The sequence below is a fragment of the Xiphophorus maculatus genome, chromosome 8, assembly GCF_002775205.1.
Source record: "Xiphophorus maculatus strain JP 163 A chromosome 8, X_maculatus-5.0-male, whole genome shotgun sequence".
NCBI lineage: Eukaryota > Metazoa > Chordata > Actinopteri > Cyprinodontiformes > Poeciliidae > Xiphophorus > Xiphophorus maculatus.
Window position 1 is genome coordinate 3,603,346 of NC_036450.1, and position 144,179 is coordinate 3,747,524.

The window sequence follows — 144,179 nt, forward strand, 5'->3', positions numbered from 1 at the left end:
AGTTTAGCTAAATAATCAAAGTAAATCACTGAGTGTCAAATTAATAGTTTTTAAAGACAAGTTGATAATTACTACGAGTCTAATTAAAAGCTATTCAGCTTAGCAACTAGCCAAGCATATATATGCTCAAGCTAACAGTTAGCTTACAGCTAGTGACAGTTTAGTTTATAGCTACACTCAATTTCAGTAACCAGTTTAGCTAGTTTAGCTAGTAGAGCTAAATGAAAACTAATGAATATATGTATCGGATCACAAATTTAGAGCAATTTGTGTTTCTACTTTTTTAAAAAGAAACATATATAGCAAGATTAAGTGATTATGAAACAGAAAATGAAAACCATTTTGACAAAAGTGAAAAATTAAAGTTTAGACGTTAGCTTGACTCCTCAATGGGAATTTCTCTGATTTTCTAAATAATAGAAAAACTGAACTTTCACAAAGGACATTTCTCAAAACTTTTATAGAAACAATTTTCACTTAAAATTAGGATAAAAAAAAGTTTATTTTGCTATTTTGTAAAAGTTTGTAAGCGTTGAAAAATGTTATAATTCTAACAAGACTTGTAATTATTACATATCTTACACTATATGGTACATAATTACATTCTCGTAAAAATTATTCTGACATCTTAATTATTATTTTTTTAATTAAAGCTTCTCTTTTAATCATTTTAAAACATGATCTTGAAAAGTTACATTGTATTTTTTTAATGCAAAGTTTAAAAAAATTCACACTTAATTGAAAAACAAAATTATCTCCTTAAAATGTGTTAATTAAAACATATGCTAATCTTAATCAAAACTTCCCAGTGACTAATTACATTTTGATTATTTGATTTTCAGTGTAAATCCTGATTATTTTTGTACTTTAAAACTGGAGAAAGCAGTTAACTCGACGCTTGTGCTTCTCCAGCTGACTGGATATGAAGCAGTGAAACCATCTCCACGCGTTTTTCACTCCCTCACTTTCCCTCTCGGGTCGAGGCTCGGATTGCGTCGACCACACTCTGTGTTTTCCTTCTTCTCTGGGGGTCAATTTTTCATTCCAGAAATAACCGCTACGCGGGGGTACATGGTGTATTTTCTGTTCAGACGACATTTTACCCAGGATCAAAGACAGAAACCGAATCGCTCAGCCGGCAACCCGATGCGCAACGCTGCTGCCTGCGCTGTAAATTGTTTTCGCCGTTTCACTGATAAATCTCACCCAGTATGGAGCTCAGGTTGTGCCAGATGTAAAAATAAAACAATATTTTTGTTGGGGGTGCCAATATTTGTGGGAAGTATATTTTGAAGATATTAACATACACTGCAAAAACACAAAATCTTACCAAGTAATTTTGATCCAGTAACATGGAAAATGTGTTGCTATAAGTGAAATTATCTGCCAATAGAACTAGAACTTTTTCATCAATATTAAGGATTTAAGTAATACTTAAGGACTTAAGTAATCTCATATCTCGCTGAAAAGTTTCTTGTTAGTTAGTTTTGTTTTATCTCAAATATGCTATAAACTAGACCAAAATTAAGATGTTATGTTTTTGCAGTGTATGAATAGCTCTCTACACTAAAAATAACAACATAGAAAATCCATCAGTAAAGACATTTATGGTTTTGGAAATCAGGTAACATTTCATTTATTCAATAATTTTAATAATTAAGGGTAATAATAATTATTTGGCTCCAGTTATTTAGATTTACTTATTTATTTTGCAAATAATTTTTAAAAATCCCAACTAAAGATTTTCACTCTATTTTTCTGAAATTTCTATTTAGTATCAGATTATTATGATGCAAAAAATACAATTAATTTATTTTTCATGCATCTTTACCAGAAGAGCCAATTATTTCAGACAGTGTTTGGATTTGTGGTTTATTTAAAATATAGGGCCATTCAAGGCAAAAATCTATGAAACTTTTAAACCTCAGTGAACATATTTTTTTAGATAAAAAAAAAATAAAGTGAAATTAAGTAAATCTGTCCAAACTGCTTACTAAAGCAATCTGAGTTTCCCCACTTTTAAAATCACTTCAACATCTGGCACTAACTGAGTTCCATATTTTTTAACTTGCCTAAGGGAATTTTCCAGAAATTGTTTGTCAGAAAAATGAAGAATGCCAAAACCTGTTCCAGCACTTATTTATATTACAAAAACATTAACATTGATTATTTTCTCCAAGACTCAAAAATGTGCCAAAATGAAAAGCTTGAGGTTTCAGAAATGTTCAAGCTGAAGTTGTGCTAGTGCAAAAATAGGTTAATTTCAAAAACTTTTTTTTTTCAACTCTACTAGTGTTGCTAATAATTGTGGAAAGGAGTGTATATGTGATTTATTTTAAAGATATTAAACTTTTAATTTGTGAAACATCAATATTTTTGTTGGTAGAGGGAAAATAAAAATAGAAAATCCATGAGTGAAAATATTTAAACAGCTTACTGGGATCTTACTATGACTTTAATTTTTACTCTTGGCACTAACTAGGTACCGTAATCCTTTTTCAAAGTGAATTTCTCACATTATTTTTGTTAGAGTTGCACCAACAATTTAGAAAAACATTTATTTCTTAACGTTCATCAGTTTTCTACTGAGATAATTCAACCAAATTATATGTTGGACCATTTTACAGAAATGATTTATTGTTTTATTTATTAGACATTTTTTACTCATTTCGAGAAGGTGGGTGCTTTTGTGGGGACTATTTTAAAAATATTAGATTGTGAAAGCAAAATAAGCAAATTACCAATAGTTTAAACTATTTCCTCACCTCCATCTTTTTTTTTGTTTTTTTTGGCAGTTGGCCCTTGCTGAGTTCCGTACTTCTGTAATAATAAAGGGGAATTTCCCTCCAGATTGGCGTAAAAAGCTTTTCTTTCTATTGATCTCATGTTCGGCACGGAAACATCCCTGAATTTAAAATTTGCCCGTATTTACAATAGCAGTGTAAATAGTGATCCACAAAAACAAGAGTGTAACAGCAAAACTACGATCGTGACATTCGCCAGTGGCAAATTCAAAACACAAATACTCCATTTCTACACCCTGATGCACACCAAACTCCTCTTCTTTTCCTAGACTTTTGTTAAAAACAACTATCTCCATCACATGTGATCGGTCCAAAACAGACAAACTCTTTTCTGTTCCTTTCTTTTTCCTCCAAACCTAAGTGTGATAGAAGCTAACATCCTGTGACGGGTATTTGTTTTTATTGCCGTTCTAACTGTACTTACAGACTAAAGCAGAACAGAAAAAAAGCACAAGGAATTCACAATAAATAGGAAAATAACATTTTGCCTGGAAAAATTCCTTGTTCGCTTCTGCTCTCCGTTCAAATATTTTACTGTACACCCGTGTTGGCTGCTACAATTACATGGTAAATAATAAAAAAAACAAAGAAATGCATTAATTGATCATTAAATTGATTCTGTCCAAACACTAAGAGATGAGTGCTTCCTTAATATTGTTTCTAACGGCTCCACAGTCCGCGTCCTTTCTAACCTGAGAGGAAGGTTAAGTCATCACAGCAGCAGCGTCCTCCATTGTTCCTCCCGCAACGAAGTGACACCAAGTTCCCAAAAAACGAAAAGGAACGGGAGAGAAAAAATGTCTGTAAACGTTTTTTTTTTCCCAGGATCCTGCTGTGCTTCTTTGCTACTCGAGCTAATTAGTGTCGCGTTTGTGTAGACGGTGTCCCGTGTGGGAACGCTTTTCAAAATAACGGTGAAGTATCTGCATACTGTGGATTACAGCGAGGCTCTTCCGCCCCGAAGAGTCACAAAGTCGACAAGAACAAGCAAAGGCTTCACTTGCTGAAGTCTCTTCTCCTCTCAGAAATTAGGATTTTTTAATTTGATCTTTTTTAAAAAGTGCTCCTTAAAGAGGGAGGTGTAGAGCGGCGAGCTGTGGTCCAATCAGGACAGTCCTTTCCCCGGGTGAGGCGACTCGGCCGCTATAAAGACAAAATGGCTGCCAGGAGCATCAGGGCAGAGCTGAGCAGCAGGATGGAAAACTGTCGCCGACCGGCAGCGTTCACGTCTTGTCTGGCTGGTTCCGGCGACTCGTGATTGATTCCATCTGAGGAGAAAAAAAACCATTTTAAATTAAAACCTGGCTTGTTTTTTACTGGTAGTTTGAGTTTTAAATGTTGCATTGAACTAAAACCCAATTATGCAACAAATCTTGACGTTTTGTCTCCCTGATAACAGTTTTACGATACTTGGACATGTACAGAGCCTCGGAAAAATATGTTTTAACACATTTTACTGGGACTTTATGCGACTGGTTTAGAAACACTGTAGATAGAAAAAAAAGGAGCAAATTTCCAAAGTCACAATCATGAGAAGAAAGTCATATAATAAAATCTATTTTAACGAGAGAAAAAAAATGTAATAACATTATTGTTTTATTCTCATAATACTGTGACCTTATTCTCTTTATATTACAACTTTATTCCTATATGTGACAGTTTGTTAGGGCTGTTATAAATAGTTTTTTGGTGGAAATTTACTCATTTTTTTCTAAGAAAGTTCGAGATTAATCACAGAAAATTTCTAAATTTCAGAGTTTTTTTTTTCTTCTAGAAAATATTTGTCTTTGTTTTGTTTTCCAAGAAAATCTCTGGGATTAATCTGAAAATTTCTGAGTTTTTTTGGGACTTTTCAAAAATGTCCTTGTTTTTTTCTAGGAATTTTCTGAGATTATATTCTCAAAATGTTGGGATAGAAAGAATAGGAGGAGTAAATTTCCTCCGAGAAAACCCAGAAATTTTAAGATCACAGAAAAAAGAGAAAAATTCAGTTTTATCTAGAATATTTCTGAGATTAATCTTGAGATATCGGGTTACTTTGTGGTATTTTGGACCAATTTTTCAATATTTGGAGAATAAAGTTGTAATATAATGGCTTTATTGTCATAATATGACTTTATTCTTGTAATTTTATACATATAGTTTTGGCTTTATTGCTCTGTTATATAAATCTGCCAAACTGGTAAAAAAAAACATTTAACCGTCCAAATCTAGTCAGTTTTTTCAGTAAACTCTCACTAACCTCTGGGTTCAAGTGAGTTGTGACTGTTTTCGTCAAATTCGACTCCTTCCTGCGAGCTCCCAGAGTTTTTCACACAATTGTCTTGAGAAAACAAAGAGGAAAGAAAGAGAGATTTGAAGATTAGACACGTCAGTCGTCACAGCAGCCAGATCACGAGCTGAATTAAAGCGAATAAAACTGCAAACAGAATAGAAAATGTGGCGACAGACACAACAAACGTGCTGCTCACTTTGGGGCCTGACGAAGACCTTGAGCCGAAGGCAGTTCTTCCTTCCTCTGTCGTCGGTGATGGAGGCTGCAGAAAACGTGACAGAACGTGACAACGTGTCGGAGCAGAACACTTCAGACACATTACCTCCACTTCCACATGTTAAAATACCCCCTGTGAACTAATCTGCAGCGGTGTGAGGACGGGAAATGTCATTAAAATGTCAGTCTAAATGTCACCGTCATTACTGCACTTGAACCTAATTCGACAAAAGACATAATGAACAATGAGGAATATAATAAAAAGAAGGTTTTTCAGCCTCTCAGGCATCAGCGCTGTAATTTCCAGATGAACCCATTATCCTGATTGTTACGCTTTGACTCCTCGACTCAGTTTATATTTAAAACAGTCATTTTTGAATTAAACGTATATAAAATAAATTCACTTGGGCAGCAGCATTTCTGGGAATGTTTTTCCAGCGTAAATCCCCAACCACCATATGATCAGTGTTTGTTGCCGCTACCTGGGTTTACATGAAACACGGCTTGCAACTTCTTTTAATAGTTTTATCTTCTCTTTTTGTGAATTATGTGTCTGTATTGGGTAGCGGCTGCGAAATTCACAGTGTTCTGCTGCATCAGAACAAGAAATTTAAGTTTTGCTGGGATGTTTAAAGTTATAGCTATAATTAGGAGAATAAAAGTCATAATTACCACAATAAAACTCATAATTTGTAGCATAAATGTCAATTACCAGAATAAGTCATAATTAGTAACCTAAAAGTGATAAATATCAGAATAAATGTCAGAACCTCGTTTGATTTTTCTAAATTATGGAGAAAGATTAAGTTTCTGCAATAACATAGTTATACAGGGAGTCATATTTAAAACATAATGTTTTTTAAAGTTTTCTAAACTACTAGGCTCACATTTTTTTACATTTCCCACTTTTTATGCTACAGAAAGTCATGAAAAAGCACCAGAATACCAAAATACATATGATAGCTTAACAAAGCCCCAGATTTGAAGGGCTTAACGCTGGAAACCCTCTTTCATAAAATCTCTTCACTCACTAAACCTACTTTTAGTCAAAAGCAGAGGAATGGACAATCTGACAAGGTCGATGGTTTCTCCATCAGAGGTATTCCACACTTATCCGTGTTTTTAAAACCCGACTGAAGAGCTTCATTGTGCTGTCGGCGCTCGCCGCTCGCCCTGATGTGAGTGTTTCAGCCTCCATATTTTATGTCAATGTCACCCTCATATTTCCAAGTCTAATTTGGCCAGGGGCAGTCATTCCTGCTGCTGTGTGGCGCGGCGTTACGCTCACCTGCAGAATCTCATTTCCTGTGTTTCCTGATGGCGAAAGGCAGAGATTAAAACCTTTTCTTCTGAATTAATTTTCCAAGTAGCTTGTGCTTTTGTCAACAGTGTTTTTAGCGTGAACTTATGCAGACATGTTACAATAACATGACCTCTTAACATTTTCTGCAAGTCAAGAGCAGAGATGGGTAGAGCAGCCTAAGATTGGACTGAAGTAAAAGTGGCACTACTTAAATTACTCAAGTAAAAGTAAAACGCAGCAGAAGACGGAAAAAGTATTTGGCAAAAAGTCTACTCAAGTACTGATAACGGATGAACTTATCAGTCATTTGATATTTAAAAATTACACAATCAGATGGACTAAAATATAAAGTTGAGTGTAAATTTTGTTATTTTAAAGACCAAAGTGAAAATAATTTGTATAGACCCTTTGCAGAGCGACGTCCTGCTGGAGGGAAAAAGTTGCTACCTGATGATGACTAGCATTGGTTTTAGCTGTTAATATAAAGTGCAAAATCTTAATATATATGCCTGACAGAAAAGAAAAAGTGAAGCAGTGCTTTGCTACTAATTGTCAACACTATCACGACTAAACAAAGTCAAGAAAAAGTCTTAGTTAAGAAAAAAATAGTGAGGCAGAGGGAAGCAGTTCAGTTACGCTAGCTTGACTATGACAACCTGAACATCTAATGTGATGTGGAATTTGTTTGTGTTATGTTCAGTTAAAATATATAAAAAAGTCCATCTAAACACCAACTCTGACAGATCATCAGTAGATTTTTTCCTTTTTTCTGTGGCTCACTGCACTAAATTAACAATACCTTCATCTCCAGGTGTCATTTTAAGAATTGCAATAAAATTACTCAAGTAAAAGTAAAAAGTACAGTGCAGTACTCAAAAAGTATTTTTACCCAAAAAAGTTACTCAAGTAGATATAAGTAGTTACTACCCAGCTCTGGTCAAGAGTCTCAAACTCTTTAACTCTTTTTTAAATTATTTCACTGCCAGACAACCTTTAAGGCGTCTGGGTACTTTAGCGTTTGTACGTGCGTGTATGTCGGTTGTGGCTTCCCACGTATGCGCATCTGTTCGTAAACGTGTCTGCGGTTTGTTTCTCGCCAGCGGTAAATTCCTGAAAGAGGCAAACTGTGTCAGGGTTTCCACCGACTCGGCTCTTATTTCAAAAGACACTTTATTATCAGACGTGGAGTGAGGAGAGACAAAAATCCTCGCTAAACGTCGACACGAGAGGAACATTGGCCGGGACGGAAATGAACGAGAGAAGCGCCGTCAGTCCCAGCAGGGATCGAGTTTCTCCTCTGGATCAAAACCTGACACAGCCGACCTAACTAAACTGTCTCTTTCTTTTAAAGGCGCTCTCTCATCCAGGATCCCCTGGCTGTCTCTTAGGGAATCTCCTGTAAAAACGCACATTACTCCATTTTTGTATGGAAGATCTGAATCAGTCAATTCTTTCTATCTTCTATAAAATACAGGATGAGCTCTGGAGAGGAAATTCTGCTACAAATAAATATGTTTATTTTAACATTTGTTCATTGCATAAATACAAAATCTTAGCAAGTATTTTGGATTTCTAAAGCAAATATCTTTATACACTTGAAATGAGATGAAACAAACTTATAATTAACTTTTCAGCAAGATATGGGAGCTTGTTTTAAGTCAATACTTCTGTAAAATTGATGAAAAAGTATTAGCTTAAATGTCAGATTATTTCACAAATAACAGAAAGAAATGTCTTGTTATAAGTGAAATAATCTGCCAGTGGAACTAGTACTGTTTCATCAATATTAAGTAATTGAAATAAAACAAATTTAAGTTATATGTATACAACTCAATGGGTTTTGTATATATCATATAGCTTGTATGGTTTTTTTAATTAATACTTTTTTATTGAGCCCCAAATATATATATTTATAGCTTTGATAACTTTTTTCTAGATGCTAGCATTAGCAGGTAGAGCAAAGAAAACAAAGGAAAATAGCAGAATATATTAGAAAAGTCAGAAAATAAAATATTAAAAAAGTAGCACAGGAGAGAGAAGTAGCTAGGTTATGCTAGCTTGACTTTGACAACCTTAACATGTATATATGCTGTGGAATTTGGTGTTTCAGTTCAGTAAAGAAAATGGCGACCTACACACTGACTCTAACAGATCGTCAGTAAAGCAGGTATTTACATTAATAATCAATCTCTGCTGTGTTCAGATTTTTACTTATTAATAATCGCAAAATAAACATCAAGCCTGAAAACATAAAACTAACAGACTGAATGTTCTGTTGCTCTTTGCATTTGGGTATTTCTTGGTAATGAATCCTGACACGCTCGGTGGAGCTGTTGTCAGTCAGTTGCTATGGCAACAGGTCAGCGATAAAAGAAGAGTACGAGCGGTAAACTTGTTTTCTGCGTTATTTTTCCCTTCGCTGTGGCGCGGAGCACTAAATGATGGCTACATCTCCAGGTTTCATTTTGTTAACGGAAATGTTCTTCAACAGAAAGTAAAACCATCGTCCTGTTGCCCTGCAGCGTTGAGCACCAGTGCGTGAAATTTCCGGACGTATCAATAAAATGCAACTTGTCTATACAGGTTGCCACGGTAACAGGCTTTATATTATAATGCTAATTAATTCAGTGTTGACACAGTCCAAACGTGGAGCGTCTGTTGAAATTGTAACACACTAAGGTTGTTATTGAGCTTGGAAATAAATGGTTTGCAAAATTATTTGGTGAAACAAAAAAGAAACAAAGGCAGATTTAAATCCTGAGAAGGTTTTTATGTTCACAGTTTTAGCTTCATTAGTGGATCATTTTCTATTTTTCTAATAATTGTTATTCCCGTGTTTCCCACCTCTCTGCTCTCCCCTCCCGGATTCCAACACTCTCACACCGGCATCCAACCGTCTCTATTCCTCTTCCTCTCTCACTTCTGCCACCGAGGTCAGACTCTGGCTCTTCTGTCCTCCAGCGACTCGGCCTGTAACTCCAGCTCTGCCTGCAACTCTACACCGCGCTGCCGGTCGGGTCATTCATGTTGCCGCGCCTCTCCATCACCGCGGCATGAAATTCCTGGTCATGCATTTCTACATGTTCAGTCATGTGCTGTCGCGCCTTATCGCGGATCAGACGACAGGATTTGGCGACTGTGGGGTGAATTAGGACGGATCCTGATATAAGCACCAGGTTTTTCTCCTTGTGATGATCAGGTTATCTCGGAGAACAAAGCCTTTTGTGTGTGTGGGGTTCGTCATTATCGATGTAGATCTGCGCCGACTGTACAGCGCCGGCGTTTGAAGCACAAAGGCTTTGCAGGGAGACAGTCTTCGCTCTCACACAGCGAGAGCCAGACTCTCAACTGTCTCCTCTGAAAATTGGATTTCTATCCCCTGAGATTAGGACGAGGCTTCCCCAGCTACACCGCGGCTCTCTTAGAAAAACACCAGACCACAAGGAGCTCATAGCTCACCGCTCGTTGTCATCCCGCTGACCTTTGACCTGCATGGACGGGCCGTAACGCTGAACCCACACCGGGTCGGCGTTCCCCCAGGTGTCTGTCTGGCAACAGGAAGACCCATCCCCGCCTTCCTGATGAGCAAATGAGCCTCAGCAGAGGACAAAGCGGCGCCTGTCTTCACTGAGACGTTTTGTTTGTGTTTAAACAATGGTCAACATGCAGTTTGACGTTACTGCAGTGCCTCGGAAAAGTAATCTTAACCAGCATTTGTTGTAGGGAAGCTAAATTTCTGTAAACACTTTATTCAGCGTTAAAACTGATACTTAATCACCAATCAGAGCTTCAGGATTATCAGGTGTTTTTCCAATTGATGGTTCAGTATTTTCAGTTCGATTGGGGACCAAAATTGTGATATTAATTATATTTTCAGTTCTCTTTCTCACTGCAGTGAGTCAAACAAAACAAAACCTTTGAAAAACTTGTTCCCCTCCTCACCTGTGGGGGCGCTGCAGAAAGAAACACTGACAAAAACAACATAAAAACATCTGAAGACACTGAGTGCAACTTCCTTTTCCAGAAAATGTAAACACAGATAGAGTGGCGTCAGATTTTAGCGGTTGTAGGATTTATCTTTTGTCTTTATTGTAGCAGAAGTAAGACATGCTGCCACCTGCAGGTGGGAGTCAGCATCACTTAAACCAAATGTTTTTGTTAATTTTTGTCAAACTCGAAAAAATTTGTAGAATTGTTGATTTCTGCAATCATGCAATCACAAAAATCTGTATGACTAAGGGGGCAGATTAAGGGAAGACATGTAAACAAAGTAGTAACACACACAGGCCTGCCAGCGCCTCTGCGTGGCAAAGCATGTTCAGTTCCTCAACAAGGCACCGAAGTTCAAAGGCGCCCAAACCTTTCTGCAGAAACGCGCTATCAGAGGAACTGACTCTCGTCCCAACCTCGTAGCAAACACCTTACAGTGTCATGGCGGACATCTGTTGACTTTAAATGGATTTCTACGATTGTGTAATCACGAAGAAAAGCAAAGCAGTAACAGGCATAGGTCTGCCGGCGCCGCTATCTTGCTACTTCGCCCACAGTTGACGACATATGGTTGGTTTCCCACACTGGGCGTCAGCTCTCGAACCAATGTTGAGTCTTGCTTTAGGGATGCAAGTACCAGGAAAACTTTTAAAACCAACTGGCAGTACCTCAAAAGTCCCTGGAGAGAATCGGTCATAGACTCCGTGACCAAATCCAGAAAACACATGTAGACCGGACAACCAACCCTTTGCAACTCCTTCTCCTGACTGAGCCAGAACCAGGCCAGAGTCCGCACCGCTCCCAATGAATCTGAGGTTTGGCAATCAGATTGAGCCTCCTTTCCAACATCCTACACTTTCCCTTTGGAGATCAGAAGTACACTCTGTGGTTAGTTGGTGGAGACTCTCCAATCAACCCTCCATGCAGCTTAAAACAGGTGTCAATCAGGACAAAGACTCGATAATGTCCATAACTAGGTAATGTAACCCAAGAGGGACGCTGCTTGTGTCGTCACCACTAATGAACAACTGTCGCCAAAGTCTTAAAGAACACAACTATCCAAAGTTTCCTTGTTTCCGTGAAAAGGAACAAAGGGAAACTTGGACGTTACATTAGCTGTCGCCCACGATGGCAGGACTGAATGTTCTGACATTTTCCCAGAGGTATTTTGTCCTGGTTTCTAATCTCTTCCTGCTCTCACAAAAGATAAAACAAAAATCTTACAGATGAGTCACACATCTGAGTCAGCGCAAGTGGCCAAAAAACCGCCCAAAGGCAACCGGACCATCTCTGGGTCTCTCTCTCTCCTTAGGCGATCAATCACCATCAAAGACAAAACGGGCCTCGCCTTCGCAGGACTCAGAGCCAGTTGGACAAATAAAGCTGAATTTAGAAAGCCACGAATTTACTTATGGAGTTCCAAGGAATTACGGCAACATCAACAATTCCCTGGAATGAGTCTAACGAGGCCACAGCCTCTCTAAACAATGCAGCCGTACAAGGCGACTCTTGGGGATGTTTTATCTCCAAACATTGATCAACTGAGCAAAACAATTCATAAAACACCTTCACTGACCTTAAAGTTGGGCTGGCAGAGCGTAAACATAAAATCTACTCATTTTTTATTCCAGATTTAATTTCTAATTCCTTTTGTGAGTTTTATGGCAGACCATTAGGGCCAGACTGCTATATTTTTTGTTTAATTACAAGAATATAATCATATTAGTACAATAAAGATGGTTTTACCAGAAGAACGTCATAAAATTAAGAGAAAATGTTTTCTTCTAGAGTGATCTAATGCCAAACCTCAGCAAAGTATAACTTAACAAGATGCTCAACATTCCTCATTTTATTTTGCTGGGTGATAAATTGTCCCAGCAATTTTGGCAATAAACAATAATATTGTAGTTTTGAGACCATTTTAAAGCAACATAATGGTAACAACTTAATGATGATAACGAAAGAACAGATTCTCCGAGATCAAAACATTTTAAAATGTAAAGAACATTAAACATTGGAACTGGAGGGTTTTTAAATATCCAAAAGAAATAACAGAAACAACAAATAAAGTGAATATTGATGTTTCTGTAAACAAAATTGCCCTTTAAAAAATTGGCTAGTTGACACCAAAGAACCAGACTGAAGATTTTTATCATCCAACGTTTGATAGAACGAGAGATGCACTGCAAAAACACTAAATCTTACCAAGTATTTTTTGTCTAGTTTTTAGTGCAAATATCTTTGTTCACTTGAAATAAAACAAAACTAACTTACAAGTAACCAGATAAAGAAACTTGTTTAAGGCAGTTATTCCTTAATATTGATGAAAATGTGCTGATTAAACTGGCAGAATATTTAACATTTTCCTCATTTTATAAATGAAATAATCTGCAAATAGAACTAGTACTTTTTTGTCAATATTAAGAAATTATTTACTTAAAACAAGCTCTTATATTTTGCTGAAAAGTTACTTGTAAGTTAGTTTTGTCTTATTTTAAATGTCCTAGAAACTAGACTAAAAATACTTGGTAAGAATTCATGTTTTTGCAGTGCACCAGAGAAACAAAACATTATGCGTTTTAATTTATCATGCAATTAATGCGACAGGTTTGCTGTTCTCATAAAGTTACTGCTTCACTTTCCTAATATTAGGATTTTATTTTGGTGATGTCATCGCTTTATTCTCACATTATTTTCTGTAATGTTACGACTTTATATTCATAATAAAACATTTTCCAGACTCGCTCTGGTCCTAGTAGTTTTATAGTTGACCTGAATTAAAAATCCAAACAAAGAGAAGCTGTAAAACAAACAAGATGGCCGCCCTGGTTACACCGACATCCATATTCTACAAAAGTGTAATTTTACTAGTGGATAAAATTGAATTTATTGCCCAACTCTAATTTAAAGAGACGTTTACGAAGCTTCAGCAGGTCAGCAGGGGGTACATGGATATAAAAACAACCTCCTCCTCCTCAAAGTATCTGGTTATCCCTGTTTTCCTCTGCGCTCTGGTGCCAAAACATCGCTGACTCGCTCCACTTTATTACGGGTTCCTGTTAAAACCCTTGAAGTCTCAGGCTGACCTCAGATGTCAGCCAAATATCTCCAAACCCTCCACTGTGTCTTATTTAGTCCAGCGCGTCTCTCCCTGCAGGGTGCTGACTTCACTTATGAAAACACGACTTCCCCGCTGCCTGTTTGGGTGAGTCTTCTCACGAGGGGCAGAAAGCTGAGCTGATTTCAACAATATCAGTCTCCTCATGTATGGAAGGTTAAAAGGGACAAAATTAAACTGATGATTTTGATGAGTGACTTTCACATAAATTTATGATGTTTAATTCATTATTTGTATTGCATGTCATAATTTCCATTTTAATGTTTAGTGACATATTTGAACATTTGATTAAACATTTATTTATTAAATTAATGATTTAAATTTGTCCCTTGTAGCTCTTCATAGTTTTAAGATTCAGTTTTGTTGTGAAATTTCAATATTGCTCCAAACTGCCGCCCAGAATGAAATCTTAGCTCCAGTTTCTAACTTGATTCATTATTTACCAGTTTGTTTTCATTTTGCATTAGCTGCTACTAATGGTGTTAGCTTCTGCTACTAGAGTTAGCTTCTGTGAATTGTGGTAGCTCTAGCAATTTATGTTAGATCTATTGTGTTAGCCCTAGCTAATGGTGCTAGTTCCTGCATATTGCATTAGCTTTGCCATAATTGGACCTGCTGCTACTTCTTTGGTGTGGTTGAGTGCCTTTAGTTAATTTAGTTGTATATATTGTTATTATTATTATTGTGTGTTTGCTTATTTATACTGTATATATTTGACCTTTTGCACGGGAGCTGCAATGGAAATTTCGTTGAATTCTGTTCAATGACAATAAATGCTATCTATCTATCTATCTATCTATCTATCTATCTATCTATCTATCTATCTATCTATCTATCTATCTATCTATCTATCTATCTATCTATCTATCTATCTATCTATCTATCTATCTATCTATCTATCTATCTATCTATCTATCTCTTGCAAATTGTGTTAGCCCCTGCTAATGTTCGTATCTGCTACTAAAGGAGATAGTCTCTGCTAATATAGTAAACACTAGATCACCAATGTTTGTTTCAACACACGCCTCTTGTATAACAACATGAAAACTTTAAGCTAACTGAAGTTGTCAGCTTTGAATTCTTGTGTTTTGTTTATAACATCTAGTTCATTATAACCTGCCAAGTTTTTGACATTTTACGTATCACAAACAACAACTTTCAGGTAATTAGGAAGATCACAGGAACCTTAAGCCAACATTTATACTCACAGATGTAATAATACTCTCTGCCGGGGCGAAACTCGAAGCCTAAGGAGAACGGAGTGAAGAGCTGGAACTTCTCGGAGAACTTGAGCGGCCCGTTGGGCGACAGAGGCCTGTTGCACTCCCAGCGCTTGAAGCCCTTGGCGGTGTGGTCGCAGGAGCTGTAGCCGTCGTAGTTCACCATGTAGAGGACGTAGCGCTCGGCCCGATCGTCCGACACCGGGCTCGCGTAGTGCGGACAGTAGACGTCAAGGTAGTCGTTGATGCAGACGTCGATGTGGTAATCACCCCGGTAAAATCTGGAGGGAAACAAACGACTTTTTTGAGTGTTTGATGTGGAAAATCAGCAGATTTAAAATGGACACCTGTTGGTTTTCAAGAGGTTTCCAAGCTTTTTGTTCCAGGAACAAACTTAACAAAAACCAAGCCAGAAATATTCTACAACACTTTCATTTGAACACTTCAGTCTTTTTGTGCAATATTGGAAATACATTAAAATATGCAAATAAGAAAATAAACATTTCATTGTCTAAAATGCAATAGGAACCATTAGTGAATTTGAACTGGTGTGAAGCTAAATGAGGAGTTTTAGGTGAAACATATTTATAGACAAATGTCTTTTTTATATTAAATACTATATATATATATATATATATATATATATGTTTTGTGCAGTTGTGGCTTAATTGCTGTTCTAAATAAATAATTTTTTTCCCAGCAATTGGTCAGTTTTTTGAGTCAACTGAAAGTCTACAAAACATTCAACAACAATTCAAAATCTAACAATATAGAATTTATCCACAAACATTATTTTTGGAAAAACTAATTGTGCTAAACATTTTCAAAGTTAGCAAACGTGCGAAATGAAAATCTTGCTTAGCTAGCATTGCTAATAGTGCAAACTGCTAACAACAACAACAACAACAGTCTTTCAAAGAAAGCCCAATTTTTAGCCTGATTGGCCCAAACTGCTGACTGACCAGTCAAGAAATGTTTAAGGAATGTTATTATGTAAACGCCTACATTACATCTGTAAATCAGTCTGCTATTTCATCACCGCTAGCTATGCTAACCATACAAATTGCTAACTTAGGCCACTTGAAACAAACCGTTTTACAGCAACTGCATCAAAATAACTGATGGACACTCAGTAAATAAAGGCCAGAGTTCTCTTACATCCTCCTACGTTGCAGTTCTTAAAAACAAAGAACATTTACAAACACTAGAGATCAAGAATCTGAAGGTAAATCCTAATCAGTGCCTCTCCTGTAAACATCTTTCAGGAAATCCTCAAATTTCCTTTGGAGGAATACTTTAATTGTTTGGTTTGGGAGATTTCCTTGCTATTACAGGAGAACTCGAGGACATAAAGACATCAGAATGAAAGATGGGTAAAAACGCAGAACGTCTCGTTTTGTCAGTCTGAACCTGTAGCAATTACCTCCCAGCAGAAACCTTTGATGGTCTTCAGTCATCAGTCTTTAGCCATTTATCAATGCTGGCACTCAGCTGAGATGACTTATGCTGCGGCTGAAATGAAACTCCCCCAGCGTTACAGAGCTAATCCCCTGGTTAGGACGGGCCTTTAGCAGCTTTAGGAGGATCCCGCCGCAGACTGAGATTTTCATTAGCCACAGATGACAGCTCGATGTACGAACCCCAAACCCCCAACCTCTTGTTAAATCTGTGAGAAACATCCCCGTTCCCAAGCCTACAGACAGACTCTCCGCCTGCTGTTTACTGTAAACCGATCGGACAAGAGTCAGGGGGAACGAGTTGCAACCACAGGATATGCCAGGTATTCATTCCTGAGGTGGAGTGATTGGAAACACAGATTCCCACCAGGGCAGGAGAAACTGAGGCCTTTCCAGAGCCTGAACTGTCCGTCGCTGCTAATGACCTGCGAACGTGTAACACCGACATGCTGAGGATGTCTTCAATACTCCATCGACATGTTGGGCAGGAGGGAGTGGTGAGGCTCTTGTAGCTACAAGCTACAAGAATTTCTATTTAGTTACGAGATTATAGTCATATTAGCAGAATAAAGACACAATTTTACCAGATGAACATCTTAGAAGAAGAAGCTTCTAGAGTTATCAGCATCTGATGGTTAAAGCTCAGAGTTTTGGTTGTTTGCTCAATTGTTTCAAAGTCCTAATGCTGATGTGTTAGCTAATCTGTAAAACTGATACCAAAGTACAGAGGTGGATAAAATACCCAAAAATTATAAACAAGTAAGAGTAGCACCGCTTCAATGAAACTGATGAAATTATCAAACATTTAATCTTTAAAAATTACATCATCAGATGACTGGGCTTGGGTTGCTAGGTAACGGACGGAACTCCATTGCGGTTGCTAGGTAACGAACAGATTATTTCACTTGTAACAAAGCATTTTACCCATTTTACAATGGGTAATTATAAAATGGTTATTTCTGTTGAAATAATCTGACAACAGAACCAATACTTTTTCTGTCAATATTAAGAATTTATTTACTCCTATTTCTTGCTGAAAAGTTCCTTGTAGGTTAGTTTTGTCTTTTTTCAAGGGCACTAAAGTGTTTGCACAAGAAACTAGACTAAAAATACTTGGTAGGATTTAGTGCTTTTGCAGTGTGAACAGCTTTAATTGATCTTCCTGCACTGAAAACACAGACAAAATGCTGACCACCCAGGTTTATTTCAGGTTTCAGAGCAGAGTGGAAACCTAATGAGTTGCTGGAGACTTGCTTTGAGACGCTTGTTAACATTTCTTCCACTGCAGACACAATACGGATGAATCCAAACGTCTCCGTCTGAGCCAGGTCACCGTGACTTTCACAAACTATTTCACACCTTTCTCCCACAGAGGGATTAGTCAAACACCTTCCCAATCCCGGCTAAGCTCAGGTGTTACTTCTGCGGCCGGCGTTGATTGGCAGCAGTTGACACAAACAAAGCGGAGGCCGACATCAACGTCTTAGTGCGGATAGCGGACAAAGCGGGATATCCTGATAGACACCGCTTCAAGTCATAATATCAGCAAGCTCTGCTGAAACTGAGGCTGTCCAGAGCCAAAGCAGCCAGTGGGGGCGGAGGGAAAACAAGGGCTTGGGTTTCACATTTTACTGGGCTATAATTAGAGAGGGTTGGACCGGAGAACGGCCGAGGATGCTGAGAAACTTCCACTGGTTGGGTTGGGTGTTCCTCCTGATTACGAGGTTAAATGAGCCACTGAGTCACCAACACAACTTCAGGAAAACATCTGAAATCTAGAGCTTAATCTTGGAAACTTTCTAGAAAGACGTGGAAATTTCACAGTTTGAAAAGTCAAAATGTTCGAATTTTGAAACTGAAATTTTGAAGTGTTTTCTATAAAATGTATTTTTTGTGACTATTCAAACTCAGACATTTCCACATCTTTTTCTAGAAGTTTTGGAGAAGCAAACAAGGACATTTCTGAGTTTGAAATTTGGAAAATTGCTAGAAAAAATGTTGAAAATTTTAGATTAAATTTAGCAGAAAAAACATGGAAATTTTGGAGTTTAAAAATAAAACATTTTTGTATTTTGATACCATAAAATGTTTTTTTTCTAGCAAATTTGAAACATTTCAAACTCAGAAACTTTCAATTTTAGTATTTTTTCAAGCAAATATTCTAGAATAAAACTTGAAAAGTTTAGAGAGTCAAAAGTAGAAAATTTCTGACCTTTGAAACTCAGAAATCTCCAAGTGTTTTCTAGAAATGTTGAGTTTTTCAAACTCAGAAATCTGAATGTTTGTTTTTCTACAAAATGTCTGAGATGAGTTCCAGCACATGAAGTAATCAAATACATCTTCATCAGTATCAGGGAATTATTGACTTAAAACAAGGTAACTTATACCCTGTCATAGGTAACATGAGTTAGTTTTGTCTTATTTCATTTGTACTAGACTAAAATTACACTTGGTAAGATTTTGTGTTTTTGCAGTGCAGGAGAAGCAGATTTAAATAGTAAACTGTGACTGACAATTCTGAAAACAATATTTCTGGAACATATCAATGTAAGAATGTAAAGTAAATACACCCCCAAGCAGGGGGAAGGGACGCGGCCATGTTGCTTTTTCCAGCTGCATTCTAAGTTCAAATCTGATTGGAAAGTCCGTCTGAATCCCATCCACCTCTATAGCCACAACAGATCAATACAAATTACTGTAGGGCGCTGCAGAAATATCACCAGAGATCAGCCGGGGTGTTTATAGCAAACAGACTGAAAGATTTCACCTGGGAGAGACGGGAGAGGACGGCTGCAATGTGGCGAAATAAGGAAAACAAATAAAGGCGTCTTTTCATGGTGGTTTCTGCAGCCTAATGGTGTGAAATCCCCTCTGGATTTCACCAGTCAGTACAGGTCAGCATGAAGGCTCACAATGCAAAGGATGCGCCGCTTCTTAACCAGCCTAACCCTCATATTTCCAGCTGATTCAACCTGGTAGGTGCACAACTTACCTCCCACACAGCACAGGATGCACTGTGTCAACATTTTAATTAAAGGCGCTCACTCTAAAAGTATGCCTCAGGATGATCCCTATCATTTTGTAGAGGCAAAATTAGAAAGCTGCTAACCACCATCTACCCACAACTCGGATTTCTAAAATAATTTAAAAAAAACCTGGTTAGAAATGGTGTCCCTCAGGGCCGAGATGTTGGCCCCATTACTTTTTAATATTTTACCTCTCTTCAAGTTAAAATTGGGCCAAGAAAAAATAATTAAACTTTTTTTAAAATCAAAATCCTGACTTTCGTCTGACACGTAGAAAAAAATGTCTGAATTCTGAATTCAATATGAATAAAGTAAAGATTTTGACAATAAAAGTCAGAATTCAGAGAAAAAGTTAAAATTTTGGGTAAAAAAAGTCAGTATTTTTAGAATAAAGTCAGAATTTAAAAATTTAAGCAAAAATTTAGACAAGGAAACTCAGAATTCTGAGAAAAAGTCAAAATCCAGAGAAAAAGATTTCTAAAATTAAAATTCTGATAAAAAGGTCAGGGTTCTGAAAAATAACTAAAAATTTTGGGGAAAAAAGTTAGAATTCTGAAAATAATAATTCTAAACTTAGAGAAGAATTATGAAATTAAAGTAAAAATTTTGAGGAAAAAGTAAAAAGGTCAAAATCTGGAGAAAAAGATTTTCATAAATCAAAGTCAGAAATCTGTTTTCCCCCAGTGGACATAATCCTCTAATGTAATTCTGACCCTAGTTTGACATCAGATGATTTTATTGATATTCCGCTAATGTTGAAAAAACACAATTTTCCAATTGTGTTATTTCCATGAACTAAGAAACACAAATAAAATCAGACGTGTATCAGTTTGTTCACACCAAAAGCCATTAAAATCGCGCTGTGCCATAATCCTCCTACCACTTCCTGTTGTCTTCTTTGCTGTTTCCTCCAGTAGTAACATCCTGCTGTTGATCGCCTGACTTGTTTGTTTCAATTGCCGTTTTACTAAAAACACAAATTTCAAAACAGACGAAAAGAACCTCGACCAAGCGCAAAAACTTAATGGAAAACGTGTTTTATTTTTAATTAGGTAAACGTATTTCCCTGATTGTGAGGTGAATAGAAACGCAGCTTGTATGCTGAGTGTTTTTCCTCCTCCATCTTGTTTTTGTTTGAGCCGTGGAGCTCAGAGTCGGTTTGTCGGGTCCAGACGGTTCGGACGGCCTCCAGAGATCGAAAAGCACCAGCAGATGAGCAGCTGTTTGCCAGATGGAGATTTTTGAGTGGCACAAGTGAAATATTGAAAAGAACCAGAGCCATAAACATCCAGACCGACTCGAGACGTAAAGCAGCAGAAGACGTTTCTACAGTCCCAGCCTTCTGCTTTCCTCCTTTAATCCCGTTTTCTCTGAAGAATTAATTCATTCTCCTCAGCTTTCTCTGTTTTTATTACAGGACAGATTTATTCCTCTATTTCTCCAAATTGCTTTGTTGTTGTAGGCATTTTATAGAATCATTAAGGCTTATTGAGACAATTTCACCAGTTGAGTTTTTCTCCTGAGCAGCGGGAGGTGAAGAGAATCGAAGCTTTTTATTAACGCAGGCGGGAAGAGTGATGAGCAATAAAAAAGAAGCATGCTCTAGCGGCTGAGAATCGGTGATGGATATGTCATAATGGGCCAAACGAAAGCCTCTAAATCCTGAATGCATTTGTCTTGGTGTTTAATCTTCCCTGATTGGATCAATTAGTCACTTTTGAGGAGCTAATCGATGAATCAGTAACCAGAGCTCTTAACAAAGCACACATCAGGGCTAATCCCTCTTTTCTGTCAGCTGCCCCCCAGACCTGTTTGCTTTCTTTGAGCCCCATCTGTTGTGTTTGTGGCCTGGAGCAGGTAAGGAAACTCAGAGAGGACATATCTTGTGTTTTACTTACTGCATCAGCTGCTCTATTTGATTTTCTGCGTGTTTCTTGTGCAAACCTACAACTCAGCCAGACGTCAAGCCTCTTCCTGGGAGACGTTGATGGAAACTCTTGGACCTGAGAGTAAAAGTGTTTTATTTCCCAACTGGAAATGCATGAAAATATTGTTTCATGTTGTCTGAATGATGCCAGTAGTTACATTCCTGACTGTATTTATGTTTATCTTCATCAGACCAAGATTCAAGATTACAACCAAACCGGTAGAAACATAAAAGAGGCATAAGCTTGTTTCATTTCATCAGTCTGCTCAATATGAATAATCACAGGTTAGAGATAGAGAAAACAATAACATTTCAGAACTCCAGAGTAAAAAAATGATAGAAAAAACAAAAAAAATTTGACTTTTGAAAGTCAGAAAAAAAATAATTTTTTTTTTACCAGTGGTGAGTCCAGCTAACCAAAAACTTATATTCACTAACCGCTAACAGCCAAAACAAGAATCTCATATTAAACAAATTAGCAGAAGCTAATGCAAAATTGCTAAACACATTAAAACAATTAGTAGAAACTAAGGCTAAACCATTAAGTGCATAAAAAATTAGCTGAAGATTACGCTAAACCACTAATGACATAAAATTATCGGCAGAAGCTAATGCTAAGCAACTAACATCTAAAAACTTTGAAGAAGCTAACACTAAACTGCTAAACACATAAAAATTAGCTGGAGAGAACTCTAAACCACTAATCACCTAAAATAATTTGAATAAAATAAAATAATGGTAAACCCCAAAACACTAAATTAAAAAGTGTGCAGAAGCTAATGCTAACCATTAAGTCTCCCAGTCTGTCATTATCTTCATCTCCAACAACAAACAACAAACTCCTCAGTTTCTGATTTTAATACATATTATTACTATAAAGTTTTATAAACAGGATGACTAAAGTCAAAAACATTTGATGTGACATAAACTTCATCCAGGTGATGAAAAAGGTGAAACTTTTAAGGCAATAATTGATTAAAAGGCTAAAAAACGGCGGCCATATTGAAATTCAAGTAGATTCTTTTTATGCTCGTCTCGACTTGAAATATTTTTTACAGCAATTTGCTGCATCAAAACAGGCAAAGAGAAAATAATACAAGACGTAATGGTGGGTGCAATCTGAAAAGACGGATAGAGATGAAAAGAAACGATGACGATGAAAAACGGCGAAGGCCTCATGGGAGGAGAGCAGAAAGACATGAAAAGGAGAGCAAAGATAATTTGTAAGAAGATGAATGTTGACAAAACAAGGGAGCAGAGGAAGGTAAGAGGGAGGCGGAGAGCAGCAGAAAGCCTCCCCGTTGTTTTCCTCCCGGTCTCCTGGGTCAGGACAGGGGCAACGTCTCTGGGTAATTCAACATACAGCGATATCAGAGGAGATTTAACTACGGAGGACCAAAACTGACATAATTTTAAAAAAAGCAGAAATATGTAATTTTTGTTTTTCCTTTTTCTCATACGTGCCTTTTCATCAAAAAATATACATTTTGTTTTTCCTTCTCCAAAAGATATATTTTCTGACAAAAACACATGATCAGCATCACTAAACAGGAAACAAACCAACAAATCCAGAAATACACAAACTATAACTGCACTTCCACATCACTGCCTGTAGGAGGAGCCGTGGAAAACAAGACAGTCTGGTCGTCTCATTGCTCTCCACCTGTCCCATCATTCACAACTCTGCACCAGCGGGAAGTTCAACTCATTACAACTTAACTGGATAATTACACACACACACATACGCACACACACACCTGCGCGCGCACACACACACACACACACTGCGTCAGCCAGAGGGCCCGGTTGGACCGGCTGGGCGCTGACAGCCAACCGGAGCCTGTGAACTGCCGACAGTTGTCTGAGTCTTTGCTGGGAACAAACCCAGAGGAGGTGAATAATTGGGCTCAGATTAAAAACACATTTGGGCTCGTGGGAAGACATCCGAGATGGTTGAAAACACAACAAGAGGCGGGAAAATGGAAGCATCCTGGTGGTCCTGACCGCCTAAAATCACCAACAGCAACTTCAAGAGACCAGAGACACAGATGTTTCAGTGTGCAACTAAAGACAAAAGCCCATAACGTTCAAGTAATCAAATCCAGAACGCTAACGAAGTAAAACCCAATCCCACTGGCCAAAGAGCTGGACATCAAGCTGAAAACAAAACAATATGATTGGACATTAAACTCTGTCAGCAAAAAAAGTCAACTAGGGTTTAGGTAAACTGTAAAAATAAGTCTCCAACAACACAGAGAAAAAAGCTAGATTTGTCACTAATTGAACCCCGTATTAGGCAAAGGATAACTTTAAAAAGAGACGCAATGTTTCCTTAAATCAGTGCTATTATAGAGTGAGAACAGTTTGGGCCTAAGACTAGAGCCTTGAGGTCCAGTAGAAACCTGGAGACACTCCAGAGAAGCGGTGGCATCCTGTCGTCGTCAGGTCTCCATAGCGACCATTTGACGATTTGTGTAACTGTGTTTCCATCAACCTTACAATTGTGCAAATTACGAAAATAAATATGCTTATTGAAAACATGTCAATTTCGAAAAAAAAACTTGCTATAAGTTTTTTGCGTTAGGAGGAGACGGTTTTAAAATGACCTTTTTCAGTCAAAACTGCAATGGAAACAAGTTTTTCGCATTACACGCGTCACATGAGCAACAACAGGAAGTTACTACTGGCAGAAACGATGAAGACAATGTCGGCAACTTTGCACACGCCAATTTAGAAAAAAAAAACACATTATTTTTGCTGAAACGTTTTTCCGCTATATTGAAGTTAGTTTATTTGGTCAAAACTGCAACGGATCATATAAGGCACATGATCAACAACAGGAAGTTACTGCTGGCAGAAATGCCAAAGAAGACAACAACAGGAAGGAGGACAACAGAGCGACATGATTTTTAACATGTGAATAAATTTATTCACATTGCGTTTCTTATATAACCGAAACAATACAACTGAAACTGTGTTTTGACATATAAACAGTTTTTAACAGAAACTCGTGAATTTCCAATTTATGTTTTGTGTTTAATGGAAACGCAGCTTTTAATGTCAGAAAACAATTTTTCTGTAAAGTTTTGTTTTTGCAGTGTAGCTGCTGTTATCATCTGATCTGACCCGTCCAGATGAATATTTCACAAACTGACTGAGACAAGTGGAAGAAAGCAGCAGGTTAATTACTGACAGGGTCGTTCAAGGTCAGAGGTCAGAGGAGTTTAGCGTCAGTCATCTGTTAGGCAAACAGCAGCGCTCCGTCGCTCGGACCCAAAGGGAACCGAACGCGGCTGTTTGGGTTGAGATTACAGCCAAGGAAAGAGAAATGTCTGGATTTATTCATCAAAACTCATCGCCAGAATCAATCGGAGTTAATTTCTCGACAGATTCAGTTTGAAAATGTGACGAAAACAGAAACTGAAGCTGCTGAAAACACAGACAGAGTTAAACTGATGGGAGGATTTAAGGAAAGATTCAACAAGAAATACAAACTATTCCTGATGCGTCACTGATGCAAGAAGAAAAGGAAGAAAGGATTGAAGGAGGGACAACATCCGGACCTTCCTCGTCACTGAGGGCTTGTTCTGGGCGTTTTGCTGCCGAGCCCGTCTCCATGGCAACAGAATCAGTCCTGGACTCCAACCTTGCTGCCTTGCTCAATCAAAACTCACCGCTCAGTTTTATCATTTAAATATTTCCGAGCAAACGTCTCGACCAATCAGAGCGCTCCTCGGTCAGACTCTGAACCCGATCATCATCATCATCATCACTGAGCTGATTATCTTCCTCCGCTTCGTATCGATCCGACACCTTAGACTCTGAGATGAGGTCAGAGGTCACTGACAGCCAATTATTCAGCCTGAGAGCCGGTGTTTGGTCAGAGTCTGAGCCTGGCAGACGGCCTGACCTCGACCTCGATGATGAAGCTGCCTTCATCATCTGGGATCTTATTGACCCACTTTTATTAAAAATTTTATTTTTAATTAAACATTTGGGTTTTTCCACGTTTTGGATCATTAAAAAACCTTCAATAGAAACGATTATTCACGATTAATTGATTATTTAAATAATCACCAACTAATTTAGTAATCAGTTAATTGTTAACTGAAATATCCAGACTGAAAAAAACATATTAAACCAAAACTGTTCAAATTGTTTGCATTTAAAATAAAAACACGTTTGTCTGTAAAGGACAGTTTTAGCTTCGCCTGGTTGAAATTTGCTAAAGGAAAATTATTTTGTTTAATTTGAGGAAGTAAAATGTTTATTTCTTAATTTTAAAAAATAAACTCTGCAGTCCTTTCCAAAATCTAAAGCGCTAATTTATTTGGATGTTTAGTAAACTTTCAGTTTTGGTTAATTTTTTAGCGTGCTAGCACTTTTGCTAATTTTTAAAACATGTAGCGCACTTAGCTTCCCTTAAAATAATTTTTCAGCATCAACTCTAATGCACTAATTTACTTGGTAGTTTTGTAAGTTGTCGGTTAATTAAAGTTGTCGAAATTTTTTTTGTTTAGCACTTTAGTGTCTTTGCTAACTTTTAGCATCTGGCACACTTAGCTTCCCGTAGGCAGTAATTTAAACTTTCGGTTGAATAAATTTCGACATCTGTCTTGAAGTTTTGATTGAAGTTAGCCACTTGGCGCTACAGCATTAGCTTTTAAATAACATGTTGCTGTAGCGCGTTAGCATTAGCGTAATTGATGTTTCTGATGAGCGCTTCAGGGTTAGCACAGCTAACGTTTTAGTTAGCTTCTCCTACCATTGAATAGATGCAGTTTACACAACAGAAACTGTTTTGGGGAAACATATGAAAGTTCAAATTAAAATATGTTCTAGCTAACGTCTGCTAATTTAGTTTAAAGTCTGATTCATTTAAAAAGTAAAGTAAACATCAAGTTCTTTAGTTACATTAATACTATATGACATGTTGTGAATCCAGTGACTCTGTTGGGTTAATGTAGAGTCAGAACCGGCTAATAAACCTTTGGCATCAGTTCTTTCTGCATCGTTTTATCTTCCTTACGTAAGAATGCAGCAGATTTGTTTCCACGCCGCTGAGCCTCATTGTTCCTCCCGTCTGCAGGCGACTGACGGCGAACCAGAGCTCAGGCTTCTGCTCTGCCGCCGAGTCGAACAGCAGAAACTGGACACAGATGCAAACCGTCTGTGCATTCAGGATGAAACCGCAGCAGATTTCACCCAGTGTCTGCTTTTATTAAACTAACTTCCATAAAACCAGTTTTAGCATCAACTGCTCCCAGAGGGATGCAGAGGTCTGTTAATAGCTGGATTATCTTCACTCCCTGTTCCCATGGCTCCAGGATAATAATCTGAGCATCATCTGGTAATCCCAACCATCTTCCAAATGGATTTCACTTAATTCAACACAAACTCAACTGAATTGGCACCAAGTTATGATAATAAAACATTTCTAAAATGTTGCTTCATTGAAGCTGCTCTGACTGTAGTTGTGGAGAATGCTCTTATAGTCACATGTTCTTTGGTCTTTCCCATTTTGAATCGTGTTTTGACAGGAAACAGGAAGTGACGGTTTAAAGAAACATTGGAGATTTAGTTAAAAGTAATCTCTTTATCCCTGCTAAATAAATGTTCTTAAATATACACATTTAAAAATATATACAAGAATAAAGCTGTAATAATATAAGAACAAAGCTGTGATGAGAACAAAGTCATAACATTTTGAGAAAATGGCCGTTTTATCAGAGTAAAGTCATAATATTATGATAATAAAGTAGAATTATTGCAATAATAAAGTCATAATCTGAGGTTAAAATAGCTATAATGTCATTTTATGAGAACAAATTTGTAATAGTGTGTGAAAAAAGTAAATATTATAAGAATAAAGTTTCAATAATACAAGAATAAAGTCAATATTATGAGATCAAAGTCATAATTAGAGAAAAAAAAATCGTAATAATAGGACAGTCAAAATGATGCAAGAATAACAGAACTATTTTATGAAAACTTAAAATATAATTAAAACCTAAAAAATGAGGAAAGTTCAGCATCTTGTGAAGTTATATTTTGGTTTCAGTTTTACAAATACAGGAATACTTTATATTAATTTACTGTAATATTTCTCTTAACACCAGAATTTAATTATTATCAATCGCAGGATTTTGAAACGATTACGGAGAACAAACTTTCTGAGCAGGTCAGTCCAGATCCTGATGACTGAAACAAAGATTTTCTCATTAAAACAACTTTTTTCTTGTAACTTTACGACTTTATTTTGGTCACATTGTGTTTTTATTCTGCTAATTTTATGACTTTATTCTCAAAATGTTCACAGTTTGTGTTTAATGTGTAAAACGTTGCCGTTCGTGTTGGTGGGTAAAAACCTGACTCGTCCATCTCTTGCGTTTAGGAACATTTGTGTCAACATTAAATATTTACCAAAGGAAAAAGTAAAATAAATCTATTAGGAAATCAGTTTTTTTAAAACCAATAATTGGTTTTGACTCTTCGACTTTATTCTAAAAACATAAACTTTGGCTCCTAAGAGGAGCAGGAAGACTCGGAGACCCAGATGTTTCAGCAGCAGGAAGGCCCCACCTGAAGCGTGTTTGGCTAACACGGCCCCGCAGAGCCCAAACTCTGACCTTTGACCTCCATCCCCGGGGGCGAGCCGGCCCCCCCGCGCGGCCCTATCGCTTTACTGGACCCCGGGGAGCCGCAGCCCCGCGCGCCCGGGGCCGCCGCACTCTGAACTCCGAAAAACCGGGGGCACAGAGGAACCCACAACGTCTGGACTCAATCACCGGCTGTGACAAAGCAGAGAGGCTTTCACACACACACACACACACAAAACACACACACACACACACGCCCCTACATGCACACACACACACACACACGTGCACACACACTTATCCACTAGTGAGGTCTCCCACACACCTACAGGCGATCTGAAGTCGGCAAAAACCTGGAAAAACGGTTCAATTCAACCGTAGCGAAGCTCCGCCCACAACACGCTTCACACAGGGAACCAAACATATTCAGGCTTATTTAAATTATTTATATTTATATATTTAACTAGAAAGTCTGAACAGATGTAAGATGTGCAAAAGTAATAAATGTGATACAGAAAAATAAGAATCTTCTTCAGGGGAAACTCCAGGGATTTCTGACATAACAGAGTTTAAAGCTGCAGTAAAAAATCATAAAATTACAACTTTATTCTCTAAATATTATCACTTTATTCTTGTACGAGTTTATTCTTGTAATTAGTAGTAGGAGTAAAAGGTCCATCCAAATAAAAAGAAAAGAAAAATGAAATTAGAAGAATAAAGTCACATTATGACGTTGTAATATTACACGAATAAAGAGAAAAATGTGAGAATAAAGTCATATTTTCAGAATAAAATAATTATTTTGTAAGAAAAAATAATAATATTGAAAGGATAAAGTCGAAATAATGAGAAATAAATCATATACTGAGACTCAATTCATAATATTACAAGAATAAAGTATTATTATAACTTTATTCATAATGTTAAGATATGATTACATTATTATTAATGTTATGATAATACAGTTTATGATGATAAACTTTAATACGATATAATATTTTGATAATCTAGTGTTATATTATTGTCATGTAATAATTAATTTTCTATTATAATAGAGAATCAAGTTGTTATATTACAAGAATAAAATCATAATATTATGACTTTATTCCAGTTATTTTCTCTATATAACTCTAGTTCTCTGTCATAGAAATGAAGAGAAAATAATTAGTGGTCATTTCTGTCTGGGGGCCATAAGGGGCCTTCGGGCCCCCAATCGGCTTTCTACGGCCCTGTTCTGGAACTGAAGCGTGAGAGCGGATCGACTCTGAAAAACCAGACGAGTCGGAGTGAAAAAAGCGGAGGAGGTGAAATGATGTGAGCCGAAACTGAGGGAAGATGTTTGATTTAAAGCTCCCACTGGTCCAGTACGTGAGCTGGGCGGTCTGCGCATGAAACCACTCTGCTCCCAGTTTATTTGTTTGGCCCAGTTTCACACACGATGTCTCAACAGGCCCGGAGCATCTCCAGCTCCCAGGGAGAGAAACACCAGCTCTCCCTGCTGGTTCTCATCTTCTGTTGGATAAAAAAGCCAGAGAAAAGCTTCTGAAAGGCTTTTATTTTGCTAATTCCCTGGAAAACTTTAGTTTTTACAACTCTGCAAATTACAAGGAAACAATAGAAAACGACATTCTGGATTAATGCTAATTAAAACAGCTAATGGAGAAAGAGTTTGTCGCAACATTAGGCCTCCAAATTTGATTAAAGCCACATAATTAAAATTCTTAATTCTTCATTAGATGTACAACACAGATCCGTATTTAACCAAAACTTTTTCCTTCCATTTCGCTTTAAGTTCAATTTAGAGCTTAATGTTAAAGTCAGTCTAAAGTTTAACTTCACAACATTCATCTTTTTAATATTTTATTACTGTTTTAGTTCTTGTGTTATTTCAACTGTTGTATTATTCTGGTAATATGGACTTTATTCTCGTATCTTTACGACTTTTGTCCCGTATTATCGTGACATTATTCGCATTATTACGACAGTGTTAGCTTAGCTAATAGCAGCTAATCTGCCACAACAATCACTTATTAACATCAAGCCTAAAAACATAAAACTGTAACATAAACATAAACATAAAACTGAATGTTCTGTTCTGTGGCTGGATTCTGTTTTGGTGTCAAATCCTGACACACTTGGTGGCGCTGTTATCGGTTTCTATGGCAACGAGCCTGTGTGTAGCGTAACCGACGGAGAGGGAAATGGTTTTGAGTTATTTAACAGTTTTTGTACATTTTTTTTTTTTTTACCTTTGCTGTGAAGTAAATTAATAACATCTCCAGGTTTCAGTTAGTTGACAGTTTTTCAGCGGCAGCAGCGGCTACAATTTTATAAATGAGTTTAATTTATTAAATGTGACGTTTTAAATAATTAAAAGTTAAAAATTGGAAGTATTGACCGATTGAGGAGCTAAATGTGACTCAGACTGGGAGAATCAGACAACTACTTAATTTACTCAGTTACATTTATTTGAGTAACTTTTCTGAAAAATGTTCTTTTAAAAGTATTTTTACTAAGATGTACTTTGAGTAATTTTATTATTAAGTATTTCTGCTCTTACTTGAGTAAAATTTCAGGATTTTCTACCCACTGAATGAAAAACAAAACATTCACCAGACAGACAAGCAGCTTTTGCTTAAGTTTTATAAGTTTTTTATTGAAATTAACATGATTTGGAAAAATTTAATTTTGCGTCATTTTGTTATTATTTTTGTAACTTATATGAATTATTCTCATTTTGGTCCTTAAAATCCAAATATTTCCACTGAACTTTATGTTTTGGTCCATCTGATGATGTCATTTTTAATGCAACATTATTGATAATTTGATCAGTACTTCAGTACTTGAGTAACTTTTTACCAAAAGCTTCTTTGCTCTTACTGGAGGACGGGTTTTGGGTCGTCTGTCCCTTGGACCCAGAAAAAGCCGCAGCATCGTGTAAAGCGGCTAAATTTAGCGGCAGGCGGCGCGTTCCCAGCATGCCAGGCCGCTCCGCGCCACCTGGCCCGCTCAATCCCTCGCCCCGGTTCCCTGTCAGAGTCTCGTCCATCAGCTCCAAACCAGAGCCGCCTTCATCGGGCCGCCGCTCAGATTCACACCTTCAGAAGTCCGGGCCCGGTTTCAAAGGCTGTATATTACGTCCGCACCCGCCGGAGGACTCCGCCGATAACGGCCCGTCGTTTGGAAACTTCAGTGAAAATGAAACGTTTCCCAATAGATAGAAGCTTTGAAGCAGCTGATGATAATTCACACAGAGAGAGAGAGAGATGGAGCTGAAATTATGGCAGGAAATGAGGGACAAACATAAACTTTTACGACTAATTCTTCCCCCGACTGATGTGCTGTAATTTATTATCATTTTTAATGTTCAATGCAATAAATAATTTAGCTTTACAACATTCATCAAGACATTTTCTGCTATTCAGTTCAGCTTTTATTCATATTATTACAACTTTATTCTGGTCATATGATGCTGAGTTGTTTTGCTAGCAGTAGCTAGCACCATTCCTTCTGCTTATGCTAGCGCTGTGTGCTAGTGCTGTGTGCTAGCTGTTAGCTCCTGGAGGTTGCAACCACACTGCTTGTTTTGAATTTTATTATTCCACTGTTTGACTTTGTTTTTGACGTTTGTGTCTTGGGAATCAGATGTTTTTGGTGACGACCTTGGAGCTAGCGTTAGCTTACTCACTAAGAATATCAATCGTTTTTTTTACACAACATTTTCATTCATGTTCTGTTGTTAATACCTTTTAATCAATTTTTGAATAAAAGTTTAAAATTGTATCAAACTACAAAAATGCGGTCATATTTAACCAAATTAACAAAATAAAAGCCTGCGCAAAAACTGTTATGGTTCAGTTTTCAGGTAAATATTTAGTCAAATTCAACAATGAGTCCAACTGTGCTTAAAAAATCTACCTTAAAGGTGTTCAAAGTGTGGGACGGGGGCCATTTGTGGCCCTTGAAATGATTTTGTTTGGCCCCTGTCTACAAGTCAAGAGTAATAATAAATTCATGGCACAAAACAAAGTAAAATCATCTGCAGCAATTCTCATTTTTGCATTTTGAATTTAAATTTGTGGCTTTTACCCTTTGCAGTGAAAATCTCCTGGTATTCTGACCAAAATGGCCGCAGAGGGAAGCAGAAATGTGGCTCTGGATGAAACAAACTGTTTTCCGTTGCTGCTTTCCAACAGCTGATCAGCATTAAAACAAACATTCCTTCCATCCGCATAAAGCTCCCATCCTTCCCACAGAAAACGCCGTACCTGGAGTCGGATCCCCAGTTAGCGCTGCGGGGACGGCTACCTCGGCTGAACCCGGGAAACTCGCTGGATAAGAACCACATGCAGGCGGCTTCGTGTCGGTTTGAAGAAGGATTTACGGCGTGGATGTGATGATGTATAGCGCCGTTGAGGAGGAACAGAGGCGGCGCTGATGGATCGCCTCGCCGCCGGCGGCATCCAGACAGATGTGTGTCTCTTTTCCTGACGACCTCACAGCTGAAAGTTTGGTTTTATTTCTGTTTCCAGGCACATTGCACCTCTGCTGCACCAGCGTCTGGGTTAAATTACAGCTAAATCCTGTCATTATCGCCGTATTTTAGGGTGCAGACCGCAGCGATTAGCCCCGGCCCCTGAACCGCGGACCCCTCATTTAACACAACACTTCATGTAATTGTTATTGGAAGTGCAGATACAAGCCTGCTGTTCAGGCTAACTACTCTTTTTCTTCTCTTTCTTCCTGGTGACGCAATTATCGCCTCGGAAAGTAAGACAGAAAATTTAACAAAACATGGGATTATTCATCCCAGTTCAGCTTTTCCCCAATTAATGTAGCATCAAGCAAACAAATTCAGTTTAAGTCCAGAACAATTCAGTTTAACAGAGAGAGATATAACACTGTATTAGAGCCAATAAAGATAGAAAACTGGTGTAAATTTCTGCTAAAAAATTAAAGAATTTTCAAGAGAAAACAAGGAAATTCTCTGATTTTGATAGGTCATAAATTCGTTTTTTTTATTATTTTTAGAGTTATTTCAGAAATTTTCAAGAAAAAATAAAGAAGTTGTCTAAGCTCAAAAAGTCGTAAATTTCAGACACTTTTAGTTTTATTTCAAAAATTTTCAAGAAGAAAAACAAGGAAATTCTGAGCTGCAGGAATCATAAAATTGTGAGGAAAAAAACTCAGAAATTGGACATAATTTCAGAAGAGAAAAGGGAAATTTTAGCTCAAAAAATTTCCAAAACTCAAAAACTCACAAATTTTCAGAATCCTTGCTTTTTCTAGAAAATTTCTGAAATTCAACTAAAACTTTCAGGTTTTTTTTCTAATTTATGACCTTTCAATCTCAGAGAATTTCCTTGTTTTTTCTGAAAAATGTCTGAAATTCATTTAGAAATTTCTGAGTTTCTTAGACCAAAATAGATAATGAAAGATTTAAAAAAAAAAAAGAGGCTCCTCATCCAACATCAGTGTCTGACCTCAGAAATGCATTCTAAACTAATGTTATAGATGCACCAGAAAACATTAGTTTTAATAGTCCAGTACAGAAATAATCAGATGTTCCTGTGGTGGGACGTAGAAGGTTTTACAGAAAAACATAAAAAAGTGAAAAACCGAATGAAAAAGTGTTAAAATGACAGATTTAAAAGAAAAACGGATCTCAAAAGGGACTAAGCTCACATTAAATGGACTAAGTCCTGGGGTTGTGAGGCTATATAAATACACTCCCCTCCATTGAATGATGATGTTCTCATTTTTCACCCCCTGCGGCCCTCCAGGGAGACGTAGAGCACCGCTAAGCTGGACCTGGACCCTCCTCCGGTCCGGCGCTCTCCCCTCCGCTGGCGCTGTTAGCAGCTCGCTCTCTGACGTCCGACATCCCGTTAGTGGGGAAGGCAAAGAGCACCGCCATCGTTTTCATTTTGGTCCATAACCATTAGCATCGCTGTAAAAAGATACGAGCGTCTTCATGTGATGGGAGCGAAGCCACATAACTGGACCTCTCAGCTGCTCGCCAGAACACGTCGTCATTATTTTTTACGACTTTCTCTTCTTCGGCTCTTAATGTCCCATCCTTCCTGTCCTTTAGTGGCTGAAGCCGGAGGATGAGGGAGATTAGTGGTGGGAGAGACCATCCGGTTAACAAAACAGCCGCAGGTTTGATTTCCTTCACAATTACCAGAGTTCTGAGACGACTTTGAGCCCAATCGATGCCGCCGGGCCAGAACCTCGATAAATCTGAGTCCTTTAATGATGCAGGATTCACTTCCATCCAGACGGAAACATTGGTTTGATCAAGCAGACTGGGATCGTCTGAATTATTTCCTTTTAAAATATAGCTAAATATCCAAACCAGGGATGTTCAAAGTAGGGGCTGTGGGCCATTTGTGGCCCCTTAACTGATCTTTTTGCGGCCCTCTAACAATAATTCAAGAATAAATTAAGACAAAACCACAACTTTTAAATCAAAAGTACTCACAAATATATTACATGCAAGACGACATGTAGGCATTATTCATTGATTATTGAAATAATAGTCAACCAATTTAGAAATTGATTAATTATTAACTGGGGACATTGACTCATAAAAACAGGCCAATTGCTGAAAAAACAACAAATACAGAGTAGAAATTAAGCCAAAAATGTGCAAAAATATAAACATATTGCATTAAAAAAACAAACACCCTTTTTCACATTTAGCTAGCAAGCTAAATTTTTAGCACTAATCTTAATATTTAGTTAGCAAGCAAATATTTAGCATCTAAGTATTTAGTTAGTTAGCTACGTATTTTGTTTTGAAGCTACATATTTAGTTAGCAAGCTAAATTTTTAGATTCTAAACTAAATATTTAACTGCTGATAACCAGAAGTGGACTATCAAAATAAAAGCTGTGTTTTGAGAACCTCTAACTGACTTCCCTTTATTGTTGTTTCCACAGCAATTCAGCTTAAAACATAGTCGTATAGACATTGGTAATGCAAAACCCAGCTTTTATTTTGACAGTCCACTTCCGGTTACCTGAAATTGAATTAGCATATTAGCTAAATAATCAATTCTGAGTGAAATATTTAGCTTGGAAACTATAATTTTGGCAAATATGTTATGAAAACCCCTACAAATCCTCTTTATAAGACTATCATAAAACAACAAAGTGTCTTCAGTCAGAGGCTTCTTCACTTCTGCTGTGATACTGACTGCTGCAGGAGATCCTTTCCATCCACTGCTGTCAGCATTTATAAAAACATTTAACATTTAAATTCTGGGATTAAAATGTTCTTAAATTTCAAATATGTTTTGCAATTCTTATAAATAAAGTTTAGTAAGTATTACTACTGGCAAAAGTTTAAATGTTAAATGGTTTGTGTTTAATGTGAGAATAAGGTTATTTTGGGAGGATTGGTTTTGGTTTTTGGCCCTTGTTGAAAGCACATGGTGCCACCTGTCGGCCCAAGTCAAAGAGTTTTAATAATATTTACACTTTTAAAGAGAAATTTTACAATATTTTACCATATAACACAATAATTATTTGGTGTTTTATGCTAAAATGATCATAATGTGGAGAATGGCTGGATATTTGAGTCCATTTTGGAGTCAGAGTGTTTAAAAATTACCGACATCAATCGACACACACACATATTTTACCCTCACAGAAAGCACTTCACGTGCTCAACGCGCCTCAGATGCTGTTTACGCTCCGAACAACAGCCAATTACCCGCACAGGGCGGCTTTCAGCAGCTAACAACCGCACAGACGCAAACATTTGGACGCACTTCATGTTTTCCACACGACGCTGTTTGGTTTTAATTAAAGCGAATCAAAGCGGCGAACATTCCTGGCTGTAGAAATAAATACACAGTTGAAACCATTTCTCAACAGAGACCTCACTGTTAAACATGCCCAAGTCTTTCAGTGCCATCGTTTCTCAAATGGACTATTTTCTCCTGCTTTCACAGGACTTGTTAAGCACTTTGATGAAAACTGTCATACAAACATAATTGGGAGGGCGGCCATATTAACCCTGTGAGGGGCCCTGGCCAGCTGTGGGCAGTTACTGCCCTCTTTGTTTCCCCGTCGCTGGGAGGAATATTTGCCAAACACCTCAACCATGTGCTGAGTTTTCCCTAAACAAAACCTGAAGCTAAAAGGAGCTTCTTCGCCTTCAAATCATCATTTTACACCAAATTGTTACCATGACAGCAGAATTCCATGTTATATTATATGCAGATGATTAGCTAGTATTTATTATAAAACCCTTTTTTAAATAGGATTCGAACTAAATTATTTTATAAATCGATTATTTTTGATAAAAAATTGCCTGGTTAATTTAATCACTTCAGAAAATAATTCAATTCCTATTTTAAATAAGAAAAAAAACAATAATTTTATTGCACAAACTGTAGTAACAGCATTACTTTACTGAATACTTGAGCATTTGTAGTAAATATGTCACTAAAAAAATCCACTACTAATCCAATGTTTTGAAATATTTATAGATTTTATTTACAGAATTTGAAGCTAAGGCTACTTTAATCGATGAGTCCTGAGTAGAACAGATTGACAAAAAAGAAGGTTGTTTCAATCTAGATTGCAACATTTCTATGTTATTTGTATGAAAAGTGAAGAACAGGATGAAGCCGAACTCTGTGAGCTTCACAGCACTGATTCCAGTATACAAGCTCTATTCAGAATGGTAACACAAACTGTGATGCAACTTCATGTTAAATAAAATCCTCTTTGATACATTGCAGGAAAATCTGAGATTAAACTCCAATCCCTGCTGAAATAATCTGGGTTTTATGAGTCATCAACCATTTTGATGCCCATTAGTGAACTAACTGACCGTGTAACAGCTGTCTTGTACTTTTGTTTCAACAAACTGTTTCATTTTGCCACATCAAGCGTTTCCAACTCAACCCGCAGAAACCCAAATAGGAAGTCATCTCTTATGTTTCACCGGTCCAGTCGTAGAACCGGGTCGTCCCGGTTGAGTACAGGTCTCAGTTTAACACCTGCGGGGCACAAGGTGCGCCTCGCCTCCGTCGCTAGGCGCTAGCTGAGGATGGAAACCTGATCCGCGCCCTGCAGGCGGGTAATCCGCCTTTTTCCTGCCCTGACAGCCCGGCGATCATCACTCAGGTAATACAAATGGCTCTGACCCGACCCGTGTTCACACAGGTGTGTGAGTCTCTGTGGCTTTATGTGTGAAACGTGTCCAGACCCAATGCTATGCTAGCTAGAGGAGCCAGCTGTGATCCCACAGAATGAAAATAAGAACCTTTTTCACCAAAACAGAAGCTTACTGTTAACAGCTGATTGGTGTAAAAGGATAAATTGTTCATGTTTACAAATCAAATAAAGTTATAAAATAAAGTTTGGCAGCTTCTTTAATATCCACAACTTCAAGTTTTTGCTCCATGACTGGAGATTAATGATAAAAATAATCATTCATCCAACTCAGCTTCATTTATAAAGCAACACCAACAGCAAACCAAAGACATTTAGTAAATATCTATGGAGTGAAAAGTCACACATAAGAACAAAAAGTAGGTTAAAACAAATAAATTATGGCCAAATTAGCATAAATCAGATGGGAGCTACGTTTTAAGTTTAGTCACTAAATACAGAGTTTATGAAGCACTTTAGCATTAGCTTCCACTAAATACAATGTTTGTGTGGAACTAATGTTTATGATTACAGTTTAAGGTTATAAAAAACTGACCTTTTTAGCTAGCAGTTGTAGCTAAACATTGATTTATTTTGGTGATATCTGACCAGTTTAAACTTTTCATGCTGTTCCTGCAGTTTGATGGTTTATCTGAGCTCCAAACCAACAATCATGAGAAGAAATGCATTAAATAGTAAATATGTGAGCCTCCATGCTGAGGATTTTCATCAGCAATAAAACAAAAAAAAAAAACGTAAAATATAAAAGATGCAAAAGGAGATCCGGCAGTAGATACAGGCTGAGAAAGCTGCACAAACCTGTCTGCAAACAAGAACTTCCTTTATTAAGCTGGATGAAGCAATTCTTGGCTCATATGTGAGGGAACACACACACACACACACACACACACACACACACACACACACACACACACACACAGCATTCCTGCGTGCCTTCTGGCTCTCGTCCCACCACACTTGTCACCGGACGGCGCAGAGGGCCCTGCAGTGTGTGGTGGTCGGCCTGAAGAGGCTTTCACGGCCCTCTTAGCATGCAGATGGTGTCAGGTGACGAGACCCGGAGCTGCGGGACACAGATGGGTGTGTGTGTGTGTGTGTGTGTGTGGCTGCTGGAGGCCCCCAACTAGAGTGCTTGTTTCCAAAAATGAGACACCAGCCTCGGGGAAAAAACGGCTCCGACCCGCTAAGAGCTGAAGAACATCAGCTGGAACGTCTCTACGAATGAAACTAAACTCACCATTTCTACAACATTCAGGTTTCTTTTTTTAAATTCACTTGGAAATCAGCAGAGTTGGGTAGCAACTAGTTAGATCAACTCCGTTACAGTTACTGTTTTTGAAAACTCTTACTTGAGTAAAATGTTTGGAAATCACACAGATCCACGATTAACCTGGTGTTAAAAACAGGAAGTAAAGACGAGCGTCCTGTGCTCTAATAAAACATCCATCAGTGCAAACAGAAACAGAAACAGACGGACTCGCCGATGTGTTTGTTTGAGGAGACGACGGCTCTTAATTGGGAGGAACAGCATTTGCTCTTTTCAGCGCTGCAGCAGATGTGAAGCAGGTTTCACAGGCGGCACATGAGCAGAATGTAAATGACCTCGTTGACCTTTATCACTTATCAGACATTGGGGATTTTGGCCTCTTCCATTTTTTTTTTACCTCTGAACACAGGAAGACCTTTCAGTTTGCTCACTCATTCACTTCGGTCTGCAAACGGATTTTATTACTCGTATTATTTCAGATTATAGCAAAACTATAATGTACACTGCAAAAACACAAAATCTTACCAAGTATTTTGGTTTTACTAACTTACAAATAACCTTTCAGCAAAATAGGGGAGCTTTTTTAAGTCAATAATTCCTTAACATTGATTTTAAAAATTCTGTTTCCGTTGGCAGATAATTTAATTTATAACAAGATATTTTCCCCACATTCACATTATAATCTGAAACTAAAACTTTTTCATCAATATTAAGAAATTATTTACTAAAACGAACTCCTAAGTGACAGTTTTAACCAAATATTCACCAGAAACAGACAAACCTGCAGTTTCTGTTAAAGTTTCATAAAGTTTTTATTGAAAGAAACCGATTTGGAAATTTTTCTTTTGCTGAACTTTGTTATTTTTTGTTGCTTATATAAATTATTGTCGTTTTGGTTCTTAAAATACCAAAATTTCCACTTAACTTTACATCTTGGTCAAGTTGGGTAGACTTTTTACCAAACACCTTTTACTCTTAGTTTAGTAATTTCTTGGATGGTTGAAGTTGAAGTAGTGCTGCTGCTACTCTAGCATCATTTCTAGGTACGCTGCCCGTCTGATGGTGAGTTAAAGTAACAGGAAGGACCTGAAAAGGCTTAAAAACTCAAACATCCATCTCAGACTCTAAATTGGCAGCGCCAGCGTCGTTTTCCCGCAGTCTGTGGTTTCGGTTTTGATCTCACACGGTTTCCCTCCTGGCAGGACGCAGAACAATCAGACACGGAGGGAACTGAAGGGCTGAAACCAGCTGGACTCATCTGGCTTCAAACCAGGCAGAAAACAAACTTAGCTGTGTTCAAAACTACAAGACGATTTATGGCCCCGATGTAGCTCCATAGAGTCTAGCTTTGGAAATGATTTTGGTCTGTTTGCTTTGAGCTAATTTACAAATCTGATTTTTAATTAAGAACAAAAATGTCACCAGGAGACAAAGATCAGTTTGGTTTTCATAAACTCTGTAAACATTTAACAACATTTATAACCGAGAACATAAACTGAAGAGGATGTTGAATATGTAAATGAAAGCTACAGCGTCCAATCAGGAGCTAATCTTTTTATTTTTTTTCACAGCTCTTTTATTGTGAAAGTCCTTCCTGGGTTTTCTCACCCCAGGTTCGTCTCCATAAGGAGGAATTTCGCTCATTTGGAATAAATATTCACCTTTGTGTTTTCTCTCTTTGACACCGGAGATGAGACTGCTACACACACACACACACACACACACACACCTCGGAGGCAGATCTGCTCCTCATTAACACTCTGCAGAGAAGCTGCAACACCCCCATGCCAAACAATGTGAGCGCATGTTGCAATCTGCCAGCGAGGATCCTTTCAGCAGAATCAGCCCAATTTATTTACAGTTTATTACTTAATACTGTTGTTTTTTTTCACTTCCGACACAAAAATCTGAATCTGAAGTCAATAAGTTACAAACAAACACTTCAAAAACTGCTCCGGTTAGCTAAAACTGACAGTTTCTAAATGTTTTCTAAATGTTTCCCAAGCGTGTTTTTGTGTTTTTATTAGGAAGTCGCTGCAAACTGGTGGTGAAAGATGAAACGAGAATAAAACGACTCCAGGAGAAGCAGATACAATAAAAAACACCAAAACTGAGCCGCCGTCTTTCACAGGGAAACATCAAGATGTGTTTTCTGAGTTTAGAAGTTGAAAACTACGAGGTTTTGTGGAGGTTTAATGTGATAAAAGTGAAACATGGAAAGAGAGAAATCTGCACCGATTGCTTCTTCTGGTGCAGAATTATGTCCATTCAGACGCTTTGAAATCTGTTTTCAGTTTGATTCCACATGTGGAAGAGGCTCAAATCAGATTTTTGAGGTGTGAAAAGATCAGGATTGGGTCGTTCAGACTGCTGGGAAAAAGTGGGATGTGGTTTAGGTTTGGCCGCCTCCCAAATGTGAAGGTATTAAGACGCCTTGTGAAGTTTAGTACAGCAGAAATGAGACGTGGTAATGAATGGAGGTTCAGTCCAACTCAACTTCCTCTCTCTTTAAATTCAAATGATAGCAGGAGTTATAAACTACACGTGTAATGATAGAAAACTAACTTATTAGTAACTTTTCAGTAAGATATAGCAGCTCAAAGGGCAGTATTTTGGAAAATCTACGTATTGTTTTTAATCTTTACATCATGTTATAATGTTTTTCACTCATCAAAAACAAACCGGTAGTGTTTTCTTGATTCTTTCACGGATGTTTTATAAATTATTTAATTTCCATGGCAGTCATTCGGCTGTCCAAAATGCCTGGGTGGACTTAGCCCCGCCTCCGAGGACAAAACTCCTCCCCCACTCAGCTCCTTCAGACTAGCCAGCAGCAATTAGCAAAAATCTGCTTAGCTCATTTTATGAGCTACTTCTCAGTGAAACGCTGGTATAAACATTGTTAAAGGGTTAATAGAGGAGCCATGTTGGGATGACTTCCTGAAGGCGGAGCTTCAAATAGAGCAGGAGCTCCTTAAAGAGACAGAAGCCCAATTTCAAGGCGTTAAATTACAAGGTAAAACTCCTTCTAAGTCATATTTGTCTCAAAGACCAAAAATGCTGTATCTGATATTGAAAATGTATAAATATTTTAATATTTAAGAATGAGAATTTGAGGTTTAAGGGCCATTTATTGTGGGGATAATTTCAGAGTTTATCTGTAGAAACTTTATTGTTTGTAGGTTATTAAAGGGAATGAAAATCAGAACATCTTTTATCTCCCTCCTGCTTCTTTTCTAACAAATAATGTAAAATTGCATGTTGAAGGGAATAATAACTTGTTTTTTTTTTTGTTGTTTTTACTTTGTGTCTGAAATAAATACAACATTTTTATAACAACTGGAGAAAACTAAATAAAATGGCAGTAAGTGCCTAGAAAACACATAATGCTGATTCTTTAAGTAAATATTGGAGTTTCACTAAACTATTTCTCTTATGTGAGAAATGTCTTAGTAATAAAACTGCTAGAACTTTTCCATCAACATTAATGAATTATTTACTTAAAACAAGCTCTTACATCTTGCTGAAATGTTACTAGTTAGTTAGTTTTGTCATAGTTTAGGTGTACTAAGTTATTTGCAGTAGAAACTAGATCAAAACTAGTTGGTAAGATTTTGTGTTTTTGCAGTGAAGCAGGGATTTATAGTTTGTGTTGGTCTGAAACTTGACCTCCGTTGTGAATCTTTCTGCGTCAGAGATGTTAAACCAGCAGCAGGGAAACGATGTGCGGTTGGCGGCGAAGCGCGGCGGCCGAGGCGCTAATCCTCGGCAGAAGGTGTCGCCGTAGAGAGGGAATCTGTCAGCGCCCAGAAACGCCGGCCTTCCCCTCTTTTCGCCCTCATTTCCCGCATTCCTCAGATAAAACCAGCAGCAGGGTTTGGGCGAAGCCGCCGCCGTCGCCGTGACAAGCGTATCTCCTTCCTTCGTGTGAGCCAGACAAAACCCATTTGTTCCTGGTCTGCTGGGCCTGATTCGGGCCTGACAGCTCGAGGTGAGCTGTGGAGGACCATCGACAGGCTGATGGACGACGAGATAAGGAGCATGAAGGAGCGCGGCGGGCCTTTCTTCACCAAACGTCCACACAGGCATGGAGGCCGACACAAAACCCGCTGGAGAAGGAGCCGTCAGCTCATAACAAACACACCGGCTTAGAAAGAAAAGGGTTTTAGTATTTTCTGCCAATTATAGAAAATTTTATTTTATTTCCTGTTGTATCATTTTCTCTACCTGTGATGTTGTTATAAATGTATTATATAGATAAACTCTGAATGTTTTAAACTTTTTATGCTTTCACTCATTTGCGTTTGCTAAAACTACAACCTTTAGTCGACAAAAGGTTGTAGTTTTACAATAAATGCCTTGAATTCCTTACCTCAAAAATGCCTTTAGAGGCTGAAGCTGAATTAAGGTTGTTTTCTTACTAGTAGATTCGGTTCGATGGCGACCAAAGTTGCAACATCTGTTAGATTTCCAGCTTTCACACTGAACTGAGTCAAAAGAACCAAACTCTTTGAAAAGCTGTTCCCCTCCTGGCCTGTGGGGGCGCTGCATGGATAAATAGAGACATGATTGTTCAGACTGCAGACAATTTGAAAACAATCGGACAGTTCCACAAATGGAAGTGGCACAAATTGGATTTTTTGGGGCTGAAAAGGTCAGAATTGGATATGTGGTGCATTTGCCTGCTGTGTGAACAGACTAAACCGCAGGGCATTCTGGGTAAATCCAACTAAAACAAGTGCAGCAGTCCTGATAGCAGGAGAAATGACTAAAGATGAATCCTACCACCACTAAAATCTGACGCTACTCCATTTTTATTTACATTTCATAAAGAAGAAAGTTGCGCTCAGAGGTTTTCATGTAGTTTTCCTCAGTGGTTCTTGGTGCAGCGCCTCCGCAGGCGAGGAGGGGAACAGGTTTTCATTTAGTTTGATTGGTTTAATACAGTTCAAAGTGAAACAGAACCACAGCAGCTGAAAATGTAACAAATGTTGCAACTTTGGTCCCGAACAGAACCGAGTTTACTGGACTATCAGGTTTGAAAACAGCCTTAGAAATGGCTTTGAAAACTATTGGATCAGATCTGACACAAACTAGATTTCCTGGGAGGTAAAAAGATTGTAATTGGTCCGTTCAGACTACCAGAAACAGTCAGATTTGGGTTCTGTTTGGCTGATGTGTGAACGTAGCTAAAGTTTAGAAAAGCACTTCAATAACAAACAATAATGTCTGGCTGACAACAGGAATGACTCCAAACATTTGAACCAGACTTGTATTGTAAATAAAGTAATTTCAGAGTAAAAGAGAAGTTCTGTCAGCAGAATCTTTAGCTGCTCTGCAGACGCGCGGCGCAGCTGCAGGCCGGGGGCAGCTGTCTCTGCCGAAAGCCAGGAGGCATCCAAATAATGCTGCAGAAGCTGCCGCAGAGCAACGCGGCTAACGAGGCGGAAGAGGCGTGTGTGGTCCCATGGAGCGCGGCGGTACCACCGGGTTGGCACCGCCGCGCTCCCCGAGGAGCCGCCGCTGCCTGGCGGCGCCGGGACGGTCGGGCACGCTGGATGAAAGCGCTAAACGAAGGCGCAGAACAAAGAGGAAGAGGAGGAAACCCATCTGCTGTTTGTAAATGGACTCTCTCTCTGACTGAGTGTCGCTCTCTTATCCCTCATAATCCGCTCCACAAACACTGATGAGGAACTCCTGACACACTCCGCTTCCCCCGCCGGGGATTTTCTACCTAAACAAACACTCAGAGCCAAACGCACACAAATAAATAAACTCAAGAGATGCAGCCACTGCCGTCTGATACCAGATCCAGAAAATGATAGTTACTCTGGTTCCTGGGAATCTGCCGCAGGATTACAGACTTTATGGTTTTATAGCCTGGAAGAATGTGAGCTGACAAGATTTACTGAGATTTCTGGGTTTGATCACAAGTTTATGGTAAAAACCTTAACAAAATGACAGTGAAAGAATTGAAAATGATCTTGTTTTCATATGCGCCTGAACAGACGACTGAGTATTAGGACAAAATACAGAAATTACAAGAATGAAATGATAAAATTAGAAGAAGTTGCACAAAAATACAGTCATAATATCGAGAGAACAAAGTCAAAATGTTGAGAAGTTGCATGAAAACAAAGTTGAAATATTCAGAGAATAAAGCCATATTACAAGAAGTCGTACAAAAATAAACAAAGTCGTATTACAATAACTAAGTGGTAATAATATGAGAAAGTTGACAATAAAGTCATAATATTCCAGGAATAAAGTCATAATATGGTAAATCACAGTATTATGAGAATACTGTTGTAATTTTACGGCACTTTTTCCATTTTCATTCCAATTTTCCAACCTGATTCATCTAAATTAACCAAACATTTATCAATATGTAGCCGAGTGTCATGATTTTATTTGGGTTTTCCTCACATATTGTTTGGCTTCTGATTCTTAAATAATTTATCCCAGTAAAGCAGGTAATTCCCAGTATTCCCAGCAGTAGCTCCAAACCTGCAGCTCTCCAAGTGGAGACAAAGCGGCCATAACTCTTGGTCGGTCGTTACGACAGCAGGCCATTAGCTAAATGCAGGACGAGCCCTGAGTTCATGGAGCTCCGGCTAAATAAATCTGAGTCTCACCCTGACCCCTGCCACACATCCCGGGTTGCCAGATTGGGCAGGTTTTCACCCAGTTGGGCTGGAAAAAACAGCTGAGGGCTTATTAATGGTTTTTATAAAGGTTTCAGAGGAAAATAGTTGTTGTGTGGCAGGAAGGCAGAAAATGTTTAATAAAATGTCATTGAGATTGTTAATGATTAGTAAATAGGTAATCAAGTGCAGCTATGTAGTGGGATAGTAAAACAAAAATCCCACATCAACTTTCTGATTTAAAATAACATATTGAGACATATTTATATATATATATATATATAAAGAGAGAGATACTTATTTTCTGCCAAAAAAAACTTTTTCTAGGAAAGATTTCTGAGCTTGAAAAGTCAAAAATTTTGGTGGAAATGAACTCTTCTTTGTGTGTTTGTGTGGCTCTATTAACATGAGTTTTATTGAACTTTAGCAGGTTTTACATTGTGTTTAAATGCTTGGAACTGACTGATCTGGCAACCAGCAGCCATTCCTTCACCAGGGATCTTTTCCCCATGATGGCGGCCATTCGGTCGGGTCGCTGTAAATCTCACCCCATCCCGGACCGAGTGACTCCTGGAGATGCTCCTGCTCTTCCTATCAGCAGATATGAAAATGTCACAGACTCAAACTGCAGGCAGCCAGGAAGCGACCTCCATTTTTACTTTTCGCCTCTCTCCAGGGAGGTAGAGGGAAAAACTAAGCGTAGCTAATAGCCGTGTTAGCTAACGAGTCACATGTGCTGAGGGGTTACTGAATGACTTCCCCAACACACTTTGAAACAGATGACGGCTGTTACCGCATGGCTAAACACAGGGCATGAATTACGGAGGAGTGTTGGGGCGAAAATAACGCATTTCTTCCACCTCTGGTAAACTAAACCTCAAAAATCCCCAAATAATGGCAGCAAGATGAATACCAAAGACATGAGCTGGAAGTAGGCGGACAACACGGCCCACATCAGAGTGATGATGTGATCCAATTCGTCCAGATTTGTTAACGATTCAGGGGGAAAAAAGGCACTTTGGCAGCTTGAGCACTGATGTTTTTAATTTCATTTGGCACACATTGTCTCTGGAAGCCGGTTTGACAGAGCAGATGTTTGTTGTGCACTGAAAATGACCACTTGTGTGCCAAATGAGCATCGACGTAATCATTCACTGGGTCACTTTTATGTTTAGACTTTTCCCACAGGGGCAGAGCCAAGGGGTGAACATGAGGGGGCCAGAGCCCAGGAGTAAATTCATGTATTTTCAACAGGAACCGACTGGAATGAAAAGTACAAATATTTTCACCCAAGATGAGCAAAGTAACTAATGGAAATTTAGATATGCTGATAAAATTATCTTGTTTTTGTTTTTTGTTTTTGTTTAACAGCAGTACAAGAACGTTTAAGTCTTCAATCGAAATCTGAATCGTAATCCAACCGTCTGTTGGTTAAGTGTTAATCATTGATTCTCTGCTGGGTTAATTTATAAATAAAAAATAGACAAAATAAAAATCTATTCTTAGGTCCAAATAAAACAATGTTTAAAATGTTCCTTCATCCAGACAGAGAGCCTGATACAGGTGCAAATTTATCATATCATGTTTATGGTTATAGTAAAAAATTTCTTAGACTTTATTGTAGCGCTAATATTGATATACTAGTCAAAAGGCTAATGCTAGTAAGTAGTCATCTTCTCATTTGGCAGCACCAGTCACTCAGTAATTGATGCTAACCAATCATTGATCAGATCAATAGGTAGCTTATAAATGGATGTAGCAGCCGGCGAAAAGTAGCCACAGAAGGAATGGGATAATGAGAAACTCGTTAAAACAAGAAACTCCTGTAGTAACGAGATGGAAACTCATCACAATAAGAAACTTTCATGTTACAGCAGAATACAAAACTGGTTAAAATACGTTTTTTTTGTTATAATGGGATGCACAATGAGAAAGTTTTACTATTAGAAGACGTTATTTTGCTATAATGACATACAAAACTCGTCAAAATGAGAAACTGTCAGAAACTCATTTTAAGGAGATACAAAACTTGTTCACCTGTTCTGTCTAAAGGTTTCACGTCAGACAGGAAACAGAAAGGAAGTAAGACACCAAGCCACATCGGCGCCTGTAGATCTTCTAGATTGTGTCACTTTCACACATTTTGGCTCCATTAGATGTGAATCCTGATTAGAGAAATCAAAGCGTGCCAACTCTCTGTGTTTTTAACGGGTTTCCATAAATCAAAGAAGAAGACGCCCACAGGTCGATAACGCCTCCGTCCCGCCGCCGCCGTCCACCGTTTCATCGGTTATCGGCTTCCCGCGCGCTGCCGGGTGTCCCGTCGGTTCAAAGCACGGCGCTGAGCGGCGCATCGAGCCGCTGCGGAGGATTTCCTCTGATCCTCTTTGTTTGGGTCGGCCGCTGAGTTTTTATTGACCGTCTGAGGAAGAGGGAGGAAGAGGAGCTGCGATAAGGTCACGACCCCCCACTTGCGTCTCCACTGATAACGTGGGACTCGCTCCGGACTTCAAACACAGATAACTCTCCTCGCTGTTATCTCCGTCTGAAACAGCTTCCTGGAAATCAGGTTTTAATCAACCGAAAGAACCAGGAAACAAAAAAAACAGGAAACAAAAAAACAGGAAACAAAACATAGATGGAAAACAAAGATTTGAGGACAGAGGTCTTACTTACAGTTTCCTTTCAGTTTTACTGTAACAAGATTCACCAAAATTCTTCATCATATGAAATTATAAAATACTAAAATTAACTCTGAATGGAAGGAAGAAGTTTCTACGGCACAGAATTCAGAAAAAAACCTGCAAAAATGAAACTGAAAGGAAAGAAGGACTAAAAGAAAGAAGATAGGATGTAACAAGGTAAAGATAATAGGAAGAAAGAAAAACCCCAAAAAGAAAGAAGGATGGATAAAAGGAAAGAAAAAAGGATGCAACAAAGCAAGGAACTAAGGAATGAAGAGAGCAATGAAGGACAATATGTGGTAAAAAGAAGGAAAGACTAAAGGAAAGGAGGAAGGATGCAACACAGTAAAGTTACAAAAAGGAAAGAATAGACAAAATGAAGGAGGAAAAGACATTCAGGTAGAAAGGAAGCAAAAGAGGAAAGGAAGGAAGGAAGGAAAGGACACACCACTTGAGGAAACTGAACTCCAAACTTTCCCTCACCTCCAGCTAGCTTCATGTAAACGGCTGTTAGCGGAGCCGCCGCCGCCGCCGCCGCCGTAAATCAAGACGCTGAGCTGACATGAAGACGAGACAACAACCAGACAGACAGGAACTCTGATATCACACACACACATACATAAACACACACACACACGCACACACCCACACACACACACACACACGCACATATTCAGCTCACAATGGCGCTCCACACGCCAGACGAACACGGAGAGATCACAGGCCGGCTGACATAGTTGTGTACACGCTAATTATCCACGCTGGCTCGCCCACAGAGGGCTTTTCATGAACAAATCACACACTCTCTCTCTCTGTCTGTCTCTCTCTCTGGTGTCGGGACCGGGACCGCCGCCATATTTGATCCGGCTTTGATCCGGGGTGAGAAGTCCTCCGCCCCCGACGGTAAAAACAAAACGAGTTGTTGTCGGGGCGCTTGACAGCCGAGGATGCTGCGTTTTGTTCCGGCGTTCCGTGAACAGCCGTTTTGTTTGAAGGATGACATCCGGACAATGGCCGCCATCGCACAAAAGCTTTTGAATAACGCCGGGGTCGAGAGGTCAAGACCGGCCGACCCCTCGTGACATGAAGGCGACGGAATAACAGAGAAATATGAGCCAATAAAGCCTCCATGTTGGTTTTTCCACTTAAAAAGCTGTGATCTGACGTTGACGCCAGGTTTCCTGCTGTCGCCATGGCGATTGAAGGGTCCAGTGGAAATCCAACCTCATCCGACCTCTGAGTCGTTTCCGGTGAAACGTCTGATTTATTCTGAAAACTGAAGGAAGGAAAAGTTGAATGGATTTTTTTCAGGCAGATTTTTAGTGAACAGAAAAAAAATTAATCATAAGCTACATTTCTTATGGCTAAGATAAGGCTAAGATTTAAAAAAAAAAGTAAATTACGGAAATATAGTCACTTGTGACTATAGTCATTATTATGAGAAAATAGTCGTATGACTATAATGTCAAAATACTACAAAATAAAGTCGTAATATTACAGCAATGAAGTCGTAATATTGGAGAAAAAAGTAATAACACAAGAATAAAGTCATAATAATACTACCAGAGTAAAGTTGTACGCTAAAAAATCCATAATATTACATTAATATTACATCACAATAAAGTCAAAATATTACAAGAATGTCATAATATTTTGAGAAAAGTGTCGCATGAAATTAGTCAAAATTAGGAGAATAAATTTGTACAAAAATTCAATCAAAACTTTTGCAAAATTTAGCTTGAAAATAAATGGAGTAAGTCAATGCTAATGAGACCCGACATACCACTGGCATATTGCTAACATGTGCCTGAGTATGTTTTAGCTAACCTTGCTAATTTTCAGCATCTCAACCCCTAATTTAGGTCTGACTGACACACACTTTAAAATTTCTTTGGAAATATTTCCCCTTCGGATCAATAAAAAATAGATTTATCAAAAGCCTCACATGCTACCAACAGAACATAAGCTAACCTTAATATTTAATCTAATTTTAGCTTATGTTAGCATAATAATTGAAGTCGCTCTTAGTCACAATGCAAGTGAAGCCCCACAGGCTACTGGTAGCGTCAAAATGCTAGATCCTCTACATGATAGCAATAGCCCTCATGCCAAAGTTAGCTTTACTGCTAAAATAAACATTTTAGTTCATTTCTGATATATTAGCCACACTAGCATACTGAATTTAGTAAGTGGAAGGCTAGTTCAATGCAGTGGTACCCCACACATCACTAGCATATTGATGAAATACTGACCATATTTTAGCGTAGTTAAGCATTGTTTCTAATTTTCAGCATCAGAACTCCTGATTTGGGTCCAATCGACCCAAATCGACAGGCCACTTTTAATGTCTCCTGAAATGTTTTTCTTCCTTTGGGATAAATAAAGTATTTTTGAATTTAAATAATGCATCCTTCATGACATTCAACCAATTAAATTCCTGTTTAATTTCTCTTTCCTTTACCCTGCTGGATAACTCCTCTGTCGCTGACATTCTTCTGTTTTAAGATACCACAGTTAGCATTAGCATATTGTGTAATTCGGTGAAACTAAGATTTTCTCCCATCAAACAGACCCGAGAATAATTTCACATCTGGTTTGCACAGGCGAATGAAGAGAAAAGTGGAATGTGTGCCTGTCTTTACTTATCCACATGTAGCGCTGAGAGCTTGCTGTGAAGAAATTCTTTGGATTTTTTGTTGTTGCTGGAGAGAAGAAGCACTTTTAACCAGCTTGGTTTCAATATGGAGACCCAATAATCCTCCAAACATCAACACAAACATGCGTCAGATCTCCTCCAGGGGATCCATCTCATCTGTTTTCAATCAAACTTGACAAATTTATAGCGATGATGTAGCAAGAGAAGGAAAACTCCTGTAAAAGTAGCAAGAGGGAAAATGCTATCTCAGCAATCAGACGACACTTATGTGGCTAATCTCGCCCTGAGTGGGTGATCAAACAGAAACCAGGCGAACAGAAACGTCAACAGTCCAAAGCATCGTCTGTTCACACCGAGATACCAAACGTCTGTGAGCGTGGGAGTCCGTCTGTGCTTATCTCTGAGGCCGATCGCGGTGATAAATGCCCGGCCGGGGTCGTTACACAGATGTAGGTGAACAGCAGTCGAGTCGGTTTCGCGGTTAATCGCCGCACATGGAGAGTCGGACTGGAGCGGCATCAGCTCAAGCTGCCACAGCGTGACGAGTCGAGTGGCGGCCGGCGTGAGATTGGGTCGTGATTCGGCGCGTGGCGAGACTTTGGGTTGTCTTAAACAAAGTGGAGTTGAAATGAGGATACAAGAGGATCCAATTCAAGAATTCAACTTTCAGCTTCTATGCACCACAAATCTGGAACAACGGAAAACTGAAAAACAGTTCCTTTAAATAAAAACTTAAAACCCAACCTGTTTAGAGCTGCTGTTGAACCATAATAAATGAAACATTGTTCAACAAAGTTGATGTATATTGATGATATTAACAATCACTTGACAAATGCAGCGTCTGCTGCTGGTTTTCACAGTGGTTGATGTTTAGTTTCCATGATGTAAATCAGTTTGAATTGCCTTGTTGCTGAAATATGTTATACAAAAAATGTTGATTGATTAAAGTTGATCTATTATGTTTCTTTTAACAGGTTAGGTTACGTCTACGGCCTACATAAAACACGTTCATTACATTTTTTGTGCAAAAATCATTCTTAGATAATGAGACTTTAGCTGCTTTAGGGCGTCCTGTCACTATAAATCTGAATAATCGCCCCCCCAATTCAACATTTAAACTCACATCTGAAAATGGCTGTAAACTGATGCACAATTATACAACCGCAGTTCTTTGAATAGCATTAGTAGAGCCTCCTGTGCAACTAACATGAATGTAGCAAGTGGTTTCTGGATGCTAAGTCAACAAAAAAAACGCTTGTCTTTTCCTGCAGCCATTGAACAGCGCATACAGAGGTAAATCCAGCTGACCAAAAATGCTGGAGCTCAGCTTGGGTTGCTAGGTAACAAGCGGAATTCCACTGGGGTTGCTAGGTAACGGGCAGTGCCGCTGATTTGTGTCTTTACATTCCAGAAGTTTTTGAAACGGCTTGTTTTCCAGACACCAAAAGCATCAAGTTATTGCCAAAAACTGTCTGAGTGGGTTTTTAAGTGCTTAGACTTTTTCTAGAAGGAGTAGAAATAAAAAAATATGTATTTGTTTTTATTTAAAATGCCCATTAGATTACTAACACCACAAACATTACAAAAAAGCTATAGGTAAACAATTCCTTAATATTTAAAAAGTACTGGTTACATCGGCAGGCAGTTTTACTTTTAACAATATACTGTATGTCCTCATCTTATAAATGAAATAACCTGAACTATTTTCATAAATATTAAGGAATTATTGATTCAAAACCAGCTCCTATATGCTGCTGAAGTTACCTGTAAGTCAGTTTTGTCTGATTTAAGACATTTGCATTAGAAATTAAACCAAAAATAGTTGAGATTTTGTGTTTTTTCAGTGCAGAACCGGATAGAACAGCCCTCTAAATGAGCATCGATGAGCAAAACTCAACTGTTTTCTTCCTTCTAATCCCATTCATTTATTTTTTTAAACATATCTCCCAAATCAAAGCCAGTCCATGTGGATCACAGGCCATCAATTCGCCTCCGATTTATCTCCCCGGTTTAAACAGCTCATCAAGCCGCTTTCCGTAGATAGTAAATAAAATAAACAGTTGTCTGCACTCAGAGTTTTCTGGCTCATCAGCTGTTTGAGCGCTGCGGAAAAACGGACTCACATGTTTGGCTTGACATGAGAAAACTCTGTCAGATGAGAGAAAGACGTGTGAGAGAAGAGGAGAGACTGGTTTTACTGGTGGCCTTCCAGCTCTGACCAGCTTCAGGAGGTAAAGAGAAACACATTTTATGGGAGGTTTTACTGGGTGTAAAATATTGGGTGTTGACAGAACTGGGTAGTAACTACTTACATTTACTGGAGTTACTGGAGTAACCTTTTTGAAAAAAGGTATTTTCACTACGCTGTGCTTTGAGTAATTTTATTATGAAGTATTTTTGCTCTTACTTGAGTAAAAATTCTGGATTTTCTCTCCACTGAATGAAAAACAAACATGTTTTAACCAAAATTCACCAGATACAGAAACACACCTGCAGTTTTTGTTAAAGTTTCTGAAGATTTTTATTGATAGAAACTGATTTTGACAAAAAAAAATTTGTTATTTTTTGTTACTTATATGAATTATTGTCATTTTTGTCCTTAAAATACCAAAATTTCCACTTTACTTTATATTTTGCTTCGTCTGATGATGTAATTTTTAAATATTAAGTGACTGATAATTTGATCAGTTACTCAGTACTTTAGTAACTTTTTACCAAATACTTTTTTACTCTTACTTGAATAATTTTTTGGATGGATACTTTTTACTTTTACTTGAGTAGTTCTTGTGTAACCTGCCCACCTCTGGAAATAACTAGTAACTAGTTACATTCACATGAGTAACTTTTTTTTGGGGAAAATTACTTTTAAAAATAGTTTTACTATCATGTACTACCAAAAACTTATACTCATAATAACAAAAAGACGACTTCAGTAGTTTAAAAAAAAAAGTAAAAAGTATCCACACAAGAAAAAATACTCAAGTAAAAATAAAAAAAGTATTTAGTAAGAAATCTACTTGAGTGCAAAGATCTGATTTAATTATGACATCAGCAGATTTGGGTGGTAACTAGTTACATTTACTCAGTTACATTTACATGAGTAACTTTTATGAAAATGTACTTTTTACTCTTAGAGGGCTACTATTTACTTTTACTTGAGGAAAATCATGTTGAGGTATTACTGCTCTTAGTGTTTTACAGTGTTTGGGTACTTTACCCACCTCTGCACTGCAAAAACACAAAATCTTACAATTGAAATAATAGAAAATGAAGTTATAAGCAACTTTTCAGCAGGAAATATGAGTTTGTTTTAAGTCAATAATTTCTTAATGTTGGTGAAAAATTAATAGTTTTTTTGGCAGATTATTTCACTGGTAACAAGGGAAAATATCTTGATATACGTTAAATAATCTGCCAGTGAACTAGTACTTTTTGATCAATATTAAGGAAGTATTGACTTAAAAAAGCTCCTATTTCTTGCTGAAAAGTTGCTTGTAAGTTTTGTCTTTTTCTAAGATATTTGGAATAGAAATTAGACTAAAATCACTTGGTAAGAGTTTGTGTTTTTGCAGTGTTGGGTTGCAAATTGGAAAGCAGAGCCAGAAGGATCTCTGTGTTTTTGTCTGTTTTATGTTTGGGGTTAGTTTTACCACCAGTTTAACCTCAGAGACTTTTAAAAAGTCCATTAAGGCGAGTCAGGGAGACATCCGTCACCTCCGGTCCCTCCACTGCTCGGCATCGCACACCCAAAAAGAAAGCTTGTAAAAGAAGAAAGAGAGTGAAAGCACCCTCCTTTGTCTCCAATCCTATCAGTGTCACAAAGGTCACGCTCCTTCAAGATAACCCGGGGCGATCGCTGTGAGCGCCGGACCGTTTTCCACCCCGTCTACGCTCCGTTTTCTGATTAGGTGTCAGCAGAATTTCCTTGGTTTGCAGACGACGCCTTTCAAGTGGCGGGTTTCTCATGGGCCTGGCGGCCCGATTCGGACGGCGGGGGGTTTCACAACGTCTGGACGCACAAACGAGGGTCCATATTTATCTTTGCAAATTCAATGCGGCACTTTGCAGGGTTGGCTTGGCAGCGCGAAGCTATTCTCTCTAAACGCCGTTGAGTCTGGAGCCCAACAGGTGGAAAAAGGTCAGGGAACCCGAAGGAGACGCAGAACGTTTCCAACGTTTCTCTCAAAACGTTGGAAACGTTTCGGCCCATTTCTGCAGTGAGGAATGCAGCAGGAAAACTTTGAGTAGGCCCTGCTCCTGCAGCCACTTAGACACAAGGTGGTTTGGTTGGTGTTTTATTTATTTATTATATAAAATATCCAGAAAATCCAGCAAATCCTCCATCTTACTTTCTTCCAAAAACACTAAAGCTTCTGCAACTTCTTCTACCTCTAAAGAAATATCAGTTTTAAAGTTGGTTTTCATTTCATTTCAATTAAATAATTATACAGATATTAGTGCAATTAATTACTTTTTTATTTTTAAAGTTCCCAGCGGAACCTTTGTATTCACATGTTTCTGGTACTCCTTTAAATCTGACGCACAAGCAGCATCTCTAAGCCAACTGGTAAATTTTTGCTGTTTTTTGTCGATAAATTGTTTTCAATAACATGTAATTAATTTATTACAGACATTAAAATAACTCGATTAAAATATTTATTCAGTCCCACCACTTAGTTTAAAGATTTGTAATATTAAAGCAAAGAATAAAAACTAAAGTTTTGACTTTATAGTTCAAACTATTCTAGCAATCAAGTTCAAAGTTGTCAGTTGTGTTTTTACATTTACACTATATTAATAAAAGTGGCGTCTAGTTTTATCAAAACACAAAAACAGCCAGAAATTGAACCTTAAAAAGAAATTTACCAACTTTATTTCACCTAACAGACATTCTTAACTGGATTTTAAAGTTCAATGTTAACGCTTCCTGCTTCCTATAATTAGCTTGTTTAGCTAACTTTACCTAATCTAGTTATTTTAATAAATTCTTAGCTGGAATTTAAAACGTAAAAGTTTTCTCATCGTTGCTTCCTATTGTTAGCTTGTTTGGCTAACTTTACATAATTTATTTAACGTTAATCACTATTAACTGGATTTTAAAGTTAAATCTTACAGTTTTCTAAACATGTAGCTTTATATGTAGCTACTTTAGCAAACTTAACCAACATAAATAATCCTTAACTGGATGTTAAATGAAATATTAAAAGTTTTCTGAGTACTGCTTTCTAAAGTTAGCTAGCTTAGCTATGGTAAATAAGCGTTTGAAACAAATCTCTTGCATTATAAACGTTTAGAAAGCTGTAAATCCTCTGGTACCTACAGCAACATCAGACAAAACCATTATGGTTTTTTAATGGACTTCCATGTTGGGGGGCCAAAACCCCAAACCGTCTCACAATGTTAGGAACCTCCTGGCCAGGCATTGCGTATGTAAATGCGAATGTGATTTACCATGGGAACTTTGCTGCATTCCTCTTGTTTTGTATGGCTGTGAAAAGAGCCGGACCGGAGCCAGCTGAGAGGAACAGAGAGGTCCAACAGCCAACAATCGGCTGCACTCAAGCTAAATTGAGAACAACATATAAATCTCTGGGTTTTTAGAAACACGCAATCGCTCACACATGTGTGAGTGCGCACATGCGCTGCAGGAGTAAGCAGTTTATCCCCGGCCTGCTAAGTAGTAGCGTCTGAAAAGCTGGAGTGCTAATGATGGTTGGTTCTCAAAAAAAAAAAAACAACTTGGCAAACGAGGACAGTGGAGAAACACTAAAAGGTGTCCCGTAGCTACACACCAGCATGCGAGGCAGTCCGTGTGAAAGAGGGAAAAGAGACAGTTGGTGGTAGGAAGCAGGAGAAAATCAAAGAGAGAGAGAGCAGTAAAAAGTGACAAATCCACAGAGCCATGGAGGCGCTAACGCTCACCGCAGGAAGAGATGTCAGGAAAACTGGGAGGAAGGAGTGAGACATGTGGCAGAGTGCTAGCAACAGTGGAAATGGACCCGAGTGAAGCAAACGGACTTCACTGGTAGTGACAGCAGAGAGCAGCTCGGAAAATCCTGATCCAAAGTGACGCATTGACAGAAAATAAGAAAATAGTAGAAAAAACAGGTTTATTCTGCTGATATATAGCAGCTTCTTGTGTAAAATTGGTAGAAAATCTGAATTATTATTATTTTTATTTTAAACAACAAGCCAGCTTTGAAAACTAAATGCTACTAAATAAGAAAAAAACAGTTACCGTACTGTAAAACATTTTTCTCAGCTACGTCTGATTAATCACCTAAACTGAAGTGAAAAAAAATCATAATAAGATTAATTGGAAAATGGATATTAACTTGTAAATTATAATGTCTATGTTCTTGTTTCACTGTTTTTATAAGATGGACTCTTTATTTGAAAAAATCCAACTTCAGGAGACAAAAAGGTTTTTCTGTCACAACATAACTAATGAAACAAATTCCTCCAAGATAACCTTTCACTTTCTCCGATTTGTTTGGGCCGTCATGAAATCATTACGTTTTCCTCTTTCATCACTTCAAACTGTATCCTAACGCAAATATAACATAAAACACATTTTCTATTAAACTATAAAAATATCACTTTACCAGGATGAAAGAAGGGGAAAAACTTTCTCTCTGGTTCACGTCTTCCACAAATACTTCATCTTAAAAAACGACTGGATGCAAAATTCCTGATCAGCAGGTCCATTTATAATACGAAGACGGTCCAATAAGATGTCGTAAAATGATAAACAGAACGCAGAGACTTCTAAAAGAACCGCATTAATTTACTCCAGTTACGTCCCTTTTCTTTTTATTTCCAAGAAAACGAATCAGAAACCACATTTCCACTGACGTTCTGACCAAACACGTCCACAGGGGGAATTTTCCATAAGTGGCCATTTCTACAAATCCTCAAGATGGAGGAGTTCCCAAAGTGCAACACATCAACTCACCAAAACAGAAAACACCAATAAAACAAACATAAATGAAGGAATTGGAAGATGATCTAAACACAACCTTCTTTTGTGCCTGATGACCAATTTACAGATGAAAACAGTTGGAGATTTTAGTTTTGACCAAATATTTCCAGTCTAATTTATAAACAATGTCGGAGAAACAAATCGTATAAACACTGGCAGGATCTATAAACATCACCAGATCTATATACACAACTGGATTTATGAATATAGACTGGATTTATAAACATAACCAGAATTTACAAACACCACCATATTTATAAACAAGTGGGTTTACAAACATCACCGTATTTATATACACAACTAAAGGCTGGATTAATAAACACCAACAAATTTACAAACAACAGATTAATTTATAAATATAAGCAGGATTTATTAGCACAAGCTGGACTTAAACCAGCTTCATAAACATAAACAACGTACAAATAAATCAACAATATTTAATGGATAAGAAAGAAAATCAGATATTATTTTGTCTTTGACCTCCATGAAGGTCAGAATCAGTCAAGGGAAAATTAATAGTTGATATTTATTTATCAAGTCAAGAAGGTCAACATACTTTCATTCAGTCTCAAAGCCAGGGTCCGCCGGTGCTTCGTACTGCGTTTGCCTACCAAGATGGCTGCTACTTCCATTCTAGTCTCCAAGGAACTGTGTATTGATTTATATGTAATCACAATGCAAAACTTTCACCTTTTTCAATTCTGCACCTAAAATTTACCAAAAAAATGAAAAACTGAAACTATTATAACTAATGAAATCTAAACATTTAACTAATAATAACCAGAGTTGGGTTGTAACTAGTTGAATTTACTCAATTACATTTACCTGAGAAACCTTTTTGAGAAAAATTACATTTTACTTTTACTTGAGTGATTTTACCATGAAATAGTTTTACTCTTAAGTAAAATGTCTGGATTTTCTACCTACTGAATGAAGAACAAACATGTTTTGACCAAAACATCACCAGACAGAGAAACACCTGCAGCTTTTTTAGTTTTTTATTGATAGAAATTGATTTGGAATCACTTTAATTTGCCTGATTTTGTTATTTATTGACATTTTGATTCAGAAAATACCAACATTTCCACTTAACTTTCTACTTTGCTCCGTCTGATGAAGCAATTATTAAATATGAAGTGATTAATAATTAGATCAGTTACTTAGTACCTGAGTAACTTTTTACCAAATACTTTTATACTAATAAATATGTATAAGTAGTGCTACTGTTACTCGAGTAAAACTGTTGGTTACTACCACCAAATTCTTCCATGTTATGTTATATGCAGATGATAAACTAATATTTATTATACTCTTACAATTTGTAGGTACTCTTTAAAAGTTATTATAAAAACTAGCAAACACTCTAAAATCTAATTAAAACTAACTGAATTAGACTCAATAAAGCTAAAATCTAAAGTCAAACTCTTATATCCTTGGCTCTCACTTGTTTATTTCCTGTTCTGGGTTTTTCCTTCCTTCTCCATCAGCACATGCAAACTGACGGCCGAGGAAAAACCCGCCACAGGGATTCACCCGCCATCCTACAACACTTCCTCCGACCTCAGGACTCTGACCTCAGGACTCTGACCTCAGGACTCCGCCCTCGGGACTCCGCCCTCGCCGCATGCAGGAATACGCTTCCTGCTCCCCAAATCTACAGAGTACCAGATAAACAGGCAGAACTAAGGAGGAACTGTGGGTAAATCATGAGATGTGGAGTAAAAAATGGACGCTGAGGCCAAGCAGACTGAAGCAATGCTGGCGTAGCACCAACACACACACACACACACACACATATTGTGGGGTATGCAGCGAAGCGAGGTGTCAGAGCCCGTTACAGGCCGTTGGCTGGACGCAGCCCCAGAACAAGCCGGACAAAAGCGCTGCCTGTCTCCCCTCATTAAGTGATTTAAGATCCCATGTTCCCCTGCGTCCTTTCATCGCCGTCCAAAGTGAACACACTTAAAAAGCCCAACAAGAACGCCAGAGCCTGCTGACATGAATGGGGCAAAGAAAGCCAAGTTCACGGCGGAGGACGAGGGTCTAAAGCTGAGCTACGCTAGCCATGCCCATTAGCCGTTCTGCAGATGGAGGCGGGGCGAGGTACGATCCCCGGCTGGGAAACAGCAGACACTTAATCCGTTATCGCTTCTTCCTCCACGGAAGGAGCGACGCTTTTCCCATGAAGTTTCGCAGAAATGGGCCGCTTCCACATTCCTGGCTAACAAGGAGGCGCTAACCGGAGGTTAGCTGGAGGGAAGATCACCGCCGAGTCCGACACCAACCTGATACAAAAACACTAATTATTACCAAATATCTTGGTCTGGTTTCTAGTGCAAATGTATAAGTACACTTAAAAAAGACAAAACTAACTTACAAATAACTTTTCAGCAACAATATTCATCTATATTCCTTGATATAGATGAAAACTTACTAATTTTACCTGCAGATTATTTCACATAACATGGAAAAATGTCCTCTTATAAGTGAAATAATTTAATTTGCCAATGGAATAAATATTTTTCATCAATATAAAGGAAGTATTTACTTAAAACAATCTGTTTTATCTTGTTGAAAAGTTACTTCTAAGTTTGTTTTCTCTGATTTGAAGTGTAACTAGAATATAATAAAATATAATGAGTTCCTGGCCAGCAGAGGTTCCTCACTTCATTAATCTTTAGAGTGTGATTCCTAGTTTTTTAGTTCATTTTAGTTCAAAATTGTTCAGTTTCAGTTTAGTTTTCATTAGATACATTAGTAGTTTCAGTTGTTTCATGCTTATTTTTTAATGTACAGAAATCAAAAAGCTCAAAGTATTGTTATTATGTAAACATCCATACGGTAATAAATACTCAACAGAAAACGTAAGTTTTCAAAAAATGGATTCAGTTTTTGTTGAACAAGCGACTGATTCTGTTTTCTCCCAACGTTTCCTGTCGCCGTTTTGCAGACTAGCGAAGCCGCCAGGAGGATCATAGTGAGACGTAAACAGATGGTGAGGAAACAAGCAGGTCAAAAAGCTGATAAATAGAATCATAAACACAAAAATAAAAGATTTTACGTATATCATTTCAGTATGTTTTAATTTTATAAAAGATAACAGTAATATCACTTAATTCTTATATTATTACGACTGTATTGTGGTACAGTCATAATAATATGCAACTATTGTGGCTTTATTGTGATAATATGACTTTATTCTAGTCATATGATGATTTTATTCTTGTATTATTACAACTTTATTCTGATAATGTCGCTTTATTTTCATATTTTTGTGACTTTACTCTCGTACCATCATGTATTTTTTGTAGTAATGTTTTCTCGTATCTTTTTCACTTTATTCTGCTGATGAAACGTTTTCCCTCTCATCATCCCCGGTGATTTCTTCCTGAAGCGTCAGACCGAACAACCTTTGCCTCTGACATCGCAGATCTTCCCTTCGTGTCTCGTCTGGAGCTCCGTATGTGAATCCTGCGAATGCCAAAACGTGAAAGCCTAATTGGAAAGCAGGAGTTTGGTTCAGAGGGACGGCAAACAGAAAATGCACTTTCTGGATTCGCAGAAACGCCGGTCTGAGGCAGCCAAGGTCCAATTAGTGGTGGTTCGCCATGTGGGATCCAAACATTTGTTTACAAGGAGGCTTTTTTTCCTCCTCCGCAGGAATGAACGGAGAACATGGCGGCGCTTCAACGGAGTGGGTGTGGCCTCGCCGCACAAACCTCTGGGCCTTTTGACATTACGCCGCGCAACCATGAGGTCAGAGGAAGGCTCTTTCTTCCCCGACACAAAGGGCCGATTTTTCACTCGCCCCGTGAGAACACCGGCGAATAATGGCCCCTCGGGCCCCTGGTATCATGTTCGGTTTCACACGCGTCCAGTCCATTCTGGAGCCACAACAAAAGGGGGGCAGTTTGTGGGGAGGGACCGGTGTGTCCAGGACACGCCATGCTGAGTGGCTCTGACGCGTTTCAACGCCAGCTGGACTCACATGATTAGGAGGAGGAATTGTTTCACAGAAAGGAAATGCTTCAGTCAAAACTGAGCGAAACAAGCTGAGCGTTTGAGTCAGAAACAAACAAAATGTTCAACAAAATGGAGAGTGACAGAGTTTCCTGGAACGAGTTACATTTATATGAGTGAAGAAACAAACAAAGAAAATCAGCAACAATCTGGTTACAGGAGTGTAAAAACCTTTAATCACTAGCTAGAAAGTTAGCTGTGCTAACCGTAAAGCGCTAATTACAAACATTATATGTAATACAAACTTTATTTAAAAAGGGACAACTCCAACATAAATGTCACCATTCGAGCAAAAGCTAATTTCATCTGCAGTCCTGCTAACGTTAAAGAGCTACACCAACTTTAACTGTTCCAATATTTTCTAAATTATGGCCTAAATAAAGTTTGCAAGTCGTCATTTGTTGAAAATCAGTGAAAGTTTGTAAATTAAGCCGCAATATAAACAATTAAAACCAACCAAAGTCATCGCTCCAGTTTTAGTGTTTTACTCTTTTTTTGTTTTTGTCACATTAAAACCACAAACTTCAAATTGTTTTATTGTGATTTAATGTAACAGGCCAACACATTTTGTCATTTTCTCACATTTCAGGTCTGGACTTTGACTAGGCCATTCTAATATATGGTTATACTTTAATGTAAACCATTTGACTGCATCTCCAGCTGGATGTTGACGGCCATCCTGGTCTTACAGCCTGTAACTCAGTCAGGGCCTCAATCCCCACAGCATGATGCTGCCAACACCATGTTTTCCTTGCTTAAGCTAAAACATTAAATGTTGGTCTCAACTGACCAGAGCAACTTCTTCCATAGGTTTGATGTTTCCTACGTGACAGGAGACAAACTGAAAACTGTACTTTTGTAAATAATCTGTTTTTTTTGCATCATTTTTTTCTCCTTCTCGACTTTTAGAAGCAGAAAAAGGAGAAAAAGCAGAAAAAGCAGCCAGTCGCTCCGCAGTAACACCTGTGACTCCAGTGAGGCTACAGAACCAGCAGCTCAGTGGCCCCGCTCTGTGTCACGAAGCGCTTGAAGAAAGGCCAGACGGATTAGGCTGCGGCTCCCCTGACATGAAAAGCTGCACTTAATTCAAAAGCTCTCACGGCTGATTAATCACAAATTATGATCAAACAGCTGACTTACAGGATAAACATGCGACAGACACCCTGCTCACGAGTCTGCATGCGTGTGCAGGCATGCGTGGCCCCTCGCTCTGAGCGAGATCGCGCCGTCTCCCCAAAGCCTGCAGACTGGTTTCTACAGGCGGATTAAACACGCCTGCAGAACCGGCAGCAAATGAAAACCTTGGACCGACGCAGCCGAGACGTTAGGCTGCGAGAACGAGATCTGAGGAAAAGTGGGTCAAACTCCGGAGCAGAAGAACCACTGAGACCAACGCTGGGGTGATCTGGATCAGGAGTAACGGGGAATTTCAAAATAAAACAGTAAAAAGTTCATTTGATCATTTCAGAATCTTTAATTATATATTTTAAGATTTTACATTAAACTCCTTCCTTTAGGATAAAATACTTCACTTTTTTCACAAACTTGTATTAGAAAGTTTTAACATTAAGAAAATGTTTGGATGGACAAAAAATATATATTTCAACATTTATTATTTGAACGTTTTATGAAACAAAAGATATATAACTGCAAACTACAAAATAAAAAAATATAAAACTATAAATCATCTTTTGTGCAGCTTCATACTGACACTATTACTTCAGGAGCAAACAAAAAAATAAAAAATATGCTACTTTTGTAATTTTTTAAATAACTTAAAAAATTCAACTGAATTCAAAAATACTTTTTACAAAGTATTTTACATCACAACGATCTTACTCTGAAAAATAAAATCCTAAAAATTCAATCAATTTTCTTCTTGGAGTTGTAGAAATGACTGAAACGCAACAATTTTTGGATTTTGACAAAAGACACTGAAAACGTAGATTGTATATAAAAAAATTCAGCTGAATTTTTGAAGAATTTTCACCAATTTATTTAACTTTCTTGCAACTTTCTTGTTTATTTCTTCTAATTCTTCATACGTGTTCACATAAAGCTGAAATTTTCTCATTTATTTTAGTAAATAATAAAAGTGATATAAAGTTCTTTAACAAAACTAATATTTAAGATTTTACATTTCGCACGGCTTATGAGAACGCCGTGACTTTACAGACAATTTTCACTAATAAAATGAAGTTTAATTGGATTTTTTAAAATTACCAGCAAGACTTCAGTTGAAAAGTTTGAAGAAAGTCCCAGTACTATCCCATAATAATAGACTAACAAAAATTGGAGTAATTCATAAAATTAAAAACTATTTTAATAGTTTTTTATTTGTGATTTTTTTTTAAAAACAGTTGAGTATTTTTAGAATATTAGCTCATCCTAATATTTAATGAATCGTAACATGATCTGAACGTTTTTTCACTTAAAGCAGCAGAATTCATGTTAACATTAAAAATCAGAATAAAATCGTATTTAGTGCAGATGTTTCTTCCCAGGTGTGTTCAGGTGTTCAGGTGTTTAATTTGAGATATTTCATATTCATGGCAGATATCTTGGAGTAAAATGACAGAAAGCTGATTTTCCCGTCCTCGTCGGAGCTCATAGTGACCAAACGTGTCAACACGCTGCTGCCACGGCAACACGCTGCTGCCGCGGCAACAGTTAATCACGTCGCATTAAGCCAGCCTGGCCTCCTCCAGGCAGCAGCCATCATTATCTCCTCGCTGGCGCTTCTGGTGCAGGTTTGGTGATCCGGGTTTCCAGGGGCCAATCAGGGCACAGCTGCTTCACGCCTCATTGGCTGCCAAGCGACTACAAATCGTCCTGATTGGTTGGATCTCAACCTGTTTATTTTTGAAAAACAGTGGATTGAATTAGCGTTTTTCTGGCAGTAAACCAATTTGTGGATGACTTTGTGTTATTTAATCACTCATGATTTCGCATATTTGAACATTTTAAACAAATTTCAGGTGAAAATTGGCGCAGAGTAAAATGTGTGTCAACCACAAACGTGCGGCTCGGTTGCTGGGCAAAGTTTGGAGCGGGCCGGCCTCCGTACGGCGGTGACGTGGCGCCTCCAACCCCCCAGTGTATCGCGTGTCTAAAGCTCGACAGCAGCACTTCTGGAAGGAGACCATGTGACCCGGAGGAGCATCTCCAGCATCTCCAGCCTGATGCGTTTTTACGTTTTCCCTCTTCGATCAGATCTTCAACGGCGTGAAACCGAGGAAAAGTGACAGAAAGAGGCGACATTACAGCAGCAAACTCATATGAAACATTTACTTTGCTGCTCTATGTGGGTCAATAGATCAAGAATTTCATATCTAAGAAAGTTTGAATGAAAAAATAATCACAGAATCTGTGTTTGCACCAATTCTGTTCCATTTATTTTTAATATTTTTTCAATAGACTAAATTCATTTCATTTACTTCAGTTATTTTTCAATGTTACGTTAAATATTAAATATCTGTTTTTAAAAAATCAAAAAACCTAATTATAATCTTTAGCCCCGTGACATGTTGACATATAAAGGGCATTTTAAATAAAATCTACTATTTTTATTATTTATCATAATAATCTTTATTTTTTGTAATTAAAGCAAACAGAAAATGGGATAAAAATAATAATTTTAGTTTATAGCACAAGAAGTTAATCTTCAACGATTTAAAATATGATCAAATATTTACAAATGACGCCAGTAAAAAATGGTTCGTTAGCATTATTTATATTTTTTATTAGTTTGCACTAGTTCCCAAATTACATTTTTACTTATTAACTTAATTTATCATTTAAAGTTTTAGACCAAGATGTTAACATTTCATCATCAGTTAAAGAAAAGTTTTGTAAAATTACGCCATAGTGAAAAATTGTTTTCAAGTATTTTTCTTAGTTTGTTTTATAAACTTTATTACATATTTACTTATTTATTAACTTGATTTATTGTGTAAAGTTAAAGTCAGCATCTCAGCATCCATAAAAAAATATAAAATTAAATATTTACAAATAAAAGATTGTTCACTAGTATTATATTATTTTTCTTATTTTGTCCTATATCCGTAATATTTTTACTTATTTATTAACCTGATTGATCATTTAGTTGTTATAATATTTTACTTTTTTCTTGGCATTACCATATAATAAAGTTTATAATCTGAACGTGTTTAATTATGTATTACATGTAGTTTATTATTTTAAACTGTTTTTTCAAAGTGAAATATAATTTATGTGCAGATATCTTTACTCCACTAGAAATCATTTAAAATATATTTTACAGGTTTTCTGTGCCTTTCGTTGTCGTCTATTGATCTGTCTGGTTTTTTGAAGTCAGACATTTTATACCAAAAACCATTTAAAAAAATCATAATCCTACCAATAATCATTTAACAAGCAGTTATGTGGGTCCATTTAGGAAGAAGAAGTGATTAGTGAACTTTCTGTGACCAGACTTTTGCTACTTACAGAAGTCCACTAAAACTTAATGTTCACCTCCATCCAGAGACAGAAATATGAGCAGCGAGCCATAAAGGTTTCTGATGGAAACCTAAGCAGCCGGCACACTCAGGAAACAAATAAAACATCTTTATGAGCTGGATTTTATGATCTTAATAGGCACACTCCGGGTCCAGCAGCCTCTAAGTGCTCCGCTTGGACAGCGCCGAGCTTTCCAGGCGACTTCAGACTTCAGCTACTGTCTGCCGAGACGAAGCTCTCCGCAACTTACTGTTTTCATTACGGAGAGCCGAGCAGGACTCAAACTTTCTCTGCCTGCAATAAATTCTCATTAGAGACCGAACCGGGCTGCGATATTAAAGAGAGGAAGGAAATTCACTGATGAAAAATACACATTATAGGAGCCGGCAGCGAGTTTCTGACTGATTCTTCTCCACAAACTTTTAGCTAAAAGATGCTTAATAAACAAATCAACTGGCTCCTTATTGTTATTTGTAAAATAATCAACTTTTTTTTAAGCATTTTCTTTTAGAGTTAAGTAACCAGATGAAACAATTTAGCAATAAATACAATAATAAAAAATTGAAAATTATTGTTTTTAAAAGGAGAAAAAATAAATAAAAATATGTGACTGAAGTTGATTTAAAAAATAGTAAAAATATCAAAATAAAAATAATAAAAATATTGAAAAATAATCAAATATGGAAAATTTTATTTTAATTTATTTTTAACATGATAGCATCATGATAGTTTGGTAAAATTATGAGAAACAAAATTATGATAATAAAAGTTGCATCAAAAGTCAAATCATTCAAAAATATGAAATGAAGAAAATAAAAAATATTTCCTATTAAAAATATTATTTTTTAATCTAATACTGTAAAGCTAAACAATTGTGTATTAGTTTATAAAAAATTTTTAAATAAAAATACTTTTGAGCACTAGCCATGTGTCGCCCATTATTCTTTTAAATATATTTAAAAAATCAGTTTTCAGTTAAATGATCCAAATGGTGGAAATTAAAACCTCATGACTGAGTTTATAACTTTTTAAAGCGTAAAAACTTGTTGTTTTTTTAAAGCAGTAAACGTTTCTGTTGTGAAATCTTTCCTCTCATTTGATCTCCTCCCTGCCGAGTCGCTCTGCGTCTCTGAAGCCATGAAGGCAGGTTATCTGACCTGCTCTCTTTTGTTAAGCCAGACAATACCGGCTTGTTGGGCCATTAGCTGCTCTTTGTCGTCGCTCATCTAGGTGTGATATCCACCATGTTGGCTCTGAAAACGCAAAATCGACCTAATGAATGCAAAACAAAGCTTGGTGACACAACCTGAGCTCCTGTGAAACTTAAAACCAGGAAAATAAAGGAGCAGAAGACAGTCATGAGGATGTAGTACTCTGCTCCTGTGGAGACGCCTGATTGGCCGAGGAGAGTGGGGTCGTGATTGGCCAAGATGGCTGACGAGTCGGCGACCTGTTACGCCAGATGCCCTCCTCTCGTCCCCTGCAATGTTTGCAGCCCGCCGCACGCGATCCCCCGCTCCGCCTGGCTGCACCCTCTCATCGCATTACTTCTGCTATTCTAACTCCTCCATCAATTATGCACTAGAATAACTCCGGGCCCTGATGGAGCCAAGACATGAGAGGAAGGAGGGGGGTCGACGGCGCGCGCGCTAGTGCTAATGCTAACACCGGCCGCCAACGTACGGCGGCGGCGGCACCTGCATCACCATCAATGTGTTAGTAGGTCAGGACAGGACTGGGACTGGGAAGACTGGGAATAAAACAAAGCAGAGGAGCTTTCCTGTAGCACAGCGGTGCTCAAAGTGAGGTTCAGGGGCCGAATGTGGCCCTTGGAATGGGTTTGTGTGGCCCCTGAAAATTGGTGCAAATTTGGCCGTTCAGATGAAATGGACACTTTATGTTTTTGTTTTATTGTAGCATTTCCATATCAAGTTTATATCTTAGATGGAAAATGTACAACATTATCATTAGCATCATAGAGCACTAAAAAAACACAAAAACTTACAAAAAATCTTACAAACAAAAAGTATTTTTAGTCCAGTCTTATCACTCTTAAAATTACACAAAAGTAACTTTAAAACAAGATATAGCAGCTTGTTTTAGTTCCTTAATATTGACTTAGAAGGTTTGGTTCCATTTAACAGATTATGTCACTTATAGCAAAACATTTTAAAAAGTTAAATTATCTGCCATTAGAACCACAACTATTTTAATAAATTATTGATTTAAAACAAGCTTTTATAAGTTAATTATAAGTGAAGTTGTCTTATTTGAAGTGTGCAGGGAAACTTGCAGTAGAAACTAAACCAACAATATTTGGTGGGATTTTGTGTTTTTGCAGCATTAAGTCAAACCAGAAACTTTTTACTCATCAACACGTTTTGGGCGAAACTCAACAAAGGTTGTAAAAGAAATGCATCATTTTTATAGCTGGAAATGAACCAAAAACAACCAAGAAACTGGGAAATAATTGGCCCAAAAGGTTAAACAGATGCAAACATTAATGTCATCCTGACTGTGGTTTCGGTAAAAATGCTCATTTTGGTCCCTCAGGATTTTAAAACTGGGGATTTTTGGCCCCTGGTGACAGAAGTTTGTCACCACCAAACTTTTCTAAGGAGCGTAAAGAAAACTGGTGAAACCAACACAAATATGAGCCTCTACATTCAAATTTAGACCAAATTATACTCAATATTTCTTTTTGCTGAGTCGGTGATCCTAACTTATCATTCAAATTTACATGATGCAGAAATTGATCACTTTGCCAATAAATTTATGACGACGGCTGTGAACAAAACGTAACGTTTGTTTCTGGTTGCTCATCGTTACTGTATGATATTTTTATTATGTAAAGAACTTTCAACTGCCTTGTTTCTGAAATGTCCTAAACAAATCAACTGAATTGATTAAGCTGAACTACAGTTGGACCAAAACAATTTGTATAAACGTGTTTATTCATGCAAAGCAAAACTTGCTTCAATTTAACAGTTTAACATAATTTTACATTTGACTTAGTAGCTAAGTGACCTTATAATTTAGTTTTCTGATAATAAACTTTAGACAAATGAAACAGTTTTGAAAGGCAACAAATTTTAATATTTTCCCAAAATTCAACCAGAGATTTTGTAACGAGAAACGTTTCAATATTCAAGACTTCAGTCACTGATTCCTTAAACCGTTTTAGGTTTTCCCAAATTTTGATACTGAAATTGCTTCAAATTTCGACGCAACATAAGAATTGTTTGAATTGTCCAACTTAAGACAAACAAAAGAGACGAAAATAATAAAATCCCAATAAAATTGTAGCAAAATTCAGCCAAAAATGTCCAAAGTATGAAATGAGCAAGAGAGGAAAACGATAAAAACTCTCCAGATCCCAAAACTGAATGTTTTTATTTGTTATTTTGAGATTTAATAACATAATTTCAGTTTGTATAAAAGTTATTGTCTCCACAATCACCAAAATCTAAAATTTGAACATTTGGCGAATATTTATTTACATTTTGGGACAAACTGACTTCTAATTTGCTTTTATTCGTAAACATTGGCTTTAAATGATGCTGATTCATGTCTGCTGTGTGTTGACAAGTAAATAAAGTTATTAATAAAATTCATAACTTTAGTGACTCCAGAGTTTATTCTTTATTCTTTAAACATTTGCATAAAAAGTTTACTAAACCAGAACTTTCTTCTATGCGCCATGAATTTTGTTCACTATTTTCATACACATTTGACATTGAACTGGATCCAACATAAAGTATTTACTTTTTGTAGAAATTATTATCTTCATCTATGCTGTCAAACTGACTTTTCTGAATTTCCAATTAAACGGCAATAAATTCTAGCAAACATTCACTAAAATAATCCATAATAATCTCAGAGATGAGAACAGATAAAACACTCAAAATAAATAAAAATAAAATAAAACTTGTTTTAAATTGACCTTGGTTTGAAAAAGATCAACTTTAACCAGAATTATTAAACTAAATATTGTCACTTGAAGGTTTTATTTTAATAAAATCTAAATTTCTCAACAAATTATTTCACATTTATAAAAACATTAAGGAAAAAATCTCACTACTTTTAAAAGTGGTGAGATTTATATGTTGTATTAAAATGTCTCTAACAGCTTAATAAATAGTTCATACAAAAATGTCAAGTTTACATCTAAATATTTAAATGAATTTTAGAAATGAGAGCTGAAAACGTTGATCAAAAAGTAAAAGTAAATTTAAGGAACGTTAAAGTTTTCTTCGGTGTTTCATCCGTTTTTTTATTACTGTTGCAAAAATATTTCACTTTAAACCAAATTGTCAACAAAAGCAGATAAATCTTTTCTACTAAAAACAAAAATTATTTATACTGAAGCTGAGTTAATGTTTAAGTAACTCAAATGTTTTTAACTTGTAAATACCTAAAATAAAGAACGTTAAAGACGCTGTTGTGACTCAGTTTGACTTTCAGACACTAAAGACTGAACGGACGCTGCAGGTTTTTATCCTTCGTGATTTGGGTTATTTTTCATATCAGGACAGATTAGGAAGCGTTCGTGTGACATCCTGCGAATCTTAACCTACTTTTATTCCCTCTACAAGATGGAGTCCAACCTGGAAAATGGCTGCCTGCGCTCCGCCGCAAGACGACAAAGGAAAAGCGAGAAGACGGAGATTTTCTGAGTCAGGGATTAAAATTAATGACCCGTTAAGTTTAAGCTGTCCAAAATAAATGTTATTAAAGTAATTCAGTCCAGGAGGGAATTTGTTTAAACGAAGGAGCAAATTTAAAAAAAAAAAAAAAAAAAAAAGGAAAGTCGACCCCGGTGTTACAGCCGTGACCTGGATTTCTCCTGGTTGCGTGTGAAGGTTTGTCGAAGCTCCATCGTGAGATCACAAACAGCTTTTTTTAATATTTCATGGGTCCCAGAGCACAAAGTGAGCAGAAACCCAACATGAGGAAACACATTTGGCTGCGGATCCACACGAAGGGCCCGAAGAGCCGCGCCAAGTTCCAGAAACAAACTGCTGATCATTCAGATTTACTTTATCACTCTGAAAACAACAAGAAAAAATCGGTTCGTACCTGAGGAGAAACTCAAGACTGGGAACTAAAAGCTGCTTCCTCTGAGAGGTTCTGGTTTGCTTGGTTCGTCCCAGAGCTTTGTCACCCTGATTCATTAGGAAAGTAATGCACTCCCACATCAGCTTTTCCCGGTTCCCTCCAAGAAACACAAAAAGCTACAAGTCAGCAGCCATTAAACATCAGGAAACATCGTCCCAGCGAGAAGGTCTGCCTGCTTTTAGTTTCAGGCGTCGCTCCAAAGCCGCACTGACAAACACACGACGTCCAGAAAACCTTCACTCACACACTCGGGGCCCAAGCTGTCAAAATGATCAGGATTTTGCTTTCTAATCAAGCGGTAATTGTGAGCGATGTGGCCCCCGGTTTTTCCCCATTACCTCCATTTTACTTGAACCAGATGAGACAGCAAAGATTTTCCCTCTCAGAGTGAAAAAACAGTGACGAATTGGACGCAGAATCGGTTAATTTTGAGGTCCAACATTAGACTCAACGACGCTTGAAAGAAAATATCTGTGTTCTGAATCATTCAGCAGTATTAAAAAACTCCTTGCCAATTTACTGTCTGTATTTACAAGAGTAAGGGAGATAAACTGTGACAAAATCGTAAAAAAAAAGTACAACTCAGCTGCACATCATGTTCTCAAAACTTTGGATTGTGCTGTTGTTATTGATTGTGGATCTGATCCTGATTTAAAAACTGATATATTTTGACCTCTGATCAAATCAACACAATAATAAACTCTGGCTGATGGGATTTATTAGTCGTAAAACTACATTTCCTTAGACCAGACTATAAAAACAAACTTTTTCTAAACATCTGTAAGGTGGGCAGGAATTACCTGATGGTTGGTTCAAAATATTCCTTCACATATTGTTACTTTTTTTACTCCAAATAAATTAAAATTTATATTGGTACTTGCCAAGTCATTCTGCATTTTGAGTAAAACATAAGAAACTATTTTGAACTGTAAAATATCAAAACAGTTATGAAAGAAAACCTGATTGTAATGGATCAAATCTGACATCTGCTCCTTTATGTAGTAAGATATCTAAAGCAGCTGCTTCCAAAGTTACTTGGCTCATTTTCGTTCTCTAACTAGAAGAATATGAAATCTATTTTCATATCTGTGAATTCATAAATCATTTAGAATTAAATGTAAACAAATACGAACACAAACCCAAATAACGGCAGGTGGAAATTAAAGTATTGTCTGTAGTATTGTGTCATAGTGCATTGATCCTTCATACCTAAAGTTGTTGTTTATAAAATTCATATGTAAATAACTTCCAGTTGATGATGGTATGAAAAGTCACCAAGATGGGTAAGAATCAGTAGCTGTTTTTATCCAACTGGTGCAAATTTGGAGCAAATTCTTTTAATTTCACAGAAGATAAAATGTGAATCAGCTGTTTTTCCAGCTGCTGGTGAATCAACCAGGCTGCACACACCGAGTGTTTATGTCAGACGGTGACGCTGCGATAAACAGAAAAATGTTCACTACGTCAGAATTTACTCAGCAAACGTGTTTCCATTTAACCTTCAGCTCATTAACTCGTTTTCAGGAAAGTCAAAACTTTCCACAAACATAAAAACTTTCAGGCGAATTGGAGAATTTCTTTTCCAGTTTTACACGTTTCCATCAACCCTAGCTAACGTTTAATTATACAAAACTTCCTGTGGCGAAAGACGAGCTGCTTTTAGAGAGTCGAACCAAAACTTTAACTGTATGAAATGGCAAAGGGGCAAATGTCAAGATCAGTTACCTATAAAACGTTTTATTGATAGATTGAACGGCTTGTAAGGAGAAAATGACAAAAAGTTTAACTTTCATGGATTATAGAAAGTGCCATTTTGTATCACTTACCAAAAGACACACTTTGTTGATGATGCACATCCTTATAGCCCAGTTGCATAAAAGTGCACCTTTGTCATGGCTCCTAATTATTAAATGACGTAAAATGGAACTTTCTTGACGCATAGAAAGTGTCATTTTGGGTAATATGCCAAAACAAAACTTTTTTCATGCACATCCTTATAGCCCAGTTGCGTAAATGTGCGTCTTTAAGGTGTTGTCATAGAGAAGTGACTGATAAAGACAACTTGATGCATCGAAGGGATTCTTATTGGTAAATGATGTAAAAATTAACTTTTTTAATGTATGGAAGGTGCCATTCTGGGTAATATACCAAAAAAAGACACTTTCTATTTATATATCCTTGTAACCCAGTTGCACCTCTGAAGGTGTCATCGTAGGGTAGTGACTTGATGCAATGAATGGGTTTTTATTGGTTAATGTTTTAAAGGAGAACTTTCTTGATTTCTTGGAAGGTGCCATTTTGGGTAATATACCAAAGAAGACACTTTTTGCATATTCTTACAGCCCAGTTGCATAAAAGTACATCTTGGTGATGCATTTAAGGCGTCATCATAGAATAGTGACCAATAAAAAACAACTTCTTGATGTATTGAAGGGTCTTTGAACCTTATTGACGCATCAGATTGGACCTTATTGGTAAATGAATTGGTAAGGGGGAACTTTCATTATGTACTGAAGGTGTCATTTTGGGTCACTTACCAAAAAACACACTTCTTTATGCATATCTTACAGCTCAGTTTAGTAAAAGTGCAGATTTAAGGCGTCATCACAGGGCAGTGACCTTTACAGAAAACGTCTTGGTGTATTGAAGGTCTCCTTGTAGCTCGGTTACCTGTAAGAAAACCTTCATGCATCAAGAAGACTGAAAGAGTCTCAGCTCAAGTTTTAGATTAGATTTAGTGGGGATTAAAGAGGAACTGTTGGGATGGATGAGCCCCCAGCCGCCTATCTTTGATGCTTAGTAATGCCCTGCAAACAGCATCAGCTGTGGCCAGTCTGTTAGCAGCTTAGTGGCTCTTTAGGACCTTTTTGGAAGCACTTTTCAGAGGCTTTCCTGCAGTCATTAGGAGCTAAGGCTGATTAATGTGAATGGTCAGGCAGGGCTTGGCTTTCTGAGTGAGGAACAGAGAGGGGTGAAGGGTCCCACAGGAAGTGTTTTGTGTCTCCACACAAAGGGAAGACTGACCTCTTAAGCCCCTTAGAGCCTCTTTGCTAATACCCTCACCGGTGCCTACAAAGACACAGGGGATGCCATTTCACCACTCGCATTTAACAGAGTACACACACACACACACACACACACACACACACACAAAGAAGCCCCCACTAAGATTAAAACAGCAGGAAAAAGTGAAGCTCTGTGCAGCGGGGTGAGACCGGCAGAGATTAGACCTGAAGAAGCCAAACTGTTTCACATCTGGACACAACGGATCGGATCGAGGCTTTGTTTTCTCAATTCAGACACTTTCCAGCTCTCTGTGGCAACTTCTTTCAAATTCCAGAAATTGAACTCAAACGTGTCCTTGGAAACTTTGATGAATTTGCTCAACAAACATTTTTGTGTGCAGAGGTTTTAGAAGTTTGAACCAAATTTGGAGGCATTCTCAGATGCTGTATTCAACATCAAAGATTAGAAGTAATTTTATATTTTTTTTTATAGTCTAGTGTAGAAAACATTGATTTATTGCTTTAATAAGTAACATCTACCAGTGGGAGATTCACTTAAGGGCTGGTTTAGTTTGATCAGGCATCATAATGTCTCAGATATTATGAGTCCAAATGGAGATCCAAACCACAACAAATGGAAGCAGGGAAATATAAAGTCTTGAGAGGATAATATCCAGCTAAATGAAATCTGAGATTTAATATTATAATTCATTATTCATTATAAAAACAAATTAAAAATACCAGTGAAGAGACTCAAAGTCTCTGGTAACTTTAAATCCAATAAATTCAGTTATAATCCATAAATAATCTCTTATTACAGAGAATGTGCTTCCTGGATGCTTTTCATATTAAAACTCTCCTCTGCAAATTTGGGAACTGATATTTTCAACTTCTGCTAGTTAGATTGAGAGTTTAGTTTAGGTAGTTAATTGAACTCGTTAGTTTCCTGCAGCAGATTATTAGTATTATATTAGAAACAGTAACAAACATATTGGTGACGGCTGTTGCTAGCTCTGTTGGTTAATGTTAGCTGCCCTTGTAGAAAGCCTGACAGAATGGCTGTTTATTTTAATATTAGCACCGTTAGCATTCATAAGCTAGTAAATGCTGTTCTCAGGTCTAAACGTTAACTGAGCTAACTAATGTTTATTTCACCATTTGCACTAAAATAAATATTATATTAATGTTAACTGTTAGCGTTAGCATTGTTAGCACTCATATGCTAAGAAATGCTGTTCTAAAATCTAAATGTGACTATTTAAATACTACTAATAAACGTTAACTAATCTTTAATTTAACATTAATTATATTATTTACCACTAACATAACAATAAACTAGATATTAAAGTTATTAACGTCGGTATTTGATCATCTTTTTCTTAACGTTAGCGCTCACATGCTAGTATGCTGAGTTTTGATAGTTAATGTTTAGCGCTAACGTTTGGTAGGTAATTACATTTATTTGCTGAAATACTTTGAACTAGAAAATGACAATATTTTTTCATTCAGATTAATTTGTTTACCATTAAATCTGGATTATTCACACTCTTCATGTTGTTTAATTTAAATAAATAAACTCCAAGTCATTTCTTAGACATCTAATTATTTGCAATGTTCTTCTGTGTTTTACGTTTAATTAAAACCCAATTTAAGACCAAATTTAGACCAAAACGTCCCACCTTATAATCATATTAAACCACTTTTAAGAATCTTTATTAGTTTGTTTTGTCTTTTGTCACACAGCCACTGGGAAATAAACTGACTTAATTTGTCATTTCTGTGAGTAATTATTCTTTTTATTTCATTTTTGACAGATACAGCATGTTTTTTAGTGTGAAACCAGTTAAAAACCCAATAAAATTAAACAGTAAGAAATTGTTTTGGTTGTTAACGTGTCCACAGAGCTGCTGCAGCGCCACAAACTGCAGCAATAAAAGCTGCCATTCTTATTAGCAGTCAGTCGTTTCTGTCAATCACTGGCTGGCAGCCTCGGGCCTTTTGCCTTATTAGTCAGAGCATGAAGGGTGTGTGGAGGTCGGGGGGCGGGGAGGTCGCAGGCGGCTAACCTCTGGGGGATGGGGGGTGTTGGGTGTCGCCTCATGACGACCGCCTCCCCTCCGCTGCAGAAAGCCAAGTGTGAAATTCACAGCTTACCTGACCAGAAAGTGGAGTCTCTGAGTGGATTATGTCGGGTAAAACTGATCGGCAACGTGACAACAGGAAGTGTGGCGAAGGAGGCATGATGCTGCGGGCTGCTGTAATGAAACGGGAGATAAGGCGGCGCTCTGCCTCTGTTTATTGGCGGTTTGTGAAACGCTCGGTTGCAGGAAATCACATTCACTCCGCTCCCTTTGATGCCTCTGGAGATTGACGCTTCCTGCGGGTGGAAACACGGATTGTGACCCCACCTCCAGGCTCCTGGGCCCGGACGCCTCGGGTTGCTGCCTCTCCTCACGGAGAAGCTTCCTACGGTTTTCTCATCGCAGCTGCAGCCTTCGTTGTGTTTTCTCTGGGTTTCATGTCAACAAACACAAAGTAGTGAAAAATTCTCCCAAATACAATCCAGAAAAACTGGGTCGTCCATTTGCAGTTACAGTTTAGAACCATAATTTGCTTCAGTTACGAGTCTTGCCGCACGTTCTCAGTCCGGACTTGGACTAGACCACTCATAAACATGAAGATGGATTGATCTGAACCGTTCAGTTCAACTCCTTTTGTGTGTTTAGAAGACAAAACTCCAAATGGGTCTTAACTCTTTTCCATTTTCTGTTTTTCTTCCAGGATTGACCCAGTTTAGCTCCATTCAGCTAATCAATGAGATGATTGGATCAATTTAACCCTGTAGAGGGCGATATACCAAAATGTACCACATGGTGTCGTTGACACATGGTGGGTATAAACATGGTTGAATTTAGCACTATAGCTTCTGCTAAATATCATAGTGGTATGGTACATTAGCTTCTGCTAAATACCATGTTGGTGTAGCTCTTCAGCCTTAGATTTAGCTAAATAACACATTGGTTTAGCATTTCAGTCTCAGGTTCTGCTAAATATCATCTTAGTAAAGCGCGTTAGCATTAGTTTATGCTAAATACCATGTTAATATAGCACATTAGCTTCCAGTAAATACCATGTTAATGTAGCACATTAGCATTAGCTTCCAGTAAATGCCATGTTGGTGTAGCACTTTAACATTAGCTTCAGCTAGTATAGCACATTAGCAATAGCTTCTCCTACATACCATGTTGGTTTAGTGCATTAGTGCTAGCGCAGCTAAAGCTCATGATTAGTGATTTAGGGTTAGCGCTGCTAACCTTTTAGACAGTTGTGTTCATCACTGATATAAATATAAATATGGCACCAAAACTGGTTCCAGTCCTTTTAACTACGGTTCCGGGTTCCAGAGTAAAAGGAGCTACATGCAAATGCCTGCCTCACTTTTCAGATTTTCCTTTTTATTTTTTAAAAAGGAAGCTTTGTGTTTGACTCTGACATGAAATCAGAGTCAAACATTAAAGTTTGCGGTTTTATTGCTAAAATATTAAAGATATTCCTCCTGTGGCAGGAGGAGGCGGCGCCACGGGCCGCTGACTCCACGGCGAACAATGGCGCGCTTTGAGCCGCGTCGGCGTTGGGAGAAACCTCGCGGTCCCGAGTCCCAGTCAATATTTGGACGTGGTCGGCTCTTTTTACTCACTTTTTTGTGTCCGTTTCTTAATCCAAGCGGAACCGAGCGGCGGGGAGCCGGGAAAAAGCTGAGAGGGGAAAGCGAGGGTAAACAGTGGGAACAATGCAAATGGGGCTGCTGACAATGCCGCTGGGAAACTATCACAACCCGGCGCGAAGAAAACACAGCGTCCAGTCTCACAGCGGAGATTAAAAAGAGAGCGGAGGAGCAGAGGTCAATGTGGGAGGAATCTGAATCATCTCAAAGGACTTTTCTGTAAAGATACAAATATTTTAGCGATTCCGATTTTTAGAGTCACGATCCGATTCAGAAACGATTTTTCTGTTCAAACGGAAATTACATCATTTTATCTTTAAACAAAAATAGATTTGTGCATAAAACTAACGTCCGCTGCTATGGCAACAAGCCTGCGCAGAAAAACTGGGAAAACCAGAGATTTTCAGTTCTTCAATGGTTTTTCTGCATTTTCTTTCCACATTAGTTCTGCAGCAGAACGTTATTGTTTACATCTACGATACGCGTTAATTCAGTCTGTATTTACTTAACAGGTTTGTTGCTACTTGTGTGCAGAGTTGGGTAGAAACTAGTTACATTTAGATGAGTAACTTTTTGAAAGGATGTAAGTTCAGGAGTATTTTTACTCCTTAATATGAGTCATTTTATTATAAAGTATTTTTACTCTTACTTGAGTAAAAGTTCTTGGTTTTCTACCCACTGAATGAAAAACAAACATGTTTAAACCAAAGATTCACACAGCTGCAGTTTCTGTTAAAGTTTAGTAAGTTTTTTATTGAAATAAACGGATTTGGAAAAAAAAATTTATCCTGATTTTGTTACTTATATGAATTATTGTCATTTTGGTCCTTAAAATACCAAAATTTCCACTTAAATTTATATTTTGGTCCATCTGATGATGTAATTTTTACATATGAAATGATTGATCATTTGACCAGTTATTCAGTAATTGATACTTTTTACTCTTACCTGAGTATCATTTCTGGATATTCTACTTGTATGAATGTTTATTGGTCGTTCTCCTTTAGATGATGTTGATTTCTGCTGCAACCAAATCAGATCATTTCCATTTTAATTGTTTGGCAGAAAGAACAACTGCAGGTATATTTATATTTCAAGCTAACAAAGTTAGCCGTAGCGATTGATCAGATTGTTTTTTTTTTAAATTGATCGACAAACAGCAACCTGAGGAGATTCCTTAATTGTCTTGAGGAGGAATATGTTGCATCTGCTGCGGGAAGCCCTGGTTGGGAATTATCAGGGATTAAAGGAGACCCCCGGGGTGACGCTGCGCTCTCTCTCCCCCCAGCTGTCCGGGCCGCGGTCCCACCCAGCGAGCCTCTTTCATGACGGAGCCGGTATCAGTTTCCATGGCTGCGGAGACACAAACAGCCAGCGAGATTAGGGAAGGAACTCCGGCCCCGATTCTCCGCTGATCCGCCTATCAGCAACAAATAAACACCTTGGGCAACAGGCAGCGGCTGCGAGCGGACCATATGGACCCGGGTGGGCTCTAATGAAGCAGCTAAAGAGCTGCTGAGCGGGGAATTCACTAATGGCTGCCTGTCAGAGCAGCAGTAAATACCCGACTCTTACACTTTACTCCGCCATTTGGGTTTCCAACGCGGCTGACGGCAAACATATGGGGCTCGTTTCACTTTCCGCCTGGAAAAAGCTGCACTTTGTGTTTTTCCTGGTTGGATTTCTGGGGCTAATTTCCTTCTGGTGCCACTTTCCAGTTGAGCCCATTGAGAGTGGGATTTGTAATTTGTCCCACGACTGTTACTAATAATCTACAGATTAAAGGCAACATGCTTCACGAAGCTCCGTCCAGATCCCGACTTTACTTCAGTCAATATTTATTCTGGTCCATCCAACGGAAACGTCACTAATACTTTATAGAAGCTGAACATCTGCAGGCAAGTTTAACCCAGAGATCAGGAAGGAGTCAGAGTCAGTTCATCAGGTGATGAATGTAGAGAAAACAGGATTCAGTCAAACTTCTGGAACGTCTTCATAAAGATGCAGATGATTTTCCTGCATATTTATTAAACAACAATAAGATCTATAAACACCAACAGGACTTATGGGAACTAGATGGATTTATAGGAACCAACTGGATGAATCAATGCCAGCCTGATTTAAAAACATCAACAGTAACATCAACACTACGGGTGCACCGATTTATCAGCACCGATTTATTGGCACCAATTTATCGGTGCCGATTTCCTTAACTTTGGGAGATCTGTGATCGGGTGATTTTTACATGTGAAGCTGATCTTATCGACCTCTGCAAATGTCTAAAAATCAAAAACTGTGGTTTTCTTTTCTGGTGAGAGAGAAGTTTGACTGATAAACCGGCCGATCAGCTCATCTCTGCACATTTACAGTTAAAAATAGTTAACTAATAGTCGCCCCATTGCTGCCAATTTAGCAACTTTCTTCATATATTGAGCAACATTTCAGAGAAAAAAATGTTATCAGCCAAAATCGGAATCAGTAAGTTAAGCTTTTAAAAGATCGATAATCAGCGATCAGCCAGAAAACTGAATCGGTCGCCGCTAATCATAATGGTTTAGAATCAGAATCAGTTTTATTCACCAACTTTTGTCCTAATAAAAGAGGAATTTGACTTTTTATGATCGTTTTATTTTGAATTCAGCTGAACGCAGATCGTCCAGTGGCCACAACGATCTCTGGTAATTCCCATCGTTTTCTGTTTTTTATATATAAATGTTTTATATATATATATCTGTATTTTATATATCAATATTGTGGTTGTTAGTTTGATGGTATCCAAGTACTGTAACCAGTTTGGCTATAAAACATCTTTTAAACTGCTAACCTTTAGCAATAACACGTTTATGGAGATGTGAAGATTATGAGGAGGATTTGATTTAACATCGAAGAAACGCTGAAGTTTGAATTTAGAAACAAAAATCTGCTTAAATAAAGATTATAGTTTATTTAAACAGTAAAATGGAATCAAATGAAACTGATTTTCCAACTATTTCTTAGTTTTGCTCAGCAGAAACTCAACACTCATGTTTGGAGGTTTGGATTGAAGGTTTTACTGTTACAGTGATAAAAGTGATGATAGGAATTATTTATTACTCCTTTTTTATGTGACTGTGTGAATGTGACTGCAGGCACAAACACAAACGCTGCTTTTGAAGAATAAATCCATTTGTAATATGATTCTTTAGGACACCAGTCACATAAAACGTGATTTGTGTCTAAACTGCTCACAGTAACTGCTTTTAATCATATTTTCAGACTTATTGACGTATCGATGCTGTCAATGAATAAACAGTGGAGAAAATAGAAAACTAAAAATCCCAGGCAGTTCTGGGAGGATTTAGACAATGAGTGGAATTTGATCAATCAAAATTATTATCACAATAAATGATAAACAATACAATAAAAACACGATACAATAAAAACACGCCTCTAGTTTACAATAGATCTATTTATTCTGCTTTAATCAAACTTTAGAAAGTCCAAAATAGTAAACTGGTTCAGTTTGAATGTATCTGTGAACGCCAAGCAGGAAGTGGACTACAGTCCTGGGCATTATGGGTAAATACAACCAAAATAAACCTGCTAGCCCAGCGCTACCAGTAGAAATATCTTGTGGTTTTTTAGCAAAGATAAACGAGAAATCCTACAATTTCTAAAATTTGACGCCTCTTCATTTGTGTTTGTATTTCGTGAAGACGACAGTTGCGCTCAGTGTCATTTTCAGAGGTTTTTGTGTCGTTTCCTTCAGTAATTCTTGGTGCAGCGCCCCCACAGGCCAGGAGGGGAACCGGTTTGGTTGGTTTGACAGTGCAGAGTGAAAATGTAACAAATTTAGCCATTTTGTCCCCCAGTCAAAACAAAACTACCAAACTCTCAGGTGTGAAAACACCCAAACTGAAGTAACTGACCAGAAACCGAAAACCTGAAGGTTTTTGCTTCAAATCCTTCCCATTGGCGCGGGAACGTTTTCTCTCTCTGTGATCAAAGCTTTACTGAAGAGAGCTCATGTTTATCTAAATTACAGAAGGAATCCTTTCAGCTTCTTTAAAACAATAGGGTGGGGAGGGACGGAGGGAAGGCATGAAAATGTCAATGCATTTCCATTTTTCACGACTCAGTTCCCATTTCAATTCCAGAGTTCCTGTTGGGGGATTTCATGAAAGGCTGAGTGTGGACAGCCGGTTCTCCTCCACCACAGAGAAGAAGAAGAAGAAGAAAAATAAGAATCAGGAGAAGAAGAGTTTGGGGTGCGTAGGGGAAAAGTGTTGCAGCAGGTTCCTACAGCGACTGGAGCTGCATTAAGCAGCGGGGAACGCAGCGCAGGTCAGAGGGGCCCTCGCTGCTTCCAGCATGGCCCTCGTTTACATCACACAGCTTCAAAGTCATGAATGAGAAAAGGGAAAAAGTCATTTGGAGTTACTCATTTATTCGCCCTCCATTCTGGAGGGGACAAAGCCCAGGCGGGGCGCCGCGCCGGGGCCCCGCGACGCCCCGTTTCTGACCCTGACAACGGCCCCCTCTGCGCCGCTTAACCCGCGCCGCGCCTGGTTACTGCCGAGCGTGTGACCCCGGCATGTGGAGCTCCCGCAGGGTGCGGGAGGAGGGAGCGCAGGGCAACCCAGAAACAAGACTTGGCCGCTGGGAAGAGTTTCAACGCCAGGAAAAAGTAGAGAAACGAAGGACCTGAAGTCAATCTGATGGTAAATGTAACAGTTCACCTCCAGGACAACAAACGGATGAAAATAAAACGACGTGATAGGCCAGCATGAATACGTTACAGAGAGTTATAATGACGGTTTGATCCCTCAGAACCGGGTTTTCACAGTTATTTTTACTGACGCCTTAATGGATTTTAAAGAAGAAAAAATAATTCACGTTTTTGTGTTTCTAAAAACGACTCAACAAAAAAAAAACACCCTGATGTTTATTAATTTCTGGAAAATGAGTTGCTTCAAAAACCTATTGAATGCAATGCCACAAATCAGCAGCCACCGTTACCTAGCAACCGCAGCGAAGCACAGCCCGTTCCCTAGCAACCCCAGGTGAATTCCAGCATGTTTGGTCGGCTTGTTTTATGGCTGAAAGATGTAATATGGAGCTAAATAAGTGTTAAAACAAGCCTGACATAATGTTAGGTCAGTTATGTTAAGGGAAAAGTAAACATTGATTTAAACGGCTACATTTAAAGTTGAAAACAGCCTTTATTAGGTTTAAAGTAAACTTATTTTAATGTTTATGGTAAATTAAACAGTTTGCTCAGGTAAAACTTAGAACTGAGAACAGAATTTATTAAGCCTGGTAAAAACCAGCCTCTTGTTCGATGCTCTTTGGTTCGGCCAGATTGTTTGGACTCTCCAGCTGTTGAGAAACATTTTTTTTCCTGGACTTTTTCCATCGTTTGGCCGTAACATATGGAACCCACCAGTTCGATGCTATGAAGCTTAGCAGAAATTTCCTGTGCTGTAAACAACCGAGTGGAACAAGATGGCTGTTAAATGGCCAACATGGTCTGATCGGCTTCGTTCTCTTCCTCCACCACCGCTGCTAAACGTACCAGTCAAACAAAATCCTAAAACGGTGCAGAAAATCAACGTCATTATTCACAGCTTCTCCTTCTGTTCCTGTTGGCTCGTTTGAAATTCTACCAGAGGGAATCCAAGTGAAATGGAGAAAGTCCAGACTGAGCACCGACGGGAGATGAGAATCAAAGAAAACTGTGTAGGAAGACAACAGCCAACGCTACGCCAAACAAGACAAAATGACTTTTCTTTTTTAAAACAGAAAATACAGCCAAGGACAAAATGATGTTGGTCATAATTTTCAGTTTTCTAATATTCAGTTTATCACCCCGACTAGCATGTGGCCTGGGAGTTCCCATTTATTTTAGAATTGCAAAAAAAAATTTAGCTAAATGAAAATACACCAATTTAGTTTTTTGATCAAACGTTTTTGCCATTAGAATGATGTTTTTTTTTTTTTTTGCTTAACTGAAAGTGTTTTTTTCCGTAAAACTGCAACGGAAACACTTTCTTCGCATCACGAGTCCTGATCAACAACCAGATGTTACTACTGTCAGAAACGACAAAGCAGACGACAGGAAGTGGTAGGAGGATGATGATGGCACCTCTTTATGACGTTGCGGGAACAAACGTATTCGCGCTGTGTCTCTTAGTTAATGGAAAAACATCAAAATTGTGTTTTTTCCACAATAGCGGAACGTCGATAAAGTTTTACACACATTTGTAATGGAAAAGCAGCAACAGAAACAGCTTTTTATTGAGGGCCAACGGGAAGAAAAACGCTGATTTAACCCCAAACGTCTGCAGAAACACACACACACACCCACACACACACACACCCACCGCTGCTCCCACAGTCACTGTGATTTTGGTGAAACGCCAAACATGTGGCACTGACTCATGAGGGGAGGCGGCCTGCAGCTCACAGCACCAGATATGTCACTCTATCGCACAATCTTAAGCCTTTCGGTCAACAAGCATAAAAATTCTCAAATCAAAGCAGAGACTTTGAAGCAACTGATAATCAGACTCATAAAGCCTCCAAACAGCAGCTTTAAAAAACTCCAGCATGGAAAAATCCATCGGTGTGTGAAGCTGGCAGCTCAGATCCAACTGCAAATTATCCAGTAAGGCCACATCCATCCATCAACACAAACACACCGACTGGAGACGGCAGAAACATCACACTGCTGCTGCCAGGACTGGATAACTCACTGCTTTCCAGGGAAACACTTAAACTGGTCAAACTGGTCCACACTGATTATAGGTTCGATAAAAAACACATTCATGATCCGTGAAACGTTTATTTTATGGGTAAAATGCAAAAAAAACCGTACATTTCGCACCAGAACCAGCCTGCATTGGGTCAAACGTGATTGGAATTGAATATAAACTCTTAAACTGGTCAAACCTGGACTCATTTATTCCACATTCATTATTAAAAAGCATTTAAAGCGTTTATTTTATGACAAAATTGGGAAGTACATATTCATTAAAATCTAGAACCAGCCTACATTCAGTCAAACCTGCTTCAAATTGTTTCACACAAATTAGAGACAACAAGAAAATCCACAAAATGTTGCATTTTAATTATTATTTTTCCATTATTAAACTTTAAATTGGGGTTGAATCTTAAAACTTTAATATAAACGTTTGGTCGAGTTATATTACAGGTTTTAGTTTATGATATTTTTACGCGTTGTAGCGTCCAAACTGAAAATCTAAATGATTCCACGGATGTTTCCTAACACAGTTTATGATCTAGAAAACTTTTATTTTATTGGTAAGAATCTGGAAAACCTTGAATTTCTTGTTTCTTCCTGTATTTACGCAACATTAACGATGGAAGTTGGATTAATTTACTGCACAATGGAGATGAACCAATCAAAAACAGTCAATAAAATAATTTAAATTTAAAAATATCATCATTAACTGCATATAAACAAACCAACCAACCCACTGTGGTCAAGTTTAATTAGAAACATTATAATAAATATTTTTCATTCTTCCTTTTCCATCTGATTCCTGCCTCAGTCACAGAAACTTCTCTTTATTTCTTCTGTTTTCTGCTTTATAATCGTGTAAAAATCGGTGCCACCGGAAAACTGATCGGTGCGTCTCTGCTTCACAGAAAGAAAAGAGTTTAATGCTTCATGTATGAAAACATTGGAAACACTTTTTCACGGATCGTAAACTGGATTTTATAGAACTTGACTTGATTGCAGAATAAATTGGTCCAATTTTGACAATTGCTTCAATTAAAAGTGGCTTTAATGCAATAAAAATGAAATTTTCCTCAATTTCTAAATGTGTTGTAAAGAGTTTGTAATTAAGAACTGACTCACTTTCACACCAGAGAATGTTGGTTTCTTAAGCTATTCTCAATCTAAACCATTAAATTGTGATATTTTTTGGTTATTTATTCTTGGAAGTAAAATAATAAATAATTTTTTATAAAAAGATTTAAGAAAAAGGGAAATAATTCAGTCCAGGTTTGACAGTTAATGCAGAAGCAGCGCTGAAAATGTTCTATTTTTAGTGTTTTCACCACTGAAATAAAGGTTCCATGAAATTTAAAATGTGTTTTTCAGAATCTGTGATCAGTGCAGAATGATCCGGTCCCGGTTCGGTCGGTCAAACGGATCCAGATCCCGAACCGGAGCGGGTCAAAGTTGCTGCAGAGTCCCTTAAAACGCGGTGAAATGGCCCTTTAGTGAAAGTTGAGCGCCGCGCCGGGGACTCCAGGTTCGGTTCGGGACACTTACTTTGGGTTGGTCCGGTTCCAGAAGACAGCGTAGCGGTCCGACACCACCTTGGACGCCGGGTCCTGGCCGAACACGCACATCCCAATAATGAGGATGAGGAACAGGATCATGTCCACCTGCGGCATGTCTGCGCTGGGCTGAGGTCCGGTTCTGGTTCTGGTCCTGGTTCTGCTGCGGAGCGTTAACTCAGCCTCCCTCTGCGTGTATCTGTTTGCTTTCTGTTAAATCAGCAGATCTCGGCTCGGTTCCGTTCGGCGTAACTCCGGGTTCAGCTGTCGGACCGACGAGGCGCACATGGAGCGCCGCTGCTCCGCGGTCCGGAGGCTTCAGGGCGGCCGAGGAGGGTCGGCTGTCTCCGGATCCGGGCTGAACTCCGAGCCGCTCCTGGTCCCGGCGTCTTGACGCGAAAAGAGTGAAGCGAGGCGGAAAGAAAACAACAGAATGACGCACGGGGTCTGCGCCAGGAGCGCACAGGACGCGGCTGCTCTCGGGTCTAAGTGAAGGAGAACCAAGTCAGCAGCGCTGTGGCTGCCGCTGCCATGCTCTCCACCGGACCAACCCCTAGCGTCTAGAGGCGCGCTGGCAGCATTCGATCATCTCTCGCTCTCTCTCTCTATCGCGAGCCTCTACTCTCCTCTCTCTCTTCTATCTTTTTTTCAATACCTCCTCTCCCTCTCTACCCCTCTCCCTCTCTCTCTCTCTCTCTCCCTCTCCCTCTCCTCTCTCTCTCTCTCTCTCCTCCTTCTCTCCCTCTCCCTCTCCCTCTCTCTCTCTCTCTCTCTCTCCCTCTCTCTCTCTCTCTCTCTCTCTCTCTCCCCCGGACTCCCTCCTACCCGCCAGCCGCCGCACGCTGGAAGAAATGTTCTCCTCCTCAACTCAAACTGTTGAGTCTTCAGGCTCATTTTCCACAGCAACCGAGAACAAATCCGTCCGTCTGATTCCTCTACAGCAGCAGCTTTCCTGCTGAAATCTGGGAAAAAATGCTGAAAGGTTATATGGAAGGTCAGAAAGGACAAAATTATATAAGTATATCAATTTAATAAATGTTTGCCATTTACATATATCATCAAATCTTTAAACCAAATATATCAGCAACTTTCCTGCTGACGTCAGGACAAAAATTAAATGAATCTATGGAAGATCAGAAAGGACTAAATTAAATAAATTAAACTTTCATAAAATACAGAAATATTGAATGGAATTTATTGCATATATCAATATATGTGTAAAACATATATTACCTCGGTTTTCCTGCTGAAATCTGAACACTGAAGGAACATATGGAAGGTCAGAAAGGACAAAATTATATAATTTTATAAATATGTCCATTAAATTAGTATTATTAAATAAATTTTTGCAATACAATTTATTAAATGTATAATCCGATCTTTAAAATCTATATAACAGCGACAAAAATTGAAGGAATGTTTGGAGGGCTGGAAGGGGCAAATGTATAAAAATAGAACTTTCATTAAATTTAATCTTTCATTAAATTTACCATTAAGTAGATAAATGTTTAATAGACGCTTCATTTATTAAATATATCACCAAATATGTAATTAATAACAGCTGCTGTTATAAATGCATACACCAGCAGCTTTTCTGTTGAGGTCAGGACAAATATTGAAGGAACATACGGAAGGTCAGAGAGGACAAAATTATATAAATACATACATTAAATATATAATTAAATAAGTAGGTGTTTGTCAGGTAATTATTCAATATATTTTCAAGTCATTAAAATGCATGTAATTACACTAAATGCTTCATTCAATGTATCATTAAATAAATAATTTTTTAATAGACAATAAAATTATGACATATCTCATAAAATCATTAAATTGCAAACTTTTTTGTTAAATTAGCTCAAATCAGAAGCAACATTAACACACCTTCAGTAACATTGTGTGACTGTTTCTGGTTATTTTTATGTTCACTATTTTGTCCCTGTGGTTGATTCTATGGAGGGCCAAAAGGAACAAAATTGAACAACTAATACAACATTGAATCATTGACTAGATGTACCATGATTGCTGTGACCATGATAAGGTTGCAACAGCCAATGCAGATAATTAAACACAATTAAACATTGTGTTTAATTATTTCACAAATCAAATCAGCTCATGGAAATCCTCAGTACAAGAGCTGCCATGTTTTTTGTTTGAAGAGTTAAATTGATGGAGTAACAGATCAGTGTTTCCTCCACATCTTGTCTTTGATGAGCTAATCATTGATGTTGCAGGACTACAAACAATGGAATAATTAAATATAAATTAAATTCATCAACAATTATAAGTTTTCTATTTAATATTTAAATAACATTTCGTCAATTAATTTTCTGTTGAATAAATTATCTAAGCATTTGTTATTTAATTATGTCCCTGCTGGTACTCCATAGAATCAACCACTAGAACACAAGAATGAATATAAAAATATAACCAGACACACTGGAAAAAAAAATTCTCACATTAAATCAGTTAGAAATTATTCCTGTTATCAATAAACTATAATCTCTAGTTAAAACCTGAACTGGATTATTCTATAACAAACAGATATGGATTAAATCATAATTTGAGATTGGGGCGGTTGCCCAGGGCGCCGTTCCTGCTCCATCCGCCCCTCCGTCAGCCTGACTGTGATGCCTCTGCTGTTTGTTACAGACATTTCTTACAGCGTGGAGTTTCGGGCTGCGCTGCTTCCCATTGGCTTTGGGATGTTTGAATGGCAGCAGCTTGACTTACTAAACCAACATGCTGCTCTGCCTGCAGCATTCCCAGACCTGCTCACTGATCCCGGCCACTTCCTGCGGACCTCATCGCTTCGTTATGATTCACCTTCATCTGGCAGGTCCATCCGTTTGGTCAAAACTCAATAAAACTCTGAGTGGATAAAAACAACTCTGCTCCAGGTGCATCATAAAACATCTGCTATTTACTTTTATGTTGTTTTAAACTTGATTTTATTTGGATTTCTGCATAAAACTCATGTTAAAGTGACGGCTTCTGGCCCACAGCGCCCCACTGTGGTCAAACTAGGAAAGCCTTCTCAAACTAAACACTTCTTGGGAACCCATTTTAAAAAATAGCTTTTTAAAAGAATCTGTGTTCTACAAATATATTTATTTTAATTTGATGAATGTCATGACTAGCTACAGTCCTCACCTTGCATGAAAAATCATATTTTCTTGTTTTTTGAATCCCTGAAATGCAGTTTTACCAAAGTTGTTGTCCTTTTTTCTGACGTTTTCTCTATTTCTTTTTAAATAAATTTCATTACTGGTTTTAGTCCTCAACTCACAGAAGAGATGCTAATACAGTTTCTATCCCTAAAAATGCCAAATTTAATAAATAAGTTTCTTTTCTTTTAGAAAAACAAAAATTAGTTTGTTTTTTTTACTCCATGAATTCAGTTTCTCCTGCAAAACACCTAAAAAATGTGTCAAAAAGTTTTTACTTTTTTTCTCCATATTTGAAACAGTAAATGAAAAAGTATCTTCACGTCGTTAAAAACAATAAAATATAAACTTTTTTAGAAATGTCCATATCATGGAGTCAGAAATCAAAGCCAATCAAAATCACCTGGGATATTTTTAGTTAGCATATTATATTTTTACTCCAAACTAAATATTTATAAATCTGATTAGTAGTAAAATAACTAACTGAATATTTAGTTTAGAGCAAAACATTTAGCTTCACAGTTAATATTTAGCTTCAATCTAGATGTTAACAACTAAATATTAAGTTAGCAAGTCAAACATTTAGTTCATAACTAAATATTGACCTTACAAACTAAACTTGCTATTTTAGTAAATAGTAAAGAAACTAACTGAATAAATAGTTTGGAGCTAAATATTTGAACTACTAACAGTTTAGTTAGTAGTTAAAATACCAAGTCAGCAAACTAAATATTTAGATCTGAACTAAATACGTAGTTTAAAAACTAAACTTGCTATTTCTAGCTTAGTAAATAGTAAAAAAAACTAAACATTTAGTTTTATTTATAAATATTTAGCTTAATGCTAAATATTAAGCATTAATATTAAACATTATAATATTAATATTATAAATGCTTAATGCTTATTTAGCATTAAGCATTTAGCTCCTAACTTGGTTTAGTTAGTAGCTAATTAAGTTAGCAAGGTAAATATTTAGATCTGAACTAAATATGTAGTTTAAAAACTAAACTTGCTATCTCTAGCTTAATAAATAGTAAACTATACTAAATATTTAGTTTTATTGCTAAATATTTAGAAATAACTTAATTAACTACTAACTAGGTTTAGTTAGTAGCTAATTAAGTTAGCAAGGTAAATATTTAGATGTGACCAAATTGTTTAGTTTACAAACTAATCCAGCTAGCTTAGTAAATAGTAAAACTACAAACTAAATATTTAGCTATTTTTCTTTTTATGAGGTTAGCAGGTTCGCAGCGCCGCATCATTCCTGATTCCAGGACAGAAGAAAAGTCGTAAAGTAATTTCTCAGAGTTTTGGTGGAATCCTGTGAATCTCATCCTCCACATACGGAGGAACCTGGACTGGTGGGGAATCTTCCCAGGAGAGGATTTTGTTTTATTGTATTTTATTATCGGCGATAGAACAAGACACCGGTGGATATTTCCTTTAAGCAGCAGCAGCAGCTTGTCTGTGACCCTGAGCAGCAGCAGCCTGGTTTCTTCCACCTAAAGATTTCTGCTGAACTCCATCCAACCTGCGTCAGCCTCCCCCCTCCATCTGCCGCCGACTCCCCGTTTCTAAAAGGTTTGTTTCGAAACCGACGCTTTCTCAACGCACCGAGCTTCTGGTGCACAGCAGTAAAACAGATGGGAAATGCAACACGGATATGAAACAGATCTGCTCCAGGAAGGCTGCAACCCAGCAAGTTCTCCTGCTACATGTAGATTAGCATCCTCACTGTTTCTGCTAACACTGGACACATCGCTTGAACCGTTTTAGTTGCTTTTAATTTCTTAAATTACTGCTCTGAATGTAGATATCAGCAATTTCAGAGGAGAGGCTAATTTTTCTGCGTCTATTATGAAAATAGTTTTATCTGCCTGATTAGAATGGATGTTCTTTTGTCTTTAGCATTAGCTTCTGCTAAACACCGTATTAGTATCACACTTTGGAATTTGTTTTTGCTAAATAAAATGTCAGTAATTCACTTTAGGACGAACGCCCACTCAAAAATCTTATTTTATGACACTATCTTTTTGAAGGCAGAGTATCTTCAGTCAGAGGCTTTTTCAAATTCACCGTAATACAGACTGCTACAGGAGATATTTCCTGCCAACAGCCATCACTCTATATCTGAATTAATGAGCTACAACAACATTTAATTTCCTTTTGGGATCAATAAAGTATGTTTGAATTGAATTTGCTTTAAAATTTGCTTTTGCTAAATATCGTATTGGGATAGCAATTTAGCATTAGCTTCCACTAAATACCGTATCGGTAAAGAGCTTCAGCTTTCACTAAATAAGGTATTTGTATATTAGCTCCTGCTAAATACCATACTGATGAAGTGCTTTCATGTTAGCTGGGCTAATGGTTGTTACTAATTACTAATTAGTAATTACTAATTACAGCTTTAGGGTTCACACAGTTAGCAGCATCCAACCCTGGAAATTATAAATAAAAATTTATGATCAGCAGATTCAGATAAATTTTAATTTATTTTATATAAGTTTTCACAAATTTTAACTTGATAATATAGAAACTACAACTGTCTTAATGTTCTGAAATTATGATGATCATTTATCCTAGATGTATCCAGGAGGTCATGTGACTCTGGAGGAGCTGCAGAGATGAACAGCTCAGGTGTTAAATCCTTCCTTTATGGAGGAGGACAAATATATTCTGGTCTGATGAAGGTTTTAAACTGCAGCTCAGAGGAGGAGCTTCATCCTGGAAGGCGGGGCTAGGTCCACCCAGGTGTTTTGCACTGCTGAATGGTTGCCATGGAGATTCAAGGATTTCTCAGCATGAAATAATCAAAGTAACACTCCAGGTTTGTTTTTGATGATGGAATAATATTATAAAATGATGTAAAGTTGTTGTTTTTTTTTAAAGTTGATGATATTTCCCTTTAAATCAAATTGCATGCCACACTTTTCAGATTTTTTTGTTGAAAATAAAACCTTGAAAACGTTCCCTCCTCTTCAAATTGTGTATATATTGTGTATATAGTGGAAGCTCATGACTTTGAAAACGATGACAAATCTACGGCAGGTCGCGTGGAAACGGCAGCAGCTGCAGCACCGAACACCTGAGTGACAAACACCTGTTTGGAAATCCACAGCAAACTGGGGTCACCCGGTTCATCTATGTGTTTGTGCATGTAAGACTCATCAGACACACGCAGCGCAGCAGGCAGTCTGACAGCGCTGCTCCACCTCACCCAGGCAGGCAGGACTAATCCATGAGCGATAATCACCTCATCTCCCCGGCCAACGCGGCTGTCCTGCTTCATTTACGCCTCTCAGACGTCTGTGTTGCCCAAGACAATGGAGCCGTTATCAATTACAGTCTGCCAGAGCAAAACACAGCAGCCTGTCACACACACACACACACACACACCCACACACACACACACACACACACACACACCGCCCCACCCCCCCCCCCCCCCCCCCCCCCCCCCCCCCACACACACACACACACTCAGAGTATGATTTACTTTGAGTTTACACATCACAGAGGTGGGTAAAGTACATAAAAATTGATTAATTCGACCTGGACCAATGTTTCAGTGCTGCTGTTTGCGTTCAAATCAGGGTTTCCCAACATGGGGGCGGGGACCCCGGGAGGGTCGCCAGGTATGAAATTGAGGGTCATGGAATGGGTTTCAGAATCATTGTTATCTGAAACCTGAGGTGTATGGAAGGCCGAAACAGACAAAATTACATAAATATAACATGAAATACATCAATAATGAACTCTTTGATTTATTTTTGTTTTGGTTCATTTCCAGTTCCAAAAAAATTCATTAACAATTAATTTTTCAAAGAAAAATCAGGAAAAAAAATAAAAATACTAAAATGTATTAAAACAGAACTGCAATCAACAGTTTTTCCTTCCACTCAACTTTTCATTACTATGTAACTCATTGTAAAAACATGCAATAAAGAAAGCAGACTTTGGATCACTGACATAAATCCATTCTTTTTTAGGCTTTGCTTCACAATCTTGTCTTGTTTCCTTTTTCACATTTTTTCTACCAATTCTTTTCCTTCCACTCAACTTTCCATCAATATTAACCATAATTTTCCCTTCACACTTTTCTACAAAGTGTGTCTGTATGTATGTACTGGAAGATATTGCTTTGAAAAAGTATTTTTTTCTCTCTGCCTGTTTCTGATTTGAAGGAGCATTTATCATTTTCCCTCCACTTCTCCATCGGCTGTGCGACTGTTCGGGTCTCTGCAGCCCAGCTGGAGGCGGTTACAGTCACTTAACAGACTGAAAGCTCTGCTCTGCTGGTTTCCAGAAAGAGGCGCACATGTAGGCTGGTGTTATTGAAATAAACGATGCATCAGAAACCAACCAAAGTCGCCGATTTCCTTTTTTCTCGCATGAATCCTGTTCTCGCACAAGAGGAAATGTTAAGGTTTCTCCCAGAGGAGCTATATGTATTCCTCCAAACGGCATCCGGACGCTCGCCTTCAGAAGAAGGAGCAATAAAACGATTTGAAAAAGTGATGAAAAACACACAAATGAAGGTGAAATAGGAGTCGGGGTGTGAGGAAGAGGCATGATGACAGGTCGGCTCTCTCAGAGAGACGTGGGAGGTCCGACGTTTCCCCGTTCGATCTCCTCCTCTGGGTCTGTGTGTGGCAACCAGTTCAGCTCTTTTGTATACGTGACCTCGGAGAAGACAAATACACAAACTCAAAGAAAAACCTGAGCCTGAGTAAATGTGGAGAAACGCACACCTTGGGGTTTTTAACAGGGGTTCTGCGCGGCGTCCATGTTTTCACAGTGACGTGTAGGTAAGTAAAGTCCGTGACCCGCGGAGCCGGCGCTGCTTAGAATCACTGGGACTGAGGGCTGCTGACACTGGAATGTGAAATATGTTGGGGTGAAAATCAGTTTCCATGTTTAATACAAACTGAAAAACTAACAAAAATTATCTGTAAAATTGTTGGTAATACAGTTTCTATGAAACGTATTGATCATATTGGATGTTTATCCTTTTTATTGCTTTTACAAAACAACAATGATCAACATAGTTTGGTTATTTTGAAAAGTAATTATGTAAAAGTAAAATTCCCAAAACTGCAACATTTTCATTTTCATTTCCCCTCCTCGCCTGTGGGGGCGCTGCACCAAAAACCGCTGAAGGAAACAACATGAAAACATCAAGTTCCTTCTTCATGAAATGTAAATAAAAATGGATTAGTGTCAGATTTTAGCGTTTTTTCTCTTTTGTTTTATGAAAAGCCATTTCTCCCGCTAGCGCAAGACTAGCGCATTTGTTTTGGTTGTATTTACCCAGAATTCCTTACTCTGTAGTCCACTTCCTGCTTTTCTAGTGGTTGGTGTTCACATATGCATTTAAACCAAACCAATACATAAGTTTGTAGGTGGACCAGACTTGATGTTTTTGGATTATTTACTCATTCACACCTCCCCAATTAGACAAACTAACTGGATTAAAGCGAACTTTGTGCTAGTGGCTAAAACATAAACAATGGTTGCATTGATACAGCAGGTCTTGATGCTAAATTTAGATATTTTTGCAGCAATCCCATTTGTTTTTGGATGTTTTTTACTACTGATTAAATGTGACAGATTCTGTTTGAGCGGTTTATGTCCCAAAGCGACACGCGTGAAGAGTAACGTTAGCATCACACAGCAGAACTGTGTTTACGGAGACAGTAATGGACGACGCTGTTGATCGATTTCAAAGTTATTCAGCAACGGGAGCCGACAGGATTGACTGATGAAGGAATGAATGAAAAGAAAGCACAGCTTGTTGTGAAACATTGACTGCAGGTTAAGTAGAGAAATCTGTCTGGATGCGTATTTGGCGCTAAGAGTGGTGGGACTGAGACGCTTCAATACTCAGACGTGTTTCGTAACTGAAGAATTCTAATTGTTAGCCTTTGTTTACGTCTGGATTTACCGCGTCTGTCTTCTTCTGGTGCAGGATTATGACACATCTCACGTCAATGACGTAAAAGTCGGATAACATGCGACATGACTGTTTGAAAACATTTATATATGATTTAGTTCCACATATGGAAGTGGAACAAATTGGATTTTATAGGGTGAAAAGTCAAATTTGGGTCACATTTACCTGCTGTGTGAACGCAGCCAAAGACTCGGTTTTCCGTTGTAAAGTTCTTTGGACCAATGTAATGTGGTCCAATCTACAGGTACAACAATTTATCAGTGCTGATTTCCTTAATTTTACACTTGTACTTACATGTGAAGCAGATCTCATCTACCTTGGTAAAGATCAAAAAATCAATGACTGTCCTCTTCTGCTCTGAGGATTGACCGGCCCATTTACAGTTACCAGTAGCCACCCCACTGTTTCCAACTCTGCAACTTTTTTACTATATTTAGCGACATTTCAGACAAAAATAATTGGTATCAGCCAAAATCGGAATTGGCTGGTCAAGATCGGTAATCAGCGATCAGCCAGAAAACTGCAATCGGTTCAATCTTTGGACAATATGTCTAACTTCCACTTATTTGGACACCAAAACAGAGGACATGTTTAAATTAACCAAATAGTCCAGGAGGAGAACCTCATATCTCAACTGGAAGCCTCAAAGATGAAGAGAAATTAGCTGATGAACATTTCAGCATAAACATAAAGAAAATTTTAGATTTTCTGAGAACTTTATTTTTGAAGAAGTGAATTAAACCCGAAGTGTTTCTGCTTCACGTTGGGTGCCTAACCTGGAGCTGTGGAAGTTATTTTATAACGCCGGAGCTACGTCACGTCTCTGTGCTTCTCCTAATTAGCGACAGCCTGTGGAGAAGCGTGAGGCGGAGGTGACTCTCCGTCGGCTCGTGATGATGGATCACAGGAATCGATGCCAGCCCAGCAGAGCAGCAGAACCTGGACTCACTGGAGGGAAAAGGCTGTAAAATCCCTGCAGTTTAGATGCTAATTCATTCATGGAGCGAGTCATAAAGATGGAACAATGTACACCTCAAGTGTTTCTACTCAATTCTTTATTGTATGTTGTTTATAGCAAAACGAACAGACATAATAGTTAATGGTGCAGTTAATTGGGCTTAATATGGAGCATTTATGTTTGTTTTCTTGTCATTACAAACTGGGGCAAAGCTAATTTTTGCTCTTCATCACTTTATAAAGCATTACTTTTGAAAAAAGTCAGACAGACAAAAGTGAATCAAACAAACCTGATAGAGTTTCCTAAGAAATGACAACTTTGGTATTTTTATATCATATCTGTTGATTTCATTGAATGTGCATTGAACAATCAAATCAGCTAAAACATGAATGAATATAAAGTTTTAAGGACAGAAAAGTGTCAGGACAGCTGGCTTGCAAAGGACAATGCTAGCTTAGAAGCTAGCAGAGGATTGTAGCTATTTTTAGCTACAATTCTCACTTGCTATATATCTAAAAAGTAAACTAGCTAGCTAATTACAGCTTCCTACAGCAATACAGCAACATATCCAGTGTTGTTGATGAAAACTTAGCTAGCTAACTAGCTACCTGAAAAGTTACTACCCTAGACAGCTAATTTGACAGCTAGCAAAACGCTAATTAATCCTGGCTAATAAACCTACAACCCAACAATCTAGAAAGATTTTAGCACCAATATAAAAAATTTTCCCCAAAATTTTAAAGCAATGATGTTAATGGATAGACTCAGTAATTATTGTTACTTCAGGTAATTTCATGTTTTTATTGTTACTCACTGCAGTTTGGCTCAGTTGTCAAAAATAAGTACAAATAAAATAAAAATAGAGCAACAACAACAAAAAAACTACTTTATTAAAAAACTGTTCTGGTACTAGCTCCCTTTCTCTGACAGTAACCTGACCAGAAACAGAGGAAGCAAACAGTAAATGTCTTAAGGTCAAAGGTCAAACAGAAGACAGCTGCCTCCACTGAAAACAGTTGGTCCTAGAGTCTAAAAAATATATATGTAGTAAAAATTAGCAACAGGGAAATAACTTCTTGCTTAACTTTAGCCATATTTATAGTGAAGAAAACCTTTAAAACAAGCGAGTTTGGATGAGAAGCCAAGATATCATCATATACAATAAGGAGGTAAAGAATCTCCAGTTGTTACTGTAACGGGGAAAAGTAGTTTATTGGCAAATTTCAAGGCTTTTGTGCACATCTTTATTAGATCTACTAATAACTGTGGAGGGATATATTTAGAATAAACACAACCACATTCTTTCAGTTCCACCACGCTGCGCGTACCATAAAATAAAATAAAAACTCCCCCATTAAAGTCCCACCGTATCCAATCAGTATATAAACATAAAAATCAGTGAGACATAAAGGATTTATAGGGAGGAGGAAGTCTCCTCAGACAGCAGAAACTCCTGAGGGCGTCTTTCCGGTGTCTTTAAAAACATAAAGCAGCCGACTGTGAAACAACGGGATCCAAGCTGATGGGAATCTGAAAACGAATCAGAACAGAACGACGTCGGGTTGTTGTAGCCCGGCACTGATGGAGCTGCCAACCAGCCCAAACCTAGAGCCAAAAATAAACACAACTTCCTGAGATGTCTGAATACGACGATAAACTTTAATTCACTGCAGGGTTTGTGTTAGAGGGACTCAGGTTGTTTTTATCACTGATAGACCAAAGTTGCAACATTTGTTGTATTTTCAGCTGCTGTGATTCTGTTTTACTCTGAGTCAAATCAAACAAACCTGTTCACCTCCTTTACCTGTGGGGGCGCTGTACCAAGAACCAACAAGAAAACCTCAGAAGAAGACACTGAGGGCAACTTTTTCCTCAGGAAATTTAAACAAAAATGGAGTAGCGTCAGATTTAGCGGTGGTATGATTTCGCTTTGCTCTTTGGTAAAAAAACACGAGTCATTTCTTCTTGCTAGCGCTAGACTCTCAGGTTTGTTTTGGTTGTATTTACCCACAATTCCCTCTGCTCCAAAAGCAGTCCACTTCCTGCTTTTGATCACATATGCATTCAAACCGCACCACAGTTCACTTCAATCGAGCGAAGTCGAAGGTTTGTCAGAGGACCTGAGGTAGATTTTTGAGTTTGATTGCACATTCACACTTTCTCAAACAAACCGGACATTCAAGACAAATGAACCAGAATTTGATTGAAGTGGATCAAACAGGGCTGGTGTGAATGAATCTTAAGCTTGGGAAGCTAGAATATCAACATAAAGCTACTTGACAGGCTATTGGCTGGCATTTGCCAAGCTGACAAACCAGGAACACCATTTATTTTCCCTGGACTAGGTCTGCAGATGGACCAAAGTTCATTTTTTTGGTTCGATGACGAATTCGAACCTCCACTAAGGAGCCGGACTTTCTAGACAAACGAACTGGAGTTGGATTAAAGTGAACCTAACAGGGCTGTGTGAATCCACCCAGGGTCTCGGTTCGATTGAAGTGAACTCTGATGCGGTTCGAATGAAAATGTAAATGCCAAGTGGACCGGAGACCACTCCAAAAGCAGGAAGTGGACTACAACACAGGGCATTCTGGGTAAATACAACCAAAATCTAGCACTAACAGGAGAAATGGCTCATATTTTACCTCCAACCACTCCAACATCATTTACATTCACATTTTGAGAAGAAGGAAATTGCTCCCAGTGTCATTTCCTTCAGTGGTTCTTGGTACAGCGCTCCCACAGGTGAGGAAGGGAATACGTTTTTGGTTGGTTTGACTCAATGCAGTGCAAAAGAGAACCACAGCAGCTGAAAATATAACAAATGTTGCCATTTAACCAAATCTAAATGGCAACATTTGTTACTTTGCCTTTTTGAACAGGATTTTCTAGGCAAAGAAACTAGAGTTTGACTTAAGTGAATTAAGTAGAGCTAGTGGGAATGATGCAGCCTTAAAATCCCTCAGGATGTTAGTAAGATGTGCATCCAATTTAGAAATTCAAGGTTGACCGATTCATAAGGGTGATCACAGCTGCCAGATCCCTGCTGGCTCAGTAGACAGTCATACTCCAAACCCAAAGAGAGTAATCACACTGAAGTAATTAGCTAATTTTGACAGATAAAGTTGTTTATTAGAAATTTTTAAAAGCATCAAGGCCACCAACACAGAGTTTTCATTACCAGCTACTCAGTAGTAAGGTGATGAAGGAAGGAGAGTTAGTGGGACTAAATTCCTGTCTTCTATCTGCTGTGTCTCACTGTGGACGGAGTCAGAGTGATTTACTGAGGGGTTCAGTGGGAGGTGGCAGTGATAACTCAAGGTAATCAGCGTTTAGCAGCAATAAGGAGCCTGGTTATTGTAACTGTGTCAAAATAATATATAAAAAAACTACTTTTCACAGACAGGAACTCTACTGGAAACTATCCAGTATGAACCACTAACAGGAATGTCTGTAAGAGAATATGGAGGAGACGTTTCAGGCAGCCATGATTTTACAGTCAGAGGAATTTATGTTTTACTTTAAATGTCATGAAAAATATCAAGATGTTGGTTTATAAGATTTGTTTATGTAAACAAACCTCGTGACACAATTCATAGAAATCACCATGGATGATAGTTGGAAGGATGGATGGATGGTTAGTCAGAAATGATTGGAAGAATATATGTATGACCTTTGACCCCCAGGTCCACCAGATCTCCATTGTTTGGTCAGTAGGTCCAGACCTGGTTGTGTCGGCAGTCGGCCTTTCTCTGCTCTTCTTCTCTTCTTCTCTTCTTCTCCTCACTCTGACGTTTTGGTGGATGAATAAAATGACAATAAGCTCTTTGGTGTCTCTCTGCTGACAAACGTCCCCAACTGCTGTGAACCTCATCAGGGTTCATAATGATGACAGAAATGATGCAGCGTTGTGTTTTCGATATGTAGATGGAGTCATGAATACCAAAGATTGTTTTCTTATGATAATTAATCACATCTCCTGATTCTGGTGATGTTTATGTAGAGAAGTGAAAAACAAGTTATTAGTAAATAAAAACAATAAGAAAGAAAACAGGCTCCCCAACATAAATTTTCTTTTTGTATCTTTAATTTCTCTTTGTAATAAGTTCTTTAGTGTTATTTCAGTCAGTTCGTGCAATTCCACACACAACCGCTGGGGGCGCTGCCGCGTTGGTGGCATAGAGAAGATTGAGCACACAAGAAGAATAAACCTTCCTGTTGAATGTGAAGGAAGCTCAAAGTATTTGTCTCGTCTTTCTCACACCACAGGTCAGTAGAAATATGGTTTTATGTACATATATTAGTTATGTTGAAGAGTTGGAAAGGTTCTAAAATTGAATCTCAACTAAAGAGTCACGTAGTTCGGTTTGTGAATGTTATTTTGTTCAAAACGGGACTTGTTCTGGAGGCTAATTGGAGCTAATGCTAGCGGAGCTCTACGTGTGTGAGCTAGCTGAGGAGCTAGCTGAGGAGCTAGCTGAGGAGCTAGCTGAGGGGCTAGCTGAAGGAGCTAGCTGAGGAGCTAGCTGAAGGACTGCGGAGTTCATTTGAACTTGTGTTTTGCACATTTTGAGAGAGTTTTCACTCAAAGAACATTGTTTTGGTTTCTTTGTTGTATTTTATTTGATTCTTCTTTATGGGTTTGTTGCCAAAAATCAGATAAACTATATATTTAGGATATTTATGTGAAATGTATTACAGCCATTACTGAAGTATGTTGTATATGAAATGTGTGCATAAGGCAGAAGAAGAATGATCTTCCGGTTGAATGTGAAGGAAGCTCAATGTGTGTCTCGTCTCATATCACAGCATCACATGTTGAGGGAAGATCATTCTCTACATCACCCTCAGCCAACCACGGTTGCACGGTAACATTTACAAATTCATATCACAGCTGATGGCGGTTCGGATCCCAGACCTTTTATGGTCAAAAAGTTTTCAGGAAGTCCTTCAACATCAAACAATACATGTTTTACACATGAAACAAAAGAAAAACAAAGAAGATGCTTTTTAACTTAGAGAAGTTGGCGCTTTAGCATTAGCTTCTGCTAAATATTGTGTAAGTATAGCATTTGGAATTAGCTTGCAAAAATACCATGTTGGTGTAGCCCTTTAGCAATAGCTTCTGTGTTGGTTTAGGACATTAGCAATAGTGGAACTAACATTTATGATTAGTGCTTTAGTGTTAGCATAGCTAGTTGTTTAGTTAACCCAACATTAGCAAATATAATTGGTAGGGTGCCCTAGGTTTTTCAGACTCTTCCACAAATAGATATTAGCATGTCATCCTGTTGTTATCCTGCTTTAAAGAGACAAAGGATTTCTAGCATCTGGTTCAGACATGAATCAATCAGATGTTATTTCTTTATTTTCAGGCGTTCTGAACGGCCACCTTCTCCTCTGTCTCCCTGTGTGTGCCTGACAGATGAGAGGAGGGGAGCAGATGAAAGATGACACTGATTAAAATAATTCGCCTCCCGTCATGGAGCAGAACACGGCCGAAGAGGCCTCTCTTTCCCAGACGGTCGATTCCTGGTCGATTCCTCCTCCTCTGCGTTAAAAATGAAAAGTATCGATCTCGTTTCGCCTCAAGCTGCTCCGCTGATTGAACCCGAGGCGATCCGTATCAGAGGAGGAGTTCATCCGAGGTGCAGGTGCTCCCAGTCCACAGCTTAATCTTCCCCAGCGCACCTGGAAGACCTCCAGGTCTCAAACAGACGCTGCCTCTGTGTTTACAGCTCAGTGGAAACGATAACAAACCCAGGTCACGGCGTTTAAAGCTGTAGAATGAAACATTTTATTACGGATAATCTGTGAAAAGATCAATCTTCTTCTTCTCCCTGAGTTTTGTTGTCTGAAGAAACTGTTCCCGTCAAAACTAAAAAATCAAAGCCAGGAGGCGGGGCTTAGTGCTGTTAATCATTCTCATGTACATTCTGCTAAATGTTCTAATGGTAGAGAAAACCATTATTGTTACAGGAAAACTGGCTATGCTAACTAGCTTTAGCATTCTGCTATCAGGTAGAAGCTGCAGAGAGCAACGAGAGGGTGTGAGTAGCAGGTAACACAAACATGATTGACAGCATCTTAATGACTCTGATTGGTTGTTTTAACCAAAACTTCAACGCACATCAAACTTTATTCAACTGGAATTTTTTTGCAAATTAAATTAACTTAGAGGAAGCTAAGTGAGCTAAATGTTTGCAAAAACCAAAATATTAGATCTGCTATTAGCGCATTAGCATCATTTTAACAGAGATCATGTGATGAAAAACAAAAATGTAATAAAAGGAACAATGTTGAATAAAAAAGATGAAATATATTTGTTAGAGAAGGAGCAGCAGAGAAGTATTAAGTGATACATCACAGAGCTGAATGTGTGTCTGTTTTCACTGATTTATCTTTATTACAGTCTTTGTTTCACCTGGGAATTTAAACCTAGACGGTCATTTTATTTCTTTTATTGCTGTTTGGAAAATTGTCATATTGGAGAAGAAAACAAGACGGATGTTTTATTTCTTGGAGGATCTCGATTAGAGAGCCGCGGAAAAGTGTTTCCCCTCGCAGAGATTTCTGCTGTTATGTGTTTCAGAGAAGAAAAAGGCAACATGAAGGATTCAAAATGTAGTTTTTAAATCACTGTATAAGTGATTTCATTTATCAATTCACCTATAGAAAAAAAGACAAATAGACCTGTATATTGTATTTATTAATTAAAATATATCCCTAAATCCTCTAATAAACCAATAAAAGAAAAAAAATTAATAGGGTTGAAAATTACTAAGTAAGAGAAGTCATATTTAAATATTTTTTTAAACATGTCTTGGGATAATGCTACTGGAATAAACATAAAAATATTTTAAAAAATTCAAAAATAATTCCAGCCGTATTGTGAACAAGTTTAGAGAAAATAATTATGGGCAAATTGATTTAAATTAATTCATATTTTTATAATTTCAAATTATTATTCTATTTAATAAATCCAGTTATTTCAACAAAAAAACCTTGAGTTTCTCTCCAGATCTGCACCAGGTGTTATTCACAAAGAGGATCTAATTACACAAATTAAAATGAACTTAATTTGGCCTAATTAAGATGTGGAGCCTTATTAAATAGAGTTTTAATCTGGAAATTAGCAGGACTAGCACACACCGTGGTAACCTGTTTAGGAGATGCTGCTCTCCATGTTTTGTTCTGTTTTAAAAAGTGAAATGGCACAAAAACACGACACTTCAGAGAAATCCATGTTTATTAAAGAGATGGAGTGAAGACGGATGAAAGTTTCAACCGGAGAGAGAAAGAAAAGCTAGAAGTTATGAGGAGACATTAGAGTCCACCGTTGCTAAGCTAATTTTACTGTTTAGCGCTTTTGTTAACTTTTAAAACGTTTAGCACATTTAGCTTTACATAAACTGATTTTTCCAGAAAAATTCGAAATTGTGAACTAACTGAGTCAAAATCAACAGAGATAGAAAATAACAATAACAATCACGTCCAGAAATGCAAATTATACAAGTTGGTGTGTTGTGTCAGTAATGTGGTGGTTAGCATCGTGTTTCAATTCAGGGCTTTAGCATTAGCGTCCACTATATTCCTTATTGGTGTAGTGCTATAGTGTTAGCTTTCACTAAATTGCATGTTAGCATAGCACTTTAGCATAAGGTTCTGCTTAATGCTGTATTGTATGGAGCTTTAGCATTACCTTCTGCTAAACACAGGCTAGGTGTAGCGCTTTAGCCCGTTAGCATTAGCATCCATTAAGTGATGTATTGAAATATTGTGCTTCTTTAATATCGGATTGTTGCATCTCTAGATTTATTCTCTTTTTTTTTACTTTCAAAAATCAACAATGATAGTTTTATATTGTTGTATAATCCAAGCATTTCTGAGCATATAATGTAAAATTTATTTCATAAAATGGAAAAAACATTGATTTTATTTTCTTAGCTCAAAATGCAGGAAAACTGTAATTTTTACGTACAAATCCAACGTTAAACACAACATTTTATTTTTGTTCCTAAATAAGTTAGCTTGTGAACGTTTGGAGGCGATTTATCTCCGTTTCCTGGCGGCTCTGACCGGTGCGTCTCCAGCTATCGGCTGTCCATTGTGCCGCATAATGGATAGCGGAGGTGGCAGGATAAACAGTTGGGGGTGTGAGCCGAGTGCAGGGAAGGTCAGACTTGTTGATTTATGGTCTGCGTGATGAATCACCTCCCCTTTCAGAGCCGAGGTCACCGTCAGGATCCTCTGACTGAAGAGCATCTGTAGCTTCAGCTGTGGCCTCCTTGACCTGCACAACTTTTTGATTCTCCTGCCCGTCACTCGCCGCCTCCTCATCCTTCTTCCCTTTTCCCGTTTGCCTTCAACTTCTCGACTTTGCTTCGTTTTCTTTGTTTCATTACACTAATAAATACGTCATTGTTTGCTTTAAAAATCCCTCCAGCAGTAGGAAACAGTCCAACATGAACTCAGTTTGGAAAATCAGAAGCAAATTTTGTTGGTTGAGTCAAGCTAACGGCGTCTAAATCTGAGTTCCCTGCTCTCTCCTTCCCTCAGCTGGCTCACATTTCTCCTGATTAGTCCATCTGGTTTTTGTGTTACTTTACACCCTGGATAAGTATTTAAACTCTGCAAAACCCTTTATGACTATTCTGTCTTACTTAAAAGAGACTATAAGACAGGAACAGTTAAAATACATAAATGTTTGCTTTAACTGCTAATGTTTTAAAGTATAAGTAAATGAAGGTATGTAGATGTTGGTATTGCTAATTTATCGCATTTCACGACAGCAAAAGGAAAAATAACGCAGAAGAACTGTTAAACAACTCAAAACTCATTTTTTCTTGCTCTCTCTGTCGGCTACGCTACACTCAGACTCGTTGCCATAGCAACTGACTAACACATTGATTAGATTATTTAAACACCTGCTCTACTGACCATGTGTCGGAGTTGGTGTATGGGTCGCCGTTTTTATATTTCTTTGCTGAATTGAAACACAGAATTCCACAGCACATCTACATGCTACGGTTGTCAAAGTCAAGCTAGCATAACTGAGCTACTTCCCTCTGCCTTGCTATTTTATTTCTTAATTAAAACTTTTTACTTACATTATTTAGTTGCTGTAGTGTTGACAATTAGTAGCAAAGGACCACATCCCTTTATCTTTTATATATCAGGCTTACGTTTATGATTTAGCGTGTTAGCAGCTAAAACCAACGCTAGTCGTCATCAACAAGCAGCTTTTAGCCCTCCAGCAGGCACATGGGGGCAGGATCTTGTGCTGACACAAAATCAAAACAAGTTGGAAGATTATAAATGGACTTTTAAAGTGACAGTGAAGCAGCTTCAGGTCTTTGTAAGAATATATTTGAGAAAACGTTTTAACCCTAAACAACTTGAGCTTTTGCAGCTAGCGCTCTCATTTCTGGTTAGCATTTCCAAACACCAGCTCTCTCCTCTTCATCCGTTCGTCTCTCCTCATCATCTTCTATCTTAACAAATTCTAGTCCGATTAAAAGGACACAAATTATTGAGTTAGCTCCTTAGCAACTAGCATACATCAAATACCCAACATGGCGGCTTTTGTGTGCCAATATTTTCTGACAAAAAAATTTGTGAAAAACTAAATAACTAATCATAGATTCTTTGAAGATCATTGTAACAAAGAATAAATCTAAATTTCATAGAATAAAAATCAGTGGCTTTAAAGTCATTTCTTAAAATGAATATAAAAATTACACCATTTGTATTCAGATTTATAAATGATTTATATTCTGATGAATAAGTCATTTTGGAAGAAAGGCTCAAACTTTTGCTTGTGCTGAATTAAATATTTTCACCTTTATTATCGCTGACAGTAAAGAAATGAAGGAAAACACAGAGATAAAAACGGCGAAGGACAAATAATAAAGGTGTCAGCTGGAATTCAATCGGTTCCTGTGCAGTTCAGACTCAGAGCCCTCCGGGTGTCCAAACTGTTGAAATATGAAGAGCACATCTTAGCTGGAGGATTCTCTGTCATTTTCCAACAAAGAAGAAGAGCTCCGGTCCAAATGGGACAGAACGGGTTTGAAATTGGGCAGAAATGACCAGCAGCAACATAATGTTCCACCAACAGGAAAAACAGCAGCGCTTCGTCTTTTTTTTCTTTCTCTCTGCTCTGCAGAACGGTCGGCATCGAACACATTATTATCCTCCTCTGGTGATTACGGTTCGCCTCGTTCCCTGAGATGATGCAGAGTTCAGGCTGAGCTGTTCAGCTATCAGAGGTTAAACAACCAGACACAGAGACCTGCATGACCCAGTCATACTGCAGAGTTTAAAGGTTTCATTTAATTAAACTGAAATGAAACATGAGAAAAAATAACTAACACATCCAGAGCAAGTCTAGTCAAAGTCCTTATGGTTAGTTATGTGTAAAAATTGCTTGGATGTGAACAGGATGTATGATTCAACGGCAATTTAGAGCTGCCTTTTGTTATTTTCCTGTCAGTTACCATGGGAACCAAAGCCTGGATCACAGCAACAGAGAGAAGATCAAACGGATTTTTACAAACAAAACGGAATCCACAAAAAACAAAACAGAATCCACAAAAAACAAAACGGAATCTAAAAGAAACAAAACGGAATCTAAAACAAGCAAAACAGAATCCACAAGATCCACAGGAAACAAAACGGAATCTTAAAGAAGCGAAAAGGAATCCACAAGAAACAAAACTGAATCCACAAGAAACAAAAAGGAATCCACAAGAAACAAAACTGAATCCACAAGAAACAAAAAGGAATCTACAAGAAACAAAACAGAATCCACAAAAAACAAAATGGAATCTAAAAGAAACAAAACGGAATCCACAAGAAACAAAACGGAATCCACAAGAAACAAAACGGAATCCACACGATCCACAGGAAACAAAACGGAATCCACAAAAAACAAAACGGAATCTAAAAGAAACAAAATGGAATCCACAAAAAAAACAAAACGGAATCCACAAGAAACAAAAAGGAATCTACAAGAAACAAAACAGAATCCACAAAAAACAAAATGGAATCTAAAAGAAACAAAACGGAATCCACAAGAAACAAAACGGAATCCACAAGAAACAAAACGGAATCCACAAGAAACAAAACGGAATCCACAAAAAACAAAAAGGAATCTAAGAGAAGCAAAACTGAATCTAAAAGAAACAAAACGGAATCCACAGGAAACACTGAATATCACTGGATTCGCTGGTTTGCACCGTAGTTTCTGTAATATTTTATAGTAGTTTCCATTGACCGTAAATTACACAAATTTTAAATTATGAAAACAATTTTGTTTAATGAAAATAAAACAATTTTGAAAACAAAATCTAGTTTTTTGATAAAAAGTGTTTGCATTATGATGCAAACAAACATAGTTTTTCAGCTGTATTTAAATTTGTGTGTTGCAAAAATGCATTACACGAGCCGAGATCAATAACCGTATGTTACTGCTGGAGGAGACGACAAAGAAGACAACAGGAAGTGGAAGGAGGATGATGGTGCTGCATGTTTTTCAATGACTTATCATGTCAACAAACTTAATCTTTAAACTTAATCTTTTGTGATTTTAATTGTTTTATTTTCATTTTATAGAAACACTAGAATTGTAAAATTGTGGTTTTTCAACCTTAACAGAATATTGACAAAAGTTTGTTCGCATTTGTAATGAAAACTCAGCTACTGACCTCCAAAAGATGAAAAAACTTAAAGTTTGAACACAATGTATTATTGTTGTTGTTTTTTCATTGTGCCATACCTATTCTTATCAAACACTAAATAAAATAAAAATTCTCCAAGACACAATTCGTGGTGCTTGATCAGAAATAACTAACCTCCATCATTAAAATATAAAATCTTAAGGATCACAAAATAATTTACTGACCAGTAGAACTTTAAATCCTATATTTTGAAAGTCTAACCAAGATTTTCACCAGTTTTTAGTGTGGTAAAGGATTAATATGTTTTCTAAATGAATGAAAAGTGACAGAAGACATGTTTGGCTGAACATCATCGTCACATTGAACAGAGCAGAACAGGCAGGTTGGTTGGAGATGATGGAGTTGCTCTAACAACCACCTGTTGCACTCTAATCATGTTTTATGCTTCAAGAAATAAATTGTTGCTTGTGGGACTCAAAGTTGACGAGATAAAGACCAAAATGTATTGGCCTCTACAAGATCGCCCCCTATAGGTTGGACAAGAGCTGCTTTACAAAACAAAGTAGCCCATTCATGGTTCAAGGCAATAAAATGATCAATAAAACATTTAGAGAATACTTTATATCTCAATCTAAGGGACAGCTTTGTTCTTGTTTTAATGAAAAAAGGTCATAATTGATGTTAAAAGGGGTAAAAATGAGGGGTATTGTGAGGTGTTACAGAACTTTGCCCTGACTCGGAGCGGGTTGCGGCTCTAGTTTGCCCCAAAGCGCATTCCTCCGGCTCAGCCCTCTTTGGACGACCCAACCAGGGTCCTCATTAGCAGTGACCTCCTCGTTAACGGCTCTTAATTTCACATGAGTGTGGCAAACCTCACCACGGCGGGGGTCGGGGGTCGTGGCCCGGCTCTCATTAGCTCTGTGAGAGGGCACTTGTTACGTTTTATATGGCGGTGATTGAAGACGAAGATGTGGGCCGTCCTCCTTTCAGACGGGTCTAATCTCCCCGGGAGTTTACCCAACCCTAACACTCAGCTCCGTTTAGAGCCGCCGAGGCTCCATGTGACCCGGGCGTAAGCCGGGTTTCACTCCAAATGCTTATTTATTCCCTTCATTAACCCTTTTTCACTGGTTGCCTTGGAGACGGGATCCAGTAGAGGTGTATATCGCTCTATTGTATGATGGTCTTTACTACTGGATGGACTCCCTGCTGGTTCTTTTAAATTATATTCCTATAATTTATGATTGTAATAAAATGATTGAAAAGCTCCTGCATCCCAGGGAACACAACCATTTCAGATACGTTTACTGGTTTGTTTTGGGTCATTTTCATGGTTCAGGGTCCAGTTCTGATTCTGTTTTTATTTATCTAGGTAGTCTCACATTTCCAGTACAATTTACAGACTCACTGGCCCAAAGAACTTTGTTCTACATTCTCTTTAGTAAGCTATAGTTTAGCGTTCAAGTAGCTCTAAGTCTGTGCTTTAACCAAACTCTACTTCATTTGCCCAGAAAGTCCAGTTGGTTTTGGGAGATGTGAACACGTAATCAAACCAGAAAGTGAACTCTGGTCCACCTACAAACTTCAGTTTTGTTTTGGTTGAAGTGAACTCTGGTGCAGTTCGAATCCATATGTGAACGCCAAGCGGACCAGACACCAATCCAAAAGCAGGAAGTTTACTACAATGCAACCAAAGCAAATGCTATAGCTAGCGCTAACGGAGAAAATGAATCGTTGTCTTTTAAAAAAGGACAAAATATAAATCCTACAACCTCTAAAATCTGATGCTACTCCATCTTTGTCTACATTTCATGAAGAAGGAAGTTGCTTTCAGTTTCTTCAGAGGTTTTCATGTTGTTTCCATCAGTGGTTTATGGTGCAGCGCCCCCACAGGCGAGGAGGGGAACTGCTTTTTCAAAGGGTTTGGTTGGTTTGACTCAGTGAGAACCACAGCAGCTGAAAATGTTGCAAATGTTACAACTTTGATTCCCAATCGGACCGAGTCTATCGGATGGAAAAACAGCCTTAGTGCTCCCATTCAGGAGAATGTAACACCTGAACATGACACGGCGCCGAGAAGAGCTTCTATCAGTAGTAGAAAGCAGAGCGGGAAAATAAAATTTAATTAAAGAATGTAGTAGAGTCAGAAAAGGTTCAAGATGAACTTTACCCAAGAGGAAAGTTTGAAGCCTACAGACAAAGTGTCTTGATAAATCTGGAAGCTTCCCATTCTACTTTTATAACCAATAAGTATAAAAGCATTAACTATGTTGCACTGAAATGATTCAAAGAAGTATATATTTTCTAAAAGTTACCTACTTAAGTAAATATAACTGTACAGAGCAGCTCTGGGTGCAACAACAGTTTCTGTTTCTTGGTGAAACATTTTCTTTTTGCTCTATTTGCTTTGTTTAGAAAGAGAATAAATTATTCCAAACTTAGATCAAGTATTGTTCTTTTTCTGACTGCAAAGATGTTTTTAAGGCAAAAACACTATTTTGTCTAAAAAAATGAAATAGTACCTCTTAGTCTTCATCTTAAAATTAGGCCTGTTATCCACAGTATGGATGTTTCCGGTGAACTATTGGATCTGGTGTTGCTTATTTGTTCTGGACGTTAAAATCCCCAGAGAGCATTTATTGGCTGTTTCTCCTGCTTTTCTACGTCTCACATGAGGTCATTACTCACATCACTGGGGTGTAATAGGCCAAACTGGGTTTTGTGTTCTGAAATAAAACAAAGAATGTAAATTTGAAGATTGTGTTACTAAGAGAAAGCATTTGGAGGAACACAGGGTTCTGTAAAACAAACCCGTCCTGGAGGCTGGGAAGGTTCCAGTTGCAACGATTCAAGTCAAACTGGAAAAACATTTGATTATTCACTTTTCACTAACTCTGTCAGAGAAAAATATGAGAAACAAGGTAAATAAACCCAATATAATATTATAAACGGAACCATAACGTGTTTTATTCTTATTGCTCCTCATGTACAGCTGTTGCCTCCAGCTGCTTGGAACAAACTTTTTATTGTCCTGATTCCTACTTCACAGAATCACCGGTGGTCGCTTTGCCTTTCAGATATTTAAAACACAGGCTGTAAAAGCTGCAGTAATTTCCATCTTTATTGGTCTGCTTAATGAATGAGCTCATTAACAACTGGAGACAAAATACAAACATTTTATTGGGAGTTAAAATCCTTCAGCCCTAAAGGAAGCACCTCGAACTGAGGCTTCCTGGGAATCACTTTCTCTGCACCGAAATGCTTCCAGGTATGATCTCAACCAGGCCAAAGGTGGGACTAACTCTGCTTTTGTGGAAAATTTTACAAAAAGGTGATATAATGTATAATTTAGCAGCATATTCTTGCAACCTCAATGGTTTAACAGTTTGACAGCATTTAGTACTTAGCGGTTCAGCAGCTCCACTCTGCAACTGTCCTTAAACTTCTGGATGCATTTGCTCCAAAAACATCCAAATAAAATCCCTAATGGCTCCTGGTCACCAGGGATCATTGACCATTCCTCACTGACTCCATCTCTCTAGATCAGCCTGGTCCTTTGGGATCTGTCACCATATTTAATTGACCACAGTGTTTTGGTATCTTTGGCTAAACTTCATTGATGTTATTGCTCTAGATCACCCTGACCCTTAGGGATCTTCAATGAAACTTCAATGACTCAAAGATTTTCCTGGTGCTTTGAGATCTTTGACTCTTCCTCATTGATGGGATACTGGAGGGATTTTGATTGGCCAAAAATCACTCCAGTGAGAACCATTTGTGTATGATGGTTCTCACTGTGGTTCTCTTGAAACCCAAAGCCTTAGAAATGGCTTTATGTCCCTTTCCAGACTCATGTCAGTAATTTTATTTCTTATCTTGTGAGTTTCTTTAATTTGGGGCATGGATATGTTGTTTTTTCTATATTTTGTAGCTTCATGTAGTCAGAAATTGTCTGTTTTGGGGATTTTTTTCTATTATTATTGTACAGGTGTGGCAGTAATCAGGCCACAGGTGTCGCTGGTGAAACTGAGTTTAGCTTTACAGCCTAAATATTGTCGATACACTGAATTGAAAAGCTAAATGAGAAGAAAATTCCTAATTTTAATTATATTTCCACATACAGTCTGGTTGGTTTTGAGTTTTTCCTCTTTAATAAATGAAATCATCATTTGAGCAAATGCATTTTTTTATTAACTCGGGTTATAAAGAGGAAGAAGAAGAAGAAACCTACAAGATGGCAAATGATTAAACTGCAATCATCCGGGTTTATTAGCTGAAGAGCAGCTGAAATGAATTCTCAGTCACTGATAAAATGAAGACGAAGAACGAACTGGAAGTCTCAGCCTTGATGTGTTGATCAAATCCCCCAAACACAAAACACATGATCACCTCAGAGCCCCGTCAACAAACATGTCAACATGTCAATGGTGCAAACATATTGAGCTGTCTGCTAAGATTTAATGATAAACAAAGACTTAAGCACATATGAGCACCAACACGCACACACACACACACACACACACACACACCCTCATGCATGGAGAGATCTCATTAGACTGGGAATTGATGCTGACAGTGGATGTTCATCTCAGCTGGTGGTGTGAAGAGAGACAACACTCTGATGGGGAACATGGCTCAGCATACTCGCCTCTGATATTAGCCGCACACTGAAGCCGCGGCGCAGCAGGCAAACGAAGCTGCTAATGATTTTTTTAGATGCACGTTGTAAAAATCATTAAATATTGTCACAAAAACTGTTTGCTCTATTTAATGAGAATACATAATATATGATGTGTTTCTTTCCCAGACTGTTTTTATGTCAAACTGTTTGGAGATAATAGGATGTGAGGGGCTCTAATTAATGAGATATACAGAATGGGAAAATAAAAATAATAAAAATAAACAGGTAACTGGCAGGGGAGGAGGTCTGGGATAAATGTACTAAAGTGACTGATGTGGCTCTTCAGTCGAATTAATTATTGATATCTATAAAAAAAAACATGATTTTTTTTTTACTTAAACATGATGGACTGAATAGAATTATTGTTATACTTTAAAGATATAAACCGTTAAAACAATGGGACTCCTTCAGTGACAGATCGCCGCATCCTAGGTGCACAAAAAATCGATATCAAAGGTCCTTCCTCCCTTCAGCTGGCTGACTCAGATCAAATTCAGTTTCTGTTTACATCCCTGCTGTTTTTCTGCAGTTTTTCCATGTTCTTGTAAGTAGTTTGTTGTTTACGGTGGCAAAAGCGACGCAAAAACCAAAACCACAAAGAATGCTATGCTAAAACGAAAGTTATGCTAGCAAGGTTTTCATAGATTTCATTGTAACATAACCATCATAGTTGTTCTTATGCACAAACTCACAGTTTTTAATGTATTAAAAAACTGTATTTTTTAATGATCCTAATCAGCTGAACATTTCTCTGAACCTAAGAATAACATTTTTAATAACTGTACTAGTTTTTCTTATGCTGTAAATTTGCCCTTACTCTACAGTCTCATCTATCACCAGCTAACTAGCTAGCAACAGTTTTTGTTAAATAGCCAGCTAGATAGCTAGCAGTAGCAATGTCTGTCTGTCTGTCTGTCTGTCTGTCTGTCTGTCTGTCTGTCTGTCTGTCTGTCTGTCTGTCTGTCTGTCTGTCTAATTTCATCCCATAACACATTTGAGAGAGAGATGGTGAGGAAAACATTGGCATGTTGCTAATTTTACCCTTTGAATGTGTACTCAAGTTTGTTCCAATTAATTTTATAAACAATCTGCCTGGTAGTTATCTCCATACTGGTGAGTGAGCCAGAGGAAGCTGTTTGAAATGTGTAGATGTGTTTATGAATTTCTATTTGTGGACATAACCCATGTAGATTTAATGAGCAGAGAGCTTGAGGCACCTGCTCTGGTTGCAGAAATGAATCTGTGCTCAGGCCTCCATGTTGGTTCAGGTGTGCGTAATGAATGACCTCCACCTCATGGCTTCAGTTTATCTTCCTTATTGGTAATCCTACAGGTTCTCCTCCATGGACCACTGAGTTCAGGGGCTCAGGGATTTGGACCACAAGTTGCTGAGTCCATTCATGCCTGAGAGGAGCCTCAGGGTCGGGTGAATGTAAACCACGGAGGGTCAATGCTCACAACACAGATATCTCCACCATTTTGTCCACCACCAACAAAATCTCATGTTTAAATGTTCAAATTTAAAGATTATTCTTTTAAATGTCTGCTTTTAGATTTTGCCGTTATTTTTTAGAGGAAAGTATGAGAACTAGAGTCGCTTTATGCCACATCACTTTTTGCCCTGATTAAATTTGTTGCTTTAGATGAGATTTTGCTACTTAATACTTGGCATAAAATTCTCTGTATCCTTTTACTTCCATACATAAACTAATATAAGGACTAATTTGTTTTATCTGTGTGAATTACTTGATCAATAAAAATAATAATAGCTAGATAGCTAACTAAATTAACTGTTCTACAAGCTAGCTAGTTAGCTATGTATTTAAGCTATTGCTAGCTAGCAAGCAAAACTATTGCTAGGTAGCTGGGTATCTAAAACTATTGTTAGCTAGTTAACAGGCTAATAAAAAAATATAGCTAGCTAGTTGGCTGACTATTTAAAAAGCTATTGCTAGCTAGTTAGCTGGCTATCTAATGGAAATTATTGCTAGCTAACTACGTCTGACTACAAGGACACATACTGTATATCACTTTGCAGCAGAATACTTGTGATATCTGATAGCTAAACTATTGCTAATGAGCTGGTTATCCAAACTATTGCTAGCTAACAAGCAATACTATTGCTAGTTAGATATATATCTAAAGCTATTGTTAGCTAGCAAGCAGGCTAACGGAAACTATAGCTAGCTAGCTGACTATTTTCAAAAAACTATTGCTAGTTAGTTAGCTGTTATCTAACAAAAACCATTGCTAGTTAGTTAGCTGTTATCTAACAAAAAACATTGCTAGCTAGTTAGCTGACTATATGTGAATACAAAGCTGCATATATATGACTTTCCAGCAGAATACTTGTGATAACTGATAAGACTGAAATATTTACATTAAATATAGTCTACCAAAAGACAGAAAGGTGAAGATGGCAGCCGCTTGTTGGTTGTAAACATTAACAGTGAACTTCAGAAAACTCAGACACACCAGTAATAAAATATTCTGCTGAGGTGATGGAGGAAATTAAACGAGTTTAGATTGGATTTCATTTTCTCAGGTACCCAGAAACAGCAAAGTTAATCTTCCTCCTGATGCTCATTACAAATAAGCGGCTGTTCGCTGACACTTAAAACTATAATAGTGTTATAAAGACTGAAGAAAGAGAAGATTGTAGCATTAAATTTAACTGGCTCTCCACACACACTGTGATATTCACTGTCAGACAGACACCACCTTTTCCTCTGCAGCTGTAAAATCCACCCTGCACAAACACAGACAGAGCAAACGTCCATGCTCCCACTAATCTCCCCCTGCTTAGAAATATAACCTTCTGTACAATGAGATTCTGTTATCCTTGTGCCATTATTATATTGTGTGAAGCTCTATTGGGTTTCAGCTCTCAGCGCCAACACAAACTCTTCAGCAGTTATTGGTGGTTGAAACGATTCTGATCGTCATAACATCATGCTCCCCAGAAGAGAAGCAGGAGAAAGTGATACTTTATTTTGGCTCCTTGTTTGGTTATCAGGGACTTTAATCAGTTTTAAAACTCACACTGAAATCTGCTGTTGTGTAGGGAGTATCGCTTCAAAAACTCTGAGCCAAGCCGTCTTTTGGATGCTTTTTCTTTTCTTTCTGCACCTAATTATAAAAGGCTTATTCTTACCATAAAGCTTGTTATGCATTTGAGGAAAAGAAAAGATGAAAACAGTGAAAATATGTTTGCAAGATGAGGTTTGTGCAGTTTGCAACGTCTTCTGTCTTCTCCTGCAAACAAACTGAAATATCACCAGAATGAAGCAGCAATTATATAGAAATAAAGTTACAATAATATGAGAAAATGTTATGATAATACAAGAATAAAGTTGTAATAATAATCTAAAAATACTGTAGTCGTAATACTATGAGAATAAAATTGTATAACCATTACGAGAATAGAATAAAGTTGTAATAAAACGGGAATAAAGTCATACTATTGTCATTAAGAGAATAGTCTTAATACAAGAATAAATGTGTAATAATGTGTGAATAAAGTCATAAAATTACAGGAATAGTCAGAATATTGAGAATAAGTTGCAATAATAGAAGTTGTTATAAAATGAGAATAAAGTCATAATATTATCAAAGTAAAGTTGTAATAGTACTAAAACAGCTTCACAATGTTACCAAAATAAAGTGGTAATTATACTGCACGAGTTTTTTCACGACTTTATTCCTTGATTATGGAGCATATTAAGATATATTTGGATTATGAACTATTAAAACAGATGATTGTCAGCGTTTAGTATTCAGTTTTATATTTAGTTTAGTCCTATCTTGTGGTACATTCAGGGTTTTTTCCTGCCTCAACGTTCCCAAAGTCTCTGCAAGGAGAGGCAACCGAACCCGGCACAGGAAACCAGTCAGCCTGTTATTGCTGGCAGGCATCAGAACGGCCATGTTTTATTATTTATACGCCAAACCCCTCATATCACGTAAATCAGGGTTGCTGATGGGCGAAGCAAGACTTTACTTGGTGCTAACAAAACATATTCAGAAACAGGGAGAGAGAGAGAGAGAGAGAGAGAGAGAGGTAAACCTCTGATCCCAGTGAGGATGGGATCTGATTGGTGCGTCGTTACTGTGCAGTTCAGCAGAGATTCAGGTTTTAATCAAACTCACATCTATAGCTACAAAAACGCATCACAATGTAAGCATTTCATATCAGTGGATAATTACTGACTAACTTTTTGTTTTTAAAATCCAAAATACTTGGGAAAACATCCCACATACTTGGACATGAGGTGTCAAAGGTCGTCAGTCATTTTGACTGATGGCGTCTAAAAAGAAATCCAGTCAATCTAAAAATCAGAAATTAGTCTCAAATTTTCTAGAAAAAAAAGGTGAAATTTCCGAGTTTCAAAAGTCAAAAACTTTCGACTTTTCAAACTCCTGAGTTGGAAAAGTGAAATATAAACTCTTGTTCTCTTTGAGTTGGTCTGTTGCATTAAATCTTAAAATATATTGAGGTTTGTGATTGCAACATAAAAAGAAGAAGACGTTGTAACTCCAGATGTGTGGGGCTAATGAGGATTAACGGTTTTTCCTGGAGAAGACTTCACCTTTTTATTTATTTGGGGGATTTTATTGTGACGTATACCCCTCGGCATTACTAATGCCTCTCTGTGTGGATTCCTCCAGCAAGCCTCACAAAGTTTACATAATCATATTTCAGCAGACGGACCGAGAAACATTCCCAAAGGACGACCAGGGTTCACACAAACCGACTCTTGGAACCAAACCCGAAGGTGCTCTGGAAGACGGAGCCGTGTTGAAATAAAACTTCATTAATCCGTCATCGTTATCTGGGATGTTTCCTCACCAAACTCCTCAACATCGTCCCACAGCTGGATCCTGTCCAGAGCCGTGGGCTAATCCTTCTGGGCCAACAAATCGCCTCTTATCTCCCCTCCAAGGATTCGGCTTGTCAGATCCCCCAGATAGCGACGCTGCAAAGAAACGCTGCAGCGCACGAAGTTTAGACATATAGGACCATTAGAGGGTTCTGGTGGAGCGCCGCGGGTCCCGTAAACCCGGCTCAGTCTGGCCGGGGGAACAAAGCGACGCTCCCAACGCGGTTCCTGTCACCAGCTAATATGTCAGTCGCCATGTTTTTTTAAGTTTAACGCTCACACCGTTCTCCAGGAACAGCTCCATCGATGCCAGACCAGAACTCCTGGAAGCAAACAAATATTCTGTCGATAAAGATCTGAGGTGTCGGCTTCGCGAAACGCTCCACGTTTCCCCTCGTAAACCTGTAGTCGCGCGGCTCGGATCGCGGAAAAGTGCGTCGCCGTTTTCTGGATGTCCTGAGGGTCCGGTGCCAGGGGGAGTATCTGGTGTCGAGGGCGACGCACATGATCGCTTTTATAAGAAGCCCAGATGTTTATTAGAGGATTTATTGAGGGTTGTGAAGCAGGCCGTATCTCTTTTCAGCTGGCCTCTCTGTTATTTTACTTTTACTAATTCTTTTAAGGAGCGTGACGCTTTGAGAGGAGATATATGGAGTTCAGAGCGGTGAGAGCACTCAGGGGCCCGATAATGTCGGTCTTCATCAAAACCACGATGAAATTCATAAACCTTTTTTTTATCGCATAACTTCAGGTAAGCGCATGAATTACAAAGTTTGACTGTTCTTATCTGTGAAAATATGAGAGAATAAAATTAAAGGGGAACCTATTATGCAAAATTTCCATTTTGCACGTTTTTGTGCTTCCATTTGGGTCTCAACTGATTCTAAAAAGAGACCAAATAGACCGCTCTGACGTTTAGTGGCAGTAAGCTAAGGTGTCTTGGTGTCTGTAAAAAATTCTTTAGAATGTAGCAGCTTGTTACCTAGCAACCCAGTGGAACTCCACCTGTTACCTGGCAACCTCAGCAGAGCTCCAGCTGGTTTTACCGCTGTATGTGCTGTACAATGGCTGCTGGAAAAAACAAGCTTGTTGTAGTTTGTTGTTAACTTACCATCCAGAAACCACTTGATGTATTCTTGTTGACGGCCAATCAGCATCACTGAATTTAACATCTTATCATGACAATCCAGAGTACTTCACAGATAGCAGCTAGGCTACGTCAAACAAATAGTTGTTTCTTGCTAATAATGACAATAACAAAGGCTGAGAACTTGAGAAGAGGAAACAGAACTAGTCTTCATCCACTTCAAAATAAGAGCTTGAATATAATCAGCTAACTACTTGAACAGCTGTTAGCAAATATTCAACGTTTGCTAAATTTTAATCAACTGAAAGTAAATTAGTTTTAGATTTAAATTTTTAGATTTAAAGTTTATCATTGAAAATCAATTTATGGAAGCTAAGAACTAAACGTTTTCACATTTAGCAAAAAGTGTTACAATGGAAAATCAACAACTTGACTCAGAATATCTCCACCATTGCTCTCTCTCTCTCTCTAAGTCACATTTTGTGTTTATAAATCAGGTAAATTTGTTCATATTTGTGTTTTTCCATATCAGGTGTGCAGATGTAGGCCAGTCGTAGTTTCAGTGCAGAGAAGATGAGCCAGAAGGAGAAGGACAGTAATGGAGTGAAGCAGCAGATTATTAGACCCTCTGACTGTCCAGCTGGTCATGAGCTGGTCATGTCAGCCGGCCTGACGCAGATTCTCCTCACCTACTCATTATCTCTGACATATAGACGTCCGACGCCAGGATGAGTCTCCCGCCGTCCTCATGCTGCTCTTTTTTCTCTCTCGTTGTCATGAGGCTCATTTGTCAAATGAATATTTACACGTCCTGCACATATGGAGGACCATTAGGGTGAATTCAATCTGGAGGTCCATATTGATCATCTTAGCTCCAGTTTGTGCTGTAAACATGAACAGAAACGAAGCTATTTAGCTGGTTAGCTAGTAGAGCTAACCTTAGCTTAGTTTGACCCGGGTAAATGTAACTTTAATGAGATGTTACTGGAAATTACAGAAATACTGTGAAAAATGAAGACAAGTTAACTTTAAGATGAGACTCTGTGTGAAATACTAATTTATTTTAATAGATGGATGGTTGGATGGATGGATGGTTGGATGGATGAATGGTTGGATGGATGTGTCTACAGATTGTTCTTCCTCCTCCAGTTGAATTCAGACGCCATCTTTCTTTTCACCAGCTGCTCATTGATTCTCTGATCTTGACCATGATCAGCCTCTCCAGCTTTTCATTTTATCTTCTTCTTCTTCTCCTCTTTGTCACAGAGTGAACTTGCATCTAAAAGCTTTTCTTTCTACCCATTTATCTCTCTCTCTACATCTTTTTGTCCTCCTCTCTGCTCTCCATTCTTTCCTGCATCTCTCCCTCTCCAGCATTCGATTGCGTTCCCTCTTTGCCATTACCGGAGCCATTTTCTCTCGCCTTAACGGCTTGCTGATTCCCCCGCTAACAGCCGGCCTCTCATGGAAAAGTGCTTTTTCTCTTTCTCTCTCGTTTTAATAATAGCGTCTAACATGGAGCCTTTGCTCAAATGGAAATGTTTTGCAGGAAGGTGTAGCTACATCTCACATTTCCCTCAGAAGGAAGTGGGAGAAACAAGTGCCACACCGTGGGGATAATTAGATTTTCTCTTGCTGGTTATGTTTGAATTATTGATCACATTTGTTCAATAGAGTGACAGCTCATTGATGGATCTGAGGCCCTTAAGGGTCCATTAGCTCCATTGTTTGGTAATGACTGGGTCCTTTGCAGTGGATCTAATTGGCACTAATGTCCAGGGTTGAGGCATGACAAATGGCACGATGGACCGACTGGTGCCAACAGCGTTTAAACATTTAAAAGCTGTTAGATCCACTTTCTGGGCCGATTCGATGCGGCTACAAATGATGCTACATTTGATCTCAACTGAATGTTTTTAAAGTTTCAGTTCCTGTTTGCTGGGCCTTTAAAATCCTTCGGATGAATGATTTCTCTGATGATGATGATGATGATGATGACGATGATGTCTACATCCACTGTGATTATTAGCAATAATCACTTTGTTGCTGAGAGACCCAGTCCTTCCTCCTGGAGGAACCATTTAACAGAACGGTGACATTTAGAGCCACATGTACAGAACCGATCCTGAGACAAACATTTTATTTTACTGATACAAGAAAAAAAAATGTCTGAAACTCCCAATAAGATTATAGCAACAATACAACAGAAGATTAGAGCCAGGCTATGTCGGGTTTTAAAATAATGATAATAAAGTCATAATATTACCAGAATAAAAATCGTAATAATAGGAAATATAAGACAATAAAGTCTTTTAATGAGATTAAAGTCGTAAATATACAAATATAAAGTCATAACAATAAAATAGTCATAAGTTGGAATAATACAAGAATAAAATTTAATAGTATTTTTTATGTATTTGTAACTGTATAAACATTTCTTTAGTGGTTAAATGAATTTTTTTTTGATTAATCGATTAATCGTCAGTATAATTGATAGAATAATTAATTTTAAAACTTATCTTTAGTTGCATCCATAGAAAATATTAAACTAATAGTCATTTTAAAAAAGTAATTGAATTTTTCTGTGATGTTTTTAATTGAAGAAATTGCAGAATGTGTCCATTATTGCCGGATTAATTGATTAATTTTTATAATAATTGATAGAATAAATTATTCTAAAGTAATCTTTGCAGTTCAAGAAAAGATTTAACTAATAGTGATTTAAAAAGAGGAACTGAATTATTTTGGGGGTTTTAACGCAAAATTTGACAATTTTTGTCCAATTAATTGATTAATCTTCAGAATAATTGATTTCTGAAATATTATTTAGTTGCCGCCTTAAAAACAGACATGAAGGAGCAAAACCTTTAGTGGGATAAAACACAGGAAGCTGTGAGGGGCAAATCCCAGTGGACGAAGTCAAGCTGGATGAATTAAGGGCAAAGCAACAAAGCCTGAGTGAAGTTCACCTCACAGGGGGAAAACAAGCCTTTGACACAGAACAATGTGATTAAAGTTCCCCAGCCAGGCAGCAGGTGCTGCTGTGGTCCCCGCTCCACTGAGCTGTGTCTGGGCGTAAGGGTGGCTCCTGCCCCAGATGGGGCCCGGCGCATTCTGGACGGCCCGCGTTTGTGTGTGTCTGTGTTGAGTGAACCACCATGTGGACGAGGTGATTAGATTGGCAGCGTCTGACGGGTCCGGCCTCGTCTCCCGGTGTACAATCGGCTGCTCTGTGATTAGCCGCTGATGGGCGAAGTCACCAGAAACTTCGACTCCGGCCAACTGTTCCTCTCAATAAACAAGGTGACCGTGTTCCACATTTGCCAACATGTCTCTGCCCGTCCAGATTTAATGAGCCCACAGCAGAGGCGGTTTTGGCCGTGTGGATGTTGGCGCTATGAGAACACGATGCGGCGAGGACTGGATGGTCAACTTGCAATTTGCTGTGTTTGTTTCGTTTGTCTGTCAGGGAGCTTTAACGTTTGTGCGGAAATTGAGTGTTTTTGATCCAACATGCGATGTGGCAGAAATAAAGCTGTTCATTTTGTCCATGTGGCAGCATGTTAGAGGGGAAATTAAGCAAAACAGACCAAGTAGAGTGAAGAGAAACAGTCATCTGAACATGACAGGTTCTTGATTTGAACAGCTTTACTTCAATATGCATAAAGAAATGAAATATCGTTCCTCCAAAGGTGATTTCACCCGGTAGAATCGGTTCAATCGGGACCAAAGTTGCAACATTTGTTCCATTTTCACCTGCTGTGTTTCACTTTCTCACTGCACTGTCAAACAATTCAAACCCTTTGAAAAAGCTGTTCCCCTCCTCGCCTGTGGGGGCGCTGTACAAAGAACCAATGAAGCAAACAACAAGAAAACCCCTGAAGAAGACGCTGAGCGCCAAAAATGGAGTGGTGTCAGATTTTAACAGTTAGATTTTTCTTTTTTTCTTTGCAAAAGACCAAGAGCCATTCCTCCCGTTAGCGCTCGGGTAACGCTAGCGTTTGTTTTGCTAGTATTTACCCAGAATGCCCTGCGCTGTAGTCCATTTCCTGGTTTTGGAGCAGTCTCAGTCAGCTTGACGTTCACATGCATTCGAACTACACCAGCGTTCGCTTCAACCGAACCACGACTGAGGTTCGTAGCCGGACCAGAGTTTGCATGTTTGGTCCACGTTCACACCTCCACAAACAAACTGGACTTTCTAGGTAAACAAACTACAGTTTGATTAAAGTGGACTTAACTGGTGTGAAATCACCTGATAGTCCGGTAGACTCAGTTCAACTGGAGACCAAAGTTGTAGTATTTCTTACACTGTCAGCTGCTGCGGTTCACTTTCTTACCTCACTGAGTCAAACAATCCTTGAAGCCGATTTTATCTAACAGTAAAAGGTCTGAAAATCAGCCACTGTCTTGGGAGAGGCTGACAGATTTTCCCACCAGGTCATGTCTGTACATTTACAGTTAACAATAATCATCTCACTGTTCCCAACTCTGTGACTTTCTTGCTCTATTTAGAAACATTTCGGACAAAAAAGTTGGTGTTGGTCAGAAAACTGCACCCTACTTTTAAGAAATATGTAAAAAAAACATTTTTAAAAATAACATTTACATACTTTTATAAAAAAATGGAAATTGTGAAATTGTGTTTTTCGACATTAGGAGAATACAGACAAAGATTTGTGGATATTTGTAACGGAAACGCGGCTACAGAAACATTTCAAACGCTCCGGATTGAACAAGCTTTAAGCGTGTCTTTGTGTTCTTGGCAGCGCTGCGTCTGGCTGGCGTGACATTCAGGGCACCAGGTGTGGGGTTGGAGGTGCCCAGCTGCGAGGCCACCAGCCAGGGCATGAATCATAACAGCATCGCCCTGTCAGCCCGTCAGTCACGCCTGACGGAGGCCTCAACAGGACATGCAGGGTGACGGGCGTCTGGCTGAGCATGTGAGCCTGGTGGCGGCTGGGATTCAGGAGGCGAACTCAGGGTGTCATGAGCGTGACTCGGGGAAGAAGCGTGGCATCAGTGGCCCAACAGGCATGTGTCTGCAGACAGGAAGTGCATTAGCATGGAGAGGTTTTCTACTGAGGTGGAACCGAGGCGGAGCGACTCTCTGGTCCTGATCCGGACGCTGAGCTTCGATTTATCAACGTCTTTAGAAACATTTGGTAATTAGACGGGATGAGCATCAGACTGACATGAGAACCTTCATAAACATGAAGGAGTTTTCAGAAATGTTTATCATCATCGAGTCTCATTCAGTTAATGGACTTTTAATGCAACTTGGCATTAAAAATGTCAACATTTATCAAATGACATTTCATGACGGCAAACATTTGTGATGATTCCTTCAATGTTTATGATAAAATCAAGTCAGCCTGATGCTCAACCCTTCAAATAAAGTGTTAGCAAACATTTAAATTCAACCTGTAACATTTTCTGATACACTTTTAGATTTTTACGGCAGAGTAAGAGATTTTTATTTTATTTTTTAACCTGTGATAATAAAGTCATAATATTAGTGTAATTAAAAACATAAATACCAGAATAAAGTTGTAAAATTACTGGAAAAATGTGTTTTAATAATGATGGTTAAGTTCTGGCGTCTCCTGCCACTAATAACAATTTGATACTGACGTGTTTAAAGATTAATTATGTTCTATATGTTTATTCTGTTAATCTGTTTATTCTGGTATTATTTAGACTCGTTGTCATACAACTTTATTCTCATAATTTTATTATTTTATTCTTGTAATTTTAAATATTTTGTTCTAGCATGACCCTAATGCTTCATCATAGATATCATATAAATATCTACGTTACAAAAAAGTTGAGTCGTAGATTTGCTAGCAAGAAATTCAAAAATGAACTGAAACTAGTTTTCTATCCCAAAGACAAACACCACATTAACTTCTTTAGAAAACTCTGAAAGTATATATTTAATAAAACAATTATTCATATTGTCAGCAGGTTTAAAGTTTGTATTGTTTCATATCTCCAAATTTAATAAAACATGATAAAAAATGTGTAAACATTTAGAAATTATATTTTTCTTTTCTTCACTTAACATTAAAAAATTCTCTTTACTCCTCTTAATAATCTGTATAATAATAATAATAATAATGATAATAATAATAATAATGATAATAATAATCTGTAGAATTTTTAAAAATGTTTCCACTGTAAAGTTGGAAGCCCTCTTTTCCATAACCCTAATCATCAATTTCCTCCACAGATTAATGTCTGGACTCTCCAAAGTATTAATAGTGTGATAAGTGTGGATAAAACTGGAATATTTGGATGTTTACACATTTTCATCCACACAAGCAAAGATTTATATGCAGTTTTTATTTCTGTATTGATTTTCCTAAAATCAATATCCATGTTAAATATACCGCTGCAGGCAGAGAAGAGATTTATTATCAAGACATTTTATAACAACATGAATATATATTGTTCACACACTAGAATGTGGCTGCTAATATTTCATAATTTGCCTGTTTTCTGAAAAACCCAACTTATTGGGGCAGATTGTGACAGAAGAACAGCTCTGTGTAAATCCATCAAACCGTTTATAGCCGACATTTGACTCTTTAACTTCCCTCCATCTTTTTCCTCCTCCACCTACATCTCTCCTGTCTTTCCCATCCGCCGTGTCCAGCCATGTGGAAGTGATGAATCTCTGATCCCGCCTCTTAAATGCATGTAGCAACAGAACAGCCCATTATTGCTCACTTGGGCACGACACCTCGGATAATAGGAATAAAATACTTCCTCTGCAGGCCCTAAAGTTGGCACTAGATCTATATTTCCCTTCTCATTTCCAGATCGCTAACCTGTTCACCTACCAAACAGAAAAAACCAAAGACTCCCTTAACACTCCATATAAAATACGTAGCTATGAGTATTTTGTACCACCAGGAATTCAGTTACGGTTAAAAAACAGATGCCAGGTCATCATGAAAGACCTTTTTATTCATCATTTCTTCCTGAAAACTGCCCACCTTTCGTTCACCAATCAATCATTTCTCTTATTTATGACTTACTGAAGAGATCTGCTACTACTGACACATGCTAGGCTAAATTTGTTGTAATTTTCCTGCTAGCGTACATGTTGGTGTTTGTGCGACGGCACATATGGGCCATTTATAGAGAAAAATAAGAAGTAAATTTCTACCAAAAATTTATTTCTCTTTTTTGAGCAGGCAAAAAAATTGGCGACTTCTGCAGGCAAAGAATATAGAAAAGATATGTGATTTTTTAAAGTAATTATGTTTTTATACATCACAAACACGTACATTTCCGCCAAAAGCTTGAAATGTTGAAAATGTGCAAGAAAAAATTCAAACATTTTTAGTCTAATCAGAAAAAAAAACTTGGAAATTTCTGAGATCCACAAGTTGTAAATTTGTAAGAACATTTTCATGACATTATTCTCCAAAAGTTTTAAGAAAAAATACTGGAAGAGTTTTAAAAGTTTAAAGTTTTGAAACTTCCAATAAAGTTTTATTTTACTAGAAAATTTCCTAAATTAATTTCAAGATTTGAAACTCGGAAAATTTTCAAAAGTTTAAAACTTTCAACTTTTAAAATTCTGAAATTTTGACCTTTTTTCTAGAAAAGTTCTGAGAATCTGAAGATTTCTAAACTTTTTAAGCTTTTGGCAGAAAGGTACAGATTTCTGCCTGTGTACAATTTCTCTGACATATATTTGTAGCTTTTGTGAAGCATAAAAACTCACAATTACACAAGAGTTGTTTATCTTTACTATCTGTCGCCTGCTGAGGCCATTTTGTCCCCAGTGTAACTTAATGTCCAGCCCAGGTGATGACGCAGGTGAGCAGGAGCCAGAAAAAAATACAAGAGGTCAAATTCACAGAGGCTGACAAAATGTCTGCATTGAGACACTCATGAGCCGCTAAACCCCAGAAATCTGTTCAAACAATCAGCTTGGGATCTACACTTTACTGTATTAGCTAGCCTAGCGCTAACACAATGATCAGTTAAAAAATATAATCTGTAGAAAAACTAATGATGAAGCGCTGCAGATGATTAAATTAGTCTAAAATATATGTTAAATATAAAACTCTGCAAAGGAAACACAGAGCTGATCATAATACATAGCACTGTTACCAACGGCAACAGAAAATAACGGGGCGGAGCTGACACTTACTGGTTGCTATGGTAACCGCCAACTTAACACAAAAATATAAACTCTTGACTAAACAAAATAAAATAGAAGAAAAACTAAACACATTTTGACAAATTTCACATCTATGATGTTAAAAGAAAACATTGTTACATTTACGTGTCTTTTTAAAGTCAGTTTTGCTAAAAGATAAATAATTATTCCTCACCACCGGACTGAAGTAGACCTCTTAGCGCCGCAGGATATTTCCATTACTGCAACCTTGTAAATAACTATTCACCCCAACTTCCCATTGTGGAGGTTTTGCGCCTCACACATTAAATGTCAGCCTAATTACGGCTCATTATCTCCGAGGTAAACCAGGAGAGCTCCTCTTGGCCCCGCGAGACGCAGCAGATGCTGCAACGCGCCACAAAATAGGGTTTGAAGAGGCCTCTCACGGCGCTGCACTTGTTGCCTCTGGAGAGGCTATTTGGGAAGAGAAATGATTCTCCTCCTGGAGGGTCTGAATTTCTCATTTCTCCTTTTCTGCCCCCTTTTGTTCAGGCCGCACTAACAAGAAAATTAATTCAGAGGAGAAGGTTGTGGCTGTTCATTGTGCTTTGAACTCTGTGTCCTTTTCAGGCTCATTACAGAGACAAATGGACTGGAAGATACGGAAGGTTTCTGCATGCAGGAGATACAAGGAGAGATAAAATATTAAACTATTTTTGCTTTATTTGCTTAAAACTGATTTGGTTAATTGTATTTTTTGCTAAAGGCCAGCAGAAACATCTCAATATTTTTAGATAATTTTGTTTGTGGATAATATTGTTGACTTAAACCAGAGAATTAAAGGTTTATAATGTAAAACTTTAATTTCTAACTGCTTTCCGCCCACAGAGCAAAAGGTTTGAACATCACTAAAATAAATGACATAAATAAATCCTGAAATAAATTAAATAAATAAAAAGAACTGTGATTTACAAAATAAGTTCAATATTTATTTTTTATTTTGATTTTATTTTATGGAGCCATTTATTTATTTGTATTTAGAAATTATTTATAAATAACAGTATTTATGTAATTCTGACCTAAACAGCTCCATACAGTACCAGATTAAAAACAGCTAATAAAGGTACATTAGCAGCTAGTTAGCGGTAGCCTCAACATCCTCAGTCACAGAACGAGAAAAAACCAGAAAATACAAGATAAAACCTTCCTGCTGATTAATTAACACATTTAACACCAACTGGAATTTTTTATTGAACTTTTAGACTTTTTAAGGACGTGTGAATTTATTTAAATCGAATGGATTTTAAAACAACCAGTAGGTGAAGGTAAAAAGCTTGAATCTACTTTTAATTGCTGAAACTTTTTTATTGTTTTCCTTGAATAAGGTAGATTAAATAAAACACCACCTTGTTTTGTGTTGAAGATAAACTCTGGTTACACCACAGATTATTACCAGCCTCTTTAACCTTGTATGATAAAAGCTTTCTCACCTTCCTGATACTTTTCTCTTTTCTAACATGTGACTGATGTTTTCTCTGCAGCAGAGGAAAGTCACACATCCCACTGAACTTAGTATTTACAGAAATTATGGAAAGAATCCATCACAGCCAGCAAATACTGTAGAATATCTTCAGATTTTCTTTAGTTTTGCATTAAGAGTCTGGATGTTCGGTTTCCGTCTCCCATCCATGGTTCGCTGCCTTCCTGTATCTGCCAGGACAGAAATGTGGATTTGTTTGAGAATCTGATGATCTTCATGTGTGGGAAATTGGCAAAGAGCTGCACTGCTAATGAAAGTCATCTGCTGGGCTGAGATAACCCCACCAAACGTCTGCTGCTGCGTCTGCAGGACAGACGTGTTTGTTTTAGCCACGCTAGCCAGACGTGAGCCAGATAAACGTCACTCAGTTTATTATTTGAGTTTTGACAACGCTGTCAAGTGAGTTGAACAGTTTCTCCTGCAGCTTCATAGGTCGTATTTATCAAACCTCTCTTCTCATGCTGAGGGTGGAGGATAGACAACAGGAGCGCTCACTAAGGCGTGGTTCTGCTCAAACATGTTCAAATAGGCGCTGGGGAACGATAAAGTAAGGCTGTTGCCTAATGAGAGAAACTTTCCCACAACTTTTTGTTTCCTCTCCAGAAACAAAAACAAGATTAATTTGGAAAAGCTGTTTGTGGAGAAACTGTGGTCCAGGTTTCATGAGCTACAATCCAAGTGATGCTAATTAATGCACATGTTGACTAATCTTTAGCATCTGTTGCTATCAAACATCTGGAGCATAAGTGGTTGTTCAGGTATCAGATTTAAGGTCGTTCCAAACTATTTCAACCCAACAGGTCATTTATTGTGAACCAAATATGTTTTGCCTAAAAAGACGCATCTAAATGAACCACAAACTGAAACCAGTCCTGACTGAATGGAAGAGAAACGTCTTTGTGTCAATAAGAAACTTCTCATCTGAGTTGACAGAAATCACATTTGGAGAACCCCAAGGCTCCATTTTGAGTCTCCTGCTGTTTAATATCTTCATGTTCCTGCTAGCTTAAGTTATAGGAAATAATATGGTTAGCTAGCCTCGCTATGCAGATGACACACAGCTCTACATTACAGTGTCACCAGGTAACTCTATACCATCCAAGCACTGAATTTAAAACAGATCAATATGTGGATTTGCTATAAATTTCTTCACCTGAACAGAAACAAAACTGAAGTTATTATTTACACAGCTTCAGTTTTACACCTAGAAACCAGCAATCAGGCCCCAAATCTGAGTACTGAACCTCCAGAGCCACATAAAGACAGTCACAAAGTCGGCCTTCTGTCACCTGAAGAACATTTCCAGGATTAGAGGACTAATGTCTCAGCCAGATCTAGAGAAACTCATCCATGTGTTTCTCTTCAGTCGCATTGATTACTGCAACAGAGTCCGACTAATAAAATCAATCCTCCAGCAGCAGCTGATCCAGAACGCTGCTGCTGGAGTTCTCACTAAAACCAGGAAGTTAGAGCACATCACAAGTCACTACGCTGGTTCCCTGGAGCTCAGAGAAAAGACTTTAGTTTATAAATCACTGAACAGTTTAGCACATTAAAGATCTGCTGTTGTATCAACCTTCCAGAACTCTCAGGTCTCCTGGTTCTGGTCTATAAAGAACCAGAACCCAACATGGAGAAGCAGAATTCAGTTTTTATGCTCCAAATAATCTGGAACAAACTTCCAGAAGCAGTGAGTTCCTTTAAATCAATGTTTTTTATTAATAATAGGCAGAACATCATAAATTGTAGTTTGTTTTCTCTTACTTTGCCAATAAAATGTAACTTCTTTTTATGGTCTATGTAAAGCGCTGTGGACTGCCTCGCTGCTGAAATGTGATGCACAAATAAACTCCGTTTTCTGGCTCCTCTGATTTAACTAATAAAAAACATGCAAACTGTAAAAACCTGTTATAAAAGCTGCTGTATTTCAGGCAGCAGAGCAGCAGAGAGCCGCCGGTGTTTTGTTTTCAGAAAGCTCTTCACCTCCTTCTCATCTGGATTCCTGGAAGGAGCTGAAAGCAACGCGGCGGCTCATTGGGATTCCTGCGGACGCTGCGTGTCACCTCACCCCCGTTCTCATGTGAAGAACCAGGGGTGACATCAAAAGGAATTACTCAGAGGGAAGAAGTGGAGCTGGAGAAAAGTGTCACCTTATTAAGGCCTGACCCCTACGGCGGCTCGATCCCACCATCCAGAGCTGTGGAGATGGTCACTCTGTGATGTAACTCGCAACCTGACGCATAAATCACTGAAACCTGAGCAGGGAGGTGGATTGTTCACTGGATGCCTTGTGTCAGTGTTGAAGGCTTCAAATCCCAAGACGAGATGACATTTATTTTAAACTAAAGTCTTTTTGCAGTTCAATATTCACAGATTCTCAAACTCATAGATTTTCTGTGACTGTAGCTTCAGATTATTCACATAAAATTCACCTGTTCATGTTTCTTTCCATCTAAAATGCAGTTTGGAAGCTGAAATATTTAAGCTGTTTGACAGGCTATTGGTTTGCAAAGCAGCCAATCCAAGAGTGACATTTAGTTTCTTTGGTGCTAATTGGCTGAACTCTAGAGAGCGGAGATACGGAAGACTGTAGATGGAATCCAACTCCAGTCCGTTTGTCTAGAAAGTCCAGTTCATTTGTGGAGGTGTGAATGAAAAATCAATCAAAAAATTCTGGTCCACCTATAAACCTCGGTCTCGGTTCGGTTGAACTCTGGTGCGGTTTGAATACATATGTGAAAGCCAAGCGGATCAGAATCCGCTCCAAAATCAGGAAGTGGACTAGAGTGCAGGGCATTCTGGGTAAATACAATCAAAACAAACAAACAGTCCAGCGTTAGCCGGAGAAATGGCTCGTCGTCTTTCACCAAAGACAAGAGAGAAATGACACAATCCTGATGCCACTCCATCTTCGTTTAGATTTCGTTTCGCTCGGAGTTTTTGGGTCGTTTCTTGATGAGCACAAACAACAACACAACAACGAAAACCCTAAATACAGCAGCCAACTGATCAATGATCCATTTTTTACAGTTCAAATCAACTCTAAGCTGGTGGATTTTTAGTCAAGATTTAAAGGTTTCGGCTGTTTTGCAGTTTTTCTGGAAGTTTGTTCCAGATGTGTGGTGCATAGAAGCTGAACGTTTCTTCACTCAACAAGACAATGAACCCAAATAAAACAGATTCACAGGCAAACCTGGAGTTCTGCAAATAAAGACCTGGGAATATCAATCATTTGAACAATGCTGGTCAGTATTCAGAAGGAAATGGAGATTTAGTGGGACATAAAGAAGATACTTTAATAGAGACGAGGAAGGAAAAACTAACTTCAGAAGGACTTTTCAAGGTGAAACTATATCCATGTGGCTTTTATGGGGAAAATCCTTAAAACCCCCCAAAAGCTCTCTTTAATCTCCATCCCTTCTCCTTAAACAAATGCTTTCTAATGCGCACAAGAAGCAGGTAGGGACAGAAATGCACCTTGGAGACCCTCCTGCACGCCCAGCTGCTCGTCTTTAGTCTCACTCTGCACGTTTCCCGTTGAAGCGCCGTGTCGGCGTGACGACGGCGTCTGATAAACCCAGACCTGTGAAACTTTCACGGAAACAGACACCGGAGGAAACAATTTTCATGACGTCGTCCAAATATTGGATGATTCTGGATTTGTGTTCATGCACCAGAACCGGGCTAAGACGTAGACGTGGACGGTTTGACATGATGATGGATTGCATGTGAAGCAGCTGCTGCTTCCAGTTCAGTGGAAGCTGCAGGATGAGAGAAACTCTGGAGAGGAAATCCAAATCCTGTCCACTCACGCATCAACCCCACGGTCCAAATGAACAGTGGCGCTGCAAGGAGAAGGAAATCAGAGCTCGTTTCTTCCTGTTTTAATTAAATCCTCCTTCCAAGCAGCTATTTTCAGTTCTTTCAGCTTCCTGCAGATCTTGACTTTCTCAGTGATTTATCAGGTCAGTGCATCAGACCATTTCAAATATCTTTGGTTCAATAATTTATCATTTGAACCTTAAACTGAACTTTTCCAATCCTCAGGTGACAGTTTCCTGCTGTAGTGAAACTCAAGATATTGTTTTTATGTTTGTTCTACTGTCCTGTTTTATTTTGTTCCCATGTTTGTTTTAAATTAAGATATTGGGGAAAAAAGAGAGAATGTGAGATGAGAAAATGGAACTGCCATGAAGTCGCCACCCCTTCAAAATAAGAGCCTGAATATAAATGTCTAACTTGTTGATAAAAACTTCATCACAGACGTCGACCTTCATTAAATTTAAAGTTTACCAAACGGAAATGTAAATTAGCATTTTAGAAATGATCCAGTAACATTTTAAAGCTAGTGAGTTAAATAAAAAGTTAGTTCCTCTATTAATGGACTTTTTCACCTGAAAGTTTATAAACAGCCAAATAAATTAGCATTTATAATTTCTATAGACAAATTAAATTAGGAGAAGCTAAATGTGCTAAACCTTTTCAAAATAATTATCTTTGCTATTAGCACATTAACAAAACTTTATTCAACTGTAAGTTTAGAGGACATAAATCAGCATTTGAATTTAATTTATGGATAATAATTTATCCATAAAAAATAATTTAGGGGTGGCTACACATCGTCAAGTTACAAAAAAGAGCTAAAGTAAAAATCAGCTCCACTGCTAGCGGATTAGTGGAAGAGCCACCATGTACAATGATCAATTCAGAAGTTATACATAAAATTAATTCAGGGGTAGCGAAACATTTCCAAAGTTACCAAACAAGCTAAGCTAAAATTTAGTTTGGCTGTTAGCAGATTAGCAGAAGAGCGCCCACTACTGGATATCTCAAACTATATTTAACTGTGAGTTTATAAAACAGTCACATAAATTATTTAAAGATACCAAAATTGCTGAAACACCAAGCTAAGCCATGCTATTAGCACATTAGCAGTGTTCCCACCACTGGTTTCCTGCTACTTTTAATGTCTCTCTGGCTCACAGGCTCAGGTTGGTTGGAAAAGTCATTTGTCTGCTAATAAATGAAGGAATTGCTTGAAATCTGCATTTTCTATTTACCTTTTATACTTTTCCCCCTGAATGGGAAGATTAGGCTGGTTTAACATTTTTGCACAGCGCAGCCCGTTAGTCTCAGCCGATCCGTTAAATCCGCCTGAAGGTGCTGACGGATGCGGAGCAGAGCCGTCCGGCTCGGAGGCGACCTGTCGGACGGCGAGAGCCGCCAACATGTGCAGGATGTGGGAACCGGTTCACGAGGTGTTGCTGGACCGAGACGACAGGATCCCGCTGATGAGGTCACCTGCCGGCCCTGAGGGGAACCGCTGCGGTTACAAGAGTTCCTGGGTCAGGAGGAAGGTGCGTACATGGCTTTTCCACCTTGCTGGTATTTAATGATGGAGCTGAAATCCTTCCCTGACCAACATGTGGGAGATTTCTGCTCCCATGAATTAGTATGGAACTCCTAACTGCAAACTCCAGATGTTCAAGTAAGTGATATAAAAGGAAATCAATGGGCTGAAGGTGCAAACAAAAAAAAAAAAATTCCATTTGCATCAGGAGAGTCAGGGAGAGCCAACGGAGATTCATGTTGGTGGTTTTAGTGAGCAATAATCTGTCAAAACATCACAGAAATGATTACTGTAGGGTTGATTAAACCATAGATCATAAATACATCCCACTGTGAATTAATGTGATTCATTTAATTGATCCCAGAAGATGAAGGACAATATTTTAATCAATAGTCTTGCAGAGACAAACGATTTTATCATTGAGAGTGAAGCTGCTTTGATTTGGACCAAGGGCTCTAATTCCTTTAATTTATACATTATTATAGAAATTATAGAAAAGTTTGTTTAAATTTAGTACTTAATACTTGAATCAAATTTTGGGAAATCACTGCAGCTAAAATGTCTTGGTTTTTATTCATATTATTTTGGTACAGCCAAATTATACTATTGTTTTTTATTGGATTTTTATTAATTTTTATTTTTTTATCATGTATCTACCTGTGATGTTTTGATGTGAAGCGTTTTGGTCAGATGAGGTAGTCTTAAATGTTTTATATGAATAAACTTTGACTTGATTTGATACAAATTTTAATTTCTCTGTCACTAAACCTAAAGTGTGTTAATACAGAAATTATTTGCTGTTTCCATAAATGTTTTTTTTTTACCCCTCCAGGGGGTCTTTTGTGGCTCTAGTGTCCCTTATATGATAGTAGGCTGACAGGAAACAGGGAAGGAAACGGGGGAAGACATGCGGCAAATATCGTCGGGTCCGGTAGTCGAACCCGCGATGGCCGCGTCGAGGACTCAAGGCCTCCAAATACGGGTCACGCCAACCGCTACACCACCACGGCACGCCCCATAAATGTTATTTATGTCCTTTTTGAGTATCGCCTCAGAAACGGCTGATGGAAATGGCAAAATTACAATTTCCACAGTTTTGCAAAAAACGTTTTTTTTACAGTAGCTTGAAATTGTTTTGGGTTTTGCAAAAAAAGAGTTTAGAACCAGTTTAAATAAAAACGACAGAGAATTAGGACCACACTAAGGAAATAAAAATGATAATATTATGAGAATAAAGAAATAATTCACAATGTTGGGAGAATAAAGTCGTATCATCCTAAAACTTGTATTTTTTCTTTCTGTTTTCACCTTCAGGAAGGAAGCAGAAAAACAAAGCAGGGACTTTCTGCTAGTTTTTGCTCATTTATGAGACGTATTACGAGGAACTGCAGGCGGTCGGCTCATCATTCTCCTCAATCTGGGAGTTTTCTCGGTTTGTTCCTGAATAATTACTCACCTGCTGTATTTATACAGAAATTAATGCGCCTGCAATCATACAACTCACTTCCCCCTGCGGTTTCAGATTTATCTGAGCATTTACTGCCTAGTTATTAAATAAGAAATGTGTTGAAATCATACTTTCTGCTTTTAGTAAGTTCAGTAACATCTTGTGTTTATCAGAAAACAACAGAGTTAGTTTAGTTGTTTCCTTTCAGTGTTTTGCACATTTTGTCTCCTTTTTACATCATAAATCAAAATCTTTGAGATTTAACGGCATCATTTCTTAATATTTTTACTGTATTCTGTGTCTTTATTACAGTATTATATAACTAAACTGCCAATTTTGGGACATAAATTATCAATCAGTCTTGGCTGTGCTACGCTAGGTGAAAGACCGCTTTAATTTACCGCCATTTTAATTCTTGTCTCTGTGCTTCAACAAACATTACATTAGAAAAAAAATACTGTAAATTAGGCCTTTCTTATAAATATGTCTATGAACTGTAAAATATCTGTTTTGGTTGGAGTTACTTTTGACTTACTGCATTAATTTGGAAGCAACTGTAACTGAAACCTGCCTGCTTCCACTAAACTTTCCAACATAATGGCTGAACAAACTGACCTTTTGTGGCATCTCATCCTGGTGGATCAATGTTTCCATCCAATTGTCATGAAAATCTAAAATAAATCTTTGAAATGTTGCAACAAAAAAAAAACATATTTTGGAGTGAATCAACCCTGCTGATGCTGCAAAGATAATAAGTAATAAAGAAGAAGGAGAGTTTGCAAACTAGCATAGATCTTAGAAAAGTGCAGATGCCTTCCTTCCCACCTGGGAGTTTGGACTTTTTTCCACCAGCGAAAGGGAAATTTTGAGGAAATAATTTAGAGTTTTGCTGTTTCCATCAACCGTTTCTAATTTGATCCATCAAATTCTGCAGAAAATAAATGTTATTGGAACCACGGCTAATGAGACTGATGGTTTACTGTCCAGTTTTCAGCATCAGGCGCTCGCAGTTTACTTTGTCTTTATGCTTGGAGCAAGAAATGTTACGACTTGTTTTTGAGTTGTTTTGCATGGAAGTTGAGTTTCCCACCAGAAGACCTCAGATCGGCCACTGATCCGCCCCCCGAGGCCCGAAGCGTCAATATACACTGTGACTTTTATGTATAGGGGATGTAACTAGGAAAACCCTGAGTGGAGTTTTAGCCGTACAGATTTTCTCCTGTGAATCCAGTGGAATGGATTCTTTTGGTGAACCAGTAGAAAAAGTCCTGGAGGGAGTAATAATAATAATAATTTGTTGTCATGTGAGGGACATGAACTCTTCACATGAACAGTTTCAGGTGTTTTTCATCCTCAGTAATTAACCTTACACAATCCCACTGTGGCTGAAATTACAGTTTTTGTTCCCTAAAAAGTTCTGCGTCTCTCTGCAGCCACACAAAGAGCGACGACGCTTCACTCCGAGGCCCTGAACTCAGAAAACCTTTTTTTTTTTTGTCCTCATTTTTCTAAACGAGAAGTCGTGACATTATGCAAAAGAAAACAATGGCGTCTTTTTTATCCGTAGTCAAAACAATCAGGAGCGTAAAACAAAAGGACGAGTCTGACGTGCGCACAAGTCGATGCGAGAGGCTGAATAAGACATGCCAGCATGAAAAGCCGTGACAGTAATCACACAAAAGACAAAAGGACTTAACTGCTCTTTTTTTCTCTTTGTCATAAAAATGTCAAAAAAGCAACAAACTCTCAGGCAGCAATCAAACCCCTCGGCTGATGCCACAGAAACCCAGTTTACTGATTTGACATCAGCTGGTAAAGAGCATAAACATCAGGGATGTTCTTATATTTCTGTATAAGATCCGTCTGATTACAGGAATAAGAAGGTGAACAAGCTTAGAGGAAACTAATAATGACCAAACTCCTCTTCATCTCAACTTTTAAAAATAAACTCAATCACAAAGTAATTTATTTTGTAGCATTTTCCGCATGTTTATAACTTGAAGAGTGTTTTCAGACAGTTTTATGAATGCAAAAGTATTTACATATCTTAAACTTTCCCACATTTTCATCATTTATGTAAAAACAACACAAAGTAAGTGGAAGGAAAAAAGTTCCTGCAGTAGTTTAATCTGAAACTATTCACAACTTTCCACATTTAGATTGAAAATTGTTTTTATACAAAGTTATTTTTTTATCTGAAACGACACAAATTAAAGATAATTAAAAGGTCTTCACCACTTCAAAATAAGAGCATGAATATAAACATTTAACTACCTCGAGAATTCAATAATCAATCAAATTTCAACACCGATGATGAATTTTACTCAACTAAAACTTTGCAGTAAATCAACAGTTTTGAATTTTTCTAAATTCTAAGTTGTCAAGGTTAGCAAAAAAAAAAACAAAAAAAACCCCCGATAAAACCACTAAGCAAAAATCATGGCCACTTTGTCAGATTCGGTTTGATTTGGGACCAAAATGTGTTAAATTTCCAGCTGCATAAGCAGAAATGTAACAGTCATGACTTGGTGAGGACGGGCGCGGCGGGAGGATGATGGTTTAATGACAAATCAACAGGTGAGCAAAACTCTAACACTGGTGGCGTCTGGTTAGTACTAAACAAAATCACAACTGACACGGCAGTAAAGACACGACTAGGATCCGACAGGGAAACAGACACAGCTGGGATCAGTGAAGGGTTGGACCAGAACTAAATAAACACACAGGAAACCCAAATCCTCACAATAACTCTATTAACCTGTTCAATCCCAAATCTAATTTTCCACTGCAGAATAACTGCATCCATTTCAATCCTTGGACTTATTGCTAAATATTTCTGAATTATTACATTTTATGCTGGTTTACATTTACTCTTTTTTATTAAAAGATGCATCCAGGGATAAAACTCTCATTATACATCAGTAGAAAACCCTTGAACAAGATATTTTCATCATATTTCTTTATTGAGGTATTTTACTGACTTCCTCTTATACAAGTTTAAGACCTGCAGGGTGCAGGCAGGAAGTCGCTACGCTAGCTGGCTACATGAATTAACATTGGTGAGCAGAAAACCTGTTATTTTATTTTAAAACCTAAATTAGTCAAAGCAATACTTTTAGAGCTTCCAGAAGTCAGACAAAAATATCTGCCAACAATTGTTGCAGGTGGATTAATAAACTGACAGAAACTTTTTGAGTTGTTTTGCATGAAAGTTGAGTTTCCCACCAGAAGACCTCAGAGTCAAACGTCCATGTTTGCGGGGCAGATCCGCCACAGAGCCGCCCCCCCGAGGCCCGAAGCGTCAATATTCACTGTGACTTTTATGTATAGGGGATGTATTTGGACTTTCATTGCTGCGTATGAATGAATTCATGGAGAGTTGAAAGAGGGATTCTCCAGCTCAGAATGAAATCCATTCTCCGCCTCAGGTTTTGGTGTTCTGAGGGGGGAAACAGAACCTGCTCCTTTTATCTGCGTTTTCCCCCTTCGCCTGCATCTGCATGCTTTGTGAGCAAAAATTAGCCCAAACGTGACGACTGATGCGGCAGCGGGACCCCGCTGATACCTGCCAACCGCCTCACCGAGGAGAAAACTGCCGAGACGGGAAGCAGTGGGCTTTCTTCCCGACAGATAAAAACACAAGCATGAATCGTTATTATTATTACCCCGTCTCCACGTCCCTCCAATATCCAGCCACCTCACCCCCCGTCCCAGTGGGGGGCGTCAATAGAGGAGCCAAGAGCCGGCAAATCTGTCTGTTTATATACGTCACATCAAGAGCAAATATTAATGCTCAATTTCCTAGCAGTGGGGCCATCCCATAATGCATTTATCCTCTGCAAATATCAATGTCACGCTAACTCTGGGGAGAGGCGTCAGCTGAAATGTTATGAATAACTTGATCAAATTACACGGTGGGACCAAGAGGGGAATAATAAGGCCGGCGCTGAAGGGCCCAGCCAGGTGAGGGCTCCCAGCCAGACGCCATGCCTGGAGATAAATGGAGCTGTTAGCAAACGCTGCAGGCCGCTGAGAGGTGGACACGCCGTCTGCTGAGACATGACACCCCAAACAAAGACCAAATATAGACGTTACACCTTCTAATTTGGAGCTAAGCGTCTTTAGCGGTGTCATGTCGGTTCATTTAAAGAGAAGCAGAAGTTAGCTATTGTTGCTACGTTGCCTGATGTAGCAAACAAAGTTGATACTGATGGGCAACGGGATATTGTGAAATGAAACTGACCCAAAATCAGCTAGCTAAAGAGTTTGTTGTGATAACGCTAAAGCGCTAATCATGAACAATAATTCACCTTAAGGTGCTTCACTAACAAGGTATTTAATAGACGTTTAGTCACTGTAACAACATAGGCAGAGGCTAAGGCTAATGCTAAGCGCTATACCAATATAGTACTTAGTATAAGCTAATGCTAAAGCCCTATACCAACATAGTACTTAGTAGAAGCTAATGCTAACGCTACAGAACTGTCTCAACATGGCATTTAGTTGAAGCTAACAGATCTGCTGCATTGACAGTTTTCCTCACTACAAAATAAGAGCCTACCTGAATATTTCTTAACAGTTGATAATTAAAACTTTAACACAGATGTTGAATTTCATTCAGCTAAAAGTTTTATATGATACAAAACAACCGAGTAAATCAGAGCTTTAAATTTATCTGTAATAATTAATTCCAAGGAAGCTAAATGTTTCCAAAGTTAGCTAAAGCGCTAAGCAATTAGCAGAAGTGTGTCCAGATAAGCTAATAATTCAAACGGAGATTGGCTTGGAATAAAGAAAGTTGATGGCCTAGTCAAAGCCAAGGTCTTGATCTCAGCTTAAAGTGATAAATGGGTGAAACTTTTCGCAGACTGATAACAGAACCTGGTGGACGGATCCAAGAAGCATCTCATCATCCAATAAGGATAACTCCAACTATAAAAGCTTGGGGTGTCTTAAAAAACACATTTTTCAAGATATCAGCTGTTTATTTTTATCGCTTATATGGAAATAAATCACTTTCTTTTCCACAGATAAAGATCATGTAGTTACATATATGCATGTAAGTGGAGCAAGAAAGCATGAAACTCAGTGATATATTGGTCTGAAGATTAATACATTTCCCAGTTTTTCAGTGGAGAAAAGCATAAAAATGAACAAACATCATGAAATAAAACAAAGAGGCAGAAGATGGATGAGCTCACAGCAACTTTCAGGTTTGTGAAACCAAGAACGACGTCCACAGCAAGATGAACAACATTTAAAAAAAATCTCAAGTATGTAGGAAATGGGACCTCTGCACTAAGCCATTATGTTTCAGCAAAAACTTATTTTTCTCCTCACTAATTCAATTATAAATCCAATATCTTCTCGTCTGTGCCAAATGTCAAGCTGTGCCTCAGTTATTCCTGACTACGTGCAGAATCAGTTGGTTTTGGCCAGAAACATGTGAACTGAGGCATGCTGGGATACCGCTGACCTCTGTTTCTTTCTACAGATTAAAAAACTAAGAAAAGAGGCAGAGAGAGATCAGCCACCTGATGCCTGATGCCTCAAACGAAGCTTTCCAGGAGCCGATTCTCTGCCTAAAACGACAATCTGTTTCTTCTCACTCGCTTCAGCGCGGATTATGAAAAGAAAACCCTGTTTTTCTTTAGCAGCTAAGTGCTTAGCCATTCTCCCATGTGAACGATTTTGATATTAACAGCAGATCAAAAAGCAGATAAAACAAAAAGTCCTTCCAAGTTGGCCGACTTGGCTCCAGATGATAGAGCCTGAACATGGAGGTGGGAACATGGCGAAGAAAACCTGTTTCTCCTGGAACATCACAGGATTGTTGGTAATTTCACAGAATTACAAGAACACCTGTTCAGGTTAAACTCGGGTCGAAACCAGTACAAAGGGAAGAATGTGGAAGAACAGACTGAACGTTCTCGCCTGGTTTGCAGAAACAGGTGGAGTTTTTCCTCGGTGTGAAAAGAAACCGAACCGCTGGAAAAAGTTGCAAGTTTTCTAATCAGCTGATTTGGACAAAAGCAGAAAAACTCCAGGTGGGAAAGTCGATCATTAAAGCTCAGAGATTTTAGCTTCTGCATTTCAGTGAGACTGAGGCCATTGCTAAAGCGCTAATCATAAACATTGGTTCCGCTAACGCAAATGTGCTACACTAACATGCTATGTAGCACAAACTGATGCTAATAAGCTAATCATAAACATTAGCTCCATTCACCTTAATGCACTACACCTACATACTATTTAGCAGAAGATAATGCTAAAGCGCTAATAACCAATGCTAAGATGCTAAACCAGCATGCTATGTAGCAGAAACTATTGCTAATAAGCTAATCATAAACATTATTTCTGTTCACGTTAAAGCGGTTCACCAACATGCTATTTAGCAGAAGTTAATGCCAAATGCTAATCATTAACAATATATCAATTAATGCTAAACGCTATACCAAGCGCTACATAAGCTATTGCTAACATGTTAATCATAATCATTAGTTCTTCTAATGTTAAAGCCCTTTACCAATGACATACCTTTTTAAAAATTACAATTATCCTGTCATAAAGTTTAATATTTATCATGCTAACATGTCTGTTGAGTTTGACCTTGAGGGTTTTTGGAATTTCTGTTAAATGTTGATATTATCTCTGGTTCATATTAGAATTTTTTTTTCTTCAATTTCTCGTATATTTTTTGTATTTCCCTTAGAGAGAGGTTTGAGTTTTTGTTTTTTTGTTTTTCATACTTTATTTAACTGGTGGGCTATAAACAAGCCACATATTTCAGACAGAATGTTTGACCTTTACAACCAGTTAGCAATGTGTTAGCAGCACAAATGCATGTTTGAAAAACAATAAACACAAATGAAGGAGTCGCTCAAAGCCTTCCTCATTGTTAGAGAGCGTCACCCTGATTGTGTTTTACCCTTTATTGTTATTCATGAGTCATCTGAACATGTGAGGATGTTTTATTAGCGTTCTGTCATTGTGGCTGCAGTGACTGTGATGAGGCTGCGTAGCCGCTAGTCAACTTCACAGACTAATTTCCCTCGGTGTTATTTCAGCAGAGAGCAATGGCTTCCCATCACAGCCTGTTCCCTTTAAATAATGTCAGGTAGGTTAGCTGCGGCGCTAACAGACACATTTAGCTCGCTAAAAGTGATGAGGGATGTTTACCAGACTATTACAAACAAACACAAAGTACTGCATAAAAAATACTGAGAACATTTGAAAGAGCTGGAAAGTCAGAAACAGCTCAACCAAGAAATTTGTATTAAATAAAAGTAAATAAACTAAGATTAGCTAAAACCAGAAAAAGAAAATATGCGCATCCAGTTCTTTAAAGGAAGGTTAGACTATTGCTGATATTCTTATTTTTGTTTCACAGTAAAGAATACTAAGACTGTGGGTTTAAGATGATCAATAACCAGGTGTTTTCATCAGCATTTGTTTTTTGTGGATTTAGAAATTTCACATTAGAAAAAGTTACTGGAAACTAAAATTCTAATTTTAGCGTTTTCGACAAAAACAGGTACATGGGAGACAGAAAATATTTTACATAAATAAGTTAGTATTATTGAAATTATATAAAAGTTTATTTAAGTAATTAAATTCATATTCTTTAGAATATGAATCAATACAGAGAGGGAATCAATACACACCATAACCTTTAGGTTATTTTTACACACAAAATTACATTCTCTGAAACTTTTATTCCTAAATAATGAAGTAAGCTAATAAAAAATTATTAGCTTTGTTTCCATCTTGGTTTTTATGAGAATTTTGAAATTTGGCTTTAGAAAAAGTTGATGGAAACTAAACTTTTTTCGCATCACTTGATGAACAATCGGCTATTACTACTGTCAGAAATTACAAATATTCACATGCAATTTTATTTGTGTTTCTTACTTTACACCAAAATTGTGTTTTTTGACATTAGCAAAACATTGACAAACTTTTTAGCACAGTTGTAATGAAAATGGAGTTACTGTCTCTGTAGCGTCGACCTGAAGGTTTAAACGGTTTGTGTCCAGCATGTGTGGGGTCTGCAGAGACGCTATCTCCTTGTTTCCTCTCACTAGACCTGGATAAATCCTGGATATAGGGAAGAAACCAGATTGTTTGGGTTGGGAATAGTTTTTCTAGGCTCTGTTTGTGACCTGAGTAAAAATAACGTCTCTGACCGTCCAACCAGTCTGACCATGAATAATCCTTGAATCTGGCAGAAACAGAAAATGCAAATCAGTGGAAAGTCACAAGAAGGTGGTAAAGAAACAGGCGAAGCGCCTCTGTGAAATCGCATAATTGCTCCGCAGGGAATTTTAATCAATTAGAACCGCAGCGCTAATTGAAGGCGGCGTTGTGTTTACTGAGTCGTAGCGTCGAGCGGAGAGGGAAACGAGTTCTGGAGGCTCAGATATAACGAAGTGAAACCGTCTGAATGTGAGGTTCAATTCAGACTCACAGAGTCTGTCCCCTCTGCTCCCGTCAATATGTTTACAGACATAAACAATTTATAAACACAGGAGGGAAGTAGCCAGAACTACTTCAATATATTTTATTCAAGTAACAGTAAAAAGTATTTGGTAAAAATTTGACTCAAGAACTGAGTAACTGATCAAATTATCAATAATTTAACATTTAAAAATCATCAGACTAATCAAAATATGAAGGTCAGTGGAAATGTTGGTATTTTAAAAACCAAAATGACAAAAATTTATATAAGTAACAAAAACTAAAAAAATCAGGAAAAATAAAATGTTTCCATATCAGTTTTTTTTTTTCAATATAAAAACTTATGAAACTTTAACAAAAACTGCAGGTGTGTGTCTATCTGGTGAATTTCTGGTTAAAATGTTTTTGTTTCTCATTCAGTGGAAAGAAAATCCAGAAAATTTACTCAAGAGTAGAAATACTTCATAATAAAATTACTCAACTAAAAGTAAAAGGTAGAGCTCAGTATTTTATTTTTTCCAAAAAGTTATTCAAGTAAACATAATTCAGTAAATTTAACTAGTTACTACCCAACTCTGTCTGTACTGAATAAAACTTCTTACAAAATACATTTTTGCTCTTGCTTAAGTAACTTCTTGGGTAAATACTTTTTACTTTTTCTTGAGAAAAATATACTGAGTACTTTTTCTCTTATTATGAGAACAATTATTGTGTAGTTCAGTGAAGTAAAACTAGTTTTACAAGTACTTTTTCCCCAAAAACGTAAATGTAATTGAGTAAATGTAACTAGTTAAGCCTACTACTTATGTCCAGAGGTGGGTATAAAGTACCCAAA

The 144,179-nt window shown here is 38.0% G+C and overlaps 1 protein-coding gene across 2 annotated transcripts; it reads right to left on the minus strand.

The window, feature by feature from the left end:
- Positions 1 to 700: 700 nt before the first annotated feature.
- Positions 701 to 86,536, minus strand: LOC102224870 (ephrin-A5b-like). Of its 2 annotated transcripts, XM_005811651.2 has the most exons (5): positions 85,990 to 86,536; positions 14,915 to 15,207; positions 5,276 to 5,341; positions 5,047 to 5,127; positions 701 to 4,072 (listed from the first exon to the last, which is right to left on the minus strand). In XM_005811651.2, exons 1-5 carry the CDS (start codon positions 86,112 to 86,114, stop codon positions 3,948 to 3,950), a joined length of 690 nt encoding a protein of 229 aa, XP_005811708.1. In that variant the 5' UTR covers positions 86,115 to 86,536; the 3' UTR covers positions 701 to 3,947. The 2 variants fall into 2 exon arrangements, with proteins under 2 accessions (XP_005811708.1, XP_023193686.1); XM_023337918.1 differs by lacking the exon at positions 5,047 to 5,127.
- Between the last annotated feature and the right edge of the window lie 57,643 nt (positions 86,537 to 144,179).

What these genes read in the sequence shown, in the direction of transcription:
- LOC102224870 (XM_005811651.2), bottom strand. Translation starts at nt 86,114, where the DNA reads ATGCCGCAGGTGGACATGATCCTGTTCCTCATCCTCATTATTGGGATG. An exon ending in CAGAGAGTATTATTACATCT is followed by an intron (nt 5,342 to 14,914) that starts GTGAGTATAAAT and finishes CGTTTTCTGCAG; the next exon opens with CCTCCATCACCGACGACAGA. An exon ending in GGTCTTCGTCAGGCCCCAAA is followed by an intron (nt 5,128 to 5,275) that starts GTGAGCAGCACG and finishes TGTTTTCTCAAG; the next exon opens with ACAATTGTGTGAAAAACTCT.